This window comes from Sparus aurata, chromosome 3 (genome assembly GCF_900880675.1).
Source record: "Sparus aurata chromosome 3, fSpaAur1.1, whole genome shotgun sequence".
In the NCBI taxonomy this organism is placed as follows: Eukaryota; Metazoa; Chordata; class Actinopteri; order Spariformes; family Sparidae; genus Sparus; species Sparus aurata.
Window position 1 is genome coordinate 13,996,163 of NC_044189.1, and position 107,630 is coordinate 14,103,792.

The 107,630-nt window shown below is 40.3% G+C and overlaps 10 protein-coding genes, 1 long non-coding RNA gene and 2 other non-coding genes across 14 annotated transcripts; 3 read left to right on the plus strand and 10 right to left on the minus strand.

Moving 5' to 3' along the window:
* Positions 1–3,327: 3,327 nt before the first annotated feature.
* Positions 3,328–8,657, minus strand: vps72a (vacuolar protein sorting 72 homolog a). The gene is made up of 6 exons (XM_030412382.1): positions 8,234–8,657; positions 6,329–6,481; positions 5,735–5,855; positions 5,379–5,555; positions 4,925–5,069; positions 3,328–4,294 (listed from the first exon to the last, which is right to left on the minus strand). Exons 1-6 carry the CDS (start codon positions 8,348–8,350, stop codon positions 3,904–3,906), a joined length of 1,104 nt encoding a protein of 367 aa, XP_030268242.1. The 5' UTR covers positions 8,351–8,657; the 3' UTR covers positions 3,328–3,903.
* Positions 8,658–9,350: 693 nt separating this feature from the next.
* Positions 9,351–16,249, minus strand: LOC115578973 (leucine-rich repeat and immunoglobulin-like domain-containing nogo receptor-interacting protein 1). Its single transcript, XM_030412381.1, has 2 exons — positions 15,793–16,249; positions 9,351–11,991 (listed from the first exon to the last, which is right to left on the minus strand). The coding sequence occupies exon 2, from the start codon at positions 11,981–11,983 to the stop codon at positions 10,160–10,162; it is 1,824 nt and encodes a 607-aa protein (XP_030268241.1). The 5' UTR covers positions 11,984–11,991; positions 15,793–16,249; the 3' UTR covers positions 9,351–10,159.
* Positions 16,250–22,172: 5,923 nt separating this feature from the next.
* ctss1 (cathepsin S, ortholog 1) lies at positions 22,173–28,879 on the plus strand. Its single transcript, XM_030412984.1, has 8 exons — positions 22,173–22,922; positions 23,592–23,712; positions 23,797–23,919; positions 26,117–26,269; positions 26,370–26,594; positions 27,493–27,658; positions 27,746–27,851; positions 27,963–28,879. Exons 2-8 carry the CDS (start codon positions 23,593–23,595, stop codon positions 28,060–28,062), a joined length of 993 nt encoding a protein of 330 aa, XP_030268844.1. The 5' UTR covers positions 22,173–22,922; position 23,592; the 3' UTR covers positions 28,063–28,879.
* Positions 27,426–29,493, minus strand: LOC115579447 (uncharacterized). The gene is made up of 4 exons (XR_003983651.1): positions 29,226–29,493; positions 28,997–29,058; positions 27,761–28,051; positions 27,426–27,645 (listed from the first exon to the last, which is right to left on the minus strand). It is a non-coding gene; the product is annotated as an uncharacterized LOC115579447 (long non-coding RNA).
* Positions 29,220–32,138, plus strand: LOC115579446 (cathepsin S-like). Its single transcript, XM_030412985.1, has 8 exons — positions 29,220–29,243; positions 29,690–29,817; positions 29,975–30,097; positions 30,243–30,392; positions 31,150–31,374; positions 31,475–31,640; positions 31,758–31,860; positions 31,955–32,138. Exons 2-8 carry the CDS (start codon positions 29,698–29,700, stop codon positions 32,052–32,054), a joined length of 987 nt encoding a protein of 328 aa, XP_030268845.1. The 5' UTR covers positions 29,220–29,243; positions 29,690–29,697; the 3' UTR covers positions 32,055–32,138.
* A 2,275-nt stretch (positions 32,139–34,413) lies between these two features.
* Positions 34,414–55,767, minus strand: LOC115578775 (synaptic vesicle glycoprotein 2A-like). Its single transcript, XM_030411937.1, has 13 exons — positions 55,444–55,767; positions 49,682–50,439; positions 48,739–48,919; positions 48,135–48,286; positions 46,633–46,766; positions 46,362–46,451; positions 44,892–44,999; positions 43,977–44,065; positions 43,717–43,881; positions 43,456–43,589; positions 40,513–40,719; positions 40,267–40,426; positions 34,414–39,174 (listed from the first exon to the last, which is right to left on the minus strand). The coding sequence occupies exons 2-13, from the start codon at positions 50,286–50,288 to the stop codon at positions 38,991–38,993; spliced, it is 2,211 nt and encodes a 736-aa protein (XP_030267797.1). The 5' UTR covers positions 50,289–50,439; positions 55,444–55,767; the 3' UTR covers positions 34,414–38,990.
* A 1,139-nt stretch (positions 55,768–56,906) lies between these two features.
* sf3b4 (splicing factor 3b, subunit 4) lies at positions 56,907–61,920 on the minus strand. The gene is made up of 6 exons (XM_030410539.1): positions 61,809–61,920; positions 60,501–60,629; positions 59,841–60,383; positions 59,218–59,379; positions 58,919–59,080; positions 56,907–57,245 (listed from the first exon to the last, which is right to left on the minus strand). The coding sequence occupies exons 1-6, from the start codon at positions 61,840–61,842 to the stop codon at positions 57,079–57,081; spliced, it is 1,197 nt and encodes a 398-aa protein (XP_030266399.1). The 5' UTR covers positions 61,843–61,920; the 3' UTR covers positions 56,907–57,078.
* Positions 61,921–62,529: 609 nt separating this feature from the next.
* On the minus strand, positions 62,530–72,212 carry lix1l (limb and CNS expressed 1 like). The gene is made up of 6 exons (XM_030411998.1): positions 71,635–72,212; positions 68,466–68,629; positions 67,676–67,816; positions 67,225–67,320; positions 66,948–67,025; positions 62,530–65,951 (listed from the first exon to the last, which is right to left on the minus strand). Exons 1-6 carry the CDS (start codon positions 71,972–71,974, stop codon positions 65,700–65,702), a joined length of 1,071 nt encoding a protein of 356 aa, XP_030267858.1. The 5' UTR covers positions 71,975–72,212; the 3' UTR covers positions 62,530–65,699.
* A 9,171-nt stretch (positions 72,213–81,383) lies between these two features.
* Positions 81,384–83,561, plus strand: LOC115578815 (type-4 ice-structuring protein LS-12-like). The gene is made up of 4 exons (XM_030412001.1): positions 81,384–81,470; positions 82,321–82,389; positions 82,495–82,618; positions 83,154–83,561. Exons 2-4 carry the CDS (start codon positions 82,341–82,343, stop codon positions 83,353–83,355), a joined length of 375 nt encoding a protein of 124 aa, XP_030267861.1. The 5' UTR covers positions 81,384–81,470; positions 82,321–82,340; the 3' UTR covers positions 83,356–83,561.
* Positions 83,562–84,487: 926 nt separating this feature from the next.
* Positions 84,488–91,665, minus strand: pabpc1b (poly A binding protein, cytoplasmic 1 b). The gene is made up of 14 exons (XM_030411996.1): positions 90,874–91,665; positions 88,779–88,972; positions 88,309–88,424; positions 87,883–88,022; positions 87,683–87,777; positions 87,453–87,590; positions 87,014–87,109; positions 86,556–86,922; positions 86,190–86,300; positions 85,945–86,084; positions 85,733–85,817; positions 85,388–85,518; positions 85,135–85,234; positions 84,488–84,897 (listed from the first exon to the last, which is right to left on the minus strand). The coding sequence occupies exons 1-13, from the start codon at positions 91,064–91,066 to the stop codon at positions 85,142–85,144; spliced, it is 1,899 nt and encodes a 632-aa protein (XP_030267856.1). The 5' UTR covers positions 91,067–91,665; the 3' UTR covers positions 84,488–84,897; positions 85,135–85,141.
* Positions 87,231–87,367, minus strand: LOC115579599 (small nucleolar RNA SNORA5). The gene has a single exon (XR_003983691.1). It is a non-coding gene; the product is annotated as a small nucleolar RNA SNORA5 (small nucleolar RNA).
* LOC115579600 (small nucleolar RNA SNORA5) lies at positions 89,246–89,382 on the minus strand. The gene has a single exon (XR_003983692.1). It is a non-coding gene; the product is annotated as a small nucleolar RNA SNORA5 (small nucleolar RNA).
* A 2,656-nt stretch (positions 91,666–94,321) lies between the features above and the next one.
* ywhaz (tyrosine 3-monooxygenase/tryptophan 5-monooxygenase activation protein, zeta polypeptide) lies at positions 94,322–104,518 on the minus strand. Of its 2 annotated transcripts, none has more exons than XM_030411999.1 (6): positions 104,364–104,518; positions 101,596–101,906; positions 97,296–97,422; positions 96,574–96,734; positions 95,893–95,988; positions 94,322–95,698 (listed from the first exon to the last, which is right to left on the minus strand). In XM_030411999.1, exons 2-6 carry the CDS (start codon positions 101,890–101,892, stop codon positions 95,636–95,638), a joined length of 744 nt encoding a protein of 247 aa, XP_030267859.1. In that variant the 5' UTR covers positions 101,893–101,906; positions 104,364–104,518; the 3' UTR covers positions 94,322–95,635. The 2 variants fall into 2 exon arrangements, with proteins under 2 accessions (XP_030267859.1, XP_030267860.1); XM_030412000.1 differs by lacking the exon at positions 104,364–104,518 and adding an exon at positions 103,666–104,256.
* Between the last annotated feature and the right edge of the window lie 3,112 nt (positions 104,519–107,630).

Genomic DNA, 107,630 nt, shown 5'->3' on the forward strand with positions numbered 1-107,630 from the left:
TCCAACAATGTCATAGCGCAATGCAAGATCAGTCGACTGCTTTACATAGCTGGAGCCTACATTCCCCACAATGCAACTTACTCGATGAGTGACATTGAGGGAGGCAGTTGATCAGATTACATGCAGCTTCCTCTAAGCCACAAAAGGCTTTATGCTACATTTTCCACATGTGCAGTAGTACTCCCCAAAACCAGAGTCTTTGAAGACTAGGGGCCAAATTATTACCTTATTATTAAGGTTATAGCTTTCATCATTGTCCGTGTGTTCGCTGGTTGGTTCGTCAGCAGGACTGCACAAAAACTACTGGACAGATCTCCACTAAACTTGGATAGAGGACGGGCCTCAGCCCAGAATAGATTCCATTTACATTTGGTGCAGATCAAGGAATTGTTTCTCGCTGTATTTAATATTGCATCATTGGGCATATTTTGACCTTGGTCATTGATTTCAGAGTAAACAATGAATTGATCTTGATGAAAATATAGGTGTATTTAGGCAGCTGGTGTCTATGAGTAAGTACAATTTGACCTGGATCTTAGATCTAGTGATGTTAAACTATGGTTAAGCAGTTATGGGTGGCTTAAAATTTAGAGTGATACAGGGATCACTGACAATATACGATGAGGCTTGATGAATTGAAAGTAACTGCTCTACTGAGTGGCTAGCTTTCCTTATTGATTAATCCATAGGTTTAGGGCTACAACTCAATGATTATTATTATTATTATCATTTTCAAATATCTTGTTTTGGTGGACCTACAGGGCCACAGATATACTTGCATTCAACAACGCATCTGGGTACACATGAGGGCTGGCTCGCATATCCCGTGTTTGGAGCATCGTTTGAGCACATCCTCAGAAATGAACACTACTCGTCCTCAAGATGCAAAAGCTCATGAAAAGGAGTATTGGGCCGGTATGCGGCAAGGTCAGGTGTCAGCAGGGACAACAAGCTAACCTACACCATCTGGTGGTATCCTCCAGTAACAAGCGTAGTACATAGGCAAATATGTGAAAAGCTACGTTCACGACACAGCCGGCTGTCTATGTCAACATTTGGTTCAAACTCAAGTATTCCTCTGGACTAAAACCTAAAAATATCCAGTTTACAGCGACATAGACTATAGAAAAGCAGCAAATCCAAGATGGAACCTTGTAAAATCCGAAGTTTTTGCGTGAAAACAACTTTTCTGGCGATCTACTGTACCAATTGAAACCAATGGAAACATGCTGAAACCTTACAATAACAGTTTGTCTTGTCAAAAAGACAAAAACGTTCAATTTCTGAAAAATTATAAAGAAAAGTAGCAAACTAGCCACTCATGACGCTGAAACAAGTCTGACAAAGACGTGGCTGACTGCTTAGGGAGATATTCTGCTCAACATCATCCGGACATTACAGGAACAGCAGGGGAAAATCCGCTTCAGTGCAACATGATCCTTTTGGCAGACACGTCAAAACAGAAATTCGGGAGCTTTCATGCAAAAGGTAAAATTTCTCCCTGAACCATCTGCTGAGGGCTAAAACTGACATGACAGCACTCGCAGCAGGATCTGCACCAGAAACTCCAAAGGAATTCAAGGTCGGCTCTGCTGTCCAGTCAGCCATGACGTCCTCATCGATCATGTTCCCGGCTTGAGTGTGAAAGTCAAAACTGCTTTTCAGCAGCAAATCTAATTTTTGCTAACAAAAGAAATAATGTGAAAGATACTCGTTGTACTTCCTAAGTATGATTTTAACCCTTGACTCCTTTTGGCAATTACACCCCAGTGAGATAACATGTGCATTATTTTTGTTTCCCAGTAGGCTTTTATGTAACAGAGGCTGGTCGAGATGGCCTAAAGCTACCGGACGCTGTGCTGAGAGTGATTCTTGTTCAATGTGTGAGGGGTCAAAGGTGTCCACGCTAGCCAAGCACTCAGTGTCGTTCAGGGTGACTCTGTTGTTCTGTTTTCATGCCCTGAGAGAATAAATATAGAAAACCTCATTTACAGTCCTGGAGGGATCAACATAGCAGCATTGTTTGCTGTGACACTGGAGACCAGAGTCCAAACCATTTTCTGTTGTTCACCACCAACGGAAAACATCATCCATTATAAAAAGCTTCATGACCAGCCCGAACACATTCAAAGTGCTTGTAAAATCAGCTGTCTGGCTTATTCAGATAATGTAATGTGCTTTATGTGACAGATGTCTAGTCTCACCCGGCAGCGAGCAGATAGAGGAAATATGATTTATCATATTAAGATTAAGACAGGAGGAATTTGCAAATTAAATATGAAATAAACTAGGGTTTGCGGTCAATATGAAAAGCTTTCAAGTTTAAATGCTTATTGTTCCGTTCAGATTTGGCACTGAGCAATAGGGGAGGAATTAGAGCGATGAATGCTTTGATAAATTAAAACCGTCAACAACCAGATAAAAGACTTAGATTTAACTCCTGGCCCAAAACCATCTAACGTGCTCTCAGTAATGAGGTTGGACTAAATGTGAGAGAAAGGGTTTTTTTTTTTTAGAAATACAAAGTTTGTTGTTGGTCTTTTGTTGTTTTTTTTATCCTGTAATTTTTTTCATTTTTGGACTAACAATGTGAGTAAGTGCTGTACTAGTTACACATTTGGCTAAAAATAACAGTTTTCTTTGTATCTTATCTATTTGGAGACTCCTCTCTATGTTGATACGTATGATCATTGTTAACATCCACATCTGTACCCTTCAACATTGTTAATTTTATGCGTATACTTTCGTATAAAATCACTTCCTTTGATTGAAGCCGTTTTTGATGTATTGCATGTCTCTACCATAGCACCAATGTAAATGAGTGTCCTCCCTTGCTGTGTTTTCTGACCATTTCAATAAATTAAAAAATAAATGCTGCCATGATTGTTGATATTTTTTTTGTTACCAAGCTGTGTAGTTATTTTCCTTTTATTCATTTGTTGATCAGCTGTGTATAATTAAAATCGGTATAAGTGTAAATAAATATTTTGCTCAAAAACAAGACATTCAGCATTTTTAACCCAAAGGCTAAACTAGTTTTGATTACCCCACTGTACTGCATGTGTAGATTCACGGTGGATTTGACGCCATCAAGGGCATTACAGATAATTCTTGTGAATATGATGAGGACAGGGTGATACGTGCTGTAAATCAAGAATACAAATAAAAAAACATTACATTTGTTTGATTGAATTGATAAAAAAAAAACCTCAAAAGACTGCTGGCCATGTTTTCAGGGTGCTGTTCCACAGGAATACTTTCAGTGTAGCTGTTGTTTCAGTGATTGTATAAAATGCTGTAAACAAGAGCTCATAGAAACAGTAAATATGAATTATTTCACATCGGAAATATTTATTTTTGTTGCAAAATATGTACATGTGTAAAAACAAAAATATCTTGACAGTGAAAGAAAAAAAACATTTCATTTAAGCTGCCTGTGTGGAGATGGAGACTTAATTTTCTTTTAAACCAATGTGTATTTTTTTAACCACTCAACCTGGATTAGTTATGGTAATATGCTACAAATTAAATTTTCTGCACATACAGACATCATAAGTAAGACTCTTTTTTTTTTGCAGATCAAGGAAATGCATCAACTGATATGGTTGAAGTTTATATTAGTTTTTTACCAGGTTCTCTTACCATTTGTAATTTCCAGTAAACAGAAGAACTGAAAAATACTTTCATTGTCCTTGAATTCCTTCAACAACTGTAGCATACTGATCACAGTGACTGCTAAATCCACAAACATTATAATTTCTGGTGCCAAGGACAGTTTGTATGGATGGAGATGAAACTAGATGTTGACTTTTGTTTGAAGAAAAGATGGTCATGAGCGAGTGGTTGTACATTTTCCACCTGAACTCAAACAAACCTTTTTCCCAAATAAATTTCAAAACTAAGCTATGTTCCCACGGCACTCTGCTTGACGACCATTTTCTGGCGGGCCCCCTTCCCTGTTGAGGAGTCGAGTCCCGTCACCCCTCCTGAAGTGTTTGGAAATCCGTGAGCAGCCACATATTTACGATACGCTTCTCGGATTATGCGGAAAGCTCGTGTGTTAGCATAAGGTATGTCTGTGACAGGGTCTCTGTACAGCGCGGCTTTGTGGGTGACGGGACAAACCTCCTGAACGGGCAGCTGAGGACTTGGCTGGTCGATGTGTGGAAAGGACGCCTCAAAAGCTTCATCGTCACTGAATGTTATGTAGGTACGGGAGCACAGGCCTCCAGCGGGCTGCTGGGATGGTGTGGCGGGGTTTTGTGGCGCAGTCTGAGGGACGTCCTGATCCAACCTTTGGAGAAAGGGAAAATGACAAAAATGACTACACAAACACACAACTGATGAATGATTGCATGTGCACCCTCTGCTTTTATACCTTTTATGCCTTAAACTGTATATATATTTAAACCGTTTTCTCTAATGGAGCCAGCCAAAGATCTTCACAGGAGTATACTGCTAAAACCAGAGTGAAAATAAAAATCCTGAATCTGAAATCTTGAACAGACAATGTGCTGTTGGTCCTTTGTTTTGGTCAATTCCTTGCCAAAATATACCACTATATATATATATATATATATATATATATATATATATATATATATATATATATATATATATATATATATATATATATATATATATATATATATATATATATATATATATATACACATACACATACACATACACATACACATATATATATATATACATATATATATATATATATATATATATATATATATATATATATATATATATATATATATATATATATATATATATATATATATATATATATATATAACCACTACTTATTAAAACATAATGTTTTGCTATAAAAAGTATCAATACTTAAGGAGAATACAGTTAACCAAATTACTTTGAAAGTCAGTCAAGTCTGCCAGTAGATATTACATACCCTTCAACATCCACGTTTTCTTCTTTTAGGACAGAGTGAGAGACGAGTGGCATCAGGACCGAATGGTAACGGATGGTTGGTCCTTCAAAACGCCGTTTCTTGTGGACCTGTTTCTTCTTGTCTGCCTCCAGACGTTCATAGTTCTCTGCATAAAGAAAGTACAATTAAAAGCCAGTCATATTCAAATTATAAAGTGAGATTAAGTGAGAATTCATATTAGTAACTATAGTAAAAGCAATCACAAGTAAAATGAATCACTATACAATATTTACTTTGATTTGCATCTCTTCACCAAACAGATGGGCTACACTGACTGACATATATTATAAATAAAGTTGAAGACATCTGCTCCAAAATGTACTCAATTAAATGTCTTTCTTATACTGTTACCATCATAAATACACGATTTGTTTCGTCTATAGTTATAACTTTTGATGTACTGAAATGTTCTTACCTAAAGATCGAATGTTGAGCTCAGCTGTTATTTTGGCCTCAGCCAGCAGCTCTTCCTGGGTCAGGGGCCGGTCACGATGAGCACCTCTCCGTCTCCGAGGGGCATCCTGGCGCTCTTGCAAGCGCAAGTTGGTCTTTCTGGTATGTTCACTGGTGGACTGCCTCACAGACTTCCGTGCTGAAGAATGGTAAAGGCATGCAGCAGAAAAAAAACTTTAAATTAAGAATTCTATTCAAAAATTGATGATATGTAAAGTGTGCTAAACAATTTCTGACAATTTCTGTTTTTGTATAATGTATGGGGAGGTATCTGAAAACAGTGTGACGGCATTTGCTGGGGGTTTGTAGAAAACTTACTCTCTCCAAAATCCTGGAATTCTTGTGGAATCCTCCTTTTGAGCTCCACTTTGGTTTTCTCAATCTTCTTCTGCTCCTCAGATGGTCTTTTGGGTTTTGGTTTTGGAACCTTTATAGGTTCCTTGGATTAAATCGAAGACAAAAAGCCTGTTAACAGCAAATATTCAACAACATATTTGATGCACCGGCAACATATCTATAAACTCTTCTTGTTGAAAGTTAGAAATGCCTGCTTGTGACATTAATGTAACAAAATCTTATTCCACAGCCAGAGATAAAAGTGATCAATTATGCTTTTTGCTCCCTTAGCAACTGTTGAGAGGTTGGCATTTGGAAACCAATGGCTCCAGTGGAGCTGGAGAGCAGTAAGAATAAAAAGCAGCTTTCCTATGAAAGCAATAAGGGCTGATGTGTTTTCCAAAAATGCTTTTGAAAATACTTCACAGGCTAACGTAGTGATAAACACAAGCTGGCCTCCAAATGCCAAAATGCCTTATATATCACAAGAATGCATTTTATGCAGCACTCTTAATTAAATTAACTAATTTATGCAGAAAATTGATTCAACGTCTGTCAGCTCCTGATTGTCAGTACCTTGTAAGCTTTAGTGACAACCCGTCCTTTCCTCCTAGGTGCATCCTCCTCCTGGTCGCTGTCAGGCTCGTCGCCCTCATCAATGTCAAAGTCACTGTCCACCTCATCCTCTGTGTCTGAATGTTCTCCATGATACTCGTCATCCCCCGATTCCTGAAAGAAAAAAAACAAAAAGGTTATAATTTAGCCAGCAATATAATGAACAATTGCTATGTTACATTTCAAGCTCACTACAGAGCATCAGTCACAATCAGGAGTGTATTTGGTAGACAAAATAATAACACTTTAAGTACAAGAACATACACTCTGAAGGGTCTTCATTAGCAGTAGTTTTTAAAAGAGTTTTGGAAATCTGCATTTTTTGCACGAGTTTTCAAAGCTGCATGTGTCAATGGCCAAAGCTTTAGGGACTAAAAATAATTTTTATTCACGCTATAAATACCATTACAATTTAACCAAACACAAATTGTGGTGACACATACAAACATCTGTTACAAGGTAAAATATTTGACAGACATTAGCCCTCAAATTTAAGAATGTGCACAGGCATTGTGACACTGTTTTATCAAAGTCCCAGCAGAGATAACTGCGGCGTCACAAGATTTGATTGAGATTTTTTAAAATCTCTTCTGAACCTCAGCTGAAACTAACATTAGATCTGCCTGAGCAACCACGGCCAAATCCCCCCCACACAAGTACACCCTTAACCCAGCAACTGTTTGAAGAAAATTAGCTAGACTACAAACTGGGGATACAAATCAGCATCTTAAATGCAAGCCTTAAGTGACTGCAATATCAAATAACAGCACACAATGTTCTGACACACAATAAGGCTTGGAGCCCTCATAGCCTTTCTTCTCTGTCTGAGTGTGAAACAGGAAAGGCTGGCACTCAAATCCGACCCTCACAAATTTGTTCGCCGTTAAGATGGACTGGGCCAGGATATTTTAGAGTCGTGGTCACAGTTTTGGATGAATCACATTGGCATGCCTTAATTACTGGACTGATGGCATGAACACAGGCAAATTGGCATATCTTCCAACTCTGCAGAGATTTTGAGATGAACACGAACATGCACTCAGTTACCAGAAATAATGAAACACCTCAGAAATGAACACTACCTTGACGAAGATATATTCTTAGAACACTTTAAACTGTTGTGAAGAAGCACTGATTCAGATTTAAGGTTGTTGTATTGATGTGACTAATATCTTTTATAAAGAGACATCTTTTACAAATGACTTCATCTATATATCTCTATCTCTCCTCATTTTCTCATTTTATATATATATACATATAATAATAACATATAAAAATAAATCATGGTACTTAATGAGTTAAGTATATGTTTTGTACTTTTGACTGACACCATGTAGGTAGTTGGTTGTTTATTTTATATGTCTATCGTGATACAGTTTAAATAAGTTAAATTATGTTATTTGTCACATAAACCCTACATAGTTCTGCTTTTTGGCTGCCTGTCAGACCCGTGCTGATCATGCTTATTGATTAAGCAGCCAACAAATAAGGTCCCTTGGATCATGAAAATTACCCCAGGCTTATATTCCAGTTCTGAAACAGTCCTGTATGTATTATGCGGGTTGTATACTGCATATTTCTCCTGTGGGACTTTTTTTGTAGCTTAAGATTAACTTTTGCTAGAGATTATCGTTATGACAGTCATTTCCACGAATGTATTATTATAATTAAGTACAAAATGACAGTCAGTTGAAGCTAAAACCTAGTATCATTCAATTTTACAGTGTGTCCATTTGGGGCAATAATGGAAATAAATCGTTCAATCAAATCAGAGCTATCGACCATCTAGTCAACAGACCCGCTCAAGCTAGCTGGGAGCTAATGCTAGCTAATTAGCTCACTCTCTCTCATCTCTTTCCCACTCACTTCGTTGAAGCCTCCATAAGTGGTCTTGTAAAAGTCGTCCTCTTCTTCAGCATCCAGTAATTTTGACATGCGATTGCCCGCAGTCTTTCTGGGTTCGCGGCCGCCTACCAGATTCATGGCTGCGGTTTCTAACTTAGACAATACAAGCTAATGTTAACGTTTCGATATATACCTAATGTGGGGCTGACTTATTCGTTATAGTCTGTTTCGCAGTTCCTATTTTGCGTCGCCGTAACTATCTGCGCGTATGCAGTTATCTGTCCCTACCCATATTTATTTAAGTGATGAAAACGCTTTATATTCAAGTTAGTATGCTATAAAAGTATTCCTAAAAGTAACACAAGCTAACTGCTAACTCAAGCCGCTGTTTTCTTGTTGCTAACTAACACATCCGGGACAGTTGATGTACTTCCGGGCCACGGCAAATAGTTATTTCAAAATAAAACTGTTCTAGACATAGCTTTATTTAGGCTTTTTGTCTATTCACATTAATATTGACACTTATGATGAACAATTAATAGTCTTAGTCTTGTTCATTCGTTTGTTTCAACGTCAGAAAGATACAAATATGAATATATATATGATCATGAAGCTTTTCACTCTTTGTGGTGGTGGTTGACAGCTATTATTATTTTAAATGTTAAAGGTCCCACACTGAAAAAAGTGGATTTACAGGTTCTATTTTATAAAACATATCTGGGTGTTGTATAAATACAGTGAACGTATTAAAATGATAAAACCACGTATAATCATACACACAGCACATAATCAGAAACAGTGCCTTTAAACAAGCTGCCATGACCTCTGTAAGGTTGTGATGTGACAACTATACAGTCACCGTCCTCAGTCATGACGCCAGCATGTGTCCTGGTTGCAGAAACATGATAGGTGGTCCCTACTCAGGCATGTGACAGCTGACCAATCAGAGCTGACCAATCAGAGCAGACTGGGCTTTTTGGCTCTTAAAGAGACAGAGCTAAAACTGAGGTTTTATTTTTCAACTAATATTTTAAGTGTTATGTGACTTTCTGAGGTGAACTTTAACTTAAAAAAACATTTTAGAATATGAAGCAAAAGCAAACCCAAAGCAAATTACTTAATAAGCAAACACACAAAGTGACATTCTTGAAAGCACAGTCATTTTATTTTATCCTGCTTTCAGAAATACTTTTAAAAAACATATTTTCCATACATCCTTTCAAACGTACAGTGCCAATATTTGCAGAAAATTTGGCATACCCTCAAAATAAGTTGAAACTTATGATACATAGATGCAAGTGTTGTGTACATGAACCTTAATATAAGGTTGCTATTTCTATTATTATACTCCAGAATCTCAAGGATACCATCTGTCCACAATAATTATTTCACTTATTTATATACACTCTACAATCTGTTCTAAAGACACCAATTGAACAAAACCAACATAAACCAAAAGATGAATCAGCCAGACGAGCCCATAAACTTAGCTTAACTTTTAGTTCTTTAATGTTTCTATATAGAAACATCAACAAGGGCAATATAAGCAAGCATTATGAATAGTTTACATCTCTACATATTACATGCATTATGCTAATCAAATATTGCCTACTTAAGTTGATCTATATTTAGCCTTTGTTATAGTGGTAGGAGACAGACATTAAAATAAAACCACAAATGTCTGTCTCTTGGTTAGATGTTTGTCAAATGTAACTTAAAACCTTCCTCATGTAAGTGAGGTCTTATATCAGCATAATTTACTTTATATCCCTTCCTCTGCATGTTTGCACAACATAGGCTATAGCTAACATGCTCAGATTTATATGAATTAATCAACAGTCAGCCTCGGTTGCTCTAAGATTCAACTACTTCTGTTGAGAAAGTTTTACACTTTGCAGTTCGTGTACCAAGTCATTCCACGTGAAAATGGCCTTTTTACTTTCTGAATCATATCAGTTTCATGGTGAACCTGCTTGTCTCCATTTGGTTGCCTCCTTTACTGCTTGACACAGCACTTCGTGGCACATATGCTATTGTGGCTGTGTGCTTTATTTGCCCTTTGCTCTTACTCCAGAGGAACATGAAAATGAAGCACACGCTCACAGAGCTGAAAAAGGAGAGGAACCCGATGGTTGCTGCCATCAGTAATGTTTTGACATCAAATGAGAGTTTCTGAGTTCCATTCACACCCGGAGACGGAGACGGGAAGGCAAACCAACCTTCAAGACGGAAGGGGTTTTTAGAAGATGATGGAAAGGCTCGGACACGCAGGCTGACAGGCAGGCTGTTATTTCCTGCCGCATTGGATGCCACACAGAGGTAAGTACCGCTGTCTTGAGGTTGAGCATAGCGAACTTCAAGCGAGCCATTAGAGAGAGTCCGTATTCTACCCATGAGTGATAAAGGTTTTAGCTGTGGGTTTAGCCAGGTGACAGATGGCACAGGGTCACCTTCCACATTGCAATAAAACACCACCGTGTGTCCCTGATCGACTCGCACTGCTTGAGGTGTCCGGTTCAGAATACGAGGCTGCCGACATGTGAGCAGGCCCGGGACGTCAGCTTCGGTAAAGTCTAGAAAATTCCAGCTCTGCAGCTGGACCGAGGTAGTGCAAGTCGGTGGAGCTCCACCAAAGTCCAGATATAGTTGTCTTCGCACCAACCATAGCAGACGACAGTCGCATGCTAGCGGGTTGTTATCAAGCCCTACAGCTTTTAGGGTTTCTACTGAGTGAAAAGCTCCTACTTCAAGTGTGGTGAGAAAGTTTCTAGACACATTCAGTAGTTTAAATTGCATCAAACCCCCGAATGCTCCGATTTCGATGCGTAGCAATGATCCGCCCACCAGATGAAGCTCTTGAAGACGGAGCAAGTCTCCGAGCAGGTAACCATGAATGTAGGTGATTGGATTAAAAGAAAGGTCAAGGTATACCAGATATACGAGATGATGCAACGGAATGTACGGGACGGCACTGAGTTTCGAGTGTCTAATGGTGAGGGAGGTGAGATTGAGGCCAAAGAGACTGTTTCCCGATAGGGTCTCCAGCCACGGCGAATTACAAATGACAAGCTCCTTGAGACGCTCTAAATGACGGAAAGAGTCATTTGGCAGTGTGGTGAGGCCCAGTCGGTGAAAATGAAGACTCTTCAGCGCACTGAGCTGCGTGAGCGCCTCCGTCGGGACAGCAGTGAGGTTGCAGCCGTCAAAGTGCAGCTCTTGCAGACTGTTGAGGCCGGCGAATGCTTGATGCGAGATGAAAACTATGTCATTACCTGCTGCTTTAATTATCTGCAGGCTAGCCAAGTCACGGAAGGTAAAGTCTAGAAAAACAAGGATCTCATTGCTGCTTATGTCCAGGAACTTCAGTTTCGGCAGACCAGCAAAGGCTTCAACGGGAATGATCTTCAGGTGGTTACGAGCAAGACGCAGAGTTATCAGACCTGGCAAGCCGAGAAAGGCTTCCGCCTCGATTATCACCATAATATTGTCGCTCAAATCCAAGTCTAAAAGTTGTGGCAGAGTCTGGAACTGCTGATGTACCAGAGTCTTGATCTTATTATGTGTTAGGTTTAGCAGTTTGGTGTCTGGTGGGAGACCGTCGGGCACCGCAGTGAACTGGCTGTCGGAGCAGTTCACCCCCAGCAGCACGGTGTTGCAGCGGCAGGGCTGAGGACACAGGCGGCGTGCTTCAGATGTTAATGCCACCCCCGCTGCCAACAGGTAGAGAGCTCCCCAGCACAGCCATTGGTGGACAGCAATGCCCTTAAACATCTGGTGGCCTGTGAGAGAGAGACAGAGAGAGAGAGAGAGAGAGACAGCTGTTAAAAAACTGAAAGAGTTGTGATATTTACTGACAGTGTTAAAACTCGAAGGAACAGGAAGTAGATTTACTTAACCAGACCCAAAAAGAAGGAGAAAAAAAAAAGAGAGCAAAGGAAGATGTGGCCAAATGTTGTCAGATGGTGATGCTGACTCACCATTGTCAAACTGTGAGCGTAGATGGTTTCGGTTTATATTTATGTTGTTTACAGCTCTGCAATTAATCTGAGATACAAAGGTAGCATCTGAGTCATCCATCCTGGAAGAGGCTCCTGCAAAGTCTCAGATAAGTCACATCCTCTCTTTAAAAGCTAATTTGTCTTCTCTGGCTTTCTCTTGATTTTAGACTCTTATTTATCGGGATGCATTTAATGCTGCTCATTTTTAGACACTGACCAGCTGCAACATTAAAATCACTGAGAGGTGAAGTAAGAACTTCGATCATCTCGTTGCAATTCAAGTTGGGAAGCCTCGGGACCTGGCATTCATGCAAAACTCCCAGAGGAATGGCCTGAGGCACATGACAAAGAGTTTGAGGTGTTAACCCGTTCTCCATGTTCCCCTGATCCCAATAGAATTGAGCGTCTGTGGGACGTGCCGGAACAAGTCCGATCCACAGAGGACACATCTCGAGATCCACAGGACTTAAAGGATCTGATGCCAGACACCACAGGACATCCTCAAAGGTCCTTGTCAAAGGCAAGTCTGATCCAAAGTCGTCCTTGGTCCAGAACATCCGGTGAAAGTTCGGATTGGGATCTGGGGAACAGCTGGGATTGGCTCCAGCAAAAACCCCACGACCCCACAAAAGGGATAAAGCGGTTACAGATGATGGATGGATGGATGGATGAATGGATGGATGGATGGATGGATGGATGGATGGATGGATGGATGGATGGAAATTAAGTTTTATTTCTAATTCCTTTCTTATATTCACATTTAAGAAGCAATATACTTAGTGGACCTTTAAGTCAGAATCATTATGTTACACATTCCTTTCCCAAAGGTCAAGAATGAACTTCAGTACACCCAAGAAATGACGTTGTTGGCACCATAAAAGTCCAAACATCGCTGGCCACTTCGACTTAAGCCTAGATTACAAGTTGCTTCGAAGTTCCGTGTGCAAATTTACAACACTTTAAAGATCAGGCATTAATAATCAATCAGTTCACATAAGGAAAGTGGGTTGGCTCTGATGTAAGTACTAAACCTCTAAACTGCTCTTTTAAAACCGCTATTAATTAAATGTCTGACCTCTGTAAGACCAACAGAAATAGAAGTTCAATCAGCATTTTTTACTCCCCTGCTATAAACAACTGTAGAGATTAGCGCTCAAGTCTTTAAATGTCAAGCGTAAACCAACCAAAAATTGTATCTCCACAGTGTGGACTGACTCGAATGAAATTGCAGCAGTTGCTTCAGTCATGTGGATGGTTTTTATTTCACCTGGGATTAATACATATTAAAAAAAAAAAAAAACAAGCTGTCAGCTCACTCTGTTTTTGTTGTATTAATGCCGTTTGAAAGCAGAGATGGGGAGAAAGTGTAAACCTGCACAACATCGAGGACCTTCCCGCTCAATTATCCGTTGGTCCTCAATTATTGTAAACACCATCTCTCTCCGGGTAAATTATCAGATTATCAGAGTAACACATATTCCTTGCCATTTATTATATTCTGTTTATTCAGACACTGCAGTTATTGTGGAAGCAGATCGCGGGTTGATTTAAAAAGACAATTTTTTGACATTTTTGTTTCACAGCTTGTACAACTTGTACAATCTATTTCACAGGATAATAATGTGTAAAAGAAACCTGGTGGCTCGGTATTACTCTGAGCTAAGGCGGATTTGTCTTCAGGATAAAAAGGATTTATGTTTTATTTGGTGATCTTCAGAAGATGCATTTCTCCAACAAATGTCAATGTGTTTGTACATTGCCCTAAAATAAGAAAATATCTGACTTGCTCTCTGTCTTTCAAACACCACACAACAATATCTGACTGCAAGAAACTGCCAAAACTGTAAAGTTTACATTACAAAGCCTCGTCTCGATGCTCAGACCCGGAACAACCGCTGTGAATGAGACTGCAAAATACATTTCCACTCCCATTAAAAAGCAAAACAGTCGCATAACAGTTGTACAAAGGCCAATGGGGTTTTGTTATTTGACAGAAATGTACATGTGAGGTACGCCATCAAAGGCTTTCACCTTATATGAGCCATTGCTAAATCCACCACAAGGGGGCGGCAAAAGAAAAATAAATATACTGTATGAGTACAGTATGTCCAGGTCCAGATTATTTATAACACTGGGACAGAAACAGAACAATAGTAGTTCGTGATTCCTGCAAATCAAACCTCAGTCATCGTGTCGCCTGAACATTTAAACAGACGGAAACACGAATATGAGCTGACTGACTGACTGTGAGCCTGTAAAAATGACTGAGGCATCAGCTCTTCAGATACAAATGTGTGACTTGCTGAAAGGCACTATTCAAATTGCCAAGAGAGACCTTAAAAAGACAACATGAAGTGTGATGCCACCCGCAGTTCTAGCAGCTCTCCTCACATGTTGTTGTGCTGAAGGATGCAATAGTATAGAGCGTGTGGGGAGAGGGACGGATGGAGGAAGATCGTTCTCTATGTGCACTCATCTACAACACTCTGACAACATTACTTATATGTTTTTTTTTTGTGTATACTTCCATTGCCAAAGTGTTTTTTAACATGCTGTTCTATCTTCTCACGTGCTTTTGTACAAATCTGACCATTCACAGGTCGTTATTCAGAATCATTTTTAACCTTATTTGTTCAGGTTTTTGTATCCTGGCTGTTTCTGAGAGCCTGAGTCAAATGACTTGTATTCTGATATATGATTTCTCAAATATTTTGTGTTTCCAAATGTCAAATATGAAAGTAAGCCTAATACAAAAGCACACATATATATTACTGTATTTTTAACTGTATTGCATTTGTAATTGTCCTGTATTTGTGACTGTTCTGTTCTTTTCTTTTCTTTCTAGCTCAAACTTTATAAAAGCCTCCGGTGGACAGGTGTATGTTTACAGCACCAATGCTACTGTAATGTCCAAATGGTCGTTGATCACGTAGTAATGTGAAGACGGTAAGGTAAAAAGTAAAATACATATAATGAGTTACAGTAGTAGAATTACTTGGCTTATTATTGGCTAATTACACAGTAAAATTGGATGAGAATAAAGAGGCTGAGTGGGCGGTTATATGGTAATTAATTATTCTAGAAAGTGGCCAGACAGGTGGCTACCACAGAGGGTGACATAATACTTTGTATACTGTGTAATAGTTTTTGTATCTCTTGTGAAGACATGCTGTTATGACATGATACCAAGTTGTGTGCGCTCATTTTTAACAAAAGAGAAAGGTAAATTAACACCACAACACGCTTGAGTAATTCAGGCTGAAATCACATCTTGTTGCATTGGAAGTCATATTTGAAAGAGGTAATTTTATCTCGACACAGTCATGGGAACACTGTGTCGTCTGACTGCTGTGATGACAGAAGCTCCCCGGAGCTCAGAATGATGGAGGCTGACTCCTCCTGAACTCCTCTGGGAGCACACATGCTAGGGAGTGAGAATAGTGTACAAGAGGTGAAATCGCAGTTATTTGCTGCGGCATGACAACTTCCAGAGCTGAAATACACAGTGTTGTACAATAAAAGGCTCGGAATTACAGTAATATTGCAGGCAGGGGGAAGAGAAAATCAAGTATTGTTACTCACCGTCTCCTCAGTCTGGAGGGCTCGTCATCCCGATGCCTCCATTTTCAACAATTGTGCAGTAAAAAGAAAAACTCAGGCGTGCACATGCAAGTGTCTTTTTCTTTTTTTTCCTGTGAAATAGACGCTGGGTAAATTATGTGATACAAGCAAAGAGAAGTCAAAGATCCACCTCAAAAATACATCCAGATAAAACCTGCAATTTGTGAGAAACAGAGAGACATATCATCATCACAAGAGAGCCTCATCCTCCCATTCTCAGATATTCAACCTCCGGAGGAAGCGTGTTGCTGCGTCTCAGTTCTCCTGTTGCTTCGCTGTCCTCATGGCAACAACAACCTGGCTCCGGACGCGCGCGGGTTTGCTCGCTGCATGCTGGGGGATTATATGCACTAGCTCCTGGAGTCCGTCCAACACGCTGCACTGGATGACAGGAGGCAGGCACAGGTCAGCCAAACGCAGAGATTTAGGAGCCACACCAGATGGGAATGAATTGAAGAGCTGACACTTAGAAATAAAGGAAAAAATCTTTGGTCTGCCAGAGGCATCTGAAAGGCTGACACATTTACTGTTATTAACCATCAACCTTTAGGGAAACCTTTGTAAGTCTTACGTCAAGACTGAGACATATCTTTGAACATTTCTTGAATGAAGGCTAGTATTTGGAATGTCACACATCAACATTCATATCAATATGATCATAATAATAAAATCATAAGTAGGCTACACTTCAAGGCTTTTTTTTGTTAGATACTTTTAATTGTACTTTAAATTCTGCAGAATAATCCTCCTGTCTGCTGTGAACTTGCATGAATCTCTCATAGACCAATATTTATCAGTTTTACTTCATTCATTTTTTCATTTTTTGTCCCTGGACACCACTGCGCTTGTCAGCCTCTCAGTGGTGACTGACGTCTGTGCGACCTCTGTGACCAACAGAAAGATCAACACTGCAGATTTCATAAAAATGCATGCCCTTTTCTTTAAGACTGTCCGTCTCAGTCCTCAGTCTCTGTCCTCCTTGGCCTCTCACTCCAGACTACATGTTGTACTGTGCCAGAAACAGGTTGTGAAAACTCAAAGGGGGGAAGGTTTTGTAAATTTGGAGAATGAGGAAGCACTGTGACCCTTAAAGGAAACCAGGAGAGGAGTTTAAATAAAGAAGGTGACATCCGAGTCTCCTGGGAAAATCAGGAGGGTTGGCTTGTAAGTATGCCTTTGAACAACAAGGACACTCAAGGTTCAGTACATAAGTCAGAAAGAGGGATTACAGGTCCATTGTAAAGAAGAGGTAGAACATAAAATATATAATTATTTTCATTCATGTTAAATCACCTGAAACTAACAATCCTTGTGTTTTTGTTACCTTAGAATCCGTCTTTTATGACTACAAAGGGGCATATTTCTACAGTAGCCCTGAACCGACAAATCAAACAAAAAAGGCTGTAGAGAGGGCCTTTGGCATTTTTCATGTTCTTAGTGGCCACTGTAGGTTCTGCTATCCAAATCTTTATCCAAAGTGGGGCCCACAGGATGAAAGTTACCCACCATAAGGTTAGATTCAGGTCACCAGATCTTTCTCATGACAAAAGTAACTAAAAACTGATTGAAAAAATGTAAATTATATTTGATTATTGTGTTTATTGTTAGGTAAAAATGCTCTTTAAATATGTAGAATCCCTAATTGCTAATTATTTTTCACAATCCAATCATGGTGGATACCTCAATTGTGGCTCAGGAGAGAGGAGAAAGAAGAAGGAGTGGGTCACATGTCTGCAAGATAACCCATTGGCTGTTGCAGGCTCTGGGGCGGGCATATGAGCTCATATCAAACTTGGGATCTGTGTATCATTTAGTCTTCATCATTTTGTATCATTTTGCATCTTAGCAAAGCAGTACAAAATAATAGTTACTTGATTCCAGCTCACGGCTCACCATTAAGTTTCACTTTTGGCCCCTCCCATGGGAAGAAATGTGGGCAACCCTGTTCTAAACCCTTGGAAAGGGAAGGTGAGACGAGGGGTGTTTAGTTGGTTGCAGTCTGCAACGTCACTGCTAGATAACACTTAATCATAGACACTGGTCCGTTAAGACAATCAACTAAATACGAGATGATAAAGAAATGAAAACAGATAAGAAAAAGAAAAAAGGCAAAATTGAATCAATCATAGATATGTTTAGTGTACTTCTAAAGCTAAATATCACATCATAAATGAGTGAGGTGACCTTTTAATCAGAAATGTAATGCTTAGAAGTGAGGTTACAGTTTAATATTAAGATGTTGGGTCAAAGATTCTTCAGACTATAAAGCATTTGATTTATTTACACTTAATTTGTTGATTCACAATGAAAAAATGGATTGACTTTGTATTCTTTTATCCTCTTGGATCAAATGGTTTCTGATCTAATCCGACATCCCCAAGGAATTTGAATAATCAGAAATATAACTGGTGTATTTAGCTCCTTTCTACATAGACACTGCTCCCTCTATTAATTATATTTTCAAACAACTTGCTGTTCAATTAGCAAACACTCATTCCAGATTCAATAAGAGCTCAAATGAGGACAAAAACCTTCAGGTGTTTGAGAAGAACTGCTCGCTTCTCTGCTCAGCTGCAGGATTACAGGGTGTGTTGACACAAAAGGTGCGTGATCACCACAGAAGAAGAGCCGCTGCTGAGTCAGGACCTTACCATCTGGTACCTCGGGGAACCTGCGTTCATCAGCGAATCTCCGTCCAACCCCGGACTCAGTGAGAGAAAATCAGCGACCGATGCCAATTACAGCCTCGGCCAAATCCTAATTGCATAAGATCCTCCTGTCTTTTTAGAATCGGAATTGTTTGGTCACTGCCGCTCCCTGTTGTGGTGACTGCAATGAGGTTTCTGGGTAATTCTCTTTTTTGATGTATTTTTAGGACATTTTTTTCCCCCGCCTCTATCAGGCAGAGTAGAGGACAACAGGAGAGGGAGAGAGAAAGGATGACTGAAACAGTAGGTCCTCAGCCATATTTTAACCAACATTGTAACAACATATTCAGCATCTTCACTCAATGACTTTATCATGATTAATTCCATACCATGAAGCTGCTGTTAGCAGCCAGTTAGCATAGCATAAAGAAGGGAAACGAGGCAAATAACACATTTACACTAACAGCAACTCCAAAGCTGACTAATTAACACTAATAACACTAATTCGTATCATCCAATAGAAAAACCAAAGCACAGAAACAACAGATTGTGGTTTTAACAGTGGTTATGTGCCAAACTATTTCCTAACTGAGTGTGGTAACTTCGCTCTACTGGTTGCCAGGACAACTTCAAAGTGACGACACAACACTCCTCAGGGTCGGGAAAAGACAATACGTACAGTACGCACATGCAGTTACTATTTGGACAGAGCCAGGTAAGCCGCTTCCGTCATGAGATAAGTTGCAGTTCCTCTTTTATGATGAAATTATACCCTTATGTGTCATGTCTTACTTTATACTTCCTCCCTTTGTCTGGTTTCCTGCCCTTTTTGCTCCTCACCTCTGATCTATCAGTCAATCGCCCCTCGTGCATTTAAGCCCTTGTTTTCGCCTTTGTCAGTTTGTGTGCTCTGTTCTGTCCTTGTGCTCCTTGTCCCATCTTCCTCTTGTGTTCCTTCTTTGCATTTCGCACCTTGTATTTTACAGATTTTGGATTTCAACTTTATTTTTTTTTAAAACTTGCTTCTTGTTTAGTTACCTGTCTAACCTCTGTTTCCAGCATTTATGCTAAGCTAAGCTAACCAGCTGCTAGTTGTTGCTGCCGGTACAAAGTACATCTGTCAGCTACGACAAAGGTGATTTTATTACCCTTTTATTACAAACCCCAATTCCAATGAAGTCGGGACATTGTGTAAAATGTAAATAAAAACAGAATACAATGATTTGCAAATCCTTTTCAACTCATATTCAATTCAATACACTACAAAGACAAGATATTTAATGTTCAAACTGATAAACTTTATTATTTTTTTGCAAATATTTAATCATTTTGAATTTGATGCCTGCAACACTTTCCAAAAGAGCTGGGACAGCGGCATGTTTACCACTGTGTTATATCACCTTTCCTTTTAACAACACTCAATATGCGTTTAGGAACTGAGGACACTAATTTTTGAAGCTTTCTAGGTGGAATTCTTTACCATTCTTGCTTGATATACGACTTCAGTTGCAGTCCGGGGCCTCCGCTGTCGTATTTTGTGCTTCATAATGTGCCACACATTTTCAATGGGAGACAGGTCTGGACTGCAGGCAGGCCAGTCTGGTACCCGCACTCTTTTACTATGAAGCCACGCTGTTGTAACATGTGCAGAATGTGGTTTGGCATTGTCTTGCTGAAATAAGCAGGGACGTCCCTGAAGAAGATGTTGCTTGGATGGCAGCATATGTTGCTCCAAAACCTGTATGTACCTTTCAGCATTTATGGTACCTTCACATTTGAATTGTGGACTCGTCAGACCACAGCACACTTTTCCACTTTGCGTCAGTCCATCTCAGATGAGCTCGGGCCCAGAGAAGCCAGCAACATTTCTGGATGTTGTTGGTATAGGGCTTTCGCTTTGCATTGTAGAGTTTTAACTTGCACTTGTAGATGTAGCGACAAACTGTGTTAACTGACAGTGGTTTTCTGAAGTGTTTCTGAGCCCATGTGGTAATATCCTTGACAGAATGATGTTGGTTTTTAATGCAGTGCCACCTGAGGGATCGAAGGTCACAGGCATTCAATGTTGGTTTTCGACCTTGCCACTTGTGAGCAGAGATTTCTCCAGATTCTCTGAATCTTTTGATGATATTATCGACTGTAGATGATGAAATCCCTAAATTTCTTGCAACTGTACGTTGAGAAATGTTGTTCTTAAACTGTAAGACTATTTGCTCGCACAGTTGTTTACAAAGTGGCGAACCGATCACCCCATCCTTACTTATGAACAGCTGCGCCTTTCTGGGATGCTCCTTTTATACCCAATCATGGCACTCACCTGTTTCCAATTAACCTGTTCACCTGTGGAATGTTCCAAACAGGTGTTTTTTAAGCATTCCTCGACTTTCCCAGTCTTTTGTTGCTGCTGTCCCGGCTACTTTGGAACGTGCTGCAGGCATCAAATTTAAAATGAGTGAATATTTGCAAAAAAACAAAGAAGTTTATCAGTTTGAACATTAAATATCTTGTCTTTGTAGTGTATTCATTTGAATTTAAGTTGAAAAGGATTTGGAAATCATTGTATTCTGTTTTTATTTATGTTTTACAAAACGTCCCAACTTCATTGGAATTGGGGTTTGTAATTAATGTTAATGTTGTTCTCGCTGTAGATCCTGTGGCTGTTAAAACACAATTTACTATTGATAAGTCTATAGTTAACTGCTAAGAAATGCGAAATTTAGTCTGTATTTATCGCAATAAAGTCACAAAAAAGCTTAGTAAAGGTTTAACGGTGAAATAATAAATCAAACTCAATAAATGTCTGTATTAAAATCTCAATCATAATTTTTCTTAAGTGCTTTAAACGTGCTAAAATAAATGTGCTTATGATGTTTTTATGTGCAGGCTTATAAACACATTAAAAAATATATCTTTTGAGAATCTTACTATAAAGCTTTACCTTTTGTATTTTCCAACAATGGTCTATTCATCAACAAGAAGAGCTGGCAATAGGACTACAGCCACTTTCATACAAAACAAAAATAAAAGCAAGTGAAGAAATAAACAGAGTGTTTTCCTATGTTAATAAAATCCATTCTGTCTTGTGTTTTTCTTGTTCGAGGGAGAAGGTTCACACTTAAGAAGCAAACTGGAAAAATTGCACACACATACACACATTTTAACCAAGAAAAGGAACTTCTGAGCAGAAGGATCTCGGTGAATTCTTGCACAAAAGTTCCTTTCGGCTACACGTTAGCCAAGAGGAAACCACAGCTGAAACCACTTTCAACCAACCATTTCAACCGTCAGGGTTTTTATCCTATCTTATGTTTTTAGTTTTTAAGGGTTAACTCCAGAGTTTCCTCAGGGGGGTCCTCCACACTGGGAGCTGTGTCTGGGATGCTGCTGGGGGTGCTGTCCTTGGGTCCCTTTGGCCCAGCCAGTTGTTGTCTGTCAGGGTTGGGGGGCCTGGGCACTGGTGCCCCCCGTGGCACAGCCTGTGACTCCTCCCAGTGTGGACGGCCCCAAAGGTGGCGTTTCCTCAATCCTCAGTGCCTTGCCATGTCTCCTTATTTCCTGTAGTAAGAGTGTGTGTGTGCGTGTGTGTGTGTGTGTGTGTGTGTGTGTGTATGTGTGTGTACGTATGTGTGCATGAATATAGTACGGAGGGTGGGAGGGAGGGGCTTTCTTTATTATTGTTTTATGTTTCCTGTGTAAAGCACTTTGTGCTACATACTCATGTATGAAAAGTGCTTTATAAATAAAGTTGATTGATTGATTGATTGACCATCCAAAAACAAAAAAAAAAACTGCTTTTAGTCCCCATTTCTAAATCCAGTATGTCTGAATGTGAAGAGCCTTAGTGTTTGTTTTTCCCCCTCAGAAAGTTCAATCTCCATTACAAACTTGGTCTGACACTGTTAGGAATCTAGACTATATTTAATCTAGACTATATTTAATTATCTCATTATCATTCATCACGTCAACCAATGTGCATTCCTGTTTTTGCCAGATAGCAAGCGAAGCCCATGTGTCAATGGGACTTTACTGGACTGGGAAATGGGGATTAATGATTAAAATTATGTCATTGCTACAGTTTTACTCTGAGAAATCTTTTTGAAATTGCCAAACAATGTCTTTTTCTGCGCACAGTTTTCCCTCTTCACGTGTGTTTCCCTCCACGAGCAGTTTCACTCTCATGAATTTCTATCATGTAGCTTTTGTCACTTCTACCTCCGGTGCTGGAGGGGTATTTCTGAGCCACTGCAGCTGGTTGTAAATGAGATCCACATGACAAACCAGAGGGGAGACGCACTGAATAACCGAGCAAAAAAAGAAAACAACAGTGTGTGTTTGAGGAAACTGCACTTCCTCTTTTGAGAGTGAAGGTTCTCTGCTCTGTCACAAACGGGGCACACTTTACTCGCCGGGACGAGATAACCCTGTCGATTATCGTACATCAAGGTAAAGGCAAACTCTTTCTTCTGTTGCGTAGCAATGCATTTATGCTGAGTGATGTTCTGAGACCAGATCAAATGCCTGTCAGAGCCGATGGCTGCAAGAAGGCTGAACGGATTTGTAGATGGAGAGGCTCAGAGATTATGGTGAAGCAGGTTTGAACTTCTCCTTCAAGAGAGGCGAAGAAATGTGAAGAAAGTCAGAAACGCCATTTGAAAATTCTGATTTAACTTTCACATCAAGGCAGTACAGGCCTCGCACGGCCTCTCTGAAGCTGTGTGCCGGCATCATAATTGCGTTTAACCTTTAACGCAGGATGTTGTGCTGTAGTTTTAGACTAGATGAGGGGGAGCAGATGTTGGTTTCACAAACCGTCTCTATTTATAGAACATTTCACCTCGTGTTAACAGTGAAATAACCATTAACTACTGTTTATTTAACAGTAATGTATCATTTTTTAATGACAGTTATTATAGTGTTGCCCTGAGAGCTTAAATATATTGAGGTATCATCATCTGAGACAGAAAAAAAAGCACCAAATCCTCATAAAGAAAAATGATAACTCATCAACTTGATATCTCATCATCTCAATTGATTGTTTAAGTTCTAGCAAGAACTGCAAGAGGGTCTTATGTGCTCATGCAATGTGACAGGTTCTGCTTTTTTCCATTACAGGATGCACATCGTGTGTGCCCTGTTGCTTCTGGACTGCCTGGTCCTCGCCCAGTCTTCGTCCGCCTTGAATAAAATGTGGGACGAGTGGAAAATCAAACATCGGAAGGTTTATGACAATCAGGTAGGGTTGCGAGAACCTCCCTCGGCTTTGTCGTCACACGTGAAAGTGCAGGGATTCACTCGGTGTTCGCCGTTTGTGTTTCAGACTGAGGTCGTCTTCAGGAGAGCAGTGTGGGAGAAGAACGTGCAGTTGGTGTTGAGACACAACCAGGAGGCCTCGGCAGGAAAACACAGCTTCACAATGGGGCTCAATCATCTGGCTGACATGGTAGGAATCAAACCGGTTGTCTGGACTTTCTAGCGTCTGATACGTGGAAGTTGCACCGAAAATAGAGAACCACGGATTTAGACGCGCAGAGAAATTTGCTTTGCCTCATTGCATCTTGACTGAGATAAACAGCAGTACCTCCACCAACTACCAAAAACATGTACACTGTCATCACAAACTTCAGCTTATTATTCTATCATCATATTACGGATGGTTAATGATAACACACTGGAAGGTTTCATGGAGAAAAACAGCACACAAGCAAACTTCTACCATTGCTTTGGGCTGCAGCTGGTGTGAACTTCACACAGTTTGAAACCAGGAGCAAACTTACAAGAGCTGACCTCGAAAAACCAGAGCAGCTGAGTCAGTCAGAACCTCCTTGAAATGTGAAAACAAAACAAAACAGAACAGAACAAAACAAAACAAAACGTTAAATTAGTTTGACAAATAAGCATGATAAAATGAAAGGCATGTTATTCCATTAACAAGCACTGACAGGAGTAGGAAGTAGTATACTTTATTTGATCCTACCCCTTCTCCACAAATCAGTAATTAATCATAATATCAACTGTGTAAACTATGTCAACCTGTGTCTATGGAGGAAAGTGCCAAAAAGTAAATAAATAAGTAAATAAACAAATGGCTCAATAAACAATTGATGTGCCACTAAATGTACCATCAGTGATTTAAATAAATAAATGTAGGCTTAAATGTGACATACATTGATATGTTTGTTTGTTTGTTTGTTTGTTTTAATTTGCTTCTAAATTAGTTTACTGGTGTATTAACTCCTCATATTCATTTAGTTCCGTAGCCAAATGTCACAGTTGTCACAAAGCGGTGAGAAAAACAGAACAATACAAACTGTCGGGCGTTAATATGTCACCAACTTTGTGCAATGAAGGCTCAACATTCAGCTCGAACTGTAACAACTAAAACACAGTGAACAAATGAACAAAAGGTTGTGAGAGTTTCTGAGTCCACAAATACATGCAAGCAATGTAAAGATTAGCCCCAGTGGCAGCAGTTCTTCTTCTGTGTCATCCTTGTGGCAACAAAGTGGATAACTGTCCTGATTTTGCTCTGGCTGGCGATAAAACAACTGTACTGCACACATCCCGGGTCTGATAACTCACACAAGCAGACTCGCGCCAACAATAAATGAAGCAAAACAGAGTCAAAAGAATCACCACAGATCAAACACTGACCCTGATGCCAGTATTCGGGACAGACGTGTATAAGAGAGACCTCTGGTGGACACAAACTGCATGGCAAACATTTCAGCACCAACACCAGTCATCTTTATGTGACTTGACTGGTTCCCCACCCTGCCAGGACATGTGCAGACGTCTGCTGGACATTGTAATCTCTGTGTTCACACTCGCTGACCTCTGCTGGTCCAAGATGGACGCCACTGACCAACGCTGTTAATCTGCATTTAAACCCCAATCTATAGAGCAGCTCTAATCTTCCTTTATACAATCTGATTAATTTAATCCAGTATGGCTGGGCCAATCTGTACAGTCAGGACTGTAATGAAGTGCAGTACATTTGATAAGCCTGAAAAAAGTTACGTAAAGGTACATGTACACGCAGGGGATTGTTGAATTTATTGATTGCTTGCCAGCGTCACTGAGGATGGCAGTTTCTCCGAACGACTTTCTAAATGGGGAGGAACCAGCAGCGTACGAGCTTGATAATGTCTCGGAGCAGAGCTGTGTCAGAGCAAAGTCTCTTTAAGGGGAACTTTTAGAAGCACACTGAAATGCTGAAAACACACCACAACACAAATGAAAATACGTTTAAAAGTTGCAGAGGTTGCCACCAAGTTTCATATTGTGATATTTCCTTAAATGTGCACTATGTAGAATTATATTTTATTCAGAAGAGAAATATCGTCATTGACTGTTTGCTTTATTCTATGCCTAAACAAACCATTTTGTTTTCATGTTTCTTATGTTTTCATATTTTTGTGTTTCCATGTTTGTTTTTATCTGTGGCGGACCCTGCCACCTTTCTAGCTTCAAACAGTGTTCTGGACCTTGTTTTCCTCTCAGATGGTTATGGAAAAAATAAATACATCCGAGCTTGTATCATTACCTCATTAATGTCTGAGTTTGAATTTCTCTATCCCTTCAAAACTACATAGTGCCCCTTTAATGTGCATTTATTTACCACATCTTTGGCATTAAAGACGAGTGAGGAAGTCAACGAGAAGCTGAACGGCCTGAAGCTGGAGGAGCCTTTTAACTTCGGAAATGACACTTTTAAGGGAGTGAATGGCTTATCGATACCTCAGAATGTGGACTGGAGGAAGGACGGCCTCGTCAGTCCAGTCATGAATCAGGTAGATATTGACTTGAGAACAGCTATCGTAAACCGAGGATGAGAACCATCAAATGATCAATCAGGTGCGAAACATATGAGTTCTTTCTTTTTGTTCGAAGGGGCTATGTGGGTCCTGCTGGGCCTTCAGCTCTATGGGAGCTCTTGAGGGTCAAATGAAGAAGCGAACAGGGGTCCTTGTTCAGCTGAGCCCACAGAACCTGGTGGACTGCAGCACTAGTGAAGGTAACCTCGGCTGCAGAGGAGGATACATTTCCAAATCCTTCAGCTACGTCATCCGCAACGGAGGCGTCGACTCAGAGAGCTCCTACCCCTACGAACACAAGGTGTCCTTCATGTTTCTTTGTTTGGTTGTATTTCTTTAATCTTCCTTTGTTGTTTCCTTCTTTCTTTCTTTCTTTCTTTCATGTATGCTTGTTGCTTTTTGTTTGATCCTTGTTATTTGTTGATTCTTGTTTTGTTGTTTTTAATTTCTTCCCTTCATTCTTGCTCTTTGTTGTGTCTTGTTTTCCTCTTCATTTGTTAGATGTGTCTTTCCATCTACATTTCTTTTTCTTGTTTGTTTGTAATTCCTTCTTCATTTGCTTGTTGTTTCTTTCTTTCTTGTTTGCGTGTGGCTTTCTGTTAGATGTCCTGTCAGTTTTTTCCTTTTGGTTTTTCATGTCTTCATTTGTTTATTGATTTCCTGTTGTTGGTTTTTTGTTTATGGATTGTTTTTTATTGTTGTTGTTGTTTGTGTCTTTCTTGTGTCTCCATTTTCTGTTTACTTCTTTTTTTTTTTCATTTTGGCTTTCTCAATTTCTTTGTACTTGTTTGTCCATTTCTGGTCATTATTTCCTCATGTACTCACATCACTTGCTTCCTTCTTCCTTCCTTCAACCCGCTCCCCTCCATTTTTTCTTTACTTTACTTACTCACTTTAATCCTTCATTATATTTTAGATCTGCAATTTAGTTTAGCAGATTAACATCCACACTGCGCATCAGTATGGAGTGTGATTGTATGAATAATGTAATAACTGCGCTTTCACATATTGTGAATTTACATATATTTAACTACTATTACTACTACTACTACTACTGCTACTACTACTACAACAAATCAAGATACATAACTTCCATTAAATGCATTTTAAGAAGAACAGAAAGGATGCATGATATTAATCATTGTGATTTAATAGTGATACATAATATGTTTTTGTAAATCTCATTTTTCTAAATGTAGAACGGGAAATGTCGGTACTCTGTAAAGGGAAAGGCCGGCTACTGCTCCGATTTCCACATCCTCCCGAAAGGAGACGAGAAGGCTCTGCAGGCTGTGGTGGGGTCAGTGGGACCGGTCTCTGTGGCCATTAATGCCATGCTGCCGTCTTTTCATCTGTACAGAGGAGGTGAATATAAAGATTTAATGCAAAGAGAGGTCAACTGACGGGTGTTGACACTGTAGCTGTGAACTCTTCACCTTATGCATCTTTCAGGTTTGTACAACGTACCCAACTGCAACCCAAGGTTCATAAATCACGCCGTCCTGGTCGTGGGCTACGGCACGGACAGAGGAGAAGACTTCTGGCTCGTGAAAAACAGGTGAGTTTGTCTCTTTCGGCTGCAAAGTTTTCACTTGGGATTTGTTTCCCCACTCGTGAAATCAAATGTGTGACACCATGTGTGACCTCTGTCTGTTTTCTGGGATTCCAGTTGGGGAACAGCTTGGGGAGAAGAAGGCTTCGTTCGAATTGCCAGAAACAAGAAGAACCTCTGCGGGATTGCCAGCTTTGGAGTCTACCCTACAGTGTGAAAAAGGACCCGCCACCTGAATCATCTGCGTGCAATTTAGGTTATACATTTAGGCTATTTATTTACGATCAGAGACTAGATGTGTGTTGTTTTCCTTTCTTGCAGTGAGCGTGGTGATAGAGAATCCTGAAAGGCCAACATTCTGTCCAAAAAAAGTGAATTTCACAAAATGACCTCTGCGTCAGTACTGTCTCACTAAAGTTTAGATTTTTTCTAAGTTTCACTCACTCTGTGAATCTCTCATCTCCTTTTCTCCTACTTAAGAATGATTGCTTTTTTGTACCATTCGAAATGTTGTTGTAATTTTATAGATCATGTAGGTTCTATATATCTTTTTTGATGATATGATGTGTCGATGGAATATTTAAATCAGGTCAGCAGAATCAGTGACCTCTTTAAAAGGTGCTATTTGTAAGAAAAGTTGATTTGTGAGTCTCATTCCCAACTGAGTGTAGGACCGTGTAGTCTCAGTTTTTGATGAGCTGGGAATTAAACTCTAAAATCAACTTTTCTTAGAAAAAACGCCTTTAAATCTTTTCTTAAATCAAACTTTTATTGGAAAGCTTTTCATGAATTTACCGGATATTTATTGACGGACCTTGTGGTGGCTGAAACTGTGAGTGGTTTTTTATGTTTTTTTATTTGCTTTTAACTCAATCAGAAATTGTTTTTTTATGATTTGCTTGTTCTGAAGTTGCTGTCTTGTGTAAAGTGGGTTTAGAAAAGCTCTAGAAATGAAGATTGCAATCGTCGTTGTTGTTGTTGTCGTTAGGTGCAGGGGCACAGGCATAATAAAAATATTAGTGATAATGAAATAAGAAATGTGTCATATCTACCTGTTATTATTTTTGATTGTAGAGGTATTTAATTACATAACAAAAGCCGAGAGTAATAAGCTTTTTTCTATATAGGATTCCTTTTGGTATTGGACTGACCTTCATCAGGTGGTCTGGAACGTGACTCCAAACGAACCAACAGTAATGTTGCTCCATAACCTCTTGACATAAAAAAAAAAAAAAAAGAAAAGGCAATGACACATCAGTGGTGTGATTGTTTCTGCTGCCCCCAAGTGGCCAGAATAAAACACTTGTTTCAGGTGCAATTATCAGCAGGTGTGAAGTGAACATGCTGATAAAAGGCTCTGCAGATTCAGTCTGGATTTACCTTCAGTGATCCACACAGGTAGGTCCTACTCTAAACATCTCTGCCGTCGAGGGAGGATGACTGCTTCCTGTGCTGGATTTTGTTTCTGCTGGTTGTTTTTCTCTCCAGAGATTATTTATCCATAGCTAGAAGTACCCTCTGCCATCAATTTGTCTGAAAGTTACTGGAAATATGTTATTGTAGTGTGTAACTTGAAGGTTGGTTACAGCTGTCCTCACTAATGCACAAATATCTTTTAACAAGCATATAAACATTCAAATGTATTCAAGTTTTATCTCCACTGGTTCTTAATTTTGATGGATGTCAGCTGGTGGTGTTTTAATCAGGCTGCTGCAGCTGTCCAATCAGAATGAGTTAGTTTTTAGTCTGCTGTTGGAGAATGTTAAGACATGTGTCTCCACTGATGCCTGTCTGATGAAGATTCCTCTTCCTTGTATTTTATTTTATTTTTTTTTTCCTCCTAGATCCAGAAATGTTTCGGAGCCTGCTTTTGACCATCCTGTGTGGATTTGCAGTGGCCGTCATCAACTCGGAACTGGACCGACACTGGGAGCTATGGAAGAAGATGCATAATAAGGTCTACTCTCACCAGGTAAAACTAAGGTCTCTAATCAGGTTCCTTTTTTATGATGGCTGTCTTGGTTTGTTTTGTGTGAAGTCTTCTGTACATTTAGTTATGAATTAAATCTTCATCTCTTGTTACCCTTATGTGTGATGAGTGAGTGGTTAATGTTAACGCTGTGATGCAGATTGAGGAGTTGGGTCGCAGGCGGATATGGGAAGAAAACTTGGAGATGATTAATGTCCATAACCTGGAAGCCTCTCTTGGCTTGCACACCTATGAGCTGGCAATGAACCACCTGGGAGACCTGGTCAGTATGCTAGCAACAGCATTTGGTGTTTTTTTACAGGTGGTCTCCAGTGTCTAGAAACTACAAACGTATGTTGTACTCAAGACAACCTGACACGTGGAAGTGGGGAAAAAAGGGAGAACTGACGGGTAATATCTGTTTGCAGACCACCGAGGAGATCCTAAGCAACTTGACGGGCACAGTTGTGCCCCCTAACCTAGAGAGCGGTCCTTCCAACTATGTCGGGGTCAACGTCTCTCTGCCGCAATCAGTGGACTGGAGGGATGAAGGCCTGGTAACTGAGGTCAAAATGCAGGTGAGAACTCCATCTATGGGAGGCCAAATGGGACATAATTCCTTCTGTCTCTCTTGCTTGCATGCATTCAATTATCTTTCAAATCATTTTGGTTTCCATTACTCTCACTGACACAGGCAGTTCCTCTCAAAGGGTAATACCAGTATTTTGAAACCTGGACCCTGTTTACATATTTTGGTGTTTAAAAAAATATATATATATATTTTTTTTTTAATTGGTCCAGTAGAGCTGCTCAGCTCGCATCTTTGGAAGAGGTTGGAGAGACAAGTTTTGGAGTTTAACAGATGCTGACAATGGCAAAGATTTCAGAGTGGGTCTCTTGTTTCTGGTGAGGAAAAAGGATCTCGCTCTCTGTAGGAATAATTTCCAGAGCACTTTTAGTGGATGCAACTTTAGTCGTAGTTGCCCCTACGGATTTCAGTGCAGCCTCTCCAGCTGTTATCCAACTGCCAGCTGAAGCGATCTACTAGAGATTCCAAACTCTTTGTAAACATGGGGGGGGCCCTGGTTTTAAAAATGTTGGAATATCTCTTCATGTGCATGACTCGGCTCATGGGTGAAGCTGGTCTTCGGGACTTTCTCCCAGAAATATTTCCAGGTGAAAGAGGATATTCATGCAAGAGGACCTGAATGAATGATGTCTTGCCCTCATACATCCCTTTTTTTGCATAATGTACACTAACATGGAACAAGTTGTCATTGTAGCTTCGGAAGACTCGGTCTACATTTAATTTATGTGCACGTTTCTATCTTCCAGGCTTCTTGTGGCTCTTGTTGGGCCTTCAGTGCAGTTGGAGCACTGGAGGGGCAGCTCAAGAAGTCCACAGGTGTCCTGACTAGCCTCAGTCCTCAGAACCTGGTGGATTGCTCGCAAAAATTTGGAAACCACGGGTGCAACGGTGGCTTCATGACGAGCGCCTTCCAATACGTCATTGAAAACGAAGGCATAGATTCTGATGCAGCCTACCCTTACGTCGGCCAGGTGAGACATTTGTTAAAACGTCATGTCCCAACCTTGATGCTTAACTCTGGACATAACATCATTAACTCCCATGCACATGGCTTTTTTTTTTATTTTCCAGGGTGGTAACTGCAAGTATGACCCCAAAAATCGGGCCGCTACCTGCTCAAGTTACATCTCTTTACCGAAGGGGGATGAACATGCATTAAAGGAAGCTTTGGCCAGCGTTGGGCCCATCTCTGTAGCAATTGATGCCTCCAGGTCCAAGTTTGCCTTCTATCGTCACGGTGAGTAGTGGCGGTATCAAACCCCTTTTTAAAATTACATGTCAAATCCTGAGTGGATTTAAGGAGGCAACTTTGAGCTCAGTTATGCTTTCTACACCTGTTTCTTGGCCCTCACAGGTGTTTACAGGGACCATAAGTGCAGCCATCATGTGAATCATGGAGTGCTGGCTGTGGGCTACGGCACTGAGAAGAGACACGATTACTGGCTGGTCAAAAACAGGTGGCGTATGGAATGTCAAGTTTTTATCTTGGGATTGGTATTTTCGACATGTGTATCCTTGATTTATTCTTTTTGGTGTGTTTCTATGATCTAGTTGGGGTGTAACCTACGGAGATGAAGGCTACATCAAGATGGCTCGAAACGAGCGCAACCAGTGTGGCATCGCTCTCTACGCTTCTTACCCCGTCATGTAATTTGCCCAATTTTTGAATGTACATTTCTGAAAATGTTTGGGTATTTTTTTTTAAATAAATGTTTAATGCTACTTGATAAAGGTTCTCAATCATCCAGGTTATGGTTATTCTAAGGGCTGTATCGAAGGCAACTGGATTTGTTTCAGTTTCTTGGGGGCTTTTCGCCTCATCAAAGACGCTGCTTTAGTTCTAACTAACTGGAGGGGAGTTGTTAAACTGTGGGAATGTCCTTTTTATAGAGTGGTTAGAGCCACTTGTGGATCGTTGACCATACTGGCCTTCATGCTAGATGCACCGATCGATCGGCAACCGATCGCAATCGGCCGATAATGCCCCTATCGGTTTTGATCGGAGTTCTCAAAATATTTCAAATCAGGCCGATTAGATGACGTTTCAATATAGAGACAGTGCACTGACTGCATGCACTTTGGCCTAATCATAGGCTACAGTGGCGTATGTGCCCCTGGCCCGGTCAGCGTAGCGGGCTTGCCTTTAATTACAGCCACCCGAGTGCACAGTCACTCACAGTAACTTCAGTGAGTCCGCGGTTCGCGCAGGTGGAGTCTCATCATCACGATGATCTCACGTGAAAGCCTCTCAAACAGCAGCAGCTTCTCAAAACAGAAGAACGAAACTTGCAGCGCGGCGAGCGCGCGCAGCCGGTTTTGACATGATACGTAACTGACGTATGTGGTAGGATTTAGTCCGGTAAAGTTGGAAATATATTCACAGATTCGAACTTCCCGGATCAATAACTCATAAGTGAAACCTTGTTAAAACACAAACGACGGCTCTTTCCTACCGTAGTAAGGAAGACAACGAGCTACAACCGTATGTTCATCAAAACGAGCGTCTGGACATTAACTCTGGTCTGTATGATCAGCCAGCTGTGAGACGAGGGCGCAGGGACCCTCTACAAAGTGCAACACCGAAAAGAGATTAAAATATTCAATAACTCTAATATTCAGTGTGGTGTCACAAAACTCACCTCTCCCTAACCCTACTTAACAAAAACGACTTTCTAATGTAACTTTAACTTGATTTTGGTATTAAAAGTTTTAATGCATAATCCATGTCTTATTATAAATTAGGATGTTATGGTATCAGTCTGAAAGGTAAATCAACACATTTTACTCAGTGGCCTTTGTGCCCTGTCATGTGGCCTTGGTGCCCCTGGGGGAAAAAAAAGTGAAGGCCAAATGGACTTGCCCCTAAAATGACGAATTTCCCACCCTGACTGCATGCATTCCCACTAGTAAGCTACAGTTACTCTATGTAAGCTGAGTCCAAGTTGTCTCTAAGAGAGTCTCTAGAGTGTGAAATATTGCACATTGCCTCAGCCTGCAATAAAACGGTGGTCAATTCATGATACTTTCACATCTCCTAATTTATATACTTAATACAATGTTGTGTAAGAAGAATCATTAATTAGATGGCCTATATGAAAGTTACACAAGACAACAATACAGAAGAATTGATGGATTTGACGCTGTGATCGGCAATATCGGGATCGGCAGATACTGCTTTCGGTGATCGGCCCCAAAAATCCTGATCGGTGCATCTCTACTTCATGCGGGTTGCTAGATGAGCCCAGGAGTGAGTGGTTATGCTGCCTGGGGAGATGACTCAGTACTGCATTGTAGGTGATCAGTAAGGTCACAGGCCCACCTCCACTGTTCAAACATGGTCGTTCCAGTTTGACATGGATGGATTATTTTACTCTTCTTTCAAACCAGCTGTCTTCTCTGGTCAAGATGTTTACAGTGTTGTCCTCAAATGACTCAGACTGTAGCTCATAATGTATTAAGTCATTTATTTCTTTACTTTTTGTTTGCTACTATTGCCTATGATCTTGTGGAAATAAGAAAATGCAATTTCATATTAACAAAATGGGGTGGGGGGGAATGATGCACAAAAGCCCTCCTGCCAAACGGATGACTTCAGCTGGTAAATCAAGAATAATGGGTTATCAGGATCCTTGTGATGAGCAACTTGTGACTTCACTTGTACATGTAAAAAGCCAAATATTCAGGTCATTCAGCCTCACAAAGGAAAGGGCACATCACTCCTGCAGACTTGCTTCACTAGTAATCCTCAATATTTTAAGAGGATTCTTCTCACTTATGATGGGTTTGATGTGTGTCTATGATGGTAGCCTTCAGACCCACTGGCACTCTGTGCTGCTTTTTTTTTTTTTTTTAACTAACTCATCTCAAGAAAACATTTCTTATCATTGGGAAAACTGAGAATTATTTGTTTGAACTGTGACCTTTCAGGGCTTCCATGAAGCACAACCTCCTGCCTAAGAAGTTGGAAGACAATCTGTGAATCAAATATAAATTGACTTCACACCGTGTAATGCAAACCATGACATTTTTTTTTTTTCTTTAAGTTTTATTTTTTCCATTATGATTTATCATTTTCTTCATAGAACTGGATAAGTGGCACACAAGTGCAAATCCCAGCATGATGAACAACTCTCACATAAAATAAATACAGCACCTTTTCAGCATCACTAAAATATTCTCAATATCCAGAAGTAATAAATACTGAATTTACCAAGATTTTTCAGTCTTCATTTACAAAACACAAAGACAACACACAATAGATTTGTGTCATATTGAACTTTTTTTGGAACTGTTTTCCTTGATCTTTTTGTTGCACAAATTCCAAAACTTGCACATACAAACATCTACAGTTTCTACACACAGTACATTGAATTTTGAATTGAACTCACATATAGAGTATCATTTTAATAAACAGGTCAGAGTCAAACTAAAGAAAAAAAAGGCAAACATAAAGTCCTTCGGTCCAAACTACAGCGAAGGATCCTTGCAGTTCTTTGCAGATGAAGGAGCTGTTTTCTGGCATGGGGTCGGCCCTTCTGTTCAGGATCCGTTCGAGACAGATCTGTGTGCTTTTAAGCATCGAGAAGACGGAAATCATGCCACGAGAAATCCTCCATCCCTTTAACAGGGGAAGTCTTCAGACTGGCGTTCGCTTTATTTCGACGACATCCCATATCACTGCCGTCATCATAGATAAAACTCAAACCAGTGACCCTTCTGATAGTTTATACATATATATATATATATATATAGAATGAATATTCTACACATAGGAACATTAAATAGTAAACTTTTACATTTTGGACAGGAGCTTCAATTTGACAGAGGGGGCTCTTTTGATGAGTTGATAAACCGTGGTCCTTTTGGATTAATGACTTCCTGTTTCCTCAGAATCGGGGAAAGCCTCCACTTTATTGCTTACACTTTCCCCTTTTAAACAGACTCACGTGGACAAACAAAATCTTTGTCAAATTTGATCAAATTTAAACAGATTTTCCGCTCCCTTTGCCTAAGCGTATTGCCCTCTTCCGGCCGTGTCTTGCACCTCTGCGACAAGGTCAGTTCCACGATTGCAAGCGTCCACCTCAGAAATTCAGGCATATACATATATATAAAAAAAGAGTTACCTGGGTCCAAGGTAAACAAGGAGCACAGTCACCACTAACTTACTTTCAGAACACATACTCAAGTTTCACCAATTTTTAACCCCACTTTGATTAAGAACAATCACTGCAAGCAACAAATCTATGTCATCATACAACAATGAAAACACTAGTTCTTGCTTTAGACAAAAACAGCTGGCATACAGGACGTCCAAGAAGTCAGACAATACGATACAAACATGCGTCACAATCGGTTGAATACAGAAGGAATCGCGGGGTGAAGTCGTTTGAGTGAATTTGATAAGATCCTTTTCTGTGTTTCCAAGCAGAGAACAGACCGCACGTTATCTCTGAGGGCTGGCTATCCTCGAGGGGTTTTTAAAGACTGGACTGTGTCAGCAAAAGAGCACCCGAGTCTATCATGAAGAACAAAACATTAAATTCTATACTGCATATATCGCACTAGGCTGCTTTTTTTAGATTCCTCTCGTAGTGTAAATATATTTCTGTGGTCCCCAACTGAGCTGTGATTCACCGCAGGGATGAAACAACAGAAAAAGGTAGAAAAATATGTGAGAGACGATTTAGAGTCAGCTTATGCACACACATCCGCACATTAACAACACGTCCAAACAGTCACTCCAACATGAACGAGACAGGACACATTTGTTCATTACATACATCAAAACACTTGGAGACAAACAGCACATCCTCAGAATGTAATCTAGATTCAACAGCGATAGTTCGACATTTTGAGAAACACTCTTACTCCACTCTTGTTATGAGTTTCATTAAAAGATTGTAAAACATCCTCATACCCAAAGAAGTGATAGATCGATTGCCAGTGACTCCCAAGATGACATATATCACCGTTCCCAAAGCAACATGACCGCTGACATCGTACCAGCGACAGGCGAAGAGGAGCTTCGTCGTGTGGTTACAGTTTGGTCAGGTTTAGGGAAAGATTGTAGTTTTGGTTAAAAACGTTCGTCATGCAAATTAAAATAACTCAACGTTGACTTTTGGTTCCACACTGGACACACACAGTGCTCTCCTGTGTTTATTTGACCCATTCCTTGTGTGGACTTCCTTCTTTGTTGTTGCACTAACTGCGACGGCCACTGGGGGTCGCCGCTGCGTCACAATAAATCTTAATTTGGGCCGTAACAAGCTGCTTTAACAGTAGATGTTTTTTCCAATGAGGGCGGGCTGAGAGATCGATACCGCTCTCATTCCTGGGCGCTAAAGTAGCAGGCAGTTAGTTTAGCTTAGCATAAAGACTGGAAACAAGGGGAAAGCTAACTTGACAATATCCGCATTCACTTGACATCTAATTTGTTTTACTGTTTCTTCAGATTTTGTTAACACAGAGCTAAACAGGCTGTTTGCACTGCTTTTCAGTCTTCATGCTAAGCTAAGCTAATCACACACACAAGAGATGTATCAATCTTCTAGTCTAACTCGGGGCAACGAAGTGAATAAGCGTACTTATCAAAAAGTCGAACTATTTAAAAAAAGTCTCTCTCTCTCTCTCTCACATACACACAAACACACAATTCAAGAGGTCAGACAAACTCCTACAGCTGCGATAAGTGTGTTTTTGAGTTACATTATCAGTCCACTACAAGCTCCAAAGCCTCTAACATCCTGAACACACACACACCGACACACAATCCAGAGGATGTCTTTAGGTCAATTACACACTCTACAGCAGCAGCAACACCCATGTACTCACTCACTGATTGTCAGCACACATATTGATGTACACCTTTGGAGAAATTATACCGAAGTAGTGATATGTATAAAAAGTGGTACTCAATTGGCTTTAAATCAGAGTGACTGCTTCCAATTTAGATCGAAGTCACGACTGGCAATTTTTTTTCCATGTGCTCATGGAGGATTGACAGGAACAGGAACCCTTAAAATGAAAAATTACTCATTTTGTGCTGCACTGCCTGATCAATCTTCTTGTTTTGTGCTGATTTTTCTCGTTTTTCCTGTTCAATTTGTGCTTATGAGTACAATGAAGTCATACCGTGACTTTTGAGAGGCATCAACACAATTTCAAGACGAAGATAACAACTTACTTTAGTTTTTCCGAGGTCGAGAATTTACTTTCACACTCCATCTAATGACTGTTTTCATATTAAGGCTAATTAATGCAGCTATATGCAAATGGTACAGAGCTAAAAAAATCATCCTGCGTGTACAACAATTTGGTGTTTAGTGGTGCTAAAAACACGAGACCAGCTGTAAACGTGGTCGAAAACATTTCACCACACCTGAGCTACTGCGTGAGTTATACGCTGAAATAACTATTTCTAAATTAGCCTCAAACATTCTGCTGCTGGATCAGTAAAATATGGTGGACATGGCTGCGCTGATTTGTTTTAATGGATCAGTCACTCTCTCTCTTGCCTGACAAACATGCAATCACTCACATCACTAATTTAGGCAAATATCACACTGTTGTATCTGCTCTTACATCTAGCACTTGACCAAAATCCGTCCCACAGATGTTCCTGTGTTGCAGGCATGAACACCATAGCACTGCCACAGCTGCACGTCGCAACAATCGGGAGGGAGAAACATTAGTTTAACACTGAACACTGAGGAGCTGGATCAAACTACTCCCATTTACAACAGAGAATCCTGTGAAATGCATCGTCACCCGTCTGTGGTTTGAGGCTGTACGTAGAGGAGAGGACCGGTTTTACGCAGCGACAGGGAAACATTTGATTCTCCGTCTCTGAATAAATCGAAGCCTCGCTGGAATGTTTTGGTATTATTTGGTAGAAAGTGTGAGCTCTCAGCAGGTCTGGCTTCAGTTTCAGGCAGTGATCAAGAGTTACGGGCGTTTTTCTTGGAGGAAAATATATTCACCCTGAAATTCTTTGTAGGATACTTTCAAAGAAAAACTTTTCATCAAGCATCAGTCTGATTCAGAACGGAAGTGAATGTACCGGGAACATCACAGCAAATCAAAAAGCAGCACTGAAAGCCAGTCACTGAGGTCGAGGACAGACGAGGGAGAAGAACACTGCAATCATATGTGAAAAATCGACCACATGCATAGACTAAATCTTTTCGCATCCCCCCCGTAAATGGCTTTTTTTTAATCAGTCTCATCTCTTCTTGACATCTTCTCAATTGATATTGTTGATCTGGGGGCCAGGAAATTTACTTTTTTATCCTCACTGCAGAACACAATTAGTTCTGCGTCACCCATGTCTAAAAGGATCTGATGTTTTTAGTACCTGATGGGCAGCTGTTGTCATTCAGATGTAGTTATCATGATGCTCTTCGTGTAAAGACTTTGAATGATGCAATCCATATTTCAAAGGATTCTGGGCTTACAATGGGGATGGCAGTCTGTTCTGTTGGTGTGTGACGGGCAGCGCTGTAGCTCTCGGGGATGTTCGGGCTCTAGTTGTCAAACACACACACTCCAGCTGTGCTCTGCTGCCCACTACTGGTTGTTTGTTTTACTGCAACACTTGGCCTCGTGTTTCAGGCAACTTTGTTGCAAGGAAACTACCTGCGGCGAGGGCGCCGGCAGCGAATATGATGGGCACGGCTTTGGTGATGCCGACGAATGACTGGAAGATGCTGATGCCCAGGACGGCCGCAAGCTTGCAGAGGGCATTCAGGAAACCAAACGCTGTGCACCTGAACACAAGAGAACAGGAAGACATGGGAGTTTCAGCAGCTGATACAAACAGGTGGATTAGTATGGAGGGCCGACTAAGCCAAAATCAACAATGAATAAAAATAAATAGACGGCTCAATAAATAGGTACAAATTCCATAGAATACACCACAAATACACAAAATGCAGGCATATATGTATATAAAGTGTCATAAATGTATATTTCTGTTTAAATTTTGCTTCTGCTAATTCTCTTATGTATTAATTTCCATATGTGTTTCCTTTCTCACAAATTCACAAATGTATATCTTAATTTATTCAGTTTTTATTTACAAATTAATTAATGTATAATCTTGGCAAATGCAAATAGAAAAGAATTACATAAAAAAAGGAATATGTAAATAAATTTAACAAGGAATAAATTAATAAACAATATGTTAAATTAAATAGAAAAGTAAATAGATAATGTAATAAATAAGTAAATACATACAGAAGCTGATTAAAAACAGGAATATTAATTTGTCACATTTTATAAAGTAGTTAATGCCTTCATTTATTTTTAAAATCACTTTTGGTGCATTTAAAGGCAAATTATTTATTCATTTATTTATTTATTTATTGAGTCAGTCATTTACTTACTTATTTATTTTGGCCGTTTCCGTCCTCCATAGATTAGTAACAACACTGATCATTAATTCCCTGCTTTAAACTGATCTGCATTACATGTTGAACATTATTCTTTTACTACAACTTTACTATAACTTGTATTTCTTGAGTTGAAATAAAAAATTCAATTGTTGCATTTTCAATTTTAGCTTTATTCAAATAAGACATATGTGGTAAAAATATAACGCTGTTTCATTTTCAGGTTTATTAAATAGGTTCCTCTAGGATCATGTGAACATCAATCAAAAGAAAATATTTAACCTGTACACTTTCAGGAATAACCTCCACTCCCCATAAATAGCAAAATAAGCCTATGGTTATATAAAATAAGCATTAAAAATTATAAGAATACACAAATAGATATCTGTCATAAAAATGTTAAAATAACATAAGCAGGAGAACATAAAAATCAAAAATTAAAGAACATGTTTGTGCATCTCGTCTTACCTTTTATCTGAGGGGTAGAGCTCCACTGTTATCACATCCAGGGCGTTCCATGAGGCGATGCTGATGCCGCCAAACAGGCACAGGAGGGCGATCATCCCTGACTCGCTGTTGCCAAACATCAGGAAGAAACAGCTGACACAAGATATGACGCTGGATCCCGCTGCAGGGAGGAGCAAGAATCACGTTAAGCTAAACAGACTCTGTGGTCAAAAGCCAATTAAAATCAATATGATGTGATTTTCCTACCCAGCATTCTTAAACGCCCAATTTTGTCCATTAATAGAGCCGACACGATGTTGCCAGGCAACACTGCCAACGTGCCGAGGAAGTTGACGAAGTATATCATGTAGGCATTGTTGAAGTCATCGCTGAAGTCGAGCATGCAGCCCTCCTTGTTGTGGAGGAACGTGCTGTTGACCAGTTTACAGTCGACAAACCTGTATTTGAACAAATCTGACAAACGAGAAAGAGAAAGAAGAGTTACTGCTGTGCAATACCGAATCAAAGACACTGATTGAGACTGGCTTCAGTGTTTCAGTCCCCACCTCTTAAACCGAACCTACACACACTTGCAAAAATTATCTATTTTCCGACTGAAGAACTGGTGGACTCGTTTGCCCCTATGCCCCTATTGTAGATAAAGCATGATAAAGTGCCCTCTTCCAGTGGACAAAACCTGGGGAAGTGCCCTCTCTTTACCACAAATACATCAAGATTTTCTGTGCCCCATGTATAAATGTGGTGCTCTTTATATAGTTTTTTTTTTTTTCCCACCCCTGCCCATCAAACATCCTGAGTCCGCCACTGGCCACCACACAACCAGTCCTCTGTCGGTGGCTGTTCTTAATCAAAATTGCTTTTCAGCAAAGACTAAACACAAGAACGGCATCCATCATTGTGGTTGTTTTTAAAATAAATAACACAAACAATATAGAAAAAGGTCTGGAGAGGTTGCATTGTCTTCCAAAACCACTTTGCCTGGAGGTTACAAGCCCCGTTACTTCACTCTCTCTTCATACTCTGCCGCCTGCAGCTGCACAAACTGCACAATCCGGGTTTTCTCATCAGACTGGGGAAATTGCTTCCATACCAATAATTTATAACAACTTCACGAAAGAGAGTCAGGCATAAAAGTGCTGAACGATCATAAAGTTCTAGATGCACAAATGACATAAACGTAAACGAATGCATTGTTGGCTTCAGGGGTGAGAAGATGTGCCGATGCTCTCAAAGCCGCTGCGGAAGCGAAGATTTACGACTGGTGCTCTCTGTTTTCTCAGGCACAATGTGACATATTGATTGAAAACACAAGAAATCAAATCCACACAGCTAAACTCCACCACAGACTGCAGCACCCTCATAGACAAACTGTGCATAGTTAAAAACATTCACATGTAAACGAGCTGCAGATTCTATCAATTACGTTGTCGGGTGCACTTGTTTTAGAAGCCGATATTAAAGAAAATGTAAAGATAACAGCAGATGACCAAAATGATGTCGTCCAAACACACATGAGGTTGTTTTGTGTCAAGTCGTCTCTGAGGAGAGCTTTGGTTCTGATTATCCAGGGAACACATTCTCACATCTGTTTCGTCTTAATAGCTTTTTTTTTAATCATTAAAGGGACAGTTCTGCCGAAAATCAAAAATACATGTCGACATTTGGAGATATCGGCAGTAGAGATGTCTGCTTTCTCGCCAATTAAATGGAACTAGAAGCAACTGCTAGCCGCATCACTGCGCAAAAGGAAGCGTGCATCTACTCACATATGAGAGGCTGCCTAACCAAGCTAACTAAGCCAACGTTACAGCTCAGCCGAGGAGGACGCCATTAATATTTACATCCCGCGCTGTCACCAGCACGAGTGGAAGAACGGCGAAAACAGTTCCTACATGAAACCGCCCGCAACAACCTCTGTGGATTATCTTGAGTAACCGGGGTCGTGATTTCTGAAAAAAGACGTTGTTGTTGAGTCATAGAAATGTGCCAGATTCAGATGTGCCGTCAAGTTTCATTATATTCAAGGGAAGGCAGACATCTTTACAGCCACTATCTCCCAAACTTGGTTACTCACAGCAAATCAACTTGGATGTCGAAACAGTGCGACAGGTAAGCAGCGGAAAGCCTTTTGATAATTGTGGTGTCAATTAAATTTCATGTTAATTTGTTCTCTTTTAAATTACTTTATTCTTGACATATTCCTGCACTGCTCTGTCTTAATGAATCCATTACTTTGTTTTTAACATTCTATCCTCTGAGATGTTACGGTTTTAATCATCCATTGTTAGAGGTTTTATTTCTCTTTTATTGCCATTTGTTTTATTGTTTTGCTTTTGTGTTTGCTGCAAAACACTGTTTTTGTTAAGTGCAGGACAAATAAATCTTTATTTTTTCTTATCATCACTGTGCAATCAACCTAATGCAGAGCAGAGTTTCTCTGATTTATTTCACTATAAAGCTGCAAAAAATCTTTATACTAACAATGGATCGACTGTATGTGTAATCTGAAAAGAGACTCACATATAATTATCATCAGACTCTGGGGAGCATCTGTTTTTGGCTGGCTCCTCTCATCAGTGTTGTTCCCAGATGCAGCAGGCAGATGTTTTTAAAAAAAACAAAAGGTCTGACAAGCCCTCTGTACGCTTTCTACTCAGGACCAACAGGCCAGAGAATTGTTAGCAACTAGCTGGTGAACACATTAGAGCATTTAGTAGCTAACAAGGCGATATTTCCCTCAAGAGGTGGTGGAGACCAAAAACAGAGCCAAAAAAAAGCGTTAACTCGCATTTATGGGCTGCCTCCGTGTTAATGTTTATGTTTTTTCCACGCCAACTTGATGTGTAAATAGTCAACAAATGGCTTGAGTGTTAAAAGTGTTCCCAATTTCTTAAAGTCATAACATGTCATTTTTGTTTGTTAATTCTGTTGCTCTATGCCAGAAATGTCTGAAAAATGTGTTAGGTTTAAATGTATGTTTTGTACAGTTCACCCTGAGCTGTCAGTGCTTGTGATGTCAAATTTCACTTTTTGTTGCCAGTTAAAATAATAAATTATCAGAAAATAGAAAAAAAATGCTCATTCATTGCTAAATGAATCATTGTTAGAAGCCTTAATTGCAACATCCTCCTGTTACTGACTGTCCACTCTGGTGCACATCGATGCTGAACACGTTCCGCTCATATTTACCTGTGTTATAGAACAAACTTGCAATGAAGGTGCAGTTCCTGAACAAGGTGTGTGTGGAGGTGATGTCCTCAAAGTAGCACTCCTCAAACGTAGAGTCTTCAAACACCATTGACTTCATCTTCAGGTTGAGGAACCTGGTGAGCAGGTCACAGGTTCAATGTTGTGTGCTTGTGCTTTAACGATTAAGCAGCATTCAAACGTAAATCTGATTGTATCGATGACTAATCCAGGAAGAATAACTGCAGCTCACGAGACACTTACTTGTCATTGAAGTAGTGTCCCTGGCGATGCACTTGGTTTTCCAGGGTGAAGTTAAAAGTGACGTGCTCCACTCGCTCCTTAGTGAAGGTCTTTGTGCGTGACTCGTACTCCTGCTTCTGGATGTATTTGATCATGTCTGGGAACCACACTGTCAGACCGTAGTAGCTGCAGAGTTTTTAGAGGAGCAGAGCAGATGAAGTGAACCAAAAAAAACATGAGGTGAACATGAGCAAAGGTTTTTTTTTGAGCCTTACATTTACCTGAAAGACATGGTGAACCAAACAGCCATGAGCATGAAGGTCGTCCGTTTATATTCTGGGTTGAAGGTGGCGAGGATGTTGTTCTTTATCTGCGAGCCGTAAAAAAGACACTTTAATTAAAGATTTGACATGTTTATACTTTGCATGTGTTCCTATTGTAATCGGGGAATTTAGGAGATATTTGGGAGGTTAAAACTTGAACACAACACGACCGCGGCCGGGGTTCGTTCTCCAAAAGATTCCCTCCTTCCAAAGATCTTTGCATGAACCCTCCTCGCCTTCCACTTGACAGCTTCAAATTCAAAATGGACTTTAAGGATGGAGACTTTTCAGCATGCGTCAAGCTGGTGGTGCAGCTGCACATCCGGGAGGAAACGGAGGGTGTAGGCGTGGAGCAGAACGTAGGCAGAATGCAAATTAAAATCTGGTTTAAGTTTCTGCCCGGAGCGGTGGTGCTGCAGCGGTATGCAACACAACGACACGTTTACACACAAGAGGGTCAAACTGATGTAAGACAATATTCAGTTAAGTAGTTTGTTTCGCAAAAGACGTTGACACGGATGAAAAAATTGTAATACTACTGTTGATTTTCAGTTTGATTTACTCATTAAGTCAGATGTAGGTCAAGAAGTCAAAATAATTAATAAGGAAAAAGTTGCCGTCTTGAACCTCTTAGCTACTCTTGTACTCGCTGCCACCCACGCCTCCATCCACACAGTTTGCTTCTGCTCCGCTGTGGCCTTTTAAGGGCATGCCCTCATATTCTGCTGCATTAACTGTAAAACTGCATCTTTAAAGGGAGCAACCATCTCAGATATGATCTCAGGGGAGCTTTATTCAATGCTCTCAATGCTTGGCTACAGTTTGGGTTCAGAGCTGCCTTCACACAAACAAATCTCCTCTGACTTCACTCACCTGTTGGGAGAGGCTCATGATCTTCAGCCTGTAGCGCTGCCAGACTGGAGTGTCGGTGCCGGTGTCCACCAACTCATCCATCTGTTTCACAGTCTTAATTGTGGTGACCTTGGATGAAAGAGACACAAGTCCTTTAGAGGGACACTTTGCCACATTTGGCATTTCTGGAAATCCATTTGCAACAATCCATTTGTGTTTGCCGACAATAAGAGGTTGTCTTCTTTCATGAATTGTGTGCAAGGAATTCAAACAGTGTGTTAAAACAGCTTCTAAATGTTTGGAGATTCGATGCACTTTAGAGACTATAGAAGCAGAGAGGCTGGTAAAGGGATGCAGCAACAGAACAGACCCTTTTCTACAAAGAAACAAACAAACTTAATGCAATGCATCTAATGCCGAATTTTCAGGAAGTTATTAGTAATTGTGAATTTGTGGTAGCAGAGAATCGCAAAGTTCGCTAGGCTGCTCCTCACTCATCAAATGTCAAAAATCATGCAAGTTTGTAAGGAAGTCTGGGAATAGCACAGTTACTAGTTCAATAGTTAGCCATGCTCATAAACATCTGCTGCTAACATTAGCAGGTAAATAAGCACAAACTTGAATGCTGCATCACAGTGAACCACATGGAAATCAGGCAGTATGTAATCCATTCTGCGTGTGTTTGTGGCTTCTCCCCCTCCGAATCTAAAATGGTGCTCAACGTGTCTTGAGTACATTCACACCACCACTTAGAGCTGTCCACTTGTGATCAGATCACATCGCAGCTTACACTACAAACAGCCCATGGTATGTGTTGCTTGTAGTTCCCAGTCTCTCTTTCCCACTGATTACCCGTCATGTTACTGCTGTCCATGATGTTAGAAAGTCATAAAATGCCCCGAAACCTAATTTAAATAAACACATGAAGCTCTAGCTAAAGTTTAAAAGACTATAGTTTTGCATGATTATTTCTTTAGTTTTTCCCCCCTTTCTTTACTCACTTTAAATTCCTTGAGTCTAACATTAGTCTCACTAATAGCCTATCATCTTGTTGCTGTCTTTTTAAATACGATCCTCTCTCCCTGCCTTTAATTCATTCATGCTCCTGTTTGTGCGCCCCCTCCACCTCCCCATCACCACCCACTCTTCAGACGTTCCCCGAGGCCGGAAGATTCATCGGCTTCAACTTGTCATCAGCCTATCTGTCTCAGCAAAGTCTTCAGCCACCACCACCACCACCAACAACAATGTCTGGACTACATGCGGAGGTTTTGCTTGCAGCTGCAGCTTGCTGCAGTGCAAAAATCTCGCTGGAGAGTCCAAGCACCACAGATATTCTGATAAAACTCTGCTGTAATAAACATTATCTTCATCTGCTGGTCTCTCCTGATTGAAAATGGTATTGCCTGCTGTGAAGATGTTCACTGACCGTAGGCTAATGGAAGTATTAGTTGTGACTTAATATCACAGGGTTTTCTCAGGGATACTCACAGAAAACACCTTCTCCGGGTGTCCCTTTGCTCGCATGTTAGTGTCGTGGACTTGCTTCAGAATCATCCAGCCTTCATCGTGTTTGCCATTCTGTTTGGAAAAAAACAAATGTGTAAAACATTCCTTTGTTTTTAGTCTTCATCCCCATTCACCCAAACAGCCAGAAGAAGAAGAAATGATCTTTACTTACACACATTTAACAGGTTGGGTATTATGTTAGCGAAAGTGTAACTCACAAAAAACGCTCAAGTCAACGAGAACATCTGCTAACCTCCAAGTAGAAGCGTGGGCTCTCCGGCATGGCGCTGAGGGCAGAGATGGCTGCGACACAAGGAAACGCACACACCAACACAAACACACGCCAGCTGTGGAACTGATACGCTGAGCCCATCTGGAAACTCCATCCTGAGAAGACAAAACGACACAAAGACACGAGCTCACACCTCACACTTTTCAATTTCACAAGTCAAATAAGGTCAGATAAGGTCAGACAATCAATCTCTTACAAGGCACCGTCTGGAATATGTTTAATTTGATATGAACCATGTTGTTATTTTTTCTCCCTCCAGGGGAGTCAGAGGTCAGGGGCAGTGCAGTGACTCTGGGTAAACATCTGCTAGCAAAAAAAAAATAAAAAATCACCCCGCAGCCAAAGCTGAACCTTTGAAATTGTGTGTTAAAGATGTAATTCTTACGAAAGATTATGAAGTTAAAACTACAGGGGGCAGCCTAACCAATAAGTAGCTATATTTGGCGGTAGTGGCTAGCTGCTGTAAGCAAGTAGCTTAGCTAGCCGTGGTGCTAAGTGGACCTATTAGCTGACGAGAGTCTGTTCGCACGACAACCTCAGATGATGGGGAGGGGGGACATCATCGCCATTTATTTTGACCAAACCAGAGATAGCTTTTGAAAGACAAACCAAGACTGTTTTGGTGGGTTTTATTTAGCACGTCTAAACGAAACTTTAATTCAGACAGTGTATTGTTGTAATTTGGTTGTATTTCTTTTTTGTTTGTTTAGTAACGGAATTAGATTTAAATACTTCCTTCCTTGACATTTTGTAAGTTTATTTTGTTCACATATAAGACAAAGAAGCAGCTGCCACTACTGTGGATATCATATAGCTTAGCTTTTGGTGCAAGACAGTACAAGAACATCTTTATAAATAACGTCAACACTGTTAGTTTTAATGTTTTAAACAAAGATTCTGACCATATATTACAAAATGCCCCTTCAAGGAATAGTTAGGAAATAAGTTTACTCTCTCTCTCTAGTGGAGTGTTCGATAAGACAACTGATACCATCCTAATACTGTCATGGCTGAAAGTTAAATATGAAGATACAGTCAGCAGCCTCTTAGCTTAGCTTAGCATGAAGAATCGAAACAGCTCCAAAGGTAACGATATCCACCAACTAGTACCTCTGAAGCTCACTCATTTATCATTTTATATCTAATTGATTTAATACAAACAAAAAGTGTGAAAAAAAGATAATTCAACAATTTGCAAGCGGTTGTGTACCAGACTATTTCTGTGTTGGGCAAAGTGTCTGAAACTGGTCAGCACCAAAGAACCCATAGTAGTGTTATCTTTAAACACAACTAGAACCTATTTATGCTAAGCTTAGCTAAGCTAACTGGCTTTGGCCTGGTCCCCAAAGTCCCCAAAAGGTTGAACTATAGCTTTTTAAAATAAGGAATATAAGCTAGCTTGAACAGCGCAGTGGTAACCAACCAAAAACCTCATAAATTCAGGGACAGGTTACCGTACTCACCATAATGTGGGATAATAGCCCAGGCCATTGCAGATGCGTATATGCCCCCAATCATCCAGAACATGCAGAGCCAGCTGAGGTGCTCGCCACGCTTCTCTTGGGCCAGAAATTCAGAATAGTAGGAAAACACAATGGGAATTGAGCCACCGATCCTGCAAAAATCAAACACCAACTGAGCCCAGAGTAGAACTGTTTAAGATTAAGAGATGCACACAGAGCTCAGATTGACAGCAATTGGTACAACGAAATAAGAGGAATGATGATTTATTACCACATGTATTGGCTCTTTAAGGTTTAATTAGGGCTATGCCAGACGTGGTATAATTACATGAATGAGAGCATATTTCTTCAAACTCCTGAATGTGAACTATAGCAATTAGTTACAAGCGGAGGCACCACAGCTTGAATCTTACAGCCTTTCATTTACTGCACTGATAATCTTGTTTGCTCACTAAAGCTTTAACATTATTTGCTCTCATTTTTCCATCCCCATGGTGCAAAACCAACTCACAGAAGCTCTGTGGGAAACTGATTGATTTTCTCCACAAATGGATTTAAGCATCTCAATGAAAAAACACGTATTGAACAACATTTTCCAATTTACCCGACGCCGGAGAGGAGCCGGCAAAACAGAAAGGTGCTGTATCCCTGGACGAAGGAGGAGAAGAAGGAGAAGACACTATTGATGGAGAGAGAGATGAGAAGAGACTGCCGACGGCCTATCCGGTCAGCCAGAGCCCCCCAGAGGAAAGCCCCAACCATCATCCCAAAATATACAATCAGACCTGCAGACACGCAGAGAGAGCAAAGGAAACTGGACTGTTACACATGAATGCAAAATGTCAGTGGTTGTTAAATTAAATTATTTAATAGTTTTGATGAAATTTCCACAAGTCTTCAAACTTGTATCTGTTCTCCACTGGAGACATTAAGTATATTGTTTGTTTGTGTTTTTTCAAAACCTCATTAATTAACTTAAACAGGTGGACACTGCAGTTTTGAGGAAACTTCACTCAAACAGAAGTAAAAATATATTTGTTGGGGACTATTTTCAGCCGTGGATCAACACAAATCTGGTGCTCTACTGAGCATTTCTGGCAGCAGCACTGCACATGTTTATGGTAATGAAGGAGCATTTTATCCAGCGTAATGTGGCTCACTGAAGTGTTTGTAATATTCTTTTGGACACCAATGAGGCTTCGTGGCTGAGAGAAAATAAGTTACATAAGGCCTGGATACTCGGCCAAGACTTTCTCGTGGGATCAATTCTTTGTTGGTTTTGGAGATTTGTTGATGATACACAGGCATATCCTTTGATGGAGCAGAAAGCGATTCTGGAGAAAGATTGTGAATCTCTCGTCAACTGCTGACACTTTAGATCAGGCTGCCACCAAATCAAAGTGTCAGGATTTGACGACTTGGGAATGACATTCATCAAACAACTGTACCACAAATAGCAACATAGAAATGCACTGTGACAAAGCCAAAGAAGAACCTGTAGCCTACATCAGAAGGAGGAGCCCCAGTCTCTTGTAAAAGAGTCTTACCTAGCATGCTCTTGTTAGGTTCAGACAGGCACATATCCTTCTCAGCGCTGGGCAGGACGAACCCAACCACGAAGATCTCCACACCATCCGCCATGAGAGCCAGCCCCAGCACAAAGTACAAGGTCCACTGGAACTTCCCGTGACCACATTCTTGTAAAATGGTCTCGTACTGTTGAGCCAGCTCTTCCTGGTCCTTCCTCCTCTCGGCCTCAGACACTCCGACATCTTTGAACTGCTGAGCGCCGGCCCTCACCGAGCCCGGGCCTCCAGCCAGGCTGCCTTTGCCCGAATCAGCCCTGGGTATCCCCTGGTATTCGCCTTCATAGATTTCATCATCCTCATCGTGACCCTCTGTTGAGTCACTGTGGCCGCCCTCGTCATCATTAGCTGCCTGGCTGTCTTCGCGGTAGTAGCCATCCTGGCTTCCCTGCACAGGGTAGTCATCATCATCATCTTCTTCAAAGCGGCTGTAGGAGCGCTTGCTATACTCATCGGTCACCCGATCCACTGAACGGCCAACCTTCTTAGATGCTTGCCGCTTGACTTCTTTGGCAATGTCTTTGGCACCTTTTATGAATGCAGTCCGGTTTTGGTAACCGTCCTCCATTTTTAAGAGGTTCAGGAGACACTAAAGTGGTCAAAGGTTTAGCGGAGAGGCCACCTGAACGTGCTGGGACTTCACTTTGTTCAGGATACACCTCACAGATTTGAAGATTTGACTCCTGGCTCACTCAACCAACAAGGGACCTCTCGTATCTCTGGGGAGAAAATAGAAATATAAATGTGTCAACCTCATGTATTTTTCATAATTATCCAAGCATGTAGTGGTAGGTTTCGGGAAAGGTGCTTTGTTATAAAGAGAGGCATTTGAAAGAGCTTCAGAAACATCAGTGCACATTCCTGGTGACCCATTAAAATAGATAGATTATTGAGCGGGGCTGGGCCTATACCCAGGAAGCCTCCGTCTGAAGTGACTGTTGAAATTAAGCCACATTTTTTGTTGGACGGTCAATCAAACAACAACAAAGAAACATGAAACAACCACAAACAACCACAAATAGGTGCAGAACGACTACAAGGAGACATAAAATGACTACAAAGAGAAGCAGAAAAGAAATTGAGTCAGAATGACTGGACACAACATTTCTGCAGAGAGACATAAAATGACTACAAAGAGAAGCAAAACAACCACAAAATGACTACAGATAACCACAGAATGACTACAAAGAAACACAAAATGGCAGTGACTTGAAAAAAGAGCCAAATTTCTTGTTGTGAAAGTCAATCAAACAACTACAAAGGGACACAAGGACCACAAAGGGGTGCAGAATGACTGAAAAAGAGACACTACATGACTACAAATAGACATAAAATGACTACAAAGTGACTGCAAAGAGACACAAAGTGGCAACAAAGAGACACAGAGTGACTACAAAGTGACAGAAATTACTACGAAGGAACAAAAAATTACTGCAAAGAAACACAGAGTAACTACGAAGAGACACAATGTAACTACAAAGAGACAACAAAGTGACTATGAAGAGACTGAACGAAATTTACGAAGAAGGAACAAAGTGACTACAAAGAAACACAAAATGACTACAAAGTTATGGAATTACTTGATATATGTATGATGGTATACATTCATAATACATTCATCCAGGAAACCAAACCATTTAACCAGCCTTTAATGGTTTGTTTCCTGACTACACTTGTTGCATTTCGATATCTGCCCAGCGCGTCTTCACTGCTGAGTCACAGATGGGCCTGGGCAGTAATTACAGGGCGAGGCATCAGGCCTTGAATAGTGAGAGTGATTTTTAATGGATGTGTCTTGGTGCGGAAATGCCCTAAATGCATCGGTTCGAGTTCTTGGAGAAGAGCTACAGTACGTGACCATGACTCAAATGCAACGTGACTGAGATAATGCTCAACAGGATCAGACACCTGTTTGAAATAGAAGAGCATCACTGTAGAGCCTTCACTGCTTCACTGCTTATGTCGTCATTCAAATAACGTCCCACATATTAACATGTAAAACTTCATTATTTGTGTCTCACACACAAAATCCTGCTCTAAAATGTGAGGGGTTTTTTAACAGATTACGTGATTAAATGTCAGACTTGACAATAAGACAGTATTATACATTATAAGTATACTTCTTAGTTTAATCAAATAAAGCCATAAATGTTCGTTAATTGAAAAACAGAACAGTTGCTGACTTAGAGGAGCTGTGTGCTAAAACAAATGAGGCTTGAAATTGAGAAAAAGAAGCCAGAATATGGATGACCATTCACCTGTCTGCAGCAGTATCACATCTCAGTTTGATTAAAAAATTTAAAAAAAAAAAAAAAAAAAAAAAGGAAAGGAAAATGTACAAGGCACTGACTCATGTAGATCACTGACGATATTCACATCCATATGCTATTGTAATAGAACGCTGTGTGCCTCGGGTCGCCGCGCGATAAAACAACATGTCACTTTGATTTTGTGGTGCAGTGAAACAACAGACACAGAATGAGGGACATCACTGCAGCGCTCAGTTTGACCCGTTTAAAAAAACGAGGTCTGACAGGTAATAACGGGCTGACGGAGCTTTAAATGTCTGCCAGGTATGCTGTACATAAAGGGCCCGACTTAGAAATACTGAGGGAGGTCAGGGGTCTTTTCTGTAAATTCTGTCTACATACATGTAGATCTAACTGCTAGTTCACAGATTTCTTCACATTGCCTATATAATAAATTGATCTATTTTAATATTGGTGGACTAAAACCAGTCAGATCTAAATATACTTAGGCTAAAAAATATTTGAAACCCACACAACCGGCTCGCCGGAATAAATCTCGGCAATTTATTTTTCTGCAAACCACATACATGTTTAAACTTTATACTTCTTTATGCTGCAACTTTACCTTTCCTATCAATAGGTTTTCTATTTCATGTTGTGACAATACTGTGTTTAAGCTCTGGTTAGGTTTAGGCACCAAAACCACTTGGTTAGGATAGGGAAAAGATTGTGTTTTGGCCTGAAATGTCAGTGTTTTTCGCCACAAACACTACTTAAGATGTTCCAACTTCTCAACAAAAACACAGTTTTTGTCATCACTAACACGGCTGGAAATTTTCTCGAGTTCTCTTTAAAAACATCCATCAGTTTCAAATGTGCGAATATTGACACACAGCCTTGAACAGTTGTCACTGGCTTCTTCTGGCCAGTAACTCCACCATTATCTCCGCCACCTCCAGATTTGACAGTCGTGTCATAAACATGTAATGTGAACGTGATACAACACATTTTGTACTGATGTCATATTGATACGTAGGTTTATGAAACATACAAATGTGATTCGCTGGTATGCAAAAACATTAACTGTGCAGCCCAGCCGCCTGGATAAATTGTTGGCAAAGTGCAAATACAGTGATAAAACTGCACTCTAGGTTGTTTAAAATACCCAAATTAGCAGAAAACATTTATGAGAATAATCCTCTCAGTGATACCTACAGCTTTGAGTATCAAATAAAAAATAATACGTATGTTTAAAGAGATTTAGCATCTACATAGTGTTTTTATGCACGGCATGTGTATCCCGATCAATGCACAGTGCAAACATCGTCTCCAGTCAACAGGCCGCAGATCCCTCACTGTCAGCATGATGAGCAGATTTTCTGGCACCGATCAAAGGAACCATGCAGGCCTGGTCAGCCAGGCTAAACTGTAGGACGCTAACCTAATAATATCTTGGATTCAAGCACTCACAGGCCTGTAATCACTAACCCTTAAAAACATAAAATAATCTGGGCATCTGGAGAGGAAACAACAAGACGACTCAAGAAAACAGACCCCCTGCACACAAATGGTATACCTACAACAGGTGTTTTCCACATGTCATGGCTTAATGGTACATTTACAATAGAGTTAATGTTACTAGTAACACCTGTGCTTTCACCTAATGTCTGTTGAAGAAAAAAAAGCCTTGCTTGTTGCACCTGCACCTACTTGGACAGCTTACATCTTCTAGGCTCTTATTTTTAAAAAGATGCTATTTTCACCCTTTTTGGGGGATAAAATCTTTACTGTGGCCACCAAGCTAAGGGTTTTAGCACATACAATGTGGAAAGCAAAGCTCCATATCTGTAGGCCTATTTATTTAAGATCTTTTACAGATAGATTCATGACTACAAAGAGACACAAAATGACTACAAAGAGACACAAAATGACTACAAAGTAGCTAAAAAGAGACACAAAATGACTACAAAGCAACTACAAAGAGACACAAAATGACTACAAAGCAACTACAAAGAGACACAAAATGACTACAAGGTAGCAACAAAGAGACACTAAATGACTAAAAAGAGACAATATGGCTACAAAGTGTCAAATAGAATCACAAATAGACACAAAATGAATACAAAGAGACACAAATGACAACAAAGAGCAACAGAATGACTACAAATAGTAACAAAATGGCCACACAGAGACACAAGACTACAAATATACACCAAATGACTATAGAGTCAAAAGATAATTACAAATAGACACAAAATGACGGCAGTGGGAGATTACGGTGACCCTCAGGGTCAAAACACTACGACATTTCAGAAGACACAACTGAATGGCAGTTGACTAATCTGAAATATTGTGTTTTGTGAAATACTGATGTGTTTTGACCCTAGATAGATAGATAGATAGATAGATAGATAGATAGATAGATAGATAGATAGATAGATAGATTAGACTTAATGCAACAGGTAAGCTACAGTCTCACTTTTAATTTCTCTTTTTTCCCAGAGACACTACAGCTTAAAGGCAGACACTCTAACAAAGGCTTTGAGCCTACTTTTGCTGATTTCTTGCCTGTTGTCAAGTTGACAGCATCTCTACAGGCTGGCTGCAACACACAGCCCTGTCAGTGGAAAAAGAGCAGGCAGCTCTTATGAGAGGATGAGGGGGGATGGATATTACTGCTCCCTGGTTTGAGCTACCCTATAATATATTTATTTATTATTTTGTCTCCATTATCCCCCCCCCCCCATTCAAAAATCGATCAGCATGGTTCAACACTATCTTGCAATGCCAAGCCAGGCAGATAACCATCACATCGCATGCACAGGAGCTTATTAAAGCAGTGGGAGATTTCGATCAGCCGTGAAGTGGTGTGATGAATAATCTGGACACCTGAAGACAACACGAAGCACAGAAACGACAAAAAATCCTTCTGCAGACCAAATATTATGCTATTATTGATCTTGTATAGATGATATTCGTGCTGTGCCGTTTTCAGATTGTTATTTGTCAGGAGCAGTTATTAAAGCAAAAAAAAAAAATGTGAATGCAAGACTCAGATTGCAAATGAGCAAATTTAAGCCTACAGTTCAGTCCTAATCGCCTTCATTGATGTTAAGGGGGGGGATGAAAAAAAAGGCCTTGTCGCTAACAGGCCAATTTACACATTTTACAAACACAGCCGGGATTAAAAAATATAAATCTGTCACAAATAGCAGCCGATCGTCGGCTCGCCTGCATCCCGACATCTGCGCTCATTCTTAGAAATCACACCGCCAGCAGCTCGTCACGACTTGGACCGGATTACAGGCCCCGATTCACAAAATTGATCTTTAATAGCTGTGTGGAGCAAACGGTTGCAGAACACGCCCATCGTCTCATGACATCTTAACGCGTAATAATAAGAGAAAAGAAAAGAAAAAGAAAATCCACAATCAGCCGCCAACAATCCGAATTATGATCATTATTCGAGCTCACCTTTATTCCCCTCCGACGCGCTCCCTCGTCAGCCTGGAGATGGTGATGAGGAGGATGGGAAGGAGGATGAGGATGGTGGTGCGTACGCGGCTGTTGCTGTGAACCGAGTGGCGGTGGTGGTGATGATGATGATGATGATGATGCTGTGCGGTTTGGAGGAGAGAAGCCCACGCCATCCACACACACTGAGCAGCAGCAGCAGCAGCAGTGATGTGTAGGGGTCCCCTCCCCCACGCGAAAACCCTCACGAGAGCACGAGCACATTTACGCCTTCATATCTAGAGGGGTTTGGCGCATATCTGCACCCAATCTGCGCACATTTTCCCTTTATTTACGCTCCGTGCATTAAATGGTTGTCAAACACAGTTAATATATATGGATGTATCATAATCGCGCATGCGTGCACAAACCTTAATTTCACACATTTGCTTGTTTCTTCCTATATGTGTATATATATATATATATATGCATTTTTTTTTTTACAAACAGCTGGATGATCGTCTGCGCACATCTGACATGGTGCGCACAGACAACACACACGTGCAGGCGCACCTGACTCCTGTTGCCATGCCAACCACTTGCCATATTCTTGATCCCTCCTGCAGCATCAAGACTGGCCACGGGGAAACGTGAGCTCTCCTCGGAGATGGAGTGATGTCACCAACCCGTGCCATTCAGATGCAAACTTTATAAGGACACGGGAAATGTGACTTTTGCTTTCTGTCTAAATATATGTCAGGCTGGAGAGTCTTTCTAGGATGAGTCATTTTGAAGTATTAAACTGATGATTTTTACTTGGAAGAAAGAAAATAACAGCCGTTTAAGCTGCGTGTGGGCAATCATCACGAGAAGAAGAAAGTTAAGATATTCAAACCCCTTAATTTCAGTTTAGTGGGAGCTTTGTGTCACATATTTTTTAAAGCTCTGTGCCCCATTTGTTGCTGAACAAATTACACATCTAGTCCCACTGCACAAGGGTGCCATTAAAACCCATCTTAATAACTATCATCCAATTTCCAAACTGTCATATCTTTGCCAACGTCCTGAAGTGATTAGTAAGAATCAGCTCAAATAATTCCTCAAAAATATACACACCAATGTGGTTTCAAAGGTAATCATAGCACCGCAATTTCTTCAATAGCAACCAATAGCATCAGCTGTTGACAGAGGGAAATACTTGAATGGACCTTTTTAAAATTGTGTTCTGTTCTTGCTTGTCTTCTTGTTTTTTTGCTTTCATTCAGTTTTAAAGGATAAGTTCACCCTATCTGTGCCCGTCTTAACCGTTCTCTGTAACGACCATTAGGTCAAAACTTCCTCCTACACACAAGACACAAGGAGTGAAAAGGTCCCTGTACCCTCATCTCAGCTGAAACTGCAGACAAATTAAAGCCAATCATGAAGCGTTTAATCCGAATATGTGTTAAGTAATACGTGTGGGCGAGAAGGAAAAAAACCTTCCAAAATTTGTACTAAAAATTTTATTTGTCAAAGGTCTTCATCTGTACAGTGGCAACAAAAAAGACAAACAGGTGGTTAAATTATTCTCACTATTACAAACTTGAGAGTAGATCTTAAGATGTTTAAAAAAAAAATTAGCCAAATGAGAGCTCGTCTCAGCAGTCTGAGTTGGGATTACGGCGGCATCGGTGCTCTCATAGGAACGCGTGGCGGGACACCAGGGGGCCTTGGAGGCATCGGTGGTCCTCTCTGGAAGCCAAAGGGAGGCGGACGAGGTGCGCCGTAGCCAGGTGGAGGCATGGGAGGAGGAGGCCCTCTCATACCTGGAGGCACAGGTGGACCTGAGAAAGAAAGAGTCATAATGTTAGAAAATATTTACCTTTGATTATATGCTGTAAACATAGCCACATGTGACCAGAGTAAACCGTATTTCAGCATCCTAAACAAGACTCTCATGCAGGGGTGGTTATGGTTGATGATGTCCAGCTTTTAGGAACCCAAGTAATGCAGTTTAGTTTGTTACACATTAGAGTTATAAAAGTTATTTCCATATTTCAATTGGCAAAAGCTATGAATGATACCAATAAAACCACTGACTGAGCAACCAGAGTCGTCTCGGCGACTGGATTCATGATGTAGGATTTTCCCAAAACCCACAACCACATGAACAGAAGAAAGAACATGAAGCATTCAGCGTCTTCCATTGTGTGTGTGGTCGTGAGAGTAGGCGTCAGAAAATAGATGGTAAATGCGAGCAGAGCAGAGGAAAAGGTTGGCAGTAAATGAACAGTAAAGGTTACTCCAGCTTTCTACTCAAGACCAGAAAAAGTCGCATGCCGTGTTGTTTCCCAACTGCTGGAAAAGGGAAAGGTTTCAGGGGCCGACATTTGAGTCTGCAACGATGAGGCAAAACAGATCTAGGGTTTAAGTACATGTAGGTACAGGTTTTGAGGGTACTCCACCAAAAGTATTTGGGAGAAATGCAGCCCAGTAAAGAACTATAATTAAAGCCTCTTGGGATGAATAACCGCAATTTTGTATTTGAATAACGTCGAAAACTATCAATTTCACTAATTATCTTTATATGTTCCAGGTTAACTCCTCCAGTTGAAGTTTTTTCTACTATTTTCTACATTTTCCTAACTGAAGCGTGGTTTTGTTCTACGTATGATCAAATTACCAGCTACTTTCAACTCATAAGCAAGTGCTACACTTAACACAATATCTACACTTATTTTGCACCAAGGTCCACTTACAAATCAGAGTAAAACCGTGTAAAGGTGCCTGTAAATGTACTCTTAACAACAATCTTACAAGTTCCCTGCATGTGACACACTCAGCAAGGTAGATCTAATAATGTCTCGGTCTCAATCTGCGTCAGACTGTTAATCATCAGTTCTGGGGCAGGCGATGCAAGGCTGATGAATCGCAGCTTAACAATGTAAGAAAAATTGGGAAAATTTGATGCAACCTGAGACATTCATGTTCAAAACTTGCATCGTCCATCAGTGACACAGTTTTGCAAAATGTGGCAAACAATAAATAAGCTGGCATTTCTGTTTGGATGCTGTTGACATGATAACCAAAGCTCTGAGTCAGCCATCGTTAGACTAAGACAACATTTACTGATGACTGAGGACTAAAGATGTCACCACATGTCTCTCAATAAATGACAACCGTTTCTCCCTTTAAATCTCAGAACTAGTTGTCGTTCATAGTGAAGGCGTTCCGGGGAAAAAAAAATCACTGTGCCAAGACACAAACCCAGCAACAAAATGTGCCTTACCAACGGCAGACCTGCCCATTAGTAGCTCATTTGTCAGGGTAGTCATGGCAACATGGGTATGTGTCAATGCTACAGATCATTAAATCTATACTGCAGCACAACACAGCAGCCATCCATTTACAGTCAATACAGCTTGAAGCATTTTTTTTTCCTTGAATGTCGGGATTTTATGGGTAAACTGAACAAACTTTTATTCCCATAAATTTAATGAGATGTCACAGTGCTTACCCATGGGAGGTCCGTACGGTGCTCTGGGTGGCATGCCCATGGGCGGGGGTGGGGGCATGCCAGGGGGAGGTGGTGCCCGTGATTGATTTGATCCTGGGGGAGCAGGAGGTGGAGGCACCATGCCAGGAGGAGCAGGGGGAGGCATGGGCATCTGAGGCATACCTGGGTAACACAAACAATGAGGTATACAGGTGCTCTTTGAGAAAGGACTTCACAACAGCTATTTATGGTTAAAAGTGCAAGACAATGAGGTATTACCATTGAAATTACAGACATGGGCATCTTCAACAAACTATTACCTGGATGCATGTTGCCCGGAGGAAAGGGTGGGGGTCCGGGTGGGGGCCCACCACCACCCTGTGGGCCTCCCCCTGTATTTGGAGGCATGGCCATTGACGGTGGCATTGCTGAGGGCATAGATCCTGGAGGAGGGACAGGTGGGAAAACAGGGGGTGGCATGCCTGCAAACAAAAAGAGTTGTACTTATAAGTTAGTATTGTATATTTTACTTCTACACTAAGACACGCGGCCTTTTCAATAGTCTAGTCATCTCTGCCACTGTGAGATCTTTTTTTATTTCATGAGTATCTAGAAAGAGGCTCATTCTTCAGTTATAGATCTTGTGCAAGACTGAATTGAACCAATCTTTTCATCACTAACTGATCGAAGATGAAGCCCACTTCAATTTCAGACAGGATTCTACTTAATCTTGTGGCCAGTAATGAAACGGTATCTAGCCTCATGACACCCAACACAGCTTTAAGATAAAGAAACTCAATAAAAGACTCGAAAAAGAGTCTTTGGGTTTCTTACTGTTGGTTGGACAGAAGCGATTACTTTGGCTTCTTGGAAATTGCAATGAGTATTTCTAAGATCTTCAAACATTTTATAGAATAAACAAACTAAGGTGTCTCCTTCTTACCTGGCATGGGCATCCCAGCTCCCATTGCAGTGAGGACTGGTGTTGGAGCAGACGGTGGTGGCGGAGCATCTGCAAACAGCTGATGAGGCCGGTCCGCCTGGGAGAGAGGGTTCTGTGCAGCCAGAAGTCGCTCTGCAGCTGAGCCATGTCGCTCTCCTTTGGAATCCTTCTTGAAGGCGTAGGACACTGTGATGGGCCTGTTGCAGAGGTACTGGCCATTCATGGCCTCGATGGCGGCGTCTGATGCATCAAAGCTTGCGAAATTGATGAAGGCGTAACCCTTGGAGTTACCCGTGTCCGGGTCTCGCATGATCTTTGGCGTCTGGAGGATCACGCCGAAGGCACTGAATGTGTCGTACAGCAGTTTCTCATCGATCTCTGGGTCCAGATTACCAATGAAGATGTTTGCACCCACATCCAGGTTTTTATTGTGCGCAGAGGCTTTGTTAACTCGAATTGGTTTGCCATAGAGCTTTATCATATTCATGATTTTGATGGCATAGTCAGCATCCTCTTCACTAAGGAACTCCACAAAGCCATAACCTGAGAACAAGTGAAGAAAGTTACATGATTATTATTTATTTGCATTTTTTTCCCCTCCTATTTACATGTTCCTAACTTGGTTCATCACAAGTTTATAGAATAATACCTGAAACTCACCTTGATGTTGACCAGTCACCCTGTCCTTGGGCATGTGTGTGTTGACCACAGGACCAGCCTGCAGGAAAAGCTCCCATAGTAACGGCTCCGACACTTTCTCATCCAAGCCACCGACATACACAGTGGCATCTGAAATACATAAAATAAATGATGGAATTATGATCAAATGACCTTCACGTAACAAATGCCAAGTATCTGCTAATATGTTCACAAATCTGACAACGTGCTTGTTTTTCTTTGTTTAGAATCAGTTGGATAGGAGGACTTTAAATTCTCTGAAGTCTGCTGACCTGTGCTTGATATTTGTTGAGTGAATTTGGTTAAAGAATACTATACAGTAAATGCAAATAAGTTGATAAGCTAGTTGCAGCCATTACACACACACCCACAGACAATACAGACAACACTCATCTCAGTGGTCCGTGTTGATTCTGTTCTTTTGCTTCAAGGTGCATTTCTAATAAATATTTCCATTCTACTTTATTCTAACCAGTGTGGATGTTTCCAACGTCTTCACCAACAGACTTCCTGAATTAATAATTACATAAAAGGCTGCACATTAAATATTAAGCCCTCTTTCCTACGAACTACATGATTATGACAGTAAGACTAACTGCTGAGTGAAAGCTTGTCGCATTTCAATTCTTCAGTTCAAAAAAATATAGTGAAAACGCCTGTGGTGCTATCAGCTGGAGGATACGAGCTAAAATGTATTTAACAACGATACCAAATAGTATCTGCGAGACTTTCATATGTGGTGGCTTTTGCAAAAGGCTGTGTTAGTATTAAACAAAAAAACTTTTCTGACACTTTTGATAGTTCTTACTGAACCAAACAATACTCAACAAACAACACTCGTGATAAAATAGCTTATCAAAGGACGCGTAAGAGCACAAAGAGAACAAAAGTTGTGTGATTCTGTAGCAGACTCTTGGGTAGCTTATTGCTATGCTAACTTTAGCTGTTAGCCAGCAGAACGAACCTCTGCTTCTAAAATGCTCACAACAACCACCACACTTCAAATCGATCGGATTTAACGCTACACACAGTTTCTCATGTCGTAAGTAAGTACAAGAAGTTAGAGTAAAGAAAATTTAATTGAAGGGCTGAAGTTGCGGCAAGCTAAGCTAACGACAAATGAACACATCCATGTGTTGTCGACCGGTTGTTTACCACAAAATGTTAGTTAACCAGGCGGCTAGCGACGCTAATAAAAACTGCACGCGCAGTAAGAAGTGTAGCCCGAAATTACGCTCATAAATTGCTGAATCAAAAAGGATGAAACTGTTTTTAAAATGATGTATTTACCTTGGTTTCTTTCTGAAATTGGTCCCGCTGCCATGTTGAATGAACAACGCAGGGCTAGCGTCCTTAACTGAGGCCCCGCCTCTTCCTGTCGGTTTGCTAGAACCGGAAGTAATACAATATGATTTTTTAAAAATATTTTTAAAAAGAAATCACTGGCCGCTATCAGTTAACACGATATGGTCTGTTTATACTAATGGAAAATCGTTTGATAGAATCAGGAATGTTTGTGTCATTAAAATATTTACAGAATGTGTATTACCTGAAGCAATAATTGGAAAGATCCTATCAGTCTTTTTTTTTTGTTTTTTTTTTCTAGGTTCCCTTTTAGCTATTTCAAGTTACCACTACCGCCATTACTGCTGGGGCAATTTGTAAGATTTGGCAAGAATTTTTATTTAAAACATTTTTAAAATGAGCTAAATAGTGTAAGGAAACTGTTGAGTTACTAGCGATTATGTTTTTGTAATGTGTTTTACAGTGAGGGGCAATTAAGCTTGTCTTAACTTGGTAAAAGGGAAACTTGAATTCAGACAGTGAAGGTTGTACTTTTAGCATGAATATTACATGTAAAATATTCATTGTTCAAAATGTTTAATTGAAAAGCTACTTTTTTATTACTGCAAAATACAGTTGTGTCATTACAAAATGATTACTGATTGGTTTATAGGGGTTCAGTTCTGCAGCGGTCTCTCAGCAGTGAAATAAGTGAGATGACAGATTATTAAACATTTGTATGAGTCAATTTATTACATCATATAAATCTACTAAAAGTATAAACATGGAATACAAAATGTTCATAGAAAATACATACAATAAGGGCCTTGAGAAACACTTTTATAAAACAATACTGTATAGAATATGAAACATATAAAAACAAAAGTTAATCAACACATCATGCATCAAAGCCAAAAGAAGAAAGCCCAAGTTTCTTTTTAATATATATATATATATAAAATGGATAACAAAAAATATATTGTTTTAAAAAGCCTTCACTGATAATAATCACAAAGAAACATCAAAGGCATTTGCAGGAGGAGAGCTTTAAGATTAATGGCTTGTGTTTAAAAATCACACACATAATCTGAATTTGAGGGGAAAAAAATCAAAATACACAATTCAAGATCTCCAGCCTCACTCCTATACCATGCTCATTGAAAAACTGGTAGTGTAGAATGTTCTTAAGTTGGACTTAAATTTGGTTGATGGGAGGTTTGAATCACTGACAAATTCAGATTCTGGGAAAAAATTAATGTGAAAAACAAACTGTTAGAGCTGCAGAATTGTGTGGTCAAAGAGTTCACTGTATCTGCTCAAAGGTATATTTTAACTTTTCAGTATCTACTCAACAAGGCTGGAGGATGTTTGTAAAGAACATTGTTGGGAAACATTTTCCTACTTGTGCTGCACACTTATTTTTCAAGCTGAGTACCAGAAATAAGGTAGTAAAGATTTTATAAATCGTTCATAATCTAATGTCACATAACATATTTAAGGAACAGTTTGATATATTAGGAAATACGCTTATTATTAATTGTCTGGTGGAGAGTTAGATGAAAAGATTGACCAATTTTACATTTGTGCTGTAAATGTTAAACTAATATGAGCAACAAATTAGCCGGACTACTTCATGGCTAAGAGCAGTCTCCAGCAGAGAATAGTCTAGCACACAAACACCTGTGAAAAGGTGAATTTCCATTTTTACACTTTCGTTTTTATACAGATTAAACAAACCAGATATAGCTTGTTTACCCGTGAGCTAGACAGGGTTTTTTTTTTTCCTTCAATTTTCTCATTTTACTGTCTACCAAATAAATAAACACATTTCCCAAAATCTTAAACTATTCCTTCAAGGTACTGCAACAGTAATATAGCATGTAATCTAATAATCTGTAATCTAATAATTCTACCTTTAAATGAATGACAAAAAAAAGCCTCGTAAGGAAGAGTAGAACGTCCCTTAAAGACCTCATTGAATGAAATTCAAACTAAGAGTTTTAGTTTTTCTCTTACATGCAAAACTATTGCATGCGATCAATTTCATAAAGGCACAATAATTCGAGCAATGAAATAATAAAATTGGCTCTGGCTTTAATCACACTGTATCTCTGTTGCTTTGTTTTCTATTTGCCGCCTCCTCAAATTGAGCGTAATCAGTTTCTGCTGTTGTAATCCAGCATTCAGCAGGGAGACGGGCCCTCCTGCTGTTTAACTTGCATAACTGGCTGCCCACATTTCCTTCAAACCAGAGCCACACATGACCAATTAAACTCTCACTTCCATTAGATGGGGTCTTTAAGAGGCTACACACCGAAACGTCTCCATCAGGATAATGTATTCAATACATTTTGGATGGATAGGAAAAAAACATGTACAGTGAAAAAGAGATCAGGTCCTTCAACGTAAAAATATGTGAAATGTGATAAGTGCGAGTTACATACTATGTTTTTAGCTCATGGACATACTGTACAATAGCACTGCTAACAAACGCATTCTGTTTCCAGTCTGTTGAAAAACAGAAACCACTCTGGCTGGTATTGTTTTGCATCGACTGCGATGACTCACACATGATGAATCAGCTCGTTAAAAACCCTCAACTCATTTTTTGGCCTTCACATTTTACCTCTGACCACTGTTAGACGAAGCACACAACAAAAAAAACACAATCTAGAGCAATTCGATAATCTAAATGTTAAACAGCATCACTTTCGCAGACCCTTTAGTTGCTAGCACACTGAAAATATACATTCAGCCAGTGGCATGGTCACCAGGCATACAATGGAAACTAAATAGTTGTCAAAAACCTTCATAAAGAAAATAAAATGTAGTGATTTTTTTCACTTTTGGATTGTTCAAAAACCTGAGCTGCTGTCAGAGCAATCAGTCGTCTGCTGACATTTCTGCAAAGTACCCTCAAATTATTACAGGAGCCAATAAGTATGTTTAAATGCTTACTTGAATTCTGGTATTTCTTGAGGATTTAATTTCCACATATTTACACTATTTCATTGAAGGTCCCATATTGTAGAACGCAAGATCTCTGTGTCTTTTTTGATTATAAAGCAGGTTATGGTGCTTTACATACTGTGAAACTTTGAAAGCGCTCAATTAAAAAACTCTGTATTGAGACAAGACTTCAAACGAGGCATCAGGACTTCCATAAGGTTGTGATGTCACAACCATACAATCACCGCCCTAAAACACCAAAAGAGTTCATATGGGAACAAATTGGGCGGTGCCTGCTCAGGCCTGTGGGAGCTGACCAATCGCAGCAGAGTGGGATTTTCGGGAGGGGGGTCTTAAAGAGACAGGCACTAAAACATAACGCTGTCTGAATATGGGACCTTTAATGGACATGGGGTACATGCGATCAAGGTTTTTAAGACCCATATATTTTACCACCTTCACCTGCCAAAATACTATATGCAAGTAAACACACCCAAAACATGAAAGACAAACTTCAGAGTGATCCACACCTTTTACAAATGTGTTTGGTTCGATGGGTCATCTTAACTTATGTCCCGTACAATCACTGATGAAAGGCAGGTTTTGTTTCTGTAGGTCTACATACATGTGAAATAAGGAAAAAAAACCTCAGTCAGCTGGTATGCCAAGCACATTTACAGGTTTTCCTAAAAAAAAAAAAAAAAAAAGCACTGTTATCCTGTAATCACTAGGCACAAAGAGGTCACGGCTATAGCGGTAGGTGTTAAGTTTACGGACAGATGTGCATACTGTAAGTCAAGGCCTGATTACCTGGTCCTCATGACAAAGCATAAGAAAAAAAAACCTAAAACTTCAAATGACATCACCTTTATATCTATGAAGTGATCGATATCTTTACCAGGAATCCCACAGAGTTTGAAGGCGTGTTTCCATAGAGAACGGCAGGTTTTAGTGCGAGGGCAGGGTGGCAGTGTTGGCTGCATTGAGTTGGCCCACAGCTAACATCAGGATGTCTTTCTTCTCTTTGTAAAAACGCAGTTCTCTGCCCGCCAGCCTGGCATCCTCCAGTTCTCGCTCCGTCGAGGCCAGCTCTTGCGCGATGGTGCTCGCTACACTCTGTTCTCGGTTCACCCAGTCGGCGGCCATCTGAGTGCGCATGTCGTCATCGAGAGCCCGGTGGGAATAGTGAGCCAGCACTTCCTGCAAATTAAATATGTTGAGTATGATCGCGGAGGGAAAGCTAACTGCTCCTGTTAACTAGTAAGTCTAGTAAGAGATTCATTTTTGAATCTTGAAGTCTAGTAAGAGATTCATTTTTGACCTGTTCGGCAAAACTCTCAGGTCAAAAATATGAAGCATCATATTTCCAATATGAAATTGGGAAGCACCAATATTGGCGGATATACTTTCAATGTCATTTTAAAATTCAGTGTGTCCGCAAACAGGTACATTTATTCATTGCACAAAAAAGTTTTGCCGGACTAATTTTGTTGCTTTCATCATTTTTCCTTGATTTTTGTGCTTCTACCACTGCTAAGCAAGCTACATAGTTACTTTAAATTGTTTGGTTTCGATGGATATACAATCGGGAGTCTGCACAGGGGTGTTTTAGTTTGAAAATTTACCAGATGCTCTATGCTGTTCCTGTGTATAACTTCCTGTCACTCTATCTGCTATGTACAGCTTAATGCGGCTACTGTAAAACAAAAAAAAACCTACCCATGTCATTGTGGGCTATCAACTGACAGCCCACAACTAGCACTACACCAGTCCTTCCTTCATACCAAGTACATAAAAATTGATCCCACTGACTTCCATGCAGTCTATACAGATTTTAAGTGTGGTAAAAAGACGGCGCTGTTCCTGATCTCGTACACTATATCAGTAAAGAGCGGAGGTATAGTATTTAGCGCCAGGAAAGCAAAAATCAAATTGGTGCCTCCCCATCTGACGATACCTCTACGATGCTCCACGTGTCAGCTGTACAACCAAGAGGACAATCTGTTATTTCAAAACCCATCTTTTAGGTAGTCAATTTTCTGCAGTTATATTGAAAGCAAGGCTCAAACTCATGATAAGAAGATAGTATGTTTAGATCTGTCTAGACCAGTCGTGCTATGTAGGCTAAGATTTGACACAGACACGGTTTGTTTGTTTAGGAAACTTGATGAAAAGTGATGAAAACTACTGGTATACCTGTCGGGAACACTGTCGTTCTCTCATGGCTTTGAGACTCCCGTTCCAGTGCAGCAGCTGGAACACTGTCATCAGCTCCTGAGACACAAACACAGCCAAGCCAGCAGATATACGTCATCTTCAACTTGCCTCAGAACACTGAATATGGAGCACTTCTGAACTTCTGAACTGCATCTGGGCTCAAACCTTGCTAATGCTTTTTTCACACTGTTCTGGTGTGTCCGGGTAGCATGAAATGCATCTTAACACGATACAGACATTCCTGAAGTTTATGTACCTGAAACTCCAGCATCGATTTGCCTTTGTTGGACTCAAGCATGAAGCGAAATGCTCCAATTCCTGTGTTTGGGTTGTCAGCCTCTTCCCTGTTTCCCTGTAAACAACAAAAACTAGTTAGTTTCAGTGTGCTTGACAAATACTGGAGTTTTTGATAAATATAATGGTGAGAAAATAATGATTATATGATAAGAGAATAACTTAAATACTTGTCATGTAGTTATGAATGCTCTGGTGCTTTCTTTTAGATATTTACTGTTGTTTGTGTTTGTAAAGTATCTTGTGTATTTGTTGCTGAGTTTTATGTTTTATGTATTAGAAAGGCCCATCTAGGGAAGTGTGTGGCATCAGTTTATCTCAAAATGTGTCCTTTCAGTGAGGTTATAAACTGCAGATAATATGCTGTTACTTTAGGACTTTAGGCCTTCCATCTTTTATTAAATGTAACATACATTAAAGGAGGCCAGAGCCTCACTGACGCTCTTTTCAATGAAGTCATCTGTGATGCGACGAGAAGGGTGTTCATTGAAAACCGAGTTCATCAGGGCGATCTTGGCAGCGCTGCGTCTTGCCTCGGCCTTGGTGGGACAGAACTGTCAAACAGTGAAGGGGACGTGCATCATCAATAAAGATATACAGTCAAAGAGCTCAAGACAGGGAAACAAACACTGTAAAGCAGCCTTGCAGCATTTTCTCAAACAACTGAAGCAGATGGAGACTCGTTTTAAAATGTTTAAACCGGAAAAAACAAACATAAAATGGATCCATACAGCTCATCTGGTGTAATCCAAGTCTCCGGAAGCCCCAAGAACACAAATTGATTTGAAAAGACATGCTTTTCCACGCTCGATATGTTGTGGAGCTTGTGAACCATCTTAGACGGGGTGCATGTTAACCCCTCAGCTTAACAACTACAGTGAAGATTTTAGCAGAAAAAAGGGTATGAGTAATATTTTTTCGACTTAATTTAGGAGCTGTATCACAACTTACAGACCCATTTTATGTATTTACCGCTCGTGTTTTTTTAAAGTTTAATAACAAGTCCCTATCTACTAATTCTGCAATTCTGTTCTGTTGATGTGAAGCTCCTTCACCTGACTTTCTATCAGCATGAGGGTCAGTGGATAATGACCGATTTTCATTTTTGGGTGATCTGTTCCTTTAATTTGCTGTCTTGTGGTTTGAGGTTTTTTCCTCTGACGATCTTATAACAATCGTGTAAAGAAAGTGTAGATACCGTACCTGAAAACTTCCGAAGCAGCTGCCCCCGGGAAGGCTAACATAGCAGACATATGGCGGGCTGTTGGAGGGGACCATTTCATAAACCACCAGCGCTCCGTTCCGCAGGTCAGCCCCTCTGGTCAGTTTCATCTGCCAGAACTCCTGCAAAGCTTCCACCACGTTTACTGGAGTGCACAGAGACAAAGAAGAAGCCTCATCACATTGTGGTATACCAACACTTTCACTAATCGTCATCGATTTACATACAAATAGTCCGGCTTCCTGGAGCCTAAAAGCTTTTATGGCGATCGGTTTGCATTTAAAGTGCCGTGAGTGGAACATCCTCTCCAAACACAAAGATGGAAAGGGTGGAGGCGAGGTCGTCTGGAGGATGCCAGAGGCTTTTCCTGAAAATATTTAGGAGGAAATTCTGCATCACCTCCGAGGAGCCGCTTAAAGAAACACACCAGCGATTCGACACTTTTTTTGCCCATGTGCGAAAAAAAGTTACAGTCCCACCCTTCAAAAGGAAACAACAACAAAGAGCAGCAGTAAAATTTGCAGCTGAGTCGGAGACGATTACTTGGGGTCTGCAGGGAGATGTGAGCACAGCCAACATTATCCAGGGCTGTTTAACTTCTGTTACCCCGCAGCTCTTTCCTGCCGAGCGCTCACTGTTTGAACATTTGCAGCCTGCTTTCTTTGTCTCATACAGAGTCTGGAGCCCGATCAGAGCGTTTCAGGACTGTCTATTGAGGCCTCTGTAAACATGCCGAGATATATTGTGAGCTGAGACATGAAAATCCCTAAACTGCTATCCAAATAATTTTGTTGTTGCTCTTAAATAAAAAGCTCACTATAAACTGCTCTCTGGTTGTTAGCCAATTGTAAAGTAATAACTTATGTACTATTGGAAGACAGCAGCACCGCTCTCTGGGATATTACTTTAACAATAAATACATTTGAGTCCGTAGTGTTACAGGAAATATTCTTCATTGGTTAACAAGCTGAGCTGGTAGCAGATGTATAACAAGCCATGGGATGTAAACAATATGTATTCAGTTTGACTTAATTGTGGATCAGTTTGCATAAATCAGAGACAAAGTTATTTTTGTGCATCTAAAGGGTTCAGGGCAGAGATAAGAAAATGCATTTGTGCCTGTTTTCTATCCGTTTTCGAGCATGTCCAGGAAGATAGAGGCAGGAAATATTGGGAGATAGCGGAGGATAACATGTGACAATCGTGCTGGCCAAGACTCAGACCCACAATGCAGCAGTGGCATGGCATCAATCAGCTCATATCTGGCAAATGTGTCACGGGGGGAAAAGTAAAAATAGAACTGGATTTACATAAATAATTACTGACAGAATTACCCAACTTTCCCTAATAGTTAGCGTTTTGTTTTGTTTATTTAACACCACCAAGGAAGTTATGTGTTCACGTGTCCATTTGTTAGTTGGTTGGTTTGTAGAAAGGATTACAAAATAAATACCGAACCGATTTCCTAAAAACTTGGATGGACGATGGGTCTCCGCTCCGAATAGACCCGATTAGCTTTTGGTGCCGATCTGGATAAAGGGAATTTTTTTCCTAATTTCTTTAACATTGCGAGATAAGGCTCTTTTTTCATTAACTTCTCTGGGAATAATACATGGATTTTTGATTAAAAAAAAAACAGCTGTATTTAGCAGGCTGGTAGCTATGAGTGAGAACAATTTGGGTTAGGGGTTAGGGGTTAAAGGGGACTGTTGGGCCTTGGCAGAGGTAAGCACTCCACTCAGATTTAAAGCCTTTTTAATTCCCTGGTAATGGCGTAATTATAACTACCAGAAGGAAAATGTAGAAACCAAAATGACAGCATAATGTCGGGAAAATAATTGCTCCCAAATGCCAGATGTGTTTTTCTGCAGTAATGTGATAATTCACCTAACATAAATCACAAAAAATTGGAGCAACATAAAGACAGTCTTTGTGCTGCAGCCAACGTTGATGGTGTTAAGTCGCCTAAATGGGATGAAGGAGGGAAGAGGCGTTAGTGGAGCCACAGAAGGACAATCTTTTGGAAATAAATCCTATTAGCACCCGACGGGAACACTTGTATTAGCTCCAACGGTCTACATAATAGCAGCTTTTTAGGCTGATGTTGGTTTAATGCATACCTATTCTTGTCCGTGTGTTGTAGTCATAAAACGATGAGTAAACTATGAGCACGAAGGGATCATCATGAGGAACATATCAGGCGATATATAAATCCAGTTAAATTACATATTCAGATAATAGTTACTCGTGTTTTTTTTTTTTTATTTAATGTTGAAAGTTTCGATACTCATTTTCTGCCATATTTTATATATATATATATATATATATATATCTTATGGAGTTTTATTAGTAGATTATTTTAAAAAGCTGGATCGACAGAGGAAAAAAACACACAATATATACTGCTTTCTTGTGTTATAGCCTTGTTATATGTATCTTTTATACAAATCTTGAATCCTATGTCCTCAATGATGTGTCGTTTTCTCCCCATGGCATTGAAAATGATACAGAATAAAGATTTTTCTAAGTTTTGTCTCAAATTAGACATTTCAGTATTGTGACAGCACTTCTGGAGAGATGCATATGCTCTATTTTGCTCGATTGTACCATCTGACAGTGTGTAAAAGCCCCTGTTTGTGCTTTGTTTTTTCAACATTACACACATTTGTCACTGTTTACATCCCAGTCCCAGTTACTGTACTGTGTCCAATGTAAAACAAGATGGATTTGATGTGGTTAATTTATAGGTATAATAGCTCATTGTTCGCAGATGTAATCCCCTCCAAGAGCTGTGGTAGTTAATCCTTTAATGAAGTGATTGAAGCCAAAAAGCTATGTAAATATCAAAGGAGAACTTTTAAATCCAGACAGAAACATTGTGGTGATATGGCCTTTGGGTGAAAAAAACAAACAAAAAAAACGGCCATGAGTGCATTGTGAAACAGTATGAAGTCCCTGAACGTGACACTGTGGTCAAACATGGATGTTACAGGAATGTAGCATGTGTTTTTTCCGTTGCTAATCCACTTCCAAACAAATGGCGCAGCTAAAAGTGGCTTTCTGCTCCTCAAACTCCCTCACAGTGTGACACAGATCAACACATTGCGTCCACATTAAACTGACAGTGCATTTATCACCGCTGGACCTTACCTCTGCCGTAACCCTGCGTGTGTTTAGCGAAGCTGCGGACCACAGCCTCCACCGCCTCCTTCAGCACCGCCGGGTTCCCCGGGTTACAGTGGCCGGCAGCCCCCGGCCCCAGCCCCGCTCCGACACCGCCGTACAGGCTGTGGAGCTGCAGCGGGGGAGGCGGAGGAGGAGGCCCGGACGACGCAGCCAGAGAGGCCGGGGAGGGCAAGAGCGGCGCGATGGGGACCGTCACCCCGGGCCGGAGAGAGGAGCGGAGGGTCCCTGTCGGTCCCGAACCGAATCCGATCCCTGGCTGTAGCCGCTGAGGGCGGATACTGTCCGGGATAACGTTAGATTCCATTGTCCCAACGTAGCGTCTGCGAGGTCCCGGTCCGGAGGAGATTTACAGCGTCAAAGCCGACGGCCTCGGGCTCGGAAAGGGCTCTCTGAAGCCGAATGAACAAAATTGTTTGCTGGCTTTTGTCAATCACAGCCAAAAGAAGTAGTCAGCCGATGTTCATTCGACACATATCACTGCTGCTCTGCATCCTCACTCTCTGGATTAGGCTGCGGGATTGTCAGTCAAGTGATGCCTTCACTGTCACCGTATCTTGCAGTATTTTTGCCCATCTCACCATGGATGCCTGTGGTTTTTTTCCCTTGTATCCATCATTTATTACTTCCTAAAATATAGACATACAGATTTATTTTGTAAGTATGTAATATGATGCGTGTGTGTATGTCACTAGCTTCTGTAATTGGGCTACTGCCCTGCACAATGATTTGTCTTTGTTTTCCATCCCGTTTATTGTAACAGTGATTGTGTATGTGTGATTATATATTGATCAGACCAGTGTTTGTCACACAAAATGTTCACTTTATTGTGACATATCTGTTCTTATGCAGCATCATGTTTATCCCCAACACAGATTTGACTTAATCTCATTGTTGTAATTGTTCTGTTCCCATTACATATTGTTATTTTTTGTCTACTTTGTTTACTTCTGTGTTTGTGTTACTTCTGTGTTCAAATTAATAAACATAATTAATTTGATGTATATATAAAAAAAGTGACCTTGACTTTGACCTTGACACTGTTTTACTATTTCATTAGGTATATATTTAGTGTCTGATACAACTCCAATTTGCAAATGCAACCTGTAAAGTAAATTGTTTTTATTCACATTATGCCTGAAAGACATCTCCATTGTATTTTTCAAAGTCATACTTAGTGTTGGATTTAATTAAATTCTTCCAGAATGCGCTTCTAATGTTTCATGCAGGATGACAGAATATTATGAAAACCACCAGTAAGTGATGGAAAAATTAAAAATTGAATACACGATGAATATTGCAGCTTGCAGCTCCTCACCGGAGACTTCTGACAGACGCTTGTTTGTACCGCAATAACGCTAATCTCATTGCCGAAACTGGGACTTTCATATTTCAGTTTGATTACAAAGTGTGCCAGAGCAATTTCAGCTGAGTTACTGCAAACAGAAACTGACAGCGTAATTATCCGCTCCCCTTTAGATGGCATGGAGCTTAAGAGGAAGCAAGACGCCGCCACATCAATCCCTTAAAAGAACAAAATCCTGAATGACACGTTCTATCAGACAACTCCACTTTGGTTTTTAGGGTATAGTTTATGTGCGTGTAGTGGTGATATTTCCGACATTTCGTGCAGCACCTGGAGGCAGCAGTGGAAAGTCAGAAAAATCAAGACAAGAAATCTGAGCCTCCTCTGTTCTCCTCTGGCAACAACAGAGTACAACTCCAGTGTGGCTTTACAGCTCCAGCTCTGCAGCCTCAAGCATGTGATTAAAACTTGGAAGCCGAGTGACTCAGTTTACTCGATAAGAGGCTGAAAGAGACGATGGTCTTATTCTTTGGAGCAGTGAAACAGACCATGAACGTGTGGAGTACGTGGGCCTAACTCTAAGTCAGGGGGACCACCAGCTCTGGGCAGAACAAAGAGGAAATGGGACCTCCTCTTGTGCTTCCTAAATGCTTTTTTTTTCTAATGACTTTCTGGAGCTTGTGTGTCATTTCTCATTCTTGCTGCGGTCGGGTTTGAGGCCAGAGGAGGAACCAGGGTGCATTTCAATACATCTCTTCTCGAGCTGAATCTGCAAAAACAAGTTTTTAACAAATTCCAGTACACTGAAAACCTCCCAAGCTCCAAGACTGTCCAACGCCTGAGATGTGGCCTGTTAGCACTGTTTACTTTAGAGTACACACACACACAGAAGGGAAAATCAACAAAGTCATATATCAACGGCTGTAATGAGTGTTTGGCTCACTGGAGGGCGTGCTCTCATTTCATTACATCTGTTAATAACCTCAGCTATGCAGCTCAGCTCGGTTTGGACACTGATGTTGTTTTTCAGACATTTTCTATTGCCGAGTTCGTACAAGCTGCTGTGTGTTCGCCGCTCACTTTACTCGGCCAGCCTCCATGGTGCAGACACCTTTAATTCAGGATTCAAAGCCAAAGCCATACGTTGCTGTAAGAAATCTTCTGACCTCAATGCTGAATGATGTCTTTCCCCCACTTCCTCATCTTGTCTTCCTCTCTTTGTTGATCAGATGACTATTATTATAACTAACAGCCATCCTAAACATGGTTTGACCTCCACAGCACAGATGTCACAATACCACATTCTTAAAGTTGCATTGTGTAAGAATCGGCGTCCTGTCAAAAACAAATAACAGATAACACAAATAACAGGCCTACTGCAACTGCAGCTACTGTTAGCTCAGTTAGCCCTGCAGTTTGGGGTTCGGACTGGGAGGCTTTGGAGCAGGACGGGCTGGGGCTAGCTGATTAGCATGCTAACTTCGATGGATATCTCTGCAGCACATTATCTAGACACCATAATGACGAAACTGCTATGTATTCACCCATGCTGATCATTTTAGTTCATTTTTAAGAATGTTTTCAACTGAAATTCTTACATATTGCACCTTTTGATAAAATGTTGATAAAACACAAGTATATATATATATATATATATATATATATATATATATATATATATATAGATAGATAGAGAGAGAGAGAGAGAGAGAGAATAGAAACAACTAATAGGATCTTTAATCAACAACCTGCACATATTGCTTCTACAGAAAAAGTCACTGAACACACCATCACATTTTTAATGATGTTTATATAAAATAAGATATATTTATAAAGTATGTACAGTAACTGACAAGACAGTGCAGTCCTAATCAAGGCAATGATAACCAAAACACAGTAATAAGTTGCACATCTAAAATATTGCCCTTGCACTGAGAGGTTAAAATAGTATAAGCTAATAAAAAATGAGGCGGTAATCATGAGACTGAGCTGCCTTAGGTTGATAATGTGATTGTAGATCAGTTTTCATTTATAGTTTTGGTTATCTCACTACTGTTGAATGGGGATAGCATTTCAAAAGTATCACACTTTTGACTTCATATTAGGTTGTCCTGTAAAATGTCTGACTTTGGCACAACCCAGTGGTGGAAAATAACAGTGTATTTGTGTTGAGGTTACTTTACTCGATTATTTTCCATCGTATCCCATTTCATTCTTCTACTCTACTACATTTCAGATATTTCTACTGACTACATTCACCTGACACCTATTTTTATGCTGGTTACTTTTCAGAATAAAAGGGGCTCCATGGATCTTCTGCATTGTGCTGGAAACCAGACGTAGTTTGTGTTTGTGGAACATGTGGTATTGTGACATCTGTGCTGTGGAGGTCAAACCATGTTTAGGATGGTTGTTAGTTATAATAATAGTAATTTGATCAACAATGAGAGGAAAAAAAGATGAGCATGTTGGGGGAAGACATCAGTTCATTCAGTATTTAGGTCAAATGATCTCTTACAGCAACGTATGGCTGTGGCTTTGAATCCTCCCAAAAGGTAACCCTCCATTTCTAAACTTACGTTAGGCTTCTGTTACCCTGAGATGCACTGAGACGAGGCACTCGGGATCTCACAAAGAAATCTGCAGTCCAACAGCATTAAATAACTTCAACAGAACATCGACAGGCTCGTATAGACAAGTGAGAGAGACGTACAAGGTATTATTTTCTCATATCATGTTAAAATCCTTGCACATACGGCCAGTAAAAAAGTGACTTACACCTGCAAGTTGCATTTTCTTTGCATAGAGCCCATTCAAGCACAATTTTGAGTCCTCCTTTCTTGACTAATTTCCATCATGTCCCATTCTCTCCTCTCTTTTGTCCACTACATTTTATTCATAAATATTGTAGTTTTTACTTTTTGACAACATTCACCTGGCATCTACTAGTGACCAGGGCCAAGATGATCTTCAAACATTCATTTTAAGGGTAAAATACATTAAGGTTTTTAATGTGATAAATTGTTAGGACACTTTATCATGTCTCAGATGTCTGTGTGTTCCTGGCAGCTCCTCCAAAAGGACATTTTCCCACTGAACATCACAGATGGTTTCAATGAATCCACAGTTTGAAGGGGAAAATTAACCAATATTTCGATTCCAAAAAAAGTGAATATAAATTTATGCAGCAGAACTTTGGCTCTTCTTACTTCTTACTTCATTAATCATCTCACGATTCATCTCGTGGCCCTTTGAAGGAGGCCTGACTCCCGGGCTGGGAAACACTTGATTCAATCAAACTGTATATAAAGTAGTTAAACACATGTTGACACACTGATGCAACAGTAACTAATCTAATCATGTAATATACTGTAAAGCCCAATTATAGTAATAGAAATAATAGTATTTCTACACAAACAGTAGTTTTACTTTTGATACGTTAAGTACATTTAGATTTTACATAAATACAAGACTTTAACTTTAATGGTGTGTGTTTGCATTGCATATTGGTCCTATTACTTCTGTAAATTAAGTATTTCTTCCACCACTGTTGTATTCTATTACATTTCGAACAAACCGAAAAAACAAACTGACCCGGGACAACACAGATTCATACTACTGTACTTTTTTTTTTTTCCACAATATGTTTATTGTCATTTTTCTTAGAACAACCCAACAATAAACATAACAGTAATATTTGACAATGCAATTTAAATTAGGACTACACATACTCACATTCCCCAGACACACACATTCTCGCACACCTGCACACCCTCATCTCCTTGCACCTATCTAAAGTAAAATAAAAATAAAATAAAATAAATATTTTCCATCCTCATTTACGATTTTCTTTCAAGTTGGGCCCCCCCTTCCATCTTTAATTATATTCATATATGGTTCCCAAAGCTTAGCAAAGTCTTTCCGTTTGCCCTTAGCAATGTAAGTTAGTCTTTCCAGACCAACACAGTGCGATAGTTCCTTTATCCACATCCGTAGTGATGGTGCTTCCATGCTCTTCCAACACAGTGCGATTGCCCTCCTGGCCTGGAGAAGTCCAAAGTCCAATAGTTTGGTCTGTTTCAAGGTCTGTTTAAAGTTCTTCGGATATATTCCAAGCAAACAGAGCCCGGCATTTAAAGGGACTCTGGTGTTAAACAAGTCTGACAAACATTTTAAAACATCCTTCCAAAAATCCTGGATCTTCACACATTCCCATTGACAATGAAATAGAGTCCCTTTCTCAGTCAAGCATTTAGAACACACATCAGGGATATTAGCAGACATATGATGAAGCCTGACAGGGGTTATATACATCCTCATAAGCCACTTATATTGGAGTAATTTAAACCTTGTATTAATTGTCTGTGTTTGTGCTCTTAAACAAGCATTGTTCCAGCTTCCAAGCATTTAGTTTATCGCGTGCTGATTCAGGGCTATTTGCAACTAATATGTTGTAATATCTAGATACATGTCCTTTCCTTCCTAAATTTACAAGTGTAACTTCCTCAAGTTTTGATAAAGGTGGTATACACATTATTTGTTCAGATTTTTTAGACATATAACTTTTTAACTGCAAATATTTGAAGAAGTGTTTTTTTGGAATTTGATATCTCAAACACAGCTGATCAAAGGAAAGCAAAACTCCATCCTTGTAAAGATCCATCATTTTCTGAATGCCTTTAACATTCCATAACCTAAATCCTCCATCTTTCTTGCCGGGTGTGAACTGTGCATTACCCCAAATAGGCGTGAATTGAGACAGTGCTGGCATGTCACCCACATGCTTATGTGCAGCATGCCATATTGAAATTGTATTTTTGAGAAACGGATTTTTTGTGTGCTTTTTTAATGTTTTTATGTCAGAGGAATATATATACAACTTTAATGGTAGATCCGGAACGGACTCCTGTTCAATGTTTACCCAGGCTGGGGGCGCCGCTGTACAAAAATAGCACGATGCTGCCGTCAGTTGGGAAGCCATATAGTACCATCTAAGATTTGGAAGTTGAAGCCCCCCTCTTTCATAAGGCAAATATAGTAGATTAAGGCGGAGTCTAGCTTTTCTATTATTCCAAATAAATTGACCAAGTAGTTTATTAAGCTTATCATAGAACTTGTTTGACAATGGCAATGGAAGTGTTTGAAAATAGTATAAAAATTTAGGTAAAACTGACATTTTTATAAGATTTATTCGACCCATCATGGAGATAGGCAAATTAGACCATCGATTCAGTAATTCAGTTACATCATCCACCAGAGGGTCATAGTTTATTGAGATTATTTCACTGAGTTCAGGAGTAATTTTAACACCCAAGTACCTGAAACCTTCAGTCGTTGTCATAAATGGGGTATCTATTATGGGACTATGTCTTTCTTCCTTATTGAGAAACATTAACACTGATTTAGAATTATTAATTTTATATCCGGATATCCCTCCAAAAGTTTCAATTAATCTCATTAGACTAGGAATACTATTTTTTAAATTTGTCAGGAAAAATATGATATCATCCGCATATAAAGAGATGCGATGATCCACCTTCCCAATTGTTATACCTGATAAACTCTTATGGACTCTTACAGCCATAGCTAGGGGTTCAATTGCTAATGTGAATAATAGTGGAGATAATGGACAACCCTGGCGAGTGGATCTCTGTAGACTAAAGGGTTTGGAGATGGTATTATTGGTTAAAATCTCAACGGTTGGATTTGTATATAGCAGTTGGAGCCATTTTAGAAACGTTTTCCCTAACCCAAATCTTGGAAGTACTTCAAAGAGGTAGCCCCATTCTATCCTATCAAATGCCTGGCTTGCATCGACCGACAGCAGTGCTGTGTCCTTTGCGTCATATTTCTCATATAGTATATTTAGGACTCTTCTTATATTATGGTAACCTTGTCTATTTTGTATGAAACCTTGTTGATCATCAATGATCAGCTGAGGGAGGTATTTGTCTAATCTTCTAGAGAGCGTTTTGCAAAGAATTTTTATGTCACATCCCATTAAACTAATTGGCCTGTAAGATGAGCATTCGGTTGGGGGCTTATTTGGTTTTAATATTAGGGTTATTATAGCTAACCTTAAAGAATCTGGGAGTATTCCTTTCATAAACGACTCTTCATACATGTCCAGAAGCGGCCTTAATAGCTGTCTTTTAAATGTTTTGTAAAACTCGATTGGTAACCCATCTGGTCCGGGTGCTTTACTGCTACTGATATCTCCTATAGCTTCATCAAGTTCTTTTGTTGTTAATGGACCATCTAGTGTTATTTTCTCGTCCTCTGATATAGTCGGAAATTGCAACTGGTCAAGAAATGTCTTCTGAGCTTCTCTATTTTCTGTACATTCTGATTTGTATAACAATTTATAAAAATTTCTAAAAGTGTTATTTATCTCTACGGGGTCCATAATTAAGTTGCCAGAGTTTGATTTTATACTATTTATAGTTCTTTCAGCTTGTATTTTCTTTACCCTCCATGCCAATAATTTACCTGCCTTTTCCCCTTGGTCGTAGTATGTTTGTTTAATCCACATTAGGCTTTCAGCAACTTTATCAGTCGTTAACTTATCATAACTAGCTCTCATAACAGATATATTATGTAATTTTACAGGGTCATTATCATTATAAAATTCAGTTTCAGCTTTTTTTATTTGGTTTTCTAGTGAATGTAACTCTTGGTTATAGCGCTTGGTCTTAGATCTCTTGTAGCTATACTACTGTACTTTGTTCATATGCGGCGGACCCTGCCACCTTTCTAGCTTCAAACAGCGTTAAGAGGACCGTATTTTAATCTGAGAACAGCTTGTTTATTCAGTTATTGAAAGAAACTGGTAACTAAATTCGGGTTTGAATTTATTCTCCAAAACAACGTAGTGCTCCTTTAACAGTAATCAAATAGCAGGAAACTTACAGTACCTATTATTCTAACACTGAAAAGAATAAAGAATACATTTGGCTGATAATATTTATGCTTTTCTCTTCTCACCACCTCTTCCTGCTGCAGTATATTTATGTTTTCAGGTCTGTGTCATGCCTGCATGCCACGCATACCGCAGCGAAGATGTTTCCACATCTGGAGCACTCTCTTTCTCATTTTTAGAGGTGTAAACACCCTGAGCTGTTTCCACCGGGGGAGTCCAGGCCACCAGTGGACGGACTCTGGACAGGGAGAATGATCTCTGGTTGAAAACATTCCCACATCTGGTTTTGATTGAAGCGTTACAGTAAAAGAAAAAAAAAAAATCTGACTTTTTAAACTCCAGCACGGGGCTTTACCACTTGATGAATAGAGACTCATAGGATTGTCGTTCAGGTTTTATTAAACTCGCATATTTTCCCTGTATTCCCACCTCTCCCCCCCTGTCTTGAGTTGTTTATTGCTGACTGGGGTGGAGTGTGCTCAAGAATTAATTACTTTACAACAACCGTAAAGATAAACTGGCAGCAATAACAGCCCCGTTGGATGTAAACCAAAGGTAGAAGGTTTACATCCACATGGATGAGAGTCGAATGAGACGTCTTCCTAAAGAACAGCTGACTGAACAGCTGACTGACAGACCATGTTGTTTTAAAAAAGCTCTTGTTCTTTCTTCATGAAATTGCTTTTAATCCTTGGAATCTTGGAGCTTAAAGGTCCAAAGAACTCTAAACAAGAGATTTAACTCTTGCTCCTCATGCAGTAGTTTTCGTCTTGAGGCAGACATAAACATTCGGTGAAAAGTTTATTGCAGCAACTGGGCTGAGAACACAATCATTTTTCTTCTTTTTTTCTGCTTTTAATGCCAATAAACGTACATTTTATGGCCACTTACATTTTGATTATCATTTAATAATTTGTTTCCTCAAAACAGTTACACAGCAGGGACCGCTGACACACACCACAGCATGTGTAGCCTAGTTTGTGACATCTGGGTTGACCTTTGACACTGACACACAACTGATTATTAAAAGCAAACGCAGAACGCATCAATCATTCAATCAGAGCTATAAAACACGATACAAAAATAAGCGCGACCAACTTAAAGTTTGATTCTTGAATTATAAGCAAAACGACATCACAAACTTTGTTACAACTACAACTGAGCGATGAAATGAGAAGCAAAACAGGAACAAGAAGAGACACGCTTGCTGTCAGTTATCTGCTCTGTTATCATATCTGTCGAGGCTGATGTGGCAACATCAGCGTAGCCACTGTCACGGTGATGCTGTCACCGGTGATTAAGTGTTTTATTTAATCAATATGATAAGATGCACTCTCATGCGGGACAGTCAGCAGAGGGACTCTTGGACTTTGCTTTAGTTTGCCCAGGTGGCAAACTCAGCAGCAAGGGTCAGCACCCTGAGTCCCTAACTGGCACAAACATCCAATGATGTTTTGTTTCTTTATCTCAGCCAATCAGATTCGCTCTTGACGGGGCCGCATCAACCGGCTGGACTATAAAAAGTGTGAGGGAACTCCAGGAAGGCACCATCCGGTCCAAGATCCTCCTGCCGTACAGGTGAGTACAACTCCGGTCATCCCATCTTCTTGTGGACCGCGTCTTTATTTTAAAACTTCTGATTGTTTCTTAACTCGAGACTGAAATTTGGACTTTATTTCGCTCCGGCTTTTAATGAATCAAATCATTTCAAAGGGAAGATTAAACTTGAACACATTTTTAAAGTAAAAATACTGAATAACCAGCTATTATTTCTTTATATTGACTGACGTTTTCAGGGAAAGTCCCTGACAGATTTCTTAGCTTTTCAACAATTATTTTATTTCTCGGTTTTGTTTTAAAATCAGGGAAAAATCTAATGCGGACAGTGAGACAGAAAAGGACCTTAAATACATTGGTATATACTCACACTTGAAACAAATTCAGGCCGACAGAGGATATAAAAGTCACATTTAATTTAAAAAATCATCCAGGTGTAGCAGTTTGAAAATCATGATAGTTATTTCTGCTAATTCATCCAATTGTGACTTTTTGACATGTTTGTCTTTGATAAGCCTGATTTGAAGTTTACAAGTTAACGCGTGGGGGTTTTGGACAAACACGATGAGGGACTAAACAATATTTATCTTATTTATCTCTTGACAAATTTCCAAGAACAACTTCTTTTTTTTGTTTTATCAGTGAGTCATCTGATGAGGCAACAGGAGGCCTCCCTACACTCTTTCAGCTCTGAAAAAAACAACTTCATGAAACATCCTCGTGGCTCGATCAAGTCTTTTGAAACGTTAAAATGATCAGAGAATATTAAAGCACTGCTCCGTTGTCGCAAGATGAACTCAACGAAAGGATGAAGAGAGGAACCCACAGTGTTTTAACATCAAAATAACTCAATTCTGTTTTGCTTTTATAGGTCTACTCCACTCCGCCGCCATGAAACTCTCCCTCATCGTCGCCGTCGCCGTGCTCGCTCTGGCACACGGTACAGTTCCACCTTCACGCCTGGTTTCTTCTAAACGTTTCGAAGTTGAAAAACACTCTCACTTTATTGACTTGGTTTTTTTTGTGTTTTGGAAACCCCCCACAGGAAGCTTCGCACAGGATGCTACTGATCTCCAGAAGATCGGTCAGTACTTCGAGGAGATGAAGAACAAGATGACCCAGGACCTGACTGAGTTCATGCGCAGCCAGGACCTGACCAGCCAGGCTCAGTGAGTATACAGTGACGCCTGACTGACACCTCGACCAACACACACACACACACACACACACACACGCACGCACTTGGTCGTGACGGTGACTCATGGTGATTAGAATCCGCTTGACCTCACTGGACCTTGAACATTGTTAAACGCCAGTTAGAAGTTGAGTAACTCGCGCTTTACTCGAGTATCTCTTCTTTAAATGTTCTGCTTTTAAACTGAGAGTACTTCATATTTAACTAGCATTAATAGCATTAATAGCATTTTGAAGTATTCACCATTGACTTGATGTCTTCTTGTGATAGTCACTTTTTTATGTAAGAAGTGCATCTTTAGAAAATGAGCAAAGTAATGGCCGGCATGTATCTCACAGAGCCCCCTGTGCCCACTTTGACAATTCTGCAAGCATAAGAAATCAAAACGTGGCCATTATTGAAGAAGCCCAGGTCACATGACACTAACAGAGACTGCACTGTTATATGTAATTTAAACAGGTTTATTTCTGGCCTTCCTAAATGTTCTTTCATTATGTTCTACCCCAAAGGAGCCTCCAGACCCAACTGGAGCCCCTGGCCAGTCAGGTGCAGGAGCAGCTGAAGACTGTCGCCGCCAGCGTCGAGGAGCAGATCAAGCCCATGGCCGCCAGCGTGCAGGCTCAGATCCAGCCCATGGTCACCGAGTTCCAGAAGCAGATGGAGACCATCTTCCAGCAGCTGACCGAGCAGGCCAAGGCCATTGGCAACTAAACCAATTGTCCTTTAAAAAAAAAAGATGTGAATGTGCCTCTGTACCAACATCTACTCTGTCGTGGACTGAGTTAACAGAGCTACTTGCATTTCAAGGCTGGCCTGAAAGTGCAGGCAGATAACACCTGCCTAAGATGTGTTTTTAGTGGTTGTTAACAGTGACATTAACACCTCTGTCCTAAAGCACAATAAATCTGGAAACACAACTTCACTGTGTCAATTTCATTTTGTATGAGTATGAGTGTTTATATAGTGTTTAATTGAGTACCTTTACCCTTTGAGGTACTTGTGAACTTCCAGACTGAGTTTAATAATATGAAATATAATCAATAAATACATTTTGATGTAATATTATAGATTAGAATGACATTTTATTGATCCCTGAGGGGAAATTCACAAGCTATATACAGTAGTTAAACCACCTTCAACATTAAGAAGATGGGGGTAAATAGTAAAGATCATACTGAAACATGCTATTCTGCATGAGAACTTATAGTACTTTAAGTATATTTTCATGCTTCGAGGAAAATGAAGGACGACTGGAAGCATTTCCATCTGCTTTCATGTCTCCATTATATACTAAATTAATGAATAAGCTTACAGTTTAGCCCATGTTGTTGATAATCATTTCTATTACAGAACTATTACAGAAACGACCTGGCTATTATGAACAGAACGTTTAGAAATGACAGTTTTGACATTATGGTGTTCATGTATTGTATTGTAGATATGTCTATTGAAGTTAGCATGCTAACTAGCTACCCCTAAAATCATACTAGCTGTGTTGACACCAGCACTCCCCTTAGTCCCCAAGCTCCCAATTTGAATCACTTGCTACACGGCTAACTTCACTAACCAGCTAACAGCAGCTATGGTTAACGGTTATGTTCATATGCTGCATCCGGTATTCTTTTGCTGTATACGGCACCTTTAAGTAAAAAGGTGAATGCTTGACTTGAACGTGTAACAGTATTTTCTCACTGTGATGTTGCTACTGTGATCTGAGTACTTCTTCCACCTCTGATGAACACATTTGGGGACTCCTACTTCTATCAGGTTGTTGTGAGTGACAGGAACAGGCTCATTCTGACCTGTTACGATATGTTAAACTGGCAATAACGGACACATCGAATTTTTTTTTAAGTTTTATTCAAGCAAGCAAAGGTCAGGGGGGGATATTTCACAATAACAGGCCGCTACAGCCCAAACATTCAAACATTTAAACAGGATAAAGGAAGGCAGAAAGGAATGCTTTCAATCAGATTTTGTCAAAGAAACTCTCCTCTAAAACCCCTCAGAAATTGGAACATTTTCTATTTTAACTTTTTCTCTTTTTTTGATGCATTTTTTATCATTTTAACTCAACAAACCAGGCCTGCTGCTTCTGCTCATTTACAGGCCTGACTGGAGACTTGTTACCATTGTTTGTTTTTTTTAATATATTATTTGACTTCTTTTTACTCTGTTTTATGTATTTTCAACTTTTTCGCTGTTAGATTCTTTTGTCCGTCGGTGAAGCTAGTCTCTCAAGGATCCCCACTCCTGTGAATATGAAACAAACGTATCGTCAATGATATGGATTTTCTTCGCCACACATTGGTAAACCTAAGACCCGTTTGTATATGTAAAATTACCGTGTAACAAGGCTTGAAAATTATCAGAATGCATAAGATGACAGGTGTGTTCAATAAATAAGTAGAACGTTTATCATAAAGAGCCTTAATCTCCTGACAACACTGTGCTCTCCTTGTTAAAGCAGCTCTGAAAAACGAGTTGTACCTTGGATTCAGACACTTGGGACACCAGATGAATTTGTCACAGTCTTCTGGGCGGCCTCCTTGGCCTGGTGGGCCTGAAGCACAGCCACTGCCTCATCCACCTAGAAAGATAATAGCTTAATGTCATAGAAACCACAACATCATGGTGGCATTACCTCAAATTGCCTGCAAGATCCACCTTTCCTGGGAAAGTACTGTCTGCACTTCCCTGTCCTGGTAAAGTCTTATCAATATTATTGACCTTCAGTACTGACCTTCGAGCGGAGAGACTCTGGTGACTCAAGCATGTGGAGCAGCTCAGAGTTGTCGATCTCCAGAAGCATGCCAGTGATCTTTCCTGCCAGGCTTGGGTGCATGTTCTGGATCAGTGGGAAAAGACGCTCACCTAGAGGAGGACACAGAGGATTTAAGACAGGAAGTGATTTAGGTTCGCCAAGCACCAGTTACTGGGATAATACCTGTGTATTATACAATACAAAAGACAGCAGGTATGGTTTTCTCAGCCGGGGCAGAACTTGTTTTGTTCTCACTGGTGTCGAGTGAGAAGACGGGGATCGACATTGTCAAGCTAACATGGAAGTGCTGCTGCTGACACTTACCCAGCATCTGCTTTTGTTCCTGTGGTGGAGCAGCAGCCAACATGGAGGCCGTCAGAGGCTCCTGTCCCTGAACATGAACAGCAGGCTGAAGGGAAGGACACGAGGAATTAAAAGTCAGACAGAACCTTTTTAGCGCACACTGAACTTCAACTTTCTCTCACGTGCAGGTCAGAGTGGGTGAGTTGGTGTAAAAAAGAAGTGTGCATTCCTACCTGCTGCATGTTGACTTGTGGCTGACTCATGTGCTGCTGGGTGTTGCGGACGCCTGCAGCATACTTGTACTGAGGGACTCCACGCACAGGGGCGGCTGCTGCAGCAGCTGCAGTGGCTGGTCGGGGCCCCATGGTCTGAGCTGCAGCAAGAGCGATAAACATTAAAACAAAGACAAAAGCAGCAGCCATGCAGGTAAACTGTTGTTGCAGTCAGACAGACTGTTGACCGAGTATAGGGGACTGACCGACACGCTGGGTGGACATCATGCGCGGCACCTGGGAGTTCGGTCGCATGCCACCAAAGGTCTGAGGGCGTGGCGCTGAGGGACGCATGGCACCCGGCATGTTCTGGAAGTCTGAACATACAAAAACAGTAGCTTCATTTACACAAGTACAAACAGGCGTCTTTCCTTAATAATGTCTTAATGTTCTTACAAAATGAGGGTTTGGGGTTCATTCAACAAATATTTTGTACCTAAACTAAATATTTCTAGACTCTTTTGGTTTACATGAGTGATTATGTAGATGAAACACCAGATTATGTTGAAAATCAAACATAACATTCCTAACCTTGATAACATAACAGTTCAAATTTGAGTCGTGATACTCACGTTGCGGCCGGACACCTTGGGTGGCCCAGCGTGGGCTCGGGCGGAGCTGAGCCATCTGCCCAGCAGCTGGGTAGTAAGCAGCACGGTTCTGGGCCTGAGGTATGGCTGCCATGAAATAGCCAGAGGGCGGGGCTGGCTGGTAGGGATTGATGACTGGGTTTGGCACTGCGCGCACGCTGGCCATGCGCTGCATGTACTGATTAGTCAAGTGGGCTTGGCGCTCCTCTTTGCGCTGGGCCAGGGCCACGTACAATGGCTTGGTGGCTACGATGCGTCCGTTCATTTCCGTCACTGCTTTGGTGGCCTCTTCTGGGGATGAGAAGCAGACAAAGCCGAAGCCCTTGCTTCGCCCTCCTTCCATCATGACCTGAGAGTGTGGAAGTCAAATGCAACCGATGAATGAATCAGGATACAGCTTGAGAACATTAGAGAAGATGAGTATACATGTGAGGTCTTACCTTTGCACTGGTTATAGTGCCAAAGGGTGAGAACTCCTTTCGTAGACGTTCATCGTCAATTCCATCATCAAGGTTCTTCACGTACAAGTTGACACCCTGAAAAAAAGACAAAAGTAGTGTCAACTTTTGTGTTAGCTTTTCAAAACACAAAAGTGTTTTAGGCAGGAATAATCCAACGCAAATACTGAAAAATGACACTTCATTGTTTCTCTAATGTTATTGTCTGTAGTACATATTTATCCCCAGAATCCATGAGAAAGAAATGTGGGGCCCATGAACTACAGAGTCACTGTGGCAGCCATTTTGGCCAGTGCAACCTACTAAGGAGAGAGCACTGAATTTGACAAAGCTGCAGTCTTTCTATATGCTCGACCAGACAATATGACTGAGGGTAATTAGAAACTACGATACGTTATTTGAATTACAAGACGAAACAGACCTGGTAGCGAGTCATGCGGTCTTGTTTCATTTGCTCGAATTTGCGCTTGAGTTCGGTCTGTCGCTCCACCTTCTTCTGGGCGCGGCCAACGTAGATGAGCTTGCCGTTCAACTCCTTCCCGTTCATCTCATCCACTGCCTGAAACAAACAACATAACCAAGTCAGCTCAGGGGCAGGAAATGGTGGACGGTCTCAGGTGGTCAGCAGAAAATTGTAGCTACTACTCTTACCCTCTGGGCGTCCTCGTGCCTCTCAAAGCTGACAAACCCAAAACCTCGAGACTTTCCGCTGTCATCGGTCATGACGCGGATGCTCATGGCGTTTCCTAGGCAACAGAGAGAGAACCTTTGATGAGTATATTTTGCCCGATAATGTTTTACTGCAGGGGATCAAACCGCTGTCTACTTGAAATAAGGACACCCTGACTGACCGTATTTGTTGAACACTTCCCTCAGCTTTTCATCATCCATGTCTTCACCAAAGTTTTTAACATAGACATTTGTGAACTCCTTGGCTCGGGCACCCAGCTCAGCCTCGCGTTCTTTGCGAGATTTGAAGCGACCCACAAATCTGCATCGAAATGGACATAAAACAGAATTTTAATACACATTAACTACATTATAAACATGTGGTGATTATTGGGTCAACTGTGTGTGTTCAGTAAACTTTATGAGCTACTTCTGCATCATCATAGAATTCTATTCAGTCATCTTTGCAAAGAAACATAGGCGGAAAGTGCTGAAAGGGCTCAAGCATCACTGTGCAACCTTCAAACTTCAATATCAATTCAACAGTTTCCACGCCACACATGAGTTGGCACCAAAACAGTTTCAAACTGCATAAAGCATTCACTTACACTTTTCGGTCATTGAGCAGCATGCCATTCATTTTCTCAATGGCTCGTTCCGCGGCCTCCTGAGTCTCAAAATGCACAAAGCCGTAGCCTTTAGAGCCATTCTCGTCACAAACCACCTTGGAGAGAGAAGATACGTGCTGCTTTTAAGCCTCACACACACATGCAGTAACAAGATATTAAACTTGGCCCGTCTGTTGGATCACACCTGAAATACTAATCTCCTCTATTAACCAGACTTTATATTGTGATGTTCCTTAGATTGGAAGGCAAGCAAAGTTTCAAACTATATATCAAATCATGATGTATCATATCTGCCGGGTTATTGATCTGTTAGTGCAAACAGTTCTACAACAATTACAAGAGCACACACGCATGCAAATGACGCCTGCACTCACAATGCTTTACCACAGCAATGACAGTGGACCATCTCCCTGTTCAGGGCGGATACAAGTGGGCCACTAATCTCTTACCTTGCATGACAGGATGTTGCCAAAGGCGGAGAAGGTGTCGTACAGAGCTTTGTTGTCAATGGACTTGTCAAGATTCTTGATGAAGATGTTTCCCACACCACTTTTTCTCAATGACGGATCACGCTGCGACCACATGATGCGCACGGGCCGCCCCTTGATCACGTCAAAGTTCATGGTGTCGAGTGCACGCTCAGCTGAAGGAAGGAACGGAATATGAACATCTGTTAGGTTATAAAGCTGGTGTTGTTAGTCTTGAGGTGGTTTCTTGTGCTTAGTGGTTGTTGGAGAACTGAATAATGTCTGAAAAATTGATCTTCAAGTTCCTCTACAGGGGAGCCCCATTTAGTAAGAAATTAATGAATTATGAATAGTGAGTTATGACTAATGTTAATGTTAGTGTTTTTTTACATATCAATGTGGAACAATCCAATGGACTTAAAAATATCCCATTATTCATTTATTAATGTTTTTGTCAGTAGTACATATTTATCCCCAGAATCCACGGTGAAGAAATGTGGGGCCCATGAACTACAGATTCACTGTTGCAGCCATTTTGGCCAGTGCAACCTACTACAGAGGGAGCACTGAATTTGACAAAGCTGCAGTCTTTCTATATGCTTGGCAAGATATTATGACTTAAGTAATTAAGTTGCTCTCTAAAGAAAAGAAAGGTCCACAGTCGACGCTTTGATTGTGGTTAAAAAGTTACATCAGTCAGTGTTGACAATACTGTTCAAGGTGTCGGCTTCCTTTGAGTCTGTTGCTCCAGAGCAGCTTGGCAGTATGCATTGCTGCATTCATCCACTTCCCCTTGTCTAAATTTTCAAACCGGGCCCTTTTTGGTCACATGTACACCAGGAAAACTGCATTAGCAAACTGTGATAGCTTGCAAACTCAGACCGGTAGAAATTTTAGAAACTTTAAACAACAGAAGCAGATAGTTCTTCAGATAAATTGGAGATGATATTAACTTATCTGTATCATTTATGGCTGCATTACAAAAGTATTTTCATTACAGATTAATTCGATTATAACACATTCATTGACTGTTTGATAGAGATGTCAAAAATTTTCATTACAATTTGCCTGCACCCAAGTTGATATAACAATATTGCTTGTTTGTTTGCAGAAACCCTAAATATTCAGCTTACTATCATGAAAAGATGGGACAAAGGGCAAATATTCACATTTTTAGGCAATTTTCCCTTGAATTTTTGCCACATCATCTTTTGTATTAAGCAACTATTACTTCATGGTGGTAAGAAATGCATTTTTCCTATCAAGAAAAACTTGCATCAATGTGGTGGAATATTCTTATTTGTCAGACTTTTAATTTCTTGAATAAACAAAAACAAATTTGCAAATTCGATCTGGTTTGAGAAAGCTTGCCATATCTCATTTTTATACTGTTGATGTCACTGGAATATGAACTGACATAGAGCATGATGGTGGATTTTATCTGAACGACCCCACCCATAATACTTGGCATATCAAGACACTGAAAAAGCCTGAACAGGATATATCTCAGTAGAAAACACAAAAACACACCCAAGTGAAGCAACTGCAGATTTAGATCAGTGTTCTTATCAAGGGAAGACAGAAAAGACTTTGTGGAGGGGAGACATTTGGCTGTCAGGCCTGCAGGACTACCATATTCTAACACTTTTAGGGAGTTGGCATAGTATCTCTCTTCTTTTTTCTTTATCCCTTTACACATAAAATGAATGTTAATATCAACACAAAAACTGGCAAGCATTCAGGGCGGATATAAAGAAAGTACAGTGTCAGCACTTCAGGCTGAACAGTCAGGGTGTTGTCCTGACAGAGCCAGATAACACAGGCAGTGAGCTGTCAGCTGGCAGCGAGCTAGCTAGCTAGCTAGCAGCCCACTGTTACATGACTGGGGTGGGCAGGGCAGCGCAGACAGACATGGTGCTTTTCTGCTACGCCACTGCTGGGAGGGTTCAAGCGAGGAGACCCACCGACAACATGTCGGCCGCAGTCACGTGTAGAGAGGAAGAGGCGAGCATTTCACCTGTCATCGACTGTCATTTAAAACAAACGTGATTTTTACACACAATGATAAAGTACCCACCGTCCGCTGGCTGTTGGAAGTTGACATAGGCGTATCCGAGGGAACGCCGGGTGATCATGTCCCTGCAGACCCGGATCGACAGGATGGCTCCGGCTGGGCTGAATTTCTCGTACAGCATGGCCTCTGTCACATCTTGATGCAGATCCCCGACGTACAGGGAGGCCATGGGGTAACTCGGAGCACTGGGGTTCATATTCGTAGCCTGTGTATGCTCGAAAACTGCTCGGACGAAGCTTAATTTTCCCCCAAAAAATGTTTTTTAAAAAGTTTCCCCACCAAGAATTCTCGGTTCCCTAACGGTCCCTCGCGTCACGTCAGCTCGGGGCAGAATTTCTACTGGTACACGTTAGCAACCGTTGCCTTATGAGTTTGAGGTGCTTTTGAGTAAAAAATTAAAAGGTGAGTATATTAAAATGGCAGACTATCGACTTGTAACGGGATTAAAACTGTCACTCAGAGCTGACACACAATGATAAAAGCAAATAGAACGTGACTTGGCCTCGCTTCTGTAGCAGTAACACGTCAACTGACACTTTAGTCGTTCCGATTTTTTTAGGCAGCCCCTACTTACACGTTACCGTCCTGTCCTCGGATGTCTACTCCAGCTTCACCGACTTGTTACAAAAAAAAAAAAATGAAAATAAAAAATAAAAAGAATATGATTTTTTGGTTGTTTTATGTTTTGAATTTTTTTTTGTATTTTTTTTTTTTTATAGAATGTGTGCCGAGCGAGCTCAGGAGCACACACGCACTCACACACCACTAACAGCCGGGGTTGAGGGGGAGGAACCAACGAGGAAGTTGCAGTATATATTCGAGCGGGCGCGTCATCGAAATGGACCAATCGCCTTGCAGTACGGTTGGAAAAAAAGTCAACAAAGGGGTGTTGACCGCAGCTGTACGCATGATGATGAAATCATGTAAAAACGCACTGTTAAAGGCTGAAACTGAAGCCAGGGCAGTATCTGGAATATCTTCTCCAGTCATCTGTTTGATCAAGATGGTGGTATCACATTTCTACGTATATGTCACTCCTCTGTTGACAAAAATCCCTATCAATTTCCCAAATGTCCCTTAGGCAAGCGCTGACATCATAACTTTTCACCCCATAGGCACTTCACATGTTACAATAGAGACATCCTGTATAAAACTAGGACTCTGTTTTACCACACATGTTTGAATAATGGCATTCTGACATTGCCATTCCAGAAAGTGTCCTTAAACTTTTACAAAACTCTGATGTTGCTAATTTAACTCCAATTTTGAGTATGAATGTATGAGGAATGTTATATTGGCGGGACTAACACAGCCAAAGAGAAGTGCTCCAACAAGAATATGAGTTATGTCACTGTCCCTTCATCTAGATGTTTTTGGTCCTCATTATTCAATGATATACTGTGGGAGTAAGATTGGGAAACTTGTATTAACAAGCGTAAGGAAGTGTAATGTAAATGCCCATAGGTAGCCATTTTGTACTGCCCTGATGAAGGCCTCAGTGACCGAAATGCCTAAGCATGTTTTTACTAATGCTGTGATACAGCAGCCATGATAAATGAAAGGTTTTTTAACTTTTAACCCTCTTGAGTGCCTCAGACTTTGTTGAGGATTCTGAAAGAACAAGATCCCTGCAATGATGAGCACCAGAGGGAGACCATTTTTCCACAACCGAGCAGCATTCCTGGCGACCTCAGTGTCTTCAAAGATATTACATGGAATCTAACCAGTGACATTCAAAATGGACATTGATTACAGCTGTGATTTCCGAGTACTGGAAAAAAGAGCATTTCTCATTTTGATGTCGGCAACTTTCTGAAAAAGAAATTTAAGACAGATGTTGAGATACTTACGTTCGATGTAATCTTGTATTTTAGTCAAGATAAGATGGGAAATGTCATGCTGTACATCACACAACTATTTGTCATTAATAGTACATTATTAATATATTATATATTGTTTTTTTGTTTTTTTTTAAAGTCCATATTCAGAAGAAAAAGTGGACAGAATCCAAGCCAACCTTCCTGCACTTTATGAATGAACTTAAACAACAAGGCACCTCCATATCAGATGTTAAAACAAAAAAAGCTGAGACATTTAAGTTACTAAACGGATATTTGATGCTTGTGAAAGACACACTAACGCTGACATTGAGAATATGATCATCTTTTTGATCGTTTGCGTTGTTAACGTGTCTTTCACTTTTGTAATGGAACCTGTGAACAATGAAGTACTGATCAAGTGTGGTATTCAATAAATAAATAAATACATCAAAGGCTGACATTGACTTACTGTATTGACCACAGCAGTCTTTTGTTTTGGGTTACTGTATGGGGACGAGTACTGTGTAGAGTACTGTGATAGTCAGGGGCTGCTCATGCCTTAGGTGTGTCATTTTACAGCCACACCACACATGACATTCCAAATTTGAGAAGCCTTTATGGTCCTTCAGCAAAAGTGTTACGCATGATTGCCTTATCAGCTGTTATCCGAGTAAGAATGAGAGCACATTATTCACTCCACCCGAGGGCTTTTTTGTCTTTAAAGGCCACTGATTACAGTTAAAAATTGCTCACAGACATCAATAAGATGGGCCCTAATGATATATAGCATAATGCGAAAGGCTTACTATGGCTTGTATAAGGTTAACAACTGTGTGCTTATGTGGTGGTGAAGAGGAATAGTCTGGCATTTATTCAAAAATCAAATCATGGCATCTTCTCATCTCATGTCACTTTTTTTTTAAGTCAGTCAGTTTGGTCTTGGATTATTCATTTTGGATGCTGTATAAGCACATAAGCATTTTCTGTAAGATTCACGGTGAATCTACATGCATCACACATGGCCCTTTGCAGTCATTACCATCAGCAGAGGGCAGTGTTGTCACTAAGGAGGATGCTTCCATCTGAACCACAAGTCTGCAGCCACTCTCAAGGTGCCATGCATTTTACACCATGTTTAATTCATCATAACCAACAGAGGCGATGATAATAAAGCACATGACCAGAGTGGTTACAAAAACCAGACGCATATTAAAAGTATACTGTACTTTTTACCCCACTCCATTTTTCCGGTATCTTTGCTGATGGCATGCTGCATCAGAGCCAAACCAGCACATTTTCCAATTAATTTGTTTATCAGCAGTCTATACTCCGACAATCAAAAATGCTGTTTATCAGATCCGATAATTTAGTTTACCTCTAGTATACATATGCGCAAATATAGATTGGGTCATCTATAATGAGATCATTGAAAGTCCAATGTTGTGCCACTTCAATGTGACAACCCTCATATTTAGGCTTTAACATGGACACATTCTCCAATCACTGAGGATGTCAAAGTAAAACAGTGGCAGACTGAGCTGATGAACCAACACGGATACTCAAGAATTCATATATCGTCAACATGTTATTTCACATGTGGAGAGAGAAAACACACGTTGAGGACAGCACAGTTGATTTCAATGTTTTAATTCCACTTACATGAAACCACATAACCAAATGACGTACTCCGAGTGTAACTTCTGAATCCTGCATCCCATCTTTTTGAAACCAATACACTGTAATAAGAAGAAACCAGCACTACTTTGTAACTACTAAATGGCTGTAACGTAGCTTTCTACCAAGTTAATTTAACAAGTGTATATTTAGCATTGTCCTAGCTTGTTGTTTCACAATGTTCTTTCAAGGAAGGTATAAGTTACTGTAAACCACCCTGGCTGACGATAAACCCTTAGCAAAACTTGCCAGTTTTAAAGACACAGCTAACCCTCACACCAGACTACTGAGAACCACATGCATTCCAGGAGTCAAAAAGGAATAAAATACAAAAAAAAAAGAAAATACAAAAAACACCTGAATAGAAAAGAGTAGAAAGCCATGTAAAAGCACGTGGCAAAAGTATCCTCTCTACTGCCTAAAGATAAAATATCAAAAAGTTACAGTATCAAGCCATTTTGTCAAGTTGTTCACTTTATCGTAGGCTGTCCATACCTTGTCGTGTGTTATGGGAAATTGCAGGAAATTATAGCCTACACATTTCACTGAGAGTGAAACGATGTCAGTAAAATGGAATGTAATCCTCTCAACCAAAGTTTAACCACCATTTTCGCAAAGTGGCCATTTGTACAGAAAACCTCTCCTATGCCCGAAAGCACATAGAACCCACTGAGACATGGCACATGGTATCATTGCTAAAAACACAACCTGCTGCACCAGACACTGAGCAATATGGTTACAGATCTTTACCAGATTAAATTCTGCCATCCATACGCTCACGGCTATTACCAGGTGAGATGAATGGCTGGGACCATTTTTAAGGTTTTACGTGCTTCAAAGTGTCTGAAAGACTGCAAATGTTGAGTTCAAGTAAAAACACAAACATTATCAAAATGACATTAAGAGGTTTTTTGTTTGCCGTTTTTGTTCGCTACAGTGATCAAGGTTAAAGAGCATGGGGCTAATTTAGATGTAAAGAAGGGATTTCAACGGGGCTAAACTACGGACAAAAAACAAAACAAAAAAACTGGTTCGACACAATGAGTGTAATGTTAAACAAAAAGTTCTATTCCATTATCTTCTCTGTGGAGGTGCTCTTACAATTAACACGCACACACTTCAATGTATCTGCACACACAAACTGTACTTTACACATTGTGAGTGGGGTGTACACATACATATCTGTGCATGTATGTGCAAACACATCCAGACAAACAACTTAGGCTGGTGAGAGGTAAAAATTTTGCGTTTTTGTTTTCTGGTGTGCGGTGCTACTCGGCTGGCTGCTGTTCCGAATCCTCTCCGTCAGCCTGGCATGAATCTGAAGTCCACAGCTGCAAATAAAGCAAGGAATACTGGGATTAGTACACACCAACAAGCACAGGAAAACCCCTTAACATCTAAAATATTTAGTTGAGTCTGACAAGTGATGCGGAACTCAACAAAACCAGAATAGAGAGAAGAGAGAACAGTGAGTGGGAATAGAACACACGGCCGATGCGCTGGGAGATGAAGATGAGACACTCACTGTCAGATTGTCACGGAGCAGCTGCATGATCAAGGTGCTGTCTTTGTAGGAGTCACACTTGATACTATCCAGTTCGGTAATGGCGTCATCAAAGGCCTGGAGGAGAGATGTTAGAGTTAGGTCTTAAGGTGGATTAGAAACAGCAGAAAGAACCACAGAAAGATACTGCCTAAACTGGTATCAGCATCAGTCATTGACACCAAAGTGTCAATGACTGCAATTCAAAAGGACAACACCACACATTACAAAACTTGGTAATAGAGAGATTAAAGAAATAATTTGGGGAAATATGTTAAAAAATGTCTTGCCAAGAATTAGGCAAAAAGAACATGGATAGCTAGACTGGACAAGATCACTCTACAGCCTCCTTTTTTGCGTATTTCTCAACATGACAAGTCAAAATGCCAGTTGTGAAATCAGCCAGTTCATTCAATCATTCAAGTTCTTGAATTGAATTGTTGGGTACAGGTACTGAGGCAGGAGCAGTTTCCCTCATAAAATACATCATTTACATCTCTGCTTTCAAGTAAACTTATTTGATGAGGACCAGCAGACCTAGATCAACCATCATTATATAATACTCTTCACCAGATTAATCTTTGAGAAGACAAAAAACTTTGATTTGACAAATCAAATGGAATCAGAAATAAGACAATAATCTGAGAAGAGAATGGTTCTTACTTTCTTGGCCAGCTCACAGGCTTCTTTAGGATTGTTGGCAATCTCATAGTGGAAGACAGAGTAGTTAAGAGCGAGGCCTAGGCGGATGGGATGTGTAGACGGCATCTCTTCCTTGCAGAGTTCATAGGCCTTCTCGTAGGCTTTTTGTGAGCAATCAACTTCTACGCACAGAAGAACAGACCAATCAGGAAGCAGATATTTCAAATGGTAAAACCAAGATTTTTCAAAGGTATGTCCACATTACTGCTCTGAATAGGAGTACACTCCACTGTGCACCACCTGTGTGTATATGATGTTGCATGTTACTACTTCTTTCAGGAAATCACAAACAGCATTCGCAATATTAACACATTAAGAATACAAAACATCCTGCCCACATACGGTTTAAATCCTTTTAGAGTGAGACACAAACTCGTAGAGCTGCAGTTAACCTTCAAGAGTCTGGAAGTGCAGCTGCAGGCTACCGGAATGCTAGCCGTGTCTTTGAAGTGTTTTCATTGATTGTGGCTATCCAATTAAAACTATCCAAGCAAAAGGTTGCAAACCACCTTTATTTGCCATGGAGATAAAATGAGTGCACCATTTCCAATGGCAGCAATTCCCAAACTGTGGCCCATGTACTACCAGTGGTACTCATGCTGCCACCTGGTGGTACACAAAAGTTACACACGCACACACACACACACACACACACACAAAATATGTTATCTGCTTAAACTTACCAGCTTTACATTTGTCCTCAGAGGCCACCTCAGCCTTATAGCGGTAGTAGTCTCCCATCATCTTCATGTAAAAGACTTGGCTCTCCTTCTTTTTGGCTTTGGGGATCAGATGCTTTTCGAGCAGTTCCTGCAAGGGAAAGTGTGCAAACATTAACGAAACTAACAAGCTTTATATGAATCAAATTTAAGAGAGGGGGACAACAACATATGAACTACAAAACTTTGATAGTAGAACACATTTGTTTAGAAAATTGACACAGACCCCATGTAGACTGCAGGATCCTCATTTATAAACGTTGCATATACATATGAGAAGGTGTAAGACACTTATGAGTTAACTTTAGGATTTATAAAAAACAAACTTGACAAGAGAATACATGGTCCTCCATTATAACGCTGACCCATGCATAGGCACATAACCCGGAGAAATGAGAAACGCTACAAACGATTGAAATTGATACCTTTGTGTAAAATACATCTAACTACTACCGCTAACATGTTATATAAGGAGTTACTTTACAAAATTGAATAAAAGCCATCATTAAAAATGAACAAACACCTGTTTAATTGCCATATACACACACAAACACATGATTTAGGATAATACAAACTAAGATATGTGTTTCTGCCAAAATGTCATATATTAATTAATAAATACCTGTATGTTATGTTATTTATTTTCGTAAATAAGAAAAGGTGCAGCAGAGGACAAATTCAGTTTAAACTGATGCAGATATGGGTCTTCTTGCAACTCTAACTCACTGACCAGTAGAGGTTTGGTGGAGATGTTGGGGCTTGACGCACTAAGCTTGTGTGCTTTAATGTGTATGGTTGACTCCATTTTAAAAAGGGAACCCAAGTCATCCAGTACATCTTTCACATCTGTGTCCCTCTCAGGAGGGATTCTCCGCTGATTCCTGCCAGTTTCTCATCTACTTCTTTTTCATTTCTGCGCCAGAGGCATTCACTGCATCAATCACATGTTGTTACTAAATGAGGTTGATACTCTGAAATCGACACAGGACATACGCACTGTTATGAATCTGAATATTTGTGTGTACGCACTTTTAGTGATTCATCCATACACCAACTTCAGACATGAAATTAATTTAGAAATGAGGGCACAGGTCTCTGTCGGGTGTGTCTGGGGGCATGTGGGTAAGGAACAGGCAGTGCAGGGCAGGCTGCGTGTACCGTGTGCATAGTGTGTATGTACACTCTTGAGTCGTAGAATAAAGTGGCAGCAATAAACAAAAACACCAGTGATGTAAAACGTCAATTTCAAAGTGGACATATTAACAAAAGGCTCCACCATCATTAATGCCATGTACGTTGTCCCGATCAGTAACAAGATTCCAAACTGAAGCACTTCTTGATTTTGTGGCCCCTACTGGCCAGTTAAGAGGAGCGAGGAGTCAGTAGTCATTGAAATAGATAGTAAAAATTGTGAGTCACCAAGAGGTGCAGATAGTCATAAATCTGCACAGAAAATATTAGGCTGATGAGGAGTGGGCACATTAGTACAGAATAGACAGGGACACATGATCCCCTCATTCCAGATTTTTGCCTGGCGGAGAATAAAAAAATTAAAATTAAAATGCAGAACCTCACTCTGGAAGTTGTCCTTTTAAGGAGGTATCCAAATACTACTATCTGTACGACATTCAAACATTTGTTGAGGCAGGGATCCTTCATTTAAATAAAGCATCGCTTGCCTACAGGGTGGAAAGATTTCTAACATGAAGCTTTAGCCTGTCTCATCGACATATGAATGCTCATGCACACCAAGACATAACACAATCAAATCCAATATACTGTGCGTATTTAGTTTTGTACAAAAGTACTTATTTTCCTGCTTACTGGAGTAAACAATGGCACAGATTTTCAGATATTCTCCAAGATGAACTGTGACTAAAACAAAGCATTATTAATTATACTATACTAGCATTATACTCCAGAGTATTTTTCACTTAATGAACTCTAAACAATGCCTGAAAAATCAGGTCCAGACATTGTCTGGAGTTCATATGAGAAATCGATACTATGTTGTATTTGAACACATATAGGCAAGCAGAAATAGTATGAAGCAGCTACACTCAGTGCAACCTCAACGCGCCCACAAGAAAGCCAATAACGTTGCAGAAAGAGAGAAAACAAAATGGAGAGAGAAACAAAGAAGACAGAAACAAAGGTGAAGGAAGCCAGTGTGTGTTCATAAAGGTTGACAATTAAAGCAACACTATGTAATGTTGGCAAACTCTCAAATGCTATTCTGAAGAAAGATAGCTGATATTTCCGTCTCATTCTCATGTTGTCAAATAAACATATTGGTTGGATGATTCTGGAAAAAGACATTTAGACACGTTTCTGTGAGTCACATCTTTTCAAGCAGTTTCTGGACTCCCATAGAAGTTAAAATATTCAGAACCCTTCAGAGCAAGTCACAGAGGTGCACTGCTCGGCATTTGGCCCAACAACTTTGACACAGCGCGTCGCACCAAATGTTGCATGCAGACATTTCTCTGCGCTGGTCAATTCTGCTCCTCCTTTACTTTTTTCTACTCAAACCTAGAGCTGATCTTTAAAATAACCTCATGAGTTTATAAATGTAAAATGTTCATATGCTCATTGATAAGCAAGACATTGCTTTTCCTAGAACAAGGAATTCAAAGGACTTCAATGCACGGAGGAGTTTCTCTGCTGTCCGCAGCCTGTACTGTATGCATGTCTTGTCAAAACACAATCAAAAACAGCAGCGACACTGTTTGATAGATTACAAGTGTGTTTTCTTGCCAAATTCGTTGAACATGTGCCGAGAAAGGATCACAACACATCAGGGTAGGTGGAAGGCAGGCAGCGCTTCAGCAGCTCACCACTACCAGTCCAGATAGCACCAGGTACCAGTGCACTACAGGACATACACCATCAGAGAGTGAGAAGGTGGAAGGAATAGACTACATATTCTGCACCAGCGGATCAGAGCATTTGTGTGTTTTTTTTGTTGTTTTAATTATGTTTAAATATACAGTATTGTTATCTTAAACACATCTGCCACATTGGCCATAAAAAAAAAAAAAACTCTGGTATCAACGTATTGTGTTGATATCGACTGATATAAAAAGGTTTTTGGTTTTAAAGAGCATAATGAAGAAATGGGTTTGATTTATGATTATTAAATTGCATTGTTGTCACTTTAGAGAAAAAAAAGTTTACAGCTGAATATCCTGCCTCCATTTAAAAACTTTGTCACATTGCAAAAAAATCGTTTCATACTGGTCTATGTATTGATTTCTGAATTTTTTACTCCCCAATATTGGTATCTGCATCAGGCCAAAAAATTACATATCATCTGGTCTCTAGAGCTGATACACATCTTTTAGTGCATTTCTACACATGACAGAAATGCACTGAAACAGTACATTTCAAGGGGAGTATAATCATTTAAAATGATCCCAAGCACCTTTTTCAGCATTATGTTCTGTGGAAAAAAAAGACAGAAATGACAAGAAAAAAAAGAAAAGTTCTCATATCAGACAACATATGCCAATATCTATGTCTTTGGCAGTCCAAATTCAACCAACCAATGTAAATTGATCTGGGTCTGAAAGTGTTATTACTGCATATCATACTTCTTTTTCTCTCTCCGTCTCTCCTTTCTTAATACTTTATACAGGGATGACATCATGCACATGGCCTGGAAAAAGTACTGCAATTATAAAAACATCATGTTTGGAAAAACTCAAAAGGAAAGAGCAATAAGTGACCGTGTTTGCAGTTTGGGTACTTTTGTAATGGCAGTCTATGGGGAAAGATGCTCTATGGGCCACAGAGGAACATTGTTGCAGTATCGCAATAGGCCACTGGGTCAAACTAGCCCCAACATATCCAGCCCTCATAATACGTCCATGTCCTGGCCAGGCCACAAGTACCGCAGGCAGGGAATAAATTGTACCATAGCTATATATACACATTGTACAGCTGTCCCTGTAATTATAGTTATCAATGGCGATTTCCACATAACATCATTTGACATTTTAATATCTCCATGGAGTGCTTCCTCTGAAAACTTACTTCTCACATTCTGCCCCTCCCTCCACTGGAGTATTCAGTTTTACTACTTTGAGTTCTCACCCAAAAGAGCCATCTCACCACTAGAATTTTAACTTTGTTGCATATCTCATCGTCTTCCCATTCATCAATCTTGTTTCAAACATTTACGCCATTCTTTTCATGGCCTCTACCTAACTACCTTCCCACCCACCCACCCCATTCACCCCTCTCCACTCTAATCGCTTCTTACCAGTACGCATTGGCAGACATCGTTCAGCTCACTCTCGATCTTTGCCTTGTAATTCTTGGTCAACTCTTTGAGCTTCTCGTTGTCAGCCTTCTGCTCCATGCTGGACAACACCCTCCAGGAGGACCTCTTAGCCCCCACCACGTTCTTGTAGGCAACAGAGAGCAGGTTGCGGTCCTCATTGTCGAGCTCCTCATCACATTCTTCTGTGCATTGCTTCATAAGGCTGGCCATGTCTTCATAGCGCTCAGCCTGCTCCGCCATTTTTGCTTTCTCGATCAGGTCCTCCTTGCTTGCCATGGCTCCTGTGTGCGCTGAGGACGGAAGGAGAGAGGAGAGGGAGTTCAGAGTGGGCCAAACAAAAGAGGACAGGAGAGGGATTAGGAAGACAGACTGGAGAGCATGGGGGGGGGGGTTAGAAACAAGGAGAGAGGAGCAACCTGACTGGGAAGTAGGGTGCTAATCACGTAACTTGAATGACTGAGAACTACGGTCTGTGTAAACGTGTTTGCCGTCCTGCCTAACCTGATTTCTAAAGACACATGGTTTCTGGTATGCATGTAAGCGTACATTTGAAAACACACACACACACACACACACACACACACACACAGAATAAAGTAAAAAAAAAGAAAAGAAAAAGAAAGAGAGTGGTGCCATTTACTTGGAGAATAATACATGGACCAAAAGTCAACTAAACCATTGGTTTCAATCTTTTAAAATGCTTATGAATTTTTCTTTCATTAGTTAATGGCATTTGGGTACGCGCATGCCAGTGTTTCATTTTTGGACTTCAACCAACTTGGCTCATCCGCACTCACAGACTGGCACAGACTTGATTGATACAGGTTACTAAATTCACATGGCATCTTATTCATGAGCAACACAAGAGAAAGTGGTTATATGTGTACAAAGGTTTGACTTTGGAAATTGTCTAGACCTAGGCTGATTCATTTTGAGATGGTATTAGAAAAAAAGAGTACAATTAAACCCTTCCAACATAGTGTGGTAGGAGGGCCATAATATTATTTTCTTAAAATTTAAAACATCAAGTTTCATTATCCATATTATTATTTTAGGTTGTTTAGGCTATTGACAAATGCCACCATTGGTCTGGCCTATTATATGGGCCAATGTTCAGCATTTTCACAATTATTTGTGTGGTTTTGTCTGTCTACAACAAGGAAGATTGCGTATGTAGTGAGTCTTTTTTGTATGATTGCAGATATAATTTTTTTTTCTTATATCGTTATAAGATACATATACACATTATATATAATGCAGTACTGCTCTGATGGAGCATCATTTCTCTGTTGGTGGTCACCACATCATTATCTGATGTCACAAGTAATAGCCGATCAGCACTGAATAGTTTATATTTGCATGCTAAAGTAAGCAAATAAATACCTCAAAATTGTACATTGTACAGTAAATTGTAGTTGGTACATTCAATCACTGGATATTCTCAACTTTGAGAGCATTTTTCCTGTAAATCTATATTGGTTCCAATTATCGGTCATTGGTCTCCTGGATTACTAATGAGCCCTGAGAAAAACCTGATCAGTTGACTATAAAATGTTGTGAAACACTGAAAAATAAGATACCAAAATTTCCAGGTGACCAAGTTGACCTTTTCAAGACAATGAGGGAGGGCTGCATGCAACTTGATTAATTGAATTATTAATTCATCTGAAGATTATTTCATGTATAACAATATCACAGAATGGGGATATAAATTGAATCTATTCAGTCATCCCTGACATGTGACAAAGAAAAGCAGAACATCTCTACATGCCTGAAGCTGAAACCAGTTAACACTCAGCATTTGTCCCTAATACGACATGAATTGCAAAATATCAAAATAGTTGAACATTAATTCACTGCCAGTCGATTACTTGATTAGGCCTTGAAAATAATACAGATAAGTGTGATCAATACAGGTCTTTTGTGATCACACCCATTTCACTAGATTTTTTAAGAACACAATAAAGAAGGGAAAAAAGGGTTAGGGATAACTGAAGAACTGCTGCAGTACATAAACAACAACAAACTAATTCGAAAACGATTGCTTACCAGCTGCCTTGAACAAACGCAGAAGTACCAAAGTTTGAGACTACTTTTCCAAAAATCCCACGATCAGTGAGTCAGTTTTGCCAGCACGCAGACACCTGCACCCTTCTGAGGAATGTCGGACACCCAGTTTCGCGTCACAGGCACACACCTGCCCACCGAGCTCCCACTTTACACGGCGAGAGGGCAAAAACCGTCGAAAAATAGCCTTCCTGTTAGGTTTGGCTTTAATAACTTCGATGTTTGTAGAGGTAAAAGAAAAGAAAAAAAAATGGCGCTGCAGGTGGATAAATATGACACTTGAGACCGAGTGAGTTAACCTGGAATCAGAGGAGCCTAGCTTAGTTCAGTCCGGTCCAGTTAACGCCCTTTTTCGCTTCCCGGAAAACAAACCTGTGCGCTCGATTTAACGAGCACTGAGCGTTATTTTTTAAGCCGTTTTGCTTGAGAAATCTAATTTGAAACACCCGAAAGCTGCCTGCCAAACGCGGGGGGTAAAACAATTAGATGTGTTTGAGTGCAGGAGAGGTTCCCATTCAGTTAACGCCGAACAATGACCGAGCAGCGGCGCATCACTGGTTTCCTCTCGCAGCAGAGGAAGCGACGATTCATGCGAGATTAAAATAGTCCACGGAGCACATTTAAAATCCCCCACACCTAAAGTCCCACTGATTAGAAGTAGTAAATAAATGTGTACTGACCTGTGAGTGTCGTTTCACGACGTTGTTCCTGCTTCCCGGCTGCACAGCTGATGATCTCTCCCGCTCGTCCACGGGGTTTCCCTCCAATCAAAGACACAGCAGCAGGGTCGCAAAGGGACGACTGACGTCACACACGGGTTGCTGGGGCGACCGAATATCTTCCCGGGGCACAATTATTCAATAAACTCAACGAGTGGACACTTTTAGTGATGTATCAAGACGTCCCACTGCATGCATCGCAATCAGACCAATGTCAACTCAAACGGTCGTCTAAATTAAGACAACTATATGTAAAAAATAAAAAATAAAATAAAAATAAAAAATCACTTATTTGTGTCGACAGGGCTTATGGGAGATGTAGTCTAGGAGTTTTAGCTTCGGTATGACGCGAAGGAGTTGAAATTCTATTGGTGAATATAGGAGAAAAAAGTGTTGTCTGTTAAAATGGAGGCAGAGAAATGCATTCTGTATCAAGTAATTATAAAAGAAGTCCTTTATTGAAAGATATTACGGAAAGGGAAGCGGAATCTAACCCGGAAGTGGGGCGTGGCTGACTCGAAGCAGACACCCTTCCCGCCCTGTGCTACCGATACCGTCAGTTTCCCCATGAGATCATTTCACTGATATAATAAGGCGTATTGTTGTGAAATAACGTTAATGTTTTGAAATGTCGGCCACCATTCCCGTTTATCTGGTCTTACAAAAAGATTTATTTATCAGCCCCTATGATACCACACACCAACTTTGGGCATTGAGCTATCCTACAAAATAATTTTAAAAAGCTTTTTCAACGTGAAGTTGTGTGTGAGTACAAAAGTGCAGGCATGTCTCTGGGGTCAACCTCTAAAAGTTGTTGCTTATAAGGACATGAATCATGTGTGTGAAACTCGCTGATTATTGGCAAGTAAGACTAGACGGATGGCAAACACTGTTTTTCATTACTAAATAGAGATAATTACAAAACACCTCCTTGCTCACACAAAAAAAGCAGCATAGGTCCTGGATGCTCCACCTAAGACAGAAAGCATGATTAGCTCCTCCAGCTACAACTTGTTGGGAGAAAAATTGCTCAATAAGCAGGTTTCCAACAGGGTGTGCCTCAGTCCATCGGCTTTCGGGTGGGGCTATGAGTTGTTCTAAAAGCAGGCAAAGGACTTCTGTAGTGAGATTGAGATACTAGTTTCAGGCCTAGACAGAAATAATATTAACATGGCAGTGCTTTATCGTAAAAAAAGACTTGACTTGCTATCATTAAAAGAAAAACTAAGCAAGCAGTCATTCATAATTTGGTGTGAAAATGAATTGTAAATTGGCACATAAAACATATCTATCACCAGCACAATGGGAGCAGTCTCTGCAGTTGTTTCCATCTCTTCAAACTGGAATACGTGCCTGGAAATAGAAGCTCTACAGCTAGTGGGGATCTAATTAATTCCTTCACCTAATTAAGATAACTAATTCATTTTGTGCAAGTGCTCCCCTTTTTTTCCCATGTCAGTCCACACGGACAGGATATGACACGCAAAGGAGATCTAGCAGATGTGTGTTTGTATGAATGACCATGAGTTATGTTTTTTTTTTAAATTTTATTCAAAGTTTACAGATGGGAAGGAAGGCGGTGGAGGAACAATGTTGGCAATGAAAAACGCAGCTATAGCACTGTCTTTATTTTGTGTTATTGTAATTTTGAGGGTTTTTTTCCTCCGGCTCAGTTTCTTTCTGTGGCCTTCTTTAGAAGCTCTATGCATACAAGGCAGGCTTGTAACACCAGTAAATGCAGTGCTGTGGGGTTTTTTGTTTTTTTTCTCATCTTTATGGGAAGACACCACATCTTTTATAGTCAGCGAGTCTGAGCTTAACTGGTGCATGTCATGGCCGGAGAAATGAGACCACAGGAAATGAGTGCGTCTTGTAATGAAAAAGAGTCATAAAGATGGTCGAGTGACTAATGGGTTCAGGCAAGATTCATTGTTTTTGTTAATTAGACACACACAAAGCTGCAGCTTGAGTCACTTCCTGTTGTGAGCTGTGCGGCTGATAGAAGGCTTTTATGGCGGTTAGTATCAGTCCACACCACAGCGCTGATATACAGTGTTCAGTATTTCGTTACGATTTGAATATCCGTTTCAGGTTTGGCAGTGGTGTTCCTGTTGTTGCTCTATTTTCCACATGTCATCCATTCCCCTTTTCAATTTTTGTTAAGTGTGTATGAAAAATACATGCTTTCTGTATCTATTTTTCTGCTGGTGAAGCTCGAGTCAATGTGTTCATTTCACTGTTCAGAACCATTATATAAACATAATTGACACCTGGAAAAGAACAGGCACAAACATTATCAAATTGTTGCTTATGTTGTAGTAATACAGTATATAATGCATCATTTCCTATCAGGGAACATTTTCCTTAGACAGCTGACACCAGGCGTGCAGCAAAACCTCCAAGTGCAGAAAATATAAATGCTTTTATAAACTGTTGTGTTTGATCAATGTGATGTCCCAGTGGAAGATCATTCATTATTAACATGGCCTCCTGTCCTGGGATGATGTCCAAATGAGCTGTCAGTCACTGACGCTTCCCGTCTCTGTTACGGCCAGTTTTTGAGGCTGCTGAGTTGCGAAGTAGAATACAGACTACACAGATATTCATTATCATTACCGCCATAAAAGGAGGTTATGCTTTTGCCCAGGGTTGGTTGGTTAGTCAGCAGGATTTACACAGAAACCATCAACGGATTAACATGAAACTCGGATGGATGACAGGTTTTAGCTGAGAACAAACAATCCCAGAATGTTTTCTCACTTTCTTTAACCATGCAAGATAAGGCAATTTGTTTGATACTTTCATTGGGATTAATGAGTGGATCTTACCTGGAATCTATGAGTAAGCACAATGTAATACAGATACAAATTAAAATCCACATATGTATTAGGGCCTGAGCAATGAAAAGGAATTATCGCTTTCTTTCTTCCTATTCCAAAGTAAATCACTTTTTGGGGCATAAAAATGCTCGATAAAAAAAAAAAAATTCTTGTTCCAAATTGGATTCTGCATGATTGAATGAGACTGTTAGGTGCTGGCAAAGGTATGTGCCATTCTAGTTCATTAATTACTGCAAAATCAAAACTAATATCTGATCCTATCAGGACTTACATATCCATAAAGTGAAAAAAGATGTACTCTGTTAGAAGAGCTGCAGGGAAAAGCAGTACATTTTGAGCTCAGTTGTGAGTAAAAGTAAACGACAAATGTAAGTCCACCAAAACAGAA

Coding starts and splice junctions, on each gene's coding strand:
- LOC115578973 (XM_030412381.1), bottom strand. CDS start 11,983: ATGTTTAAGGGCATTGCTGTCCACCAATGGCTGTGCTGGGGAGCTCTC.
- LOC115578815 (XM_030412001.1), top strand. CDS start 82,341: ATGAAACTCTCCCTCATCGTCGCCGTCGCCGTGCTCGCTCTGGCACAC. Junction 82,390..82,494: donor CGTGCTCGCTCTGGCACACG/GTACAGTTCCAC, acceptor AACCCCCCACAG/GAAGCTTCGCACAGGATGCT. Junction 82,619..83,153: donor GACCTGACCAGCCAGGCTCA/GTGAGTATACAG, acceptor TCTACCCCAAAG/GAGCCTCCAGACCCAACTGG.
- vps72a (XM_030412382.1), bottom strand. CDS start 8,350: ATGAATCTGGTAGGCGGCCGCGAACCCAGAAAGACTGCGGGCAATCGC. Junction 6,482..8,233: donor CTTATGGAGGCTTCAACGAA/GTGAGTGGGAAA, acceptor TTTTTCTTTCAG/GAATCGGGGGATGACGAGTA. Junction 5,070..5,378: donor GCTCAACATTCGATCTTTAG/GTAAGAACATTT, acceptor TTCTTTATGCAG/AGAACTATGAACGTCTGGAG.
- sf3b4 (XM_030410539.1), bottom strand. CDS start 61,842: ATGGCAGCGGGACCAATTTCAGAAAGAAACCAAG. Junction 60,630..61,808: donor AATTTCAGAAAGAAACCAAG/GTAAATACATCA, acceptor TATGTATTTCAG/ATGCCACTGTGTATGTCGGT. Junction 60,384..60,500: donor GGTGACTGGTCAACATCAAG/GTGAGTTTCAGG, acceptor ACTTGTTCTCAG/GTTATGGCTTTGTGGAGTTC.
- pabpc1b (XM_030411996.1), bottom strand. CDS start 91,066: ATGAACCCCAGTGCTCCGAGTTACCCCATGGCCTCCCTGTACGTCGGG. Junction 86,301..86,555: donor CCAAGGTGTCCGGCCGCAAC/GTGAGTATCACG, acceptor TTGTATGTTCAG/ACTTCCAGAACATGCCGGGT. Junction 85,519..85,732: donor GGAACAAAAGCAGATGCTGG/GTAAGTGTCAGC, acceptor GTCCTCCTCTAG/GTGAGCGTCTTTTCCCACTG.
- ctss1 (XM_030412984.1), top strand. CDS start 23,593: ATGCACATCGTGTGTGCCCTGTTGCTTCTGGACTGCCTGGTCCTCGCC. Junction 23,713..23,796: donor GGAAGGTTTATGACAATCAG/GTAGGGTTGCGA, acceptor TTTGTGTTTCAG/ACTGAGGTCGTCTTCAGGAG. Junction 23,920..26,116: donor TCAATCATCTGGCTGACATG/GTAGGAATCAAA, acceptor TTGGCATTAAAG/ACGAGTGAGGAAGTCAACGA.
- lix1l (XM_030411998.1), bottom strand. CDS start 71,974: ATGGAATCTAACGTTATCCCGGACAGTATCCGCCCTCAGCGGCTACAG. Junction 68,630..71,634: donor CACGCAGGGTTACGGCAGAG/GTAAGGTCCAGC, acceptor TGTGCACTCCAG/TAAACGTGGTGGAAGCTTTG. Junction 67,321..67,675: donor AGGCTCTGGCCTCCTTTAAT/GTATGTTACATT, acceptor TGTTGTTTACAG/GGAAACAGGGAAGAGGCTGA.
- LOC115579446 (XM_030412985.1), top strand. CDS start 29,698: ATGTTTCGGAGCCTGCTTTTGACCATCCTGTGTGGATTTGCAGTGGCC. Junction 31,641..31,757: donor GTTTGCCTTCTATCGTCACG/GTGAGTAGTGGC, acceptor TGGCCCTCACAG/GTGTTTACAGGGACCATAAG. Junction 31,861..31,954: donor TACTGGCTGGTCAAAAACAG/GTGGCGTATGGA, acceptor TCTATGATCTAG/TTGGGGTGTAACCTACGGAG.
- LOC115578775 (XM_030411937.1), bottom strand. CDS start 50,288: ATGGAGGACGGTTACCAAAACCGGACTGCATTCATAAAAGGTGCCAAA. Junction 44,066..44,891: donor TCATGAGCCTCTCCCAACAG/GTGAGTGAAGTC, acceptor TACGGCTCGCAG/ATAAAGAACAACATCCTCGC. Junction 43,882..43,976: donor TGGTTCACCATGTCTTTCAG/GTAAATGTAAGG, acceptor AAAACTCTGCAG/CTACTACGGTCTGACAGTGT.
- ywhaz (XM_030411999.1), bottom strand. CDS start 101,892: ATGGCAAGCAAGGAGGACCTGATCGAGAAAGCAAAAATGGCGGAGCAG. Junction 96,735..97,295: donor TGAGGACAAATGTAAAGCTG/GTAAGTTTAAGC, acceptor TTCTGTGCGTAG/AAGTTGATTGCTCACAAAAA. Junction 95,989..96,573: donor CCTGTGAGCTGGCCAAGAAA/GTAAGAACCATT, acceptor TCTCTCCTCCAG/GCCTTTGATGACGCCATTAC.